The sequence below is a fragment of the Pleurodeles waltl genome, chromosome 2_2 (assembly GCF_031143425.1).
Source record: "Pleurodeles waltl isolate 20211129_DDA chromosome 2_2, aPleWal1.hap1.20221129, whole genome shotgun sequence".
In the NCBI taxonomy this organism is placed as follows: domain Eukaryota; kingdom Metazoa; phylum Chordata; class Amphibia; order Caudata; family Salamandridae; genus Pleurodeles; species Pleurodeles waltl.
In genome coordinates, this window is record NC_090439.1 from 330,857,475 (window position 1) to 331,001,653 (window position 144,179).

General features: G+C 45.5%; 1 protein-coding gene across 7 annotated transcripts; it reads left to right on the top strand.

The window, feature by feature from the left end:
* Nucleotides 1-61,471: 61,471 nt before the first annotated feature.
* Nucleotides 61,472-111,580, top strand: LOC138282365 (uncharacterized). 7 transcript variants are annotated; one of them, XR_011200936.1, is made up of 12 exons: nt 85,041-85,508; nt 97,605-97,770; nt 98,157-98,541; nt 99,552-99,617; nt 103,889-104,040; nt 104,282-104,326; nt 104,423-104,491; nt 104,810-104,875; nt 105,308-105,396; nt 105,580-105,688; nt 106,539-110,469; nt 111,223-111,580. XR_011200936.1 is itself a non-coding variant. In XM_069219798.1 (12 exons), coding segments are annotated over exons 2-12 (1,086 nt in total). In that variant the 5' UTR covers nt 85,043-85,508; nt 97,605-97,722; the 3' UTR covers nt 111,224-111,580. The 7 variants fall into 7 exon arrangements, 6 of the variants coding, with proteins under 6 accessions (XP_069075897.1, XP_069075896.1, XP_069075899.1 ...); XM_069219798.1 differs by having other exon boundaries at nt 85,043-85,508; nt 107,960-108,015; XM_069219796.1 differs by lacking the exon at nt 85,041-85,508 and adding an exon at nt 61,472-61,745 and having other exon boundaries at nt 106,539-111,580.
* Nucleotides 111,581-144,179: the final 32,599 nt, after the last annotated feature.

Below are 144,179 nucleotides of genomic sequence, written 5' to 3' on the forward strand. Positions count from 1 at the left end.
GTGTCCAGTGTACCTTCTCAATTGTGCTTTTGTCATCATTGTCTTGTTGTTGAATACTGTCTGAGTCTGTGTTGTATTTTTTTGTCAAGTCCAGTGTTTCATTTATTGTCTGTGGGAGTCTGTTGTGGGTACTGTAATATAGGGGTTAGTTGGGCTCTTCTTCTTAAGTTTTCTTTGGATTTCACCACTCTACCTTTCCCCATTTCCCCCTTTTCCTTTTTCTACAACTTTTTCCCCTTTGTCAGTGCTGACATGCCTGGTAGGCCACGGCTTGGCAGGATGGGTGAGGAGGAATTGGGTGGATTTATATGGCTTGTTTGCCATTTCCTCCCACTCATGCTGGAGGCTGGGGGTAGGGTGATTCAGAGGTATCACACGGAGGCCCGTAAAGTCCGGTGGGGGAAGGTGCACCATCACTTGGTCCGTGTATATGGTAGCCTAAGGAATGAACATCAACTGAAGCACCACTGGGCTGATCTGATATCCAGGGAGCAAGATCTGCTGGACCACCTGGGAATCAGGATTGGTGGCCATGTTGGTGAGTACACATCAATTACATGTGCACAATTTAAAGCTGTGTGGTGACATGTGATGATTGTTACCCAATCCGCCAGATAAGTAGCTGACTGTGTGTAATGCTAGGGAAACCTACTAGGTAATTGGTGCACAATGTGAAGGAAGACAAATGCTAGCAGTCAGGTAGCTCATGTTTTCTACACATACCGGTTGCCTGTAGCAGTATGTAATGTAGTGCTGCCTTTGTGTCAGACAAGCAACACATTAATGACTCAATTAGAACTCTACAGCTCACAATAGCCAGTGAAAAATGGATGTTGAAACATCATACCTACATATGTATACGCCATAGCTAGACTGACATTTGTAAACCCTACATGATGCTATAAATGAGTGCTGCCTTCACGTCAATTGAAGTTAGCAATGTTGTCCACACATATGTCACATGTGTGTCTGGTTGGTGTGTAGGGAAAATGACCACATAGGCTGTTTGAGTTTGAGAGGTCATGCAGTCCTCAAGTAACCAGCTTTTGGATGTCTCTCTTGGATGCACATGATGAGATGAATGCACCCCTATATTGTTGGGGCATACTAATGGAGGTGCATCTTTGACACCACATGACTGTCCAGGCCACTGCATGTGTGTAGTAGGGTGTATAACTGTAGCAGGACACTCATCCAATGTAAATGTTGCTCATGAATAATTCCATGCAGTATGAGCATGTGTGAAAGGGTTTCATTACTCATGTCATATTCTCACATTGTCTTTGTAATTGCAATTGTTTGTCAGTGCACGGATTCTGAGTGTATTCTTCCTTCCATGCTTTACAGGTGGACCTGCACCGTACACAGTGGGAGAGGTGGCTCATTTTGAGGACCCGACACCTACAGTGAGTGTTGCATGTGTGCTATTTTTAATGTTTGGTGGTGATGCATGATGGACTACTGTGTGTTCAACAGAATTCAAGGTTTGATGCGCTGCCCATTCATTAGTATTGTTCCATTAGTGGGATTTCAATTATCACTTCATTTTGAGTTGACCTATGCTTATCCATTTCTCAGATTTTGGGTGTGTAGGCCATTCCAGTAGGGTCCGCTATGGGGAATGGGGTGAGTCATGTGGAATACACTGGTTAATGTAAGAGCTGCTCTGGGACTTGTCTCGGACTGAGTCTGCATTTCAGACTGACATTCTCCCAGATAGCTTCTGCAAAAGGCTTGACTGAAATCTGCTGCTTCCCTAGTTAACGATGGACTGAGTACACTGTAGGTTGGATCTTCCGGGGATATGTACTTCCACAAGTTGAACTAGAAGTGTGTGGGACTAGAGTGCAATGGCCTAGGTGTACATGCTATTCATGATCATGGGTGTTCTTGCTCCTCTGTGTCTGTAGTAAAATATGCCTCACTGTTAGTATGTGATGTTGGCCTAAGTCAGTACATTTGGACATGTGTGGACCTTGGATAGGACAAGGTTTAGCTGACTCCAATTTGTTTCTAGGCCTTCACTGGTGTTGTGTGTGTGGAGGCAAAAACTTGTTGAGCTTTCTATACACTCCTGGGTGTGCATAGATTATGGGATTGTTGGAGGTTCTTCCCACCCCACCCTCAAAAACTGCCATGTGTTTGGGAATAGGGTACCTAGGACTGTAGCAACCAGTATGTCACACATACTTGTGACCATTTGAAACTTTGTTTTGAACCTAGTGTACACACTCGGTTATGGCACATGAGTTCTATACTAGCAAAAACAATTACAAATCGCAGATATTGAGGGTTGTGATTGTTATCACATACATTGACATATGTAGTCAAGGCAATAGGCGGAGGAGGTGCAGCCATAATGTCAGCTGCATTACTAATTATTTTGATGAGAAGTTTAGGCTGATGTCACCCATCATGTATAGACATGGATATTCTAGGTGTGAGATGCCCTTTTGTATGCAGGCTTCCCATGTACTTCCTCTGAGACTTTCAATGATCTATGTGGTGATATGAGCTGGTACAACTACAGTAAAAGTAATTTCCAATTGACCCATTGTGTTATTCCACCCAATGCATTTCCTATGGTAAATAGTTGCCCTTTCTCTTCACAGCTGCAAACATGAGTGCCGCACAGAGGCATGATTTTGAAAGGCGGGCCATGAGATACCGGCACATCCTGCAGGTGCAGTCGGGGTTCCGACGGATGGCCCGAAAATACCAGGCGGATCGGGCCTCTGGAGCATGGTGGGCCTCACCACAGGGTGGCCAAACGTTGCCCACTACAGCCACCACCACCACATCCACCAGTTCTCCCCAAGTGGCCCCAGCAACGGCGGGGACAGTTGTCCCTGCCTCTGCAGCACGACCTGGACCCAGCAATATCAGAGCAGCAGGACAGTCCAGTGGGCTACACACAACTCCCACACAGAGCACCTCTGCCAGCACACAGACAGCAGCAGCACCTCCAATTGACCCTGTGGCATTACAGGCTTTAGACCGGAAAATGGACAAGTTCATTTGGAAGGTGGACAAGCTGAGCCAGGATGTGGCGTACATAAAGAAGCGGGTCAGGTCCATCAGGCGGACCCTACGGAGGGCCAACCTCTAGGACTTATTTGGTCTATTTTAATTTATCCCTCCCCTCTCCCCTCTTTCCTTTTTATCCTGATAGGTGGGTTTTGGGGATTAGTGTTAGGTTAGTATAAGTTGTTAGCTTAGTTAGTGTTAGGGAGGAGGGTGGGGGGTCCTGTTGGGATTCCTGTCTGTTTAGAAGAAAAAAATATATATATACATAAAAAAAAATACAAAAAATATATGATTGTTTAGGATAGTATAGTATGTGTGTAGGTTAGTATGTGTTGTCCTGCATGTGTCCTGTCTCATAATGGTGGGTGGGGGGTTGATGTTTAGATCGATTCGTTATATGTGTAGAGTAAGTTTAGCTTAGGTTAGTTAGGGACAGTTGTGGGTTAGGAGTAGTCAGGTTAGATTAGTGTAGGTATGACTTTTCCCTTAGTTGCCTCTGGTGTGAATACATATGAATAAATATATAGTTAACCCTTTGCATTATGTGTTAACTGCTACTTGATCATGGCCTTGTCATCAGTGTAGGTGATTGTTGTTCTATGACATTTGTGTCCTATGCTACACACCGAAGAAAATAGAGGTTTAAAATGGCAGCTACCACTGTGCTAACTTGGTAAGTATCCACCATTTGATAGAACCACCATTTGGAGTTTACATGGATCACCAAGGATTTGTGTTGATGAGTATGTTTTCTACATCACAAAGTGTGCTTCCAGACTTGGTATTGTGGGTAATTTATTAGGTCGGACTGCAGTGTGATGTTCAGGGACATCTTTGTAGATGAGGTGTTGTTAACACTCTTGTATTGTTGTCTTCATTACTGACATAGATCATGTGTGCAAAAATTCAGCATGACTTCCCTTCATGGAAGTATACTCAGAAAGGGTGATATGATGCTGTGTTTAGTTGTGTTTGTTTAGATTATACTGCATAATTTAATGTTTTAGTATTGCATGGTGCCCACATTTATCAGCTACCATTAGTTGACTTTGATTGCTATTGATGGCGCATTATTCTGTCCAACACAGCATGATTGTGTGTGGTTTCTCCCTTCATCAGTTATTCTCCTCAGGATGGGCAGGCTATGATGCAATCCTGGCCACTGCACAGATGTATCAGACTACATGATGTCAGGACAGTTGTATTGACAAGCTACATGGTTGTCACACAGGCACTTTAGAGTTATCTACTGCACAGTTGATGTGTCAAATAACACAGAGATATATTAGGTGGGCAAGTGCTATTTATTGATAGGTGCTGTAGTGCAAAATGTACATTGTCCATGTTTGCTGAGTCCGTTCTAGTGCATTCTTACATGGTGATCCTACAGAAGGGGTGTGGATGATGCTCCTGACATGCTGGGGTGATGTTACAGACAGTGCAGAGGGACAGGATTTGCCAATTAGTAGGGAAGAGACATTTACTGGCAATGCTGACAAGTTATACAGTGGTTAGCAGAATAGTCATTGAGTATAGTTGTAGTGAGACTGGCATTTGACAAAACGTAGGACCTTGGTCAAAGTAGGCCATGGTGCAGGGACTAGTGCTTCCGGGTACTCTTCCGTGTGAATGTGATCTGTTCCATGTCTTCTTCTTCTGATGTGTGTGTTGCCTGCTTTGTCCTTGTTGTTTGTTGTTGGTTGTGAAGGGGCAACACACACCTCAGTGTTAGAAGACGTGGAGTCAGACATCCCGGTGGCTGCTCCCTGTGAAGGTCTTAAGGGCAGTACTGCAGCAAGGAGGGTCTGCTGGTTCTTGAGAATAGCAGCTACATCACGATGGTAGGCAGCCAGGTCAGCCCTGAGGGAGTCATGATTGCATTTGTACATGCAGTGGAAAGTTTGGGGTGCGAGGTGTTTTGGCAACTCCCTTACTGCAGTGGTGAATTCCTTAATAGTTTCTTGTAGTCCTTGCAGTATGGATGTTAGGGCTTGCATGGCTGCTGCCTGATCTGCAGATGACATCATGCACGAGCGCACCCCCTCAAGGCTGGCTGCCATATTTTGCATCCCCACCCGCACCTCCTTGGCCAGCTCCCGCTGGACTCCAACTACAGTTCTTTCAAAGCTGGTGCCAGTGTCGTCAGAGTCCTCAGCTGTGTAGGAGCTGGCAGGTCTTGCAATTGGGGTGGTGGGTGGTTCTTCTGTGATGGCTGCTTGTTCTGTGCTCCTCCTTGTGACTGAAGGTGGGGTCTGGAGGGTTTCAAGGACCTTTTGGATGGTCTCCTGGGGAATGTTTATGGGCTTGTCATCCATGTCATCAGGGAAATCTGGGACAGGCATATCGGCAGGAGATCCATGTTCCTCTGCAATGAAACAGGGTACAATTAGTGTGTCTGTGTTGTGACAATTTTGACGTAACATGCCAGCCTTTTGATGGATTTACTTTGTGATCTTGTTTGGTATTGGTATCTGCTGTCCTTCATATGGACATTGTTATAGGCCTATGGCCCACCTGTGTGTCACATGTATGATATAGAGTTATCAGACTTTTCTGCCTAATCGCCTCTAGGTGTTGCTTTGTACCAAATAGGGAATAGCCATCTTTTTGTCCTACTCGACCCTCCGTGTATATCTATTCTTATGGTGAGACCTTTCACTGGCTGTGGTTGTTCTGATTGCCCTGGCAGCACACTTGCCTCTCAGGACCTGCCCCAATCCCTGATTGTTCACATTGACTTAATTGTAATTGACATGTGGCATATCCTATGCATGGCAATGTTTTGATGTGATATGGATGTAGACATTGTTAATGTGTCCAGCTGATGTTGGGTAATGTGTGTTTAATTGGATTACCCTGATTATCGTATCAATGTCCTATTTGGTCCTCTGACTGTGCAGGTGTATTTAAGTGACCAGTTGCATGTGTCCCCTCCTCAATGCTGTTGTCTGAGCAGTATGACATTTGTGATGTTGCCTTGATAGCCAGGCATGTGAAGGACCCTGACATATGCAGCATGTGTGTGTCCTTAGTGCTGTGTCGCTCCTATTGCTATTTACTTTGGGTGATGTATGTGACAACTATGGGCATTGACATATGAGTGTACTGGGGCCTTTGTCTTGTTTCAGGAGATTGTTGCAGATGTCATCCTCACCCCCTAATTTAGGTATGTATGTTCCATGGGGAGGTTACTGCCATTGGCTACCTGAGCTGCACAGAGATCAGAGGTGTTAGTGTCAACTGTTGTTGCAGTTACATTGCAGTTGTTGTTTTGGCTAGTGGATTGCTGATAGGGCCCTAGTTGATGTAGGAGATATTTTGGCTGACGAGTGCCAGGATGTAAGTTTGACGTAGTGGCCTTCCCTCCTGTCAAGGCTTTCCCTTAGCTCCATTGTTGTCATGACAGGATGCCCCCATAGGACTGTTGTTGGTGTTGTGTAATGTTGTGCCCCAGCTTCTGTATGTGCAGGGCATGCCCCCCTGCCGTGCCCCTTTACCCATGCCACTCCATGTATATGCTGACTTACATGCAATGTGTAGTGGTATTTCCCCCCCTGCTTACAGTCAACTTTATTGCATTTTAATTCCCCATGCGACTTACCCTGCATGTGTGTTGTCTCGTGGTAGTCTGCACTGTCCTGTCCTTGAATCCCTGTGACGATCTCCTCACGGATGACGGCTGCGACCATCTCCTCCATGTGGTCCAGGGCCTCCTGGTGTGCTGGACTCCCCCCTCCAGTATGCAGTGCTGCCTTCCTGTTCCTGGCCATTTTTTCCTTTGTCCTACGTTTGCAGTCATGCCAGCGTTTCTTACAATCGGTGACTGTTCTGCGTACTTCAGCCACACTGTTGATCTTGTCAACAATTTGTTGCCATATGGCCTCTCTCCTACTGATTGGCAACTTAGAGGTGATGAACAGTTGGTGTTGGTGTTCCGTCACCTCTTTAACCAGGATTTCCTGCTCCTCTGCACTGAAGCGACACTTTCTTTTTTTTCTATATATGTCCTGGTTCCTGTATGGATCATCCTGGCTGGTTCCTGGTCTGCTGTCATCTTCCTGGGGTCTGGAGTTGCATCTGGGATCCATTTTGGCTCTCCTCTGCTGAAAGGTCAGTGTTCGCGGATATTTTTGACGCTATTGCGTAAAAAAAAACGCCGCTTTCCGGGTTGCGCTGTCGTAAATCGACCCACAGTCATTTACGTCGCGTTAACGTCGTTTTCCTTTACGACTTGACGCCGCGATGTGTGTAAAAAAAAAAGACTCCCACCTGTTAATTGCGCCGCCGTGCGTCAAAATATAAATTTGACGCCCGCACAGTGCATCGAAACGGCGTTAGCCGGCGGTAAAATTTTTGACGCAAAACTGCGGCGGCGCAGCTTTGCGTCAAAAAGTATAAATATGGCCCTTAGTTTTGCTTTCTTTTTCTACTCACAGTCTTTTTGTGTGTCTTGGAGGGAGGTTGTGATTGTTTATTGGAGAGATCTGAAGTGCATTTGAGGGCATATTAATACTCTGTTTGCACCGAATTAGCATAATCTTTTTTTACTCCATATTTATACTTTGGTGCTAGACCCTTCTAGTGCCAAATTTATGCGGTTAAAGTCATTTTTTGGATGTGGAAACCTACCTTGCCTTAATGAGGTGTGAGGTAGGCGTTCCCATGCAAAAAATGACTCTATGGCCTTAATGCCATATTTATGCTCCCATGCAAAAATGGTGCACGGGAGGGAGGAGGGGTCAAAAAATGGTGCAAAGCTTGCTTTGCCCCATTTTTTAACACCTGGGTCAGGGCAGGCGTTAGTTGACCTGTGGGCCTATTTCCATGGGGGAACACCATGGAATAAGCCTACAGGTGCCCTTCCCAGACCCCAGGGACACCCCAATCCACACCAGAGGGACAGCAGAGGATGGGGGTCCCCATCCCAGGTAAGTACAGGTAGTATTTTATTTTATTTTTTAAATTGCCATAGGGGGCCCTGAAATGGGCCCCCATACATGGCACAGTGTACAATGGCCAGGGGACCCTTGTCCTCTGTGCTGACCATTGGGGTGGTAGGCATGACTTCTGCCTTTTCTAAGGTAGGAGTCATGTTGCAAGGTAGATTTAGCAGCATAAAATGACGCTAATCTGGTTAGAGTCTTTTTTTTTTACTCTAACCAGCTTAGCGTAGGTTTTTGGTGCAAAACCCCCTTCCTCCATACAGCCAGCTCCATTCGACTAAGGTCATTTTTTTAATGCTAGCCTACCCTTTCTACCCGCTTGCACCATTCCATAAATATGGTGCCCGGCTGGTGCACAGAAATGGTGCAAGCCAGTGCTAAACCTTTTGGTGCAAAACTGCGTGAGTGCAGTTTTTGCACCAAAAAGTATAAATCAGGATCTTGGAGTGCTGTGTTGTGCTGTGTCCTGTCCCTTTATTGTTCCATGTGTCCATTTGGTGTGTAGTGAGTGTTTTGATTACTGTGTGGTCATTGTATTATGGGGTGTTTGTATTATGGATAGTTTAGTAGTTGGGTCCTTTGGTGCTAGGATAGTGTTAGAATAGTTTTTGGGAGTATATGTTCCTGTGGGAGGGTAGAAAGTCACGGCAGGGTAGGCCCCATCATTTTGGAGCTGGTGAGGTGGGGAGGATTCATATGGTTGGTCCTGCTCTACCTCTCCCACATGGTGACCCGGGGTAGAAGGGTGATCCAGGGCTACCGTACTAAAGCCAGAAAGCTGCACTGGGGCAAGGTTCTGGCCCATATGAGCTGAATCTTTCAGGTGGAGAGGGTGGTCCGGCAGCTGAAACATCGATGGGCAGACCTGATAGCACGTGAGAGCGACCTGCTGGATTTCCTCGGAATTGAGGTTGGTGGTACAGTGGGTGAGTATGAGGACTTTGTGGGTTATTCCAATTGTGTGAATGCTACTGCATATCTGTTTGACATATGCACACTTTTTTAAAAGTGAAGCATCAGGGCTTTCTAGTGGGTGGGGTTGATTTTGAACTTATGCAACCATCAATAGGCCTGTGAAGCAACATGATGTTGGAAAATATCTCATCACTCACCTTATCCCAGTATAATATGTTAGATCTCTTTGACACTGAGTTGATGTTTAGAAATGTTGACACAGCTGTGCCATGAATGTCATGAATGTATAGAACATGTTCACTGGAAGATATGTCATGGATGTACAGAACATCACATGTTCACTGGAAGATATGTCCTTGACCACTAGGGGAATGACAGATGTTGCATGTTGCATAGTCATGTACATGTGATGATGGAAGTGATGCAGGCGTTAAGTAAACATGCCTGAATGTGTGTCCCTTGAGTCACATGTGAGCTGGGTGACATGACGATTGTCCATGTTTACTAAATGATGCACTGATGAGGCCTTTGCAAAACAGTGTAGATTGTGGCTGAGACACGTATGTATCGTCCCTAAACGCATGTGAACATGTGAAGCTGACCTATGCAATTCATATCACAAAGATATCTCATCTAGGGCCAGATGTATCAAGCAATTTTGCATTCGCAAATGGTGCGAATCACAAAATTCGGTCGTTTGCGAATGCAAAAATGGCTTTCCAGAAGTATGAAAGGCATACACTGTGCAATTTTAAGGAATCACAAATATAGTGATTCCTTAAAATTGCGACTCCCATTTAAAGAATCGCAAATTGTGATTCTTAAATAGGAAATCACAAATAGGGAATTCCTATTTGTGATTTCCAAAGCACATGTATCAAGCATTTCCTAAATGCGAATCGGGCATTTAGGAAATGCAATTACCACCAAATAAGCATGTGCAATTTTTAAAAATGCATTATAAATGCATTTTTTTAAATGACATGTAGCACGCATACCCTTAGGGCATGTGTGTGCTTCACATGTCCACAAATATTTTTTGGGGGTGCATCAGAGGGGGCCTTAGGCCCCCAGCACCCTGGGGTTTGCATTATATCATTTGCAAATTCCTAACTGGAATTCGCAAATTGGGAAATGCAAAACAATTTGCATCAATGGGCCATACAGGCCCATACGGATGAATGGAGTCCCATTCTCTAATTGCGATTCTGTAATAGCGATTGCAAAATCTCTATTATCGAATCGCAAATTTCATACATTCCATTTTGCATTTCTTAAATAGCGATTTCTTAAAATCTTAAAATTCGCTATTTAAGAAATGCAAACCGGGAGCTTTATACAGCTGGCCCTTAGGCCCTCATTCGGACCTTGGCGGGCGGCGGAGTCCGCCCGCCAAAGTCCCGCCGTCAAAATACCGTACCGCGGTCGCAAGACCGCGGCGGGTATTTTGACTTTTCCCCTGGGCTGACAGGCGGCCGCCGAAAGGCCGCCCGCCAGCCCAGGGGAAAACGACCTTCCCACCATGAAGCTGGCTCGTAATCGAGCCGGCGGAGTGGGAAGGTGCGACGGGTGCTACTGCACCCATCGCGTATTTCACTGTCTGCATATACTAGCGGGGCCCTCTTACGGGGGCCCCTGCAGTGCGCGACACCCCCTACCGCCATCCTGTTCCTGGCGGGCGAACCGCCAGGAACAGGATGGCGGTAGGGGGTGTCAGAATCCCCCATGGCGGCGCAGCGAGCTGCGCCGCCATGGGGGATTCAAATGGGCAACGGAAAACCGGCGGGAGACCGCCGGTTTTCCATTTCTGACCGCGGCCAAAGCGCCGCGGTCAGAATGCCCAAGGGAGCACCGCCGGCCTGTCGGCGGTGCTCCCGCCCCCGTTGGCCCTGGCGGTGCAACACCGCCAGGGTCATAATGAGGGCCTTAGTCTTTTTTGAGTTATCTTTATCCAAAAGTCCCTATTCACTTCATATAAATCTGTGTGATGTGCAATATTTTATCATTTTGTTAAATGATCAACATCGACAATGCAATGTCTCATGCTTACTCTTGCAGGTGGTCACCCTCACCATACCATCAGAGGCATCTCCACTTTTGCTGACCCTGATTTTGCCAGGAATCGTCAAAACAGTTAACATCTCCTGTGGTAAGAGTATGGGGTGAGATGTGGTATGGTCATCTTTGATGGTCTTGAACAATTGCATGTTTGCCATTACAGCCCTCATATGCAAACCAAGGATATTATTTGTTGCACGTGTTTGATATGTGAATCCCTAGTACACAATGCACTGGTGTCAACATGTACCGGTAGAAACTGGTAAAAAATTGTCATGGTACAAGAGTCCCAAGAACAGTGTTGACTGTTGGTAAATGTGCATGTTTGTGAGGATCAGACATATATTTGGACAATGTTCATAAGTCGTTTGCTAAATATATGACTGCACTGGGTGTCCCATGTGGCACATGTCGACTCTGCACATGGTGAGATATTTTCATTCCTTGATTACTTCCCAGATGATGGTGTATAGTGGGCAATGTCAAACAAATCAGTACTACACACATCTCACCCAGCATGACAGTGTCACACCCCATAATCAGTGTTGTTACTCACTACATTGGCAACAAATGTGATCCTCAGATATCTTGACCTGTGTGTGGGCTGAGGGTTGTCAATACGACCCTGTCAGAACAGATTCCATCTTGTTATACATTCTCTGTTAATGATAGACATGTAAGTGTCCATGATGTGAATCAAACAGCTTTACACCATTTACCACATTAGTAAGTACTGACCCAAATTTCCAGTGCAGAATAGGTCTTTCACATGTGAGCACCCACATATCAGATGGTGGCACTAAGTGCTGTAGTGCTACGTGAAATGAATATGTTTTTGACCAGTATACTAAGCATGCTAACATAGTGCTAAACATGAAGGTACTCTTGGATTTTCCCCTCAGTTATGGCACAAGAAAGCTGGTACAGAACTGTGTAGATATTTGGAACGTGTCACCCTCCTCTGTTTGACATTAGTGACTGGTGTTCCCATTAATCTCCCATAATATATGTGTCACAGACTTTTTTCATGTAGGATGTGGTCAGACACTACCCTTGCCATAGCAGGAACTAACTGTTGTGAGCCTACTTGTCTGTAGCGCTCTTTGCTCAGATGGAATTTGTGCATGCAATAAGAGCATGGGTCTATGCTGGATGAATGAGGGTCAAACAAGAGCATGATGAGTATCACATAACATGGTCACATGGCTGCTGTGTATAATAATTGTCAGTGGTGTTATGGCCCTTAGGAGATGATAAAGGGCAATGATTTTCTATTGATCCACTGTGTTAGTTTAGTTTCTAGGAAGGATGGAGAAACTAAACTATGGCCAAAATATCAATACCTTGCCCATAACATCCTATCATTTCCATGTGGACATCAATGTCAGAGGTTTGCAGTTGCTGTTGAAAAGACATGTCTGTTTGTCTTTTGCCTGACCAACAGTAGCCTAACATATCCAATTTTTCATGCAGTTGCAAACATGAACCCAACAGAAAAAAGAAAAAGGGCTGAACGTTATCACCACATTAGGCAGGTCTGCAGGGAATACAAGAAAATGGAGGCCCTCTATGACCACAAAACGTGTTAAGAGAGGTGGAGGGCATTCTCATTAGAGGAACAGGGAATAACAATGTCAATTCCACCACCCAATTAGCAGGCAGATCATCAACAATAGATATAGGAGGTCCATCAGGAGCAGGACCATCCTGTGCACTTGTGCAACCTACTGTATCACCACCACCTGAAGAATCACAGCTAGGGCAGCACTTTATGAAGCCACCATACATACAGGATCTGCGTACAGAACTGGCTGATGAAAAGTACAGGCTTGCTCGGCTGGAACATAAGGTTGAACAAATGTTGAAGATTGTGAGGGACACACCGGCCAAACAGAGGAGAAAATGATCTTGAAGATGAGTGATTGTGACAGTTTTCCCTTCCCCTTGTTCAAAATGTGTTTGTAGTATTTGGGGTTTCATTAGATAGTACAAGTAAGTTAGTTGAGGCCAGGTATTTTTAGGCCATATATGTACATTATTAGGGGGTGTGGTTGGTGTGTATCAGGGTGATAGTGGGGGTGGGGAGTAAGGGTTTAGGTCAATGTTCCATGTGTAAAGAGAAGAAAACAAAAAAAACTAATTTCCAAAAACTACACAAAATACATATTTGTTTATCAGTCAATGTTTTGCTTTAGGTACTGTTATCTCAGCCAATGGATGTTAATTAAGGGGCTTTAGGGGTTCCTGTTCAATTGTGGCATCTGATGTTTAGAATAGGTTAGGCTAAGCTATGATAGTTAAAGTTATAAGGTAGGATAAGTTAGTGTAGGTTAGCATAGTTTCGTTAGGTATCATTGTCAGTGTGTACATAGACTTTAGTATGTTGTTCAATAAATCTTGTTGTACCATACAGCTTCCGCTCCATCATGTCTATTGTGTAGGTGATAGCATGTTTATACAGGAATTTTTTTAAACAATCCGTTGACCTGAGCAGCAGTACTTTGTGACATATATAATCATGTGTATCACCTGTGCTGAGCTTCTTGTTAGTTTCCCAATAGTGTGATGTCAGTTATTGGAGACACATTTCTGTAAGGTAAGTGGCATTCTTGTTGTGGATGGATAAACATCCTGACACAGGTCATCTGATGTTATTTTACTGTGTGTTGAAGGTACGTGATTTCCACGGTTAATTGAATAATTGTCAAAGGATTCCCCCTACATCAAGGTTTTGGGACAGGGTCACTCATGCCTGGTCCTCACAACCCCACACATGCATTATGTAATTGTAATATAGATAGTGTGATGTAACTAAAAGACTAGTATCTACCACCCACATGTGTTGTATTTTTGGCCAGTTGATATAATACACGCATGCTACAGGACACATGCAGTGCTTGGATGGCTCATGTATTATTTGGTTCTCCTCATAGTTCTCAGTGACTGTAATCGTGTTGCAGTCAGTATATGTGGCATTGTTCCAGACACATTGACACACATGTCCGTTTGGTAGGTACTCAGTGGCATATGTGCAATGCAATTACATCACCAAGCTGTCATTTATTGTGACAATGCAGTGGCAATGATTTATTACTCATATATACAAATGGGCACTGTACCACTGTGGGTGCCACATCGCAAATGTACAGATGTAGATCGTCTGCAGCATGGTGATGCAGTATAGGGGATTTCAATGGGTAATAATTAGGCCATAACCAATCAAAACTCATGAGGTTTAACACAGCATCAGTCATACCATGATATGTGTACATGAAGCAATGGATAATTGACTGACACCAGCCAAGGGGTATGGTTTGCATGGCACATTTGTGAGTAGTCCCATTATTTCTTCACATATTGTTCTTCCACTATGTGTATCCAATTTTCCTGAACACATGAAGAGTGCAAATATACATTAGGGGCTATTGTTATTTGGAAAGGGACACCTTCCTGAACATACTGCAACTATTGCCTGCTAGCCTGCCACACATTGCTGCATAGTGCTAGGATGCCTCATTGGTGCTGGGCTGCAGATTATACACATGAGCTACTGTAGGCACACACTTTGAATTAGCTCTTTTTTATATGTCCCCATCCTGCACTTTGTGAAAGACACACCTCAGTATATTTACTTGACTTGTAGAAATGAACAGCTCCATTTCTATGTGCATAGGCCCCACACTGTTTCAGGATCGCATGATGCATTCAGTTCAAATACTTTCAACCTCAGACACAGATTGACACAGATCATGTGTAACGTAGCTCTTTTTTATATGTCCCCACCCTGCACTTTGTGAAGACACACCTCAGTATATTTACTTGACTTGTAGAAATGCACAGCTCCATTTCTATGTGCATAGCATAGGCCCCACACTGTTTCAGGATCACATGATGCATTCAGTTCAAATACTTTCAACCTCAGTCACAGATTGACACAGATCATGTGTAACTTACATTTATTTACATTTCCTACTGCAAGTTATTGGTTCAGTTCAATGCACAGGAGATAGGCCCTATGAGAGATCCTAATTCATTGGATGTCTAATGAGATAAAAGAGATAGGGGAACATTTAACCAGACATGTGTGGAAAAGGAGTGCTTCAGTCAGGAGGTAGTCACATTGCCATTAGGAATGATGGGGCATTTTACCAATCCATAGGTCTGATTTGTCAACAGTGGGTAATAGAAGTGGGGACATAGATTGTTGTAGCAACACTGGCACAAACTTAAACACAGAGCTAAAGAGAAACTGTCCATTGGCCCCAGACTGTAATTACTGGGATGTCTTATGAGTGAGATTTGTTGCTTTCACATCTTGATCCTCTGTTGTGTGCAGTGTCCCCTGTGCCAGGGATTGTGCTGGAGTTGGAGTTAAGGGAGGCACGCACACATCAAGGGCAGATGAAGTGGAATCGCAGGTCCCAGTAGCTGTCATCTGTGGAAGATGTGAGGCATCAATGCAGCAAGGAGAAACTTCTGGTTTCTCAACATTGCAGCAACATCACGGTGGTAGGCAGCCTAGTACTCCTTAATGGATAACAACACATGCTGCATGGACTGCATGATAGTGAGCATTTTCCCCAGCCTGTTGGCAACCTCGCTGGTGCTGCTTTGGGAGGGTATTTGTTCATGCCTCTGCCTAAGGACACCAGTGATTTTGGCCAAGGACTTCTTCAGTCAATGCAGCGGGAAGTGGGTGCCTCCGATGGCAGCGGACGTGTCCCTATTGGGACTGAGGCACCTCTTTTTATAATGTTATTTTTTTCCTAATTTTAGTGGCATGAAGCAACTCATCAAGATCCTATTCACGGGCCCATGGCTGCGCACAGCATCACCAGGACATAAATTTGAATAACCCACTGTTGACACATTGTGGAAGTCTACATATCCAAGTCATGTCACCTCTCAGTTATACAGCTTTTCATTTGCAGCTTCATGTGACACATTTCTTAAACTACATAGAATGGTATTTGGATGCCATGGGTGTTGTTTGTGGTGTGTCCATTCAAGACACATGAAACTGCTGAGAATCTGCTGTATTGTCAGATCTGCATTTTGGGACTGTGTCAGGTTCCTATAACACTCCACATGTGTTTGTAGAAGTGATGCAAGGGAGGTAACAGTCAAAGTGCATTCTCCAGGTGAACTCTTGTTTAGTGTGCATTATCCTGCACAATCCATAGTTAGATGCACCCACCTTGTGTGTATGTTTTCATACAAGGAGTTGTTCTTTCATGCCCAAAGGGGATCATCCCCTCAACACAGGCCTCCTTGTAGTATAGTACAGATTAGTCTGCATAGGCACATGGCAGCAAAATGTGCAGTAGCCTAAGTGGTGGGGACAGTGGGGGGGGGGCATCTGTTGTGTGCAAGTTAAATGAGTGCCCTTTCCTATGGTACAGGCTGGCCTTTCCCAATCTTTGATGCTCCCCATGCACAACATACCGTGTCCGTGTTGTCCATTCTGAGTCAGATACGGCTAGATAACACAGTTGACACAATGACGGTAGTGGAGTGAAGGTAGTGAAGTGGTCTGTGCATATGGTATGAGGTCAGTGGACATTACATGCAGTAGATGTTTAGCCATTAGTGTGCCCTCGTGCAACCCCTTAGAATGCACCCTGTACCTCTAAAGTGCCTCCCCATATGTCATTTGTGGGTAACAATATTGCCCCTCACTGCACCTTGCCCTGTTGCTGCAGTGTCCTGCCCCCAGAATTCCTCTGGAATCCCTTCACCACCTCATCCAGGATGAATGCTGTCACCATCTCCTCCAACTCATCCAGCTGCTCCTAGGGTGAGGGGCTTGCACCCCAGATCTGCAGTACTACCTTTCTGTTGCTGGACAGTTTCTCCATAGTTCTGTGCTTGCAATCGTGCCATCGTGCCAGCACTTCTTACAATTCACCACAGTTCTTCTGACCTCTGCCACACTGTTGACTTTATCTACTATGGTCATTTGCCCTCCTTTCTACCTATTGGCAAGTTAGAGGTGACAGAGACCTGGTGTTGGTGCTCTGTCACTTCTGTGATCAGTATTTTATTTTCCTCCTGACTGAACATGCACTTTCTCCTCCTTGCTCCCTTATGCTGTGACTCTGCATTGGCATCCTGGCTGGTACCAGGCGCATTGGGGTCTCTTTGGGGTCCCTGCTGTCCAGATTTCTCAATTTTTCAACTTGCATTCTCCTGTTTGGTGCTTTTGTGAGCTTTTCCTGCATGTTTTTTGACGAAAAGTGATGCTATGACAATTAGTGTAACATGTCGCAAATCAGGTTAGCAACACTTTTTCGGGATTGGCGCCATTTACTTTTGTGACACATCACTTATGTTAGCACAATTGTTTTATGCTAAACTTTTGCGACCGGCATGTTACGCCATATTGTAAATATGACGCTTACATGAAATGTTGTAGCAAATGTTATTTTATTATGCAAAAACAGAGCTGGCCACCGCAGGTATACTCATTGACCTCAGAGTGATGACCTCTGGGTAGTAAGTGGTGTGGTCCACCAATACCATGATGAACCTTTTGCCTAAAGCTGACTTTGGGCCCTAGGGGGGGGTCCAATGATGTTAATGCCTTCCTTCTCAAAGTGCCAACCAGACAAACTCCTCAGGGTCAAACAATGCTCAATTGGGTCACCGTCTTGATAACCCCAACTGTTGAAAGCAATTAAAGCACAGTCAATTGACTGGATCAAGCAAGGGAAAGGGAGGAAATGATGGGAAAGATGTGAGGAAGAACTGAAAAACACAAAACCCAGATTAAGTAACCTAAAATGTGCTGCATGAACACCTTACAATATTTAATCTCTGCCCTGCATACCACTTTACCTGAAAAGACTTGAGTTTGACTTCCTACAACCTTCTTGTAATCATACCCCTGGTTAGATTTATCTAGGAAGTGTAAACATAACATCACTACATTCATACTGTTAGAGTGTTGAGTGTTGACAAAACAGTGTTTCCTACCTTAGACTATTGTCACTTGTATCTCACAGGGATCTTTAGCTGACCAATTCTCTGTTAAGCAATAACATAAATGAATTCAGTAATGTTCCAATGGCTAAATTATTGCCTGGGCTCTTCTTGCAATATTGGTAAATAACTAGTCTTCTCACTGAGCCTCTTCTCATACATTTCCGTGTGCCCTTTGACCTTTAAACAGAGGAGCCCACCCACAACAACTAGGTAAATCTTTAATCAGTACAAGCAGAGCCCACCCACATTTGTATGTACTTTGATTATCACCATAACATAAGGCCTGGGCATTGGACTCTGCTCTGCTGACATAGGGATTCGGGCACTTCGTTCTATGCATTCTGGCTGCATTGGCGGCCAAAATAGTGCCATTCATGAGCGAGAGCTCACTTCTGGAGTGGATTTTTTCCTCTGCAGCCACTAAACCTAGTCAATAAGAGATGTTGACTAGATTTTCTTCTCCAATGGAGCTTGGAATTTGTTTTTCAAATTGGGAAGCCTTTTTTTCAAACAGGAAGGAAGTTGTGTCTGAGACTACAACTTCCTGCTCCGATCCAGCAGGCTCCTCTCAGAGGTGTGTCCATCTCCTTCTCACTTCTCACTTGGATTTTGAGGTATAAGGATCACTCTCTTTGGCTTCTGGATATACTTTTGGATTAAAGGACTTTGTTTTTCTGAAATCACACAAGTAAGTTCCAAAATATTTAAAGAAGGGTGTGTTTTTTTTTGCTTGGGCTTGAACCAGTATTTCTTTGTACTTTAATTTGATTTTGAAAATGTATTGTGGTGGGTGACATGGAGTTTATGTCAGGGAGACCAGATCCTCGGGGCCTGCGCACGTTCCCAACATTTCCACCACTAGACAGCTCCAAAACTCTGATAGAAATATCACAGAGCCTGAGAGAGTCCAAGTGGGGGAAAAGGGGATTAGGTAGGGAACAGCTGGGAAGGAGACCTGTAGGAAGCAAAAGGTTAAACAACCCAATATCAAGATATTATCACATTGACTTTCACTAGACTATGGATCTAAGCATTCTCATACTGTAACCATGGATAACCTAAGAAGTGACTATAACTAGACCTCAAGAACTCTGGGTACCTGGAAAAAATCAAGAATGATTAATACAATATTTCATATGAGCTTTTCATGAAATGTCACATACTGTCTAGGAATCCAAGAACCTTCTAGAATAATGTTTCAGAACAAACATCGCATGTTTACATGAGGCCAAAAGGCAATCTGAAACATTCCCTGGAAAACAATAGGAATTGTAATAGGGACTTAATATGCACAACAAATGTCACATTTTGAATTTTAGCATCTTCACAGAAAATTCAAAAGCCTAGGATAAAAGTGTGCACTTTTAATTGCCATGAAATGATCGCGCACACTATTGCCGATCTGAACATCAAGTTTTACATGCAGGAAATGAATCGCGCACACTGCTGATTCGAATAAGAATATGCAAATGCCATGAAATGATCGCGTAAGCTGTTGCCGATCTAAACACCAAGTTTTACATGCGGGAAATGAATCGCGCACACTGCCGATTCAAACAAGAATATGCAAATGCCATGAAATGATCGCGCAAGCGGTTGCTGATCTGAACACCAAGTTTTACACAAGAGCAATGAAACGCGTACTCAGAGAGTTTTCACGAGTAGGCCCAAAACTCAAGAGTCTTTGAGAAAGGGGTCAGGGGCCCAGCTCAATCTCCTCCTTACCACCCTGCTCAAGAATCACCAATATGATGCGGGGCAGGCCTGGAACATCAAGGTGGGCCTCCGGAACAGGAACTCAGGAAGTTGCTGCTGCCCTGCACCGGGACCTCTGAATATGGAGCACGTGGAGCTGGGCTGGGTCCCTCATATAGAGTCTGGGCCAGCCCACAAACCACACCCAGTCATGCTGCAGAGAAAGCTTCTGGAAGGTCCCATAAAGGGACCACACCCTAACACACTCAGTAAGCCTGCAGCAATAACTTGCAAATGAACAATTATTGCAAACATCATTAATAGTGTTTTTCAAGGTTAAAGTCTACAATGCAAAAGGTTAACATACTGCATATAAACACAATGCATGAATTAAGTTCTTGCATAAAGGCTGGGTTTTTGCATTTTTTATGCCTGTAGAGCGCGCACTGTCCTGATTTTGACAGTTTAGGTACGGGACTAGTTATTTATTTTGCATTTATTGATGATTTTTCATCTTTTGTAAAGGAAAATTGTTGCACAGCTCAGTACCTGTCCTTTTCTACATGATTGTAACATTTGCAATATTATTTTACAATGTGGCCTGGATTTCAAAGGGTTATTTAGAATGTAGGCCCAGTACTAGTAGTCATCAGTGCATGAGATAAATGTTTCAGTGGTATATGCTTTTGAAACTTCATTTAGGGCAGAGATGGCATTGGATTACATTTAAAATGTTGGCTCTTGGTTGCATTTAATTTTTAGTGGGCAAAAAGTGTATATATTGTAGGGTAATATTTGATGGCATAGGAAAAAGTTGCTTGACCATAAGCCTGGCAGCCATTTTGTGCACGCTCCCAGTGCCACTTTGCCATAGTCTTGCACATGTTCTTTGTTCTCCATGCCTCCTCCTTGTAGTTGTCATTTGACTATTTGACTGGCTGGCAGGCATTTTGAGCATCCAGCCAGTGTGTCTTTAACATAGGCTTAAATACAAGCATTGTTAATCATTGATCATTTGTTTTTAAAAGTTTCTATTTTTATGTTTTATACTTTTTTATTTTTTTATTTTTTATTTTATTTTTTTATTTTTTATGTCATTTGATTTTATTTTTTGTGCTTTTAATTTTAATTTTCATTTTTATATTTCAATTTTTATAATATTTAAGTTTATATTTTTTATTTTATTTAATATTTTTTGTTTTTTGTTTAATTCTGCATTTTGCCTTGATTCATCCATCCACAATCATCCAATCCTATATCCATCCTCCGAAGACGCACAGCTGCACTGCAGCATTTGGTTAATTTAGGTGTCATTTCATTTCCTCCAGGACACTCTGGCTGCAGAGTACGGCAGACAATTCATCAGCATAATTCATTTTGTTAATGATTATTCCATTTCCCCTGGACCACCTTACCGACATATGTTATATAAAGGATTAGTCCATTTACCCATGCACCTCTCTCTGACTACCCCAGGTGTCACCTTTAAAACAGGTGGAGATAAAGCAAAGAGCTAGATCTGCCTAGACTGTGCTGTCTGATGTGAAATGTAAATGTTTTTATTGTGTGGTGGTGTGGTTTGCTTGACAATGTTTGATTGTATAGGTATATTACATAAGTAACCAATCACACTAAGATTGCATTTCTCTGTACAATTTCAACCTGCAACAATGCCACATTTCACTAACTACATGTTTTGCTTGCTTGATTGTCTTTTTAGGTGCACAAGAGAAGAAATCGCACATCATCCGCAGTACTGCCAAAGAGAAGGCCCTACAGTTACCTCGGTCCACAGGCACCAAATTCTTTCGCTTTTGCATCTCAGTGCCACTGCCTACCTAGAGGTTAAGATGGCCCTAACAATGTTGCTCCCAAGAAAGTGGCCAGTGAGAAGAAGCAGATTCCCGCCAGTGGTGTGCCAACTGTAACCTTTTTCTTGGAAATGTGTGCCTGCTACACTGACCTCCAGGGAGTAACCTGGGAGGAAGAAGACGGTAACATCTTCATGTAAAGCAGCGCTGTCCCCAGAAGTATGCCAGAATCACCCACGTCAGCGACCTGACAATAGCACAGGAAGACTCAGGGTCATATAGAGACACCACAGCATACGATGACAGCACCAGGACACACATTAAGTCTACCACCACCTACATCTCAAAAGTCACCTGCGTCAGTGGCCCCACAAAACAAGAAAATCCAGGCTATAATTACAGGCATAATTGGGCAGGAGGGGCCCTATGACCACAGCCACCAAATGTCACTTTTGTGCAATGAGAATCTGGCAAAAATGTTAGTGCTGGACCTCCTCCCATTTTCATTTGTGGAAGGAGTGGGATTCTTAGAATTTGTGACAGCCCTCTGCCTGAAATATGTACTGCAATTGGTTCCAGAAAAGTGTTTTTCACATGATCCACCTGACAATAGACATGCGGACGAGTTGTCAGGCGACTGATTACATCTGGATCTCTTTTGTGGGGATAAAGCAAAAGTTATCTACAGGTCTTGGCCCTGAAGAAATGTTTAAAAGCTTTCAGCTGGATACAACAGTAGCCATGTTTGCCTTGGAGAAATCACACACAGCTGCAAACATGTTGGAGGAATTTAATAGCATGGTATCTGAATGGCTGTGACCCAGAGGGCTTCTAGTTGAGTTTGTTGCCCCAGACAATGGCAGTAACATAGTCAAGGCCATGTCAGACGGTGGCTATTTCAGGGTCCTGTGTTTGGTGTACTGCATCAAACTGGTTGTGCAAGGCTTTCTTAAAAAAAAAGACATAGTCAGCAACATACTGACCACACGCAGATGCATCTGCACTGATTTCAGCTATTCTTTTAAAGCCCAGAAACAGTTACAGATTATTTAGTGTGGTAACAGAGTACCAGTTAAAGCCCTGATGCAAGAGGTGCCCACAAATAGAAACTCAACTTGTTTTATATTGCAACTTCTGTTTGACCAGTACAAACAGATCAATGACTATCTCATTCAAAGAGGAGCTGATGCAATTGGGAAAGTCATGAACATGGATGTGGACAAATGGGGTCTAGTCAAAAGCCTCACACAGATGCTGCTCCCTTTTGAAGTTTTCACATGCAAAGTTAGCACGGAGGACAGTAAAATGGGCCAAGCTATCCCGTTATTGCATCTGCTACAGGAGCATCTAAAGAAGGTGTCTGAAAGGTTCGCATTCGGTGTTTGAGAACAAAAACCCAGAAGTTCATGCCTTGGTTAATAGTCTAAGCTATTGCTTGACTTGTAATGCAAGGCTGCAAAATGACATTATCTCATCCATAGAGTACATCTGGTCACCCTACTTTATCCATCCTACCCAAAAAATATTTTTACTTCATTTATTTTTCTGAAGGGGAGGATTCACAATACAATAGGTGGACTATTGAGCAAGCAGGAGAACTTGAAGAAGAACATCTGGTACTTAGAGTCCCAATCCACAGTTCTTGGGTGCCAACTTCAACTTCCAGAGAGGGCAGTTTTGTCTCACATCTGCCAACCCCACCAACTAGAAAACCAGTGACAACAGCACAAGAAGAATCAGACCCAACCTCTACATTGGCCTGGTTTCAAGTGGCAGGTCTTAAGTCTAGTGTAGAGGCAAAAGAAAAAGCAGAAGAGCAGGTGGCAGCACCAACAACCATAAATAGGATGTTCCAGGAGTATCTGGATGACCCGAAAGAGGTATATGTGGATCAAAACCCATTAATACATTGGCATTGGAAGATGTGCCAATGGCCAGAGCTCAGCAGGCTGGCAATAAAGTTTCTGGCTTTTCCTGTAGCCAGTGTGACTGCAGAATATGTGTTCAGTGCAGCTGGTGCAGTTGTTACAATTAGAAGACCATGTACATGGAGATGGACTATGAGCAAAATTAACTAGCATTTTATACCACCTGTTTACACTGTTCCCGACACACCACAGGAAGAGGAACAGGATAATTGGTCAGAATCAAGCGTGTTAGATGACCAACTTCTAGAAGAACCACCAGAGTTTGAGAACAGGCTCTACTTCAAAGGCTGAGTAGGCCAGTGCCACCAGAGAACCTTTGAAATATTTCTTGTTCAGCTTCTTTTTCTCCTTATTTTTTCTTAGTAAAAAAATGCTTTTGCAACATTATGTTTGTGTCGGATTTATGTTGCCCCCCCCATTTTATAGTAATAGATAAGCCCGGATTGGAGCCATATGCAGTGACAAAAACCCCCATACCCTTCAGGACATTGGCAGATTATGCCTGTCTAACTCACATGACATTGCCTATCCTATTTTTTTACATCAGCTAGCAGGGCTGCTCTAGAAGATCATTGATTAAAAGACTACCAGTACCAAAGCCTAATTCCAAGGTGTGGATACCATCAAAGAGGATATATTTTGTTCAGCCACCGTACTTGGATTGGAAGAGGCAACTACTGAGTAGCTATGGTACCAATGAGCGGTGATTCATTGAGTGATTGTAAATTTGTGAGTGATGACTGATGTATGTGGTGGCTGTAGGAGGCTGGCCTGGTTTGTAGTGAGTACCAAGGGGTACTTACACTCTGCACCAGGTGTCCAGGTATCCCTTATTAGTGTAGAAGAGGTGTCTAGCAGCTTTGGCTGATAGAAAAGGGTAGCTTAGCAGAGCAGCTTAGGCTGAACTAGGAGACATGCAAAGCTCTCACTATACCACTAGTGTCATATGCACAATATCATAAGAAAACACAATACACAGATATACTAAAAATAAAGGTACTTTATTTTTATGACAATATGCCAAAAGTATCTCAGGGAATACCCTCAGTATGAGGATAGCAAATATACACAAGATATATGTACACAATACCAAAATTATGCAGTAATAGCAATAGAAAGCAATGCAAGCAATGTACAGTCACAATAGATTGCAATGAGAGCACATAGGTATAGAGGCAACACAAACCGTATACTCTAGAAGTGGAATGCGAACCACGAATGGACCCCAAACCTATGTGAGCTTGTAGAGGGTCGCTGGGAATGTAAGAAAACAGTGAGGGTTAATAAAATAGCCCACCCCAAGACCCTGAAATGTAGGTGTAAAGTGCACCTAAGTTCCCCAGAGAGCACAGAAGTTGTGATAGGGGAATTCTGCAAGGAAGACCAACACCAGCAATGCAACAACGATGGATTTCCAGACGAGAGTACCTGTGGAACACGGAGACCAAGTCCAAGAGTCACACTCAAGTCGGGAGTGGGCAGATGCCCAGGAAATGCCAGCTGTGGGTGCAAAGAAGCTGCCACTGGATGGTAGAAGCTGTGGATTCTGCAAGAACGAAGAGGACTAGGAACTTCCCCTTTGGAGGATGGATGTCCCACGTCATGAAGAAGCTTGCAGAGGTGTTTCCATGCAGAAAGACTGCAAACAAGCCTTGCTGGCTGCAAGGGTCGCGGTTAGGGTTTTTGGATGCTGCTGTGGCCCTGGAGAGACCAGGATGTCGCCAATTGCGTGTGGAGACAGAGGGGGCATCCAGCAAGACAAGGAGCCCACTGAGAAGCAAGCAGCACCTGCAGAAGTGCCAGAACAGGCACTATGAAGAAGAGTGAACCGGAGCTCACCCGAAGTCACAAAAGAAGGTCCCACGACGCCGGAGGACAACTCAGGAGCTCGTGCACTGCAGGTTGGAGTGTCGGGGACCCAGGCTTGGCTGTGCACAAAGGAAATCCTGGAAGAGTGCACAGGAGCCGGAGCAGCTGCAAATCACGCGGTACCCAGCAATGCAGTCTAGCGTGGTGAGGCAAGGACTTACCTCCACCAAACTTGGACTGAAGAGTCACTGGACTGTGGGAGTCACTTGGACAGAGTTGCTGAGTTCCAGGGACCACGCTCGTCGTGCTGAGAGGGGAACCAGAGGACCAGTGATGCAGTCTTTTGGTGCCTGCGGTTGCAGGGGGAAGATTCCGTCGACCCACGGGAGATTTCTTCGGAGCTTCTAGTGCAGAGATGAGGCAGACTACCCCCACAGCATGCACCACCAGGAAAACAGTCGAGAAGGCGGCCGGATCAGCGATACAAGGTTGCAGTAGTCGTCTTTGCTACTTTGTTGCAGTTTTGCAGGCATCCAGAGCAGTCAGCGGTCGATTCCTTGGCAGAAGGTGAAGAGAGAGATGCAGAGGAACTCTGATGAGCTCTTGCATTTGTTATCTAAAGAATTCCCCAAAGCAGAGACCCTAAATAGCCAGAAAAGGAGGTTTGGCTACTTAGGAAGGAGGATAGGCTAGCAACACAGGTAAGAGCCTATCATAAGGAGTCTCTGACGTTAGTGTGCCAGCAGGACCTCTGTTTCCCAGATGGCAGAGGTCTGGAGCACACTGGAGGAGCTCTGGGCACCTCCCAGGGGAGGTGCAGGTCAGGGGAGTGGTCACTCCCCTTTCCTTTGTCCAGTTTCGCGCCAGAGCAGGGCTGGGGGATCCCTGAACCGGTGCAGACTGGCTTATGCAGAGATGGGCACCATCTGTGCCCATCAAAGCATTTCCAGAGGCTGGGGGAGGCTACTCCTCCCCAGCCCTGACACCTTTTTCCAAAGGGAGAGGGAGTAACACCCTCTCTCTGAGGAAGTCCTTTGTTCTGCCTTCCTGGGCCAAGCCTGGCTGGACCCCAGGAGGGCAGAAACCTGTCTGAGGGGTTGGCAGCAGCAGCAGCTGCAGTGAAACCCCGGGAAAGGTAGTTTGGCAGTACCCGGGTCTGTGCTAGAGACTCACGGGATCATGGAATTGTCTCCCCAATGCCAGAATGGCATTGGGGTGACAATTCCATGATCTTAGACATGTTACATGGCCATGTTCGGAGTTATCATTGTGACGCTATACATATGTAGTGACATATGTATAGTGCACACGTATAATGGTGTCCCCGCACTCACAAAGTCCGGGGAATTTGCCCTGAAAAATGTGGGGGCACCTTGGCTAGTGCCAGGTTGCCCACACACTAAGTAACTTAGCACCCAACCTTTACCAGGTAAAGGTTAGACATACAGGTGAATTATAAGTTACTTAAGTGCAGTGTAAAATGGCTGTGAAATAATGTGGCCATTATTTCACTCAGGCTGCAGTGGCAGGCCTGTGTAAGAATTGTCAGAGCTCCCTATGGGTGGCAAAAGAAATGGTGCAGCCCATAGGGATCTCCTGGAACCCCAATACCCTGGGTACCTCAGTACCATATACTAGGGAATTATAAGGGTGTTCCAGTATGCCAATGTGAATTGGTGAAATTGGTCACTAGCCTGTTAGTGACAATTTGTACAGAGAGAGCATAACCACTGAGGTTCTGGTTAGCAGAGCCTCAGTGAGACAGTTAGGCATCACACAGGGAACACATACATATAGGTCACAAACTTATGAGCACTGGGGTCCTGGCTAGCAGGGTCCCAGTGACACATAACAAACATACTGAAAACATAGGGTTATCACTATGAGCACTGGGCCCTGGCTGGCAGGATCCCAGTGAGACAGTGAAAACACCCTGACATACACTCACAAACAGGCCAAAAGTGGGGGTAACAAGGCTAGAAAGAGGCTACTTTCTCAAAGTGGCTGACAGAGAAAGTTCAACACATTTGTAAAGTTGTTTCCAATGATTTACAATGTTTGGGGACTGGTGGATGGTTTTTCCTGAAAGCGATTGGCCTTTCAATCTTAGTGAAATTTAATTGCAGGCTCTACTCCTTTTTTCTGGTTTCTCAGAACAGACCAGCCACTTTAGTTACCAAACACAAATATACGCAAAAATAATCCAGTTTGTTTTCTCTATTTGTTCTTCAACAGCAGGTCACTTCACAGGTCTACCTTGCTTGGTTTGGGACTGGGAATCTGGAGGAGGAACATGGAAGGACTCAGTGTGGAAATACATTAACAGCTAGAAAGTAGAAAGTTATTGAATTAAAAAGAACCTATGATGATGGCGAAGACTCTGAGTCCTAGTACGCACTCAGCTCTGTGAACTGAAGAGAGGTGCGTTGATTTAAAAAGCTGCTGGTTGTGTGTTTTCTGCATTGCTAGCTCAAGCGTGAAACTCCTCTTATGTTCTTGTTCTGCCTCTGAGTCTTCTTAGTACACTCCTGACTCCTCATGAAGCTTCCCTTGCTTTCTTTTGTTTTTCTCAATTACTCTATAATACAACAACTGTTTTTTCAATGCACAACCCTTCTCCTATTCCTCTCCTGCACAAACAAAACTTGGGGAAAGCTCAGGACTTCAGATTACCTACCGGACAGGTTCAGACAGGAACCAGAGTGATGGATAGAGATGTATCACCCAATTTCAGCAATACAGTATCATTTTCCGTTTAACTAACATACTTTTTAGAGCTGGGTGGGTTAAATGAAATCTTCCATATTTCAAACCTAGAAGACATAATACTTAGGATATGCTATCTGGCATCTCTCTGGGGCAGAAGGAGTGTTTTTAATGCATTTAACTGAACTGTGTCATACTTACTTATGCCTTTGTTTCTTTCCACAACAGACTGATGATGGTGCTGCTCAGCGCCTCAATGAATATTGCTGTGGTTTCTTTTGTGTGGTCTTTGTCACACCTTTCCCCAACTCCCCTTTCCCATCTATTCATCAAGCCCCTAACCCTCTTACTCCAGGCTGAGTGATTTATTGGGGTGTGACTTAATTTTACGCCATAAATGAATCACACCCTTGGTGGGGCAGATGTGATGAAAGCAACACCAACTCACTGCATAACCTTAACCTTCTACTACCTGAGCAATATTCCACACCGGCCCCATCAACATTATCATTCATGCCCTGGGTGTGTTCCGTAAATGCTTAAACTGGTCCAAACACTTGAGTCTGAGCCTACTTCTCCTGACCAATGTTTTAATTTCCAAAATTTACTTTTGTAGCTCCCCACCATTGCTCAGAAGAAATTGAAACTGTTACATTTTATTATCATATCAGGTCTTCTTTGCTGTGTGTCAAATACTGTCATTGTGGTAGTCTGGTCTCAGTCTTCCTAAAGTTATGATAGTATGATGATGATCCAATACCTCTCTTTTTTCTTTCAATTGAGTTGACAGTGATGGATAACCCTTTGATTAATCCTGTAGTTGGAATTCGCATAGGTGGGAGTGGCACCTTCTGTGAAGTTATGTCTTCCCTGTTAGCATGCTAGCCTGCTACCACTACCGCCTACCTACCACCCGCTTATGATGCTATCTTGGGAAAATCCCTGAAGTAAGAAGACTCCTCTCTTTATCTATTCTGGTAAGAGAAAAACTATGGATTGAAGTTAACTTGTTTAGTTAGTAATTAATTCCTGCTAAAGAAGTTATCTTACTTGTCTATGTGTATCTAGGTTTTTGTAAGTAAAATAGGCAATGGCAATCATCCCCTGGTGGTCAATATAGTTTCAGAGGGCAACAGAGCAAGGGTATAAGTAAATGGGATGCACTTTTTTAGCTGATTTAAAAAACAGACTGCACTAAAAGACAGCAGTACAAACTAAAACACCAAAATAAATATTTGAAGAATAAATCAAGTATTATACGTATCCTCTTTATTTTAAACAAATACGAAAAACCCACCCTTTCCACCCACAACAGGCCCACCCCTCTCCCCAAACAAATAGTCCCGTCCCCAAAAAGTCCAAGAAAAAATCCAAAATGTAATGTTCAATACCCTGTCCAACTCCCTCCCCACCCTCCCTACCAACAAGAAATGACACTCCTACCAAAGCAAAAAGTTAACAAATGATTCAGAAGAGGGTGTTTTCGACATGGGTCTGGAGCTCTATGAAGCTTGACACCATGTGTGCCATCTGGCGGTCCAGGCCCTCAAGGTGTTGGAAGATGATGTGCTGGAAAATGTGGTCCGAGTGCGAAGGGAAGCAGCAGTAGTGGATGGCAAATGGACTAATGCCGGCTGCAGGCTGTGATGGTGGTGCTGCTGGAAGCGCTGGTGGCCGGTTGGAAGCGCTAGGACTGGTGCCCGCAGCCATTAGTGCCTCACCCTCATCCTTTTGCTCCTGAAAGGCCCCCAGCCGCCATATTCATTCTGGATCCCCTCCAGCCTCTGCAAAGGACTGAAGTACTAGGAGGTGACAGAGAGGGCACTGGGGAGGAAACAAAACACACCTTAAGATTGCAATGCATTGACAACTTTGTAAATGCTGCATTAATTTGAAGCAGATGCACACATTTCACAGAAAACATTATTATACACTGCCACACTGCAGTTATGTCATAGTAGCATTGGTGGCTTTTGGGGAGAGATAATGATGGGTGGGAAGATTCATATCTCCCTTCCTTTAACTAATGTGAGTTAAGAGAGAAGACATAAAATGAAACTACCCCCACTTGAAACAAAGCTTTGATAACAGTGCAAACCAAGTGAATTAGGTGAACAGCAGATACATTCCTATTCACAAAATCTCCCTCATTCCTTGATCCAATCAATTATACATTCATCTTTTCATTCATCTATTCTATCCACCCTTCTTTGAAACCCACCACTTGATTGAAGCTTACACTCTCTCATCCAGTCTTTCAATATTCCAATGCAGCCATCCATATTTATCCACCCATCCATCCATAGACTCAGCTATCCAGTATCCATCCTTTCAAACACCCTGCTTTCACCTATCCTTCCATTTACCCACTTATAGTTTGTTACCATCCATCCAAACATTCTCATCTGAGCATTGGCTTTTACCCATCCACCCTTCACTCACTGAGGCATCTTTTCACTCCTTTCATAGCTTTCATCTATCTTCACCCACCCATGCATCTCATCCCTCACCTATGCATTTTTTCCTTTTAACCTACACTTTCTTTCACTCATATAACATTTTACCCATTCTTTCTTTTCAGCTATCCATCCTTTGTTTGCTTTTACATCAAGCCATCAAGCTTGAGCCTGCTGATTTACAGAGAAGAGGCAATTAAGAGCTCAATCCCATTGCAGCTGCTGAACCAGGGGCTTTACAAGCAATGCCCTTTCAGTGAGGATATTAGTAATTGTCAATGAGCAAGAGCAATATGACTTACCAGTGCCTGTCACTGCTGCTGACGGTTCTCCCCCTCTGACCGCTGCTGCATCCAGCGCACTGGTGTTGATGCTGTTTCCTGCACTGTGGTCAGTGGGGCTGGAAAAAACATTACACAATTTAGTTCAAATAAATATAACCACAATAGATCATTACAGTTCTATCTTCCTCTATCATTCACTTCAGAAAAGCAAGGTATAAAAATCAACCATAAACGTTTTGTAATTGGGGGGCAGAGCTTAGACACTGAAGGGAAATAAAGGGGTGGAATACTTTGGTTAATCCAGGAGAACCTATTGTGAGGACTTGTAAACATGTAAAATAGATAAATGCATGGATGACAAGAATTTAACTAAGCTTACATAGAATGAAAATAAGTACCAGGTAACAGGCACAGTAAAACTAAAAGAAAAAAATATATTTGTAATAAGGAGAGGTGGAAAATAAGATTAGGAAAGTAATAATAATATAGTAGGAAGACTTACTGGGGCCAGCAGATCCATCAGCATCTGAACTAGTGGTGGCACTGGCACTCTCGTCTCTTCCTGGATGTTGCCCTCTTCTTCCCCTTGGGTGATGAAGTGAGAAATAAACACAAATTAAAAAAAGATTCGTGGTAAACTTCAGCTCCCCATAAAATGTTTTGACAAGCGGAGGCAATCACATTAATGTTGTACTTTTCTAAATCAGTTTGCCTAGTATGATGGACTCAACTTGAGTTGACCTGTTACTTTTACTTTTGTAATTTCTACACCTAAGCCCTTCTTCAAAATTTCCTAAACTATGGGCCATATTTGCAAACTTTTGATGCAGGGCTGTGCCGCAAGCCTTCTTGCAGAGTTGCCCTGTGCCAAAAGGAGAGTGCTACAACAAATATTGTGCATTCCTGCCCTTTTCCACAGTGTCAGAGCACAATGGGCTGCCATGAGCCAATGCAGTCACTCCTGCACCATGCAGCAAGAGTGCCTGCATTGAGGGGATGACTTTTTTTGTGCAGGAAAGGACACCTTCCTGCAAAAAGACAATCACAAGAGGAGTTTTCCTTTTTCTATGTGTGCTGCAGATTCTAGTACATATAGAAAAAGGAAGTAAAAAAGGAGAAATAAAGGTATTTCTCCTCTGTGAGTCCCTCTTACGCCTCCCCTGGGGAGGTGTAGGCTTTTGACACATTCCCAGGTTTATAAAACCTTGTAAATCTGAGAATGTGCCAAATGTCATGGGTGTTATGTGAGAGCACCCATCATAACAACAATGGCATGCCTGAGTCAACGCAGTGTCTTGTGCTGCATTGATTCAGTCTACATTTACAAGGCCATGAAGAGCCACACAGCTTGGAGTTATGTCGCCTTGTAAATAAGGCCCTCCAGTGTGCACTAAACGTGACTTCCAGGGGCACAAACAGCCTTGTAAATAAATATGGCCATAGATTTACAACTACGTACCACTAACAATGATGTTTGCTTTTCAACCGCCTTTGATGGGATGACTCAGCCTCCATTTTATTCAGTGCAAGGATACAAACATACTATGATGATATCATACTACACATTCACTAGGAGATTGCGATTGGGAGGGACTGCATAAGCTACATAAAGAAACGCACAGAGAAGGAAATGCTAACTCACTGATATTACTACTACTACTACCACTATCTTATTCTTCTTGGTGGTGAGAGGGGAAGTCTCTCACTGCATGGCTTCCTTAATAATCAGCCCAAATGCACACCCACAAGTACAATTAGGAAGCGCAACCACTGACTCACCTTGCTATCTCAAACTGCATCAAAGAATAAATAACCATAGCCTTAACTTACCTCTGAGAGTCAGCACTGCTATAAAAAATGAATTTGCATTGTGGAACAACACACACAAAAATAATTAACTATTACTCTCCAAGTCTTGACACCTCGATGCCGAGTCGGTGGAGCAACTCTGTTCCCAGTCAATTATGTCCGCACACCGGTGCATCACCTGCTGCTGGGTGTGCTGGCCATCACTGTGGTAATGAACTAACAGCAGTCTCCCTCCCCCAACGCAGTCAACACTCCCGAAGGGTGTAACCACTCCAAGGCCTGCTAGTGCTGCCACCACCTCCTCTCTAAAGGTGACCCGAGGGTGGACCCTTTGACAGCGTTGATGCCCACAAGTTAGGCAGCTGCTGCTGCGCCTGCTCTGCCATGGAGCTGGGTGGGGTAAAGAAGATGAGAAGAAAACAAGAAGGAAGGAAGACATTAAGGGAAAATAAACAAAAATACAAAAGTAACGGAAAAAAACCGAAACAAACTGAAAAACGTAAAAATACAGATCCAGAAAAAGAGACGGTAATGAAATAACTAAAAGATAAGAGTAGATTAATTCAGAGGGTGAACAATTACAAAGGTAAATAGGGATTAAAAAATCATGCCCAGCACCATAAGCATAGTTAAAAACAAGATGGCCGTACCCTTATGAACTGTGTGGTGACATTTGTGCTCACTTTTCAATGTGAGTATGTACTTCGCATTGCGCTTTCTGTCAAACGCAATGTGACCGGGCATCACAGAAAACTCCGCCTGCATGCGGAACTCTGCGTAGCGTGGCAGAGTTTTTTTAACCACTTTGTGGTGTTCCATGTAGCATGACTCTGCGTACTGCGCTCAAGCTGACAAAAAATAACCCAAGAAGCAGAGCCCACCCACTCATAAATCATATTCCTTAAACAACGTGTTCCAAGACTTAGTGGAGCCCACCCCCTTCTCCCCAACTTCCAAGCAACTTGCCTGCTTTGTCAGATTCTGGGTCTCAGCAGGGCTGACTTTTGTGCCAACTTCAATGTAGCACTTCAAGAGCACTACCGATGGTGCGTACTGCACCCTTACTGCTCTGTTATCCTACGTCTGTCTGCTCTCCCTCAGAGTGCCACACTCTTTCCTCCGATGCAGCTCCAAACACAAACCACAGAACTCAAGGACACCGCTGCCGACTTCTGATGTCGCAGATTAACAAGTAGCGATCAGCAGGTTGGTGCCGCTTTTATAAGATTGTCCCACCCACATGGCTGCCCGTTGCTCTGCTTCCTGTAAGACAGCAGAGGGACATAGGATCTGTAGTGCAAAATTAATAGTAGGCTTTCTGTTATATACAGTCTACTGAACACTGTAGCCCTCATTATGACATTGGCGGTAAATCCCGATTACTGCCACATTGACGGCCACCAACATACCGCCGCGGGGGCGAACATCCATTCACCATATTATGAAACACACACACATTAAACCGAAAGAATACTGCCACAAACACATATCCGCCAGACCAAAGGTTAGTGTTAAACTGTTGGTACGAAAACCCATACAGTTACTCCAAGAAAACAACACCCTCCACAATATGACCCAAAAATCACCACAGTGAACATTCAACAGCGGTAACCCATTGGTGGTATACTCTGGCGCAGTCAGAATGGGCACCAAAATACCAAACAACACAACATTGGCCAACACCAAAAACACACACCTGACACTGATACACACACCACACCTACACACCAACAGCACTATAAAACACACACCCACATTACCCACAACCCTTTCCTAACACAAAAAATAACCAAGGGATAGCAACTCAAATCACGGACAAAATTACACACACACCACAAACACCCATTGTTGGAAAATTAATTATTGGTAAGGGCAGGTAAGTACCTACACTTAGCAATTGGCCACTAATCTCCACTTATGTCCAATTATGTCTCAATAAATTAAACTCAGCTCAACTCTTGGTAGCTTGGCAATGAGCGACAAGGCTTAACTTAGGAGACATATGTGTAAAGCATTTAAAAATCACAAATCAGTAAATAAGTAAAACACAAAACACAATCAAAATCCAACACCAATTTATAAAAATAGATTATACTTTTATCTTTAAAATGACACCAAAACGAATAAAAACAAATAAGGGGAACCAGAGATCTGATTTTTTGAAAGAATGAATGCTTTCTATCACATAGAAGCAACTAGCGCTCAAAGGATTAAAAAAAGGGTCACACTGGAAAGAAAAAAAGTCCAGAGTTCAGGCCACCCATGAGGTAATACTGTAACACTTACTTTCAGAAGTGTTTCTTGATTCAGGAAATTGGTCCTCTAGCACCAGCCAATGGTTCAGAGGCTCTGGTTTGTCTCTTGGGGCCTGGGTCTACAACTTCCACAATGCACCCCTTCAACTTATGGATTTGCTCCAAACTTCTGGATCTTCTTTCAGAAGTCCTTTTTGGGTTCTTGAAGTGTCCACAACTTGATCCAAGGTTCCAGAAGCTCTAAGTTGCTCCTTTGTGGTTGGGACTACAATTCCGAGAATGCACCTGGCCACTGGACACTGGTCACCTGGGCTCTGCTTGCAGGACTTGATGCAGGGGACTCTGGGCAGCTCCTTTGTACCTGTAGCAAAAAGTGAGCCCCTTTCTGAAGCAGTAGATGACAGGCAAAGTCCTTTTAGTGGTGAAGCCCAAGTGTGCAGCTGGTGCACGCCTTCAGAGTGTAGTGTCCAGGTACAGGTCAGGGGTCCAGCAGGGCAGTCTTTCTTCTTCTGACATTTTTCCTTGTTGGGATCTGGTAGGGAACTGAGGTGTGGGTGCTGCACTGCCATATTTATCCTTGCTCGTGGGTGAAAAACAGGGGGGTCCTGGTTCTCCAATCAGGTGCAGGGTCCTTCCCTCTGTGATGACCACTTCCTGGGAAGTGTGGCAAAAATCCCAGGGAGCAACATTCCTCAAAGGTTTTTGGAGGTTTCATCTGGCTGAGCCCACCCACTGGTGTGGCTAAAAATCTTAAACACACCCTTCTCCTGCCCTCTCCTTATCCAATCAGGGGGGCACCTAATTGTCTGGGTTTCCAGGTGCTGGGCTACTCCAAATGCCCTTCTCTGCCTTTGAAGACCAGTTTGGCAGCCCTCCCCACTTCTTGCTTCCCCATCTGCTGGGGGAAGATCTCCTCCCACAGGCACATTCCTTTGTGTTGCTCAGCCCAGGCTACTTCACACCTCATCAAGGCAGCCTGGCCAGGCTGTCAGAGGCTGGCCAATCGGAACAAAGCACTACAGGGCTGAAGTTGGCAACTTTTTAGGTAAAGTTTAAAACTCTTTACCTGATATTACCTCTGACCTATATTAAATCTAACAACTGTAAGTTATGGGATTTATTATAACAATTAAGTTGATACCAAACTTAAGGTATCTGACACTTAAGGGGACTTTGGGCCAGATGTAGCAAAATAAAAAATTGCGACTCGCATTTTGCGAGTTGATGCGACTCGCAAAATGCGAGTCGCAAGATGTAATGCAAGGAAAAAAAACGTTCTGAAATTGCGACTCGCACCCGGACTCGCAACGCAGTGTGCGAGTCCGCAGATTGCAAGGTCGCTTTTTGCGAGTGTGCAAAAAAAGAACTCGCAATTAGCGAGTAGGTGTCGCAAATTGCGATTACCTTGAAAATTGCTTACAGGTGCAGCAGAACACTCCAGAAACCACAGCAGAACACTCTGGAAACACTTCCTGGCACATGATGATGACATCACAGCCAGGAAGTTTACAAATACACCTGGGAGGAGGGAGGACCACACCCTTTTATAACTGCTGAATTTCACACAGGACAAACAGCAGCTGCCATGGAGGGAACCCCAAGAAAGAGGAAGCTCAAATTTTCTGAGAGGGAGCTGGAGGTGCTGAAAGAGGAATGCTGTCAGCACTATGATGACTTGTTTGGGAGAGCAGCCCAGAATGTCCCTGAGGCCACAAAAAAACAACTCTGGCAGGACATTCAGGACAAGATCAATTCCCTGGGGGTGAGCCATAGGACCATCGAGGACATCAAGAAGAGGTGGTATGACCTCCGCTCCCGGACCAAGGAGAGGGTGGCTGAAAGGCTCCGGGAGATGAGAGGCACAGGAGGGGGACCATCGTCTGTGCCACCACCCACACCCCTGGAAGAAAGGGTGGAAGAAACATTGGAGCAGGAGGCAGTGTCTGGATTTGGGGACCTGGACACCTCAGAGCCCAGCACATCAACCGGTGAGTACCATGTGATATGCCTGTACCCCTATCAATGCCATACCCCCACCCACCATGTACACAGGGGCATGCACAACCAAAATAGCTCCATTTCAGGGTAGCAAATGCCAGAATGATGCATTATGGGAAATGTAGTCAAGTAGGCAGTTCATAGGCAAATGTTTATTAGGAAGTGTGCAATAGATAGTAGACAATGACGGTCTGTTCCCCATGTCCCACAGGTCTCCAGCAAGACACCACCAACACCCCAAGCACCCAGGCCCATGAGGACACCCCAGGACCCGCCAGTACCCCCACCTGCACGGTCAGCAGCATCCCTGCAGTAGCCACACCTGCTGCAACAATTCCGCAAGAGGCTGCCCCAGCAACAGGCAGGGAGGAGACAGGTGGAAGCACAGGGCAGCCACCGCTGCGCAGGCGTCGCAGGTCAATACCATCAGGGCTGCAGTCTGCATCCGGGCTACTTCCTCCAACCACCAGTGAGGCACATCTGCTGCGTGGTCAGCGCCTGCAGAATAGAATTTTGGGCAGAATTAGTGGTGTGCTGCACCGCTTTGTGCGAAACAACCATGCCAGCATGCAGCACCTCAACACACGGATGGACATGATCTGCAGGAACACTGGGGACCTTGCCCTTGCCATGAGGGAACTGGCGGGAGGACTACTGGCCCAGGCAGAGGGTGGGCGGCGCAGAGATCGGCAGATTATGCACAGACTGGACAGGATGGCCACATCCATCGGCAGGCTCGCCATGAATACCACAGGCCTGTCGAGGAGGACAGTTGGGCTGCAAGTGGAGATGGGCCATTTCGCTGGGGATGTGGCTAGGGGCCTGGGACGTCTCACCCACATTATCGAACTGATGGAGACACGGGAAATGTCGAGGGCCACCGGGGAAACACCCCAAGACAGTGAGGAGGGCTCAACAGTGAGCAGTGTCTCTGCCACTGACAGCAGGGTGCTCATGAGTGGTAGGCAGAGCACCACGGAAGCAGCAGGGACCAGCCAGGCTGGCAGGAGGGGCAGAAGATCTTAGAGATCACCCATGACCATTCAATGTGGCACATGGCGTTAATGTGCAACATGATTGGTTGGCATTTTCCTGCCCATGGACAATCTATACTTGTAAATAGTTTCTTTAATACACTGATTAAATAGTTATTTTTGTTCCACTTAACAAATGGAGTATTTGGTTAATAGGTGAGTATGGTGGGAGTTGACACGTACCGTCCAAAATATTGTGTTGCAATGTGGTCCCGTCTCAGTCTGCCTTGATTAGCTATACTCCGATCCCCATGATGGCGATGTGGTTGTTCTTGCTCTTCATCATCAGGATCTGGGTCTGCAGGGGTGAGAGGTAGCCCACGTCGGGTGGCTATGTTGTGGAGGATGGCGCATGCGACCACAATTTTGAATGCGGTAATGGGGGTGTATTGGAAGGCACCTCCACTGCAGTGGAGGCATCTGAATCTTGCCTTCAGGAGTCCGAAGGTGCGCTCTATCAGGTTCCTGGTCCTCTTATGTGCACTGTTGTATTGCCTCTCTGAATCATTGCTGGGTGTTAAAAACGGAGTCATGATCCAAGGCCTGAGAGCATATGCACTGTCACCTGTTGGGCACAAAAGTACACGGTTAGGAAGTCCAGATTGTCGTGCACAGTGACCTGTGTGTATGTCTGCAAGTGTCTGTGGCTCTACCTAGGAGGTAACCGTCTCCGAATTCCCCACGTTCCAGGCGTTGATGTATCCCACTATGCCTAAAAATGTATGAGTCATGGGTACTGCCTGGAAACTTAGCTACAATGTCGGTGATGACATAATGGGCGTCACAAACAACCTGTATATTGAGTGAGTGGGTACACTTTATGTTGCGGAAAATGTGTTCCAGATTTGCAGGGGGGCATATTTGAATGTGTGTCCCATCTACACACCCTATCACATGGGGAAAGTGGGCAATGCGGTAAAAGTCCAGCTTGGTGCTGTTCATTTCTGCCTCATTCCTTGGTAAGTATATGAAGTGAGACATGTGCGTGACTAAGGCATCTAGGAAGGCCCTGAGGAACCTTGACACTTCACTTTGGGATACCCCACCTGCCACAGCAATGACCCCCTGATAGCTCCCTGAGGCCAAGAGGTGCAGTGAGCATAGCACTTGCACATGCGTAGGGATGGCGCAGCCACGCAGAGTCTGGTGTTCTAGCTGTGGTTTGAGTAAATTGATTAATTCTAGTATGGCTGCGCTGCTAAGGTGGTATTTGTCATAGATCTCCTCTTCAGTTTGCTGAAAAAGAGTCTGCCTTGTTCTATATATCTTCTCCTGTCTGTGGCCCCTCCTCCTCCTCTGCTGGGCTGCGTGGACTCTCCTCCTCACTGCTATCAGGTATATCTCCGCCATCTTGAGTAACCCAGATGCCTTCTGGGTCTCCTTTTATACTTTGGTAATGGTTACCACCTGCTCTGAGTTAGTGGTAAATGGGACATACAAACTGGGCTTTTTGCGACTAGTCGCAATTTGCGAGTTGCAATTGCATAAGGTTTGCGGGTCGCAAAATGGGGTCGCAACGGATGCGACTTGCAAACGGGTCCCATCGCTTTTTGCGAGTCGGAAATGGGCTTTTTGCATCCCATTTCCGATTTTGCACTGTCGCAAATTGCGAATCGGCCCGTTTGCGACTCGCAAACGTTTGCTACATCTGGCCCCTGATAAATTAAAATAAAGTCTCCCCATCCTAGCCTATAGAGGCCATTCACTACAATGAACGAAAAACAAATTTGGCTGTTTTCCTTCAACAGGGCTTATAAAACTATTTTTACACGGTCCCTGCTTATAGCTTCATAGCACCCAGACCTAGGGGCACATAGGGCACACCTTAGAGGTGACTTATATGTTAAAAAAAAATGTAGTTTAAGACTTTGGAGCTACTTTTAATCCCAAAGTCGAATTTGCATGTACCTTTAATTTAAAAACACCCAGCAAGGCAGGCCTGCCTTTAAAATGAATCTTTGCACCTCAGCGGTGCACCTATGGGTGCGCCACCACTTCTGGTGTCCCTAAATCTACATGCCCTACCATATACTAGGGACTTACAGATAGGTTGACTTAGCCATTTATAATTAGCCTAATTTGCATACTCATTTTATACAGAGCACAGGCCCAGGGGAAAAAAAGTTAGGGGGTCTCTGCAATCAGCCCTGTTTTCTCACAACCATTCATCCGTCATGCAGCCCACACCCCACCACACTACTCAACACCCTCTGAACAACACACACCACACAGCACCCATGTCCCCACAAAGGCGGATGAGGACTTGCGGGTCATGGTGGAGGAAATAGGGTAGAGCCACAGCTGTTTGGAGCACAGGTACAGCAAATTTCCATTGCAAGGAAAATGGAGCTGTGGCGGAGAATCATGGACTGGGTGAACACCGTAGGACAGCATCCACGAACAAAGGATGACCTAGGGGGAAGGTACATTTCATAGCAGCAAGGCACCAGCTCGCTATCCAGAGGACTGGCAGTGGACCCCCACCTCCTCCCCCACAGCTGACAGCATGGGAGGAGCAAGTCTTGGCAATCCTGCATCCTGAGGGACTCACTGGAGTTGCCAGAGGACTGGACACTGTAAACATTTACTATCTATCACTCCCCATACCTGCATGCCACCACCACGACCCATCACCCTGACACCTATCACTCCACTCCATCCAACGCAGTGCACCTCCACAATTAACTACCCTGAATTCTAAGCCCTGCATGCCATACTCACTGCATGCACATCACTCCCAGCCCTGCATCTACACCCACCACCAATGTATGCACAGCATGGAGAACTAACAATCCCACAATACATCACCATACACAAACAAAAGTGGCAAGGCAACAGCAACAATATAGTGGAAGCTACGGATGCAAAATATGTTACAGATGTAGCATACTACACCACTTACATCCCCACGGGTGCCCCAGCCAATCTCAGCTGCGAGGCGGTGCCACGGCTACCCAGTCCCCCACCAGTAGATGTCCCCAGTGATGACAGCAACTCTGGACTTCTGGATCTGAATGAACTCCTTGGCCCATCAGAGACCACTTGTCAGTCGGATACCCCAGCCCACGCCCAGTACACCACAGATCCTCCCCATCAGTATCCAACACCACTGCAGCCACCCAATGTCCCCACACCTCTGTCCCCAGGACACGTGAATCAGCAGTGTGCCCACCTGTACAGGGACCTCAGTACACACCTCACAGGCAAGACAATCAGGGTTCCGGGGTCAGTGTCAGTAGGCACACCATTCACGGGACACAGGAACAGGGTGCCAGGGACACATGGAGGACAGCTGTGTGCTGGGGGAGGAGAGGCCCAGGGAACTGACTGTCCAGGAGGCACTCACTAATGTACTGGGGGCTTACCAACAATCGCAGGACAAGCTGGGTCACGTGATAGACATCATGCAGGAGAACCAGTAGCAGCAGGAGGAACACCACCGGGAGATCAGGAAAGAAATGCAGGCCCTCAACACCACTATGGTCTCCATAGCAGGGGTGCTGGGTGATATGGCCAACATCATAAAGGACTACACAGCACACCAGCGTGCCCCTTCAACTAGCGATTCAACTGAACAGCCCTCTGCATCCCCTGCAGCTAGTGGGCAGGAGGCCCTGCAACAGGAATCACAGGCCATCCCCACCCCTCCCCCTGCAGAAGGTGAACCACCCTGCAAACGTTCCCTGTGACCCAGATAGACACCAGAGACACTTGCCAAGACCAAGACCACCCCCAGGAAATTTAACTCTCCTGAATGTCCCCCTTGTGTTCTATTCTGTCACCTTGTCCACTTTGAACTGCCATTGCTCCCCTTCCTATGACCCCTTGGACACAGGCCCTGTGCTACAAACAGACTGGATCAATATTCTGGCCTTTCCTCTACCATTACCCCATTCCACTGCACTATTCCGTCATAATTGCCACTTCAATAAACACCTTTGAACACAACTTGAGTAATAATGCTTTATCTGACAGAAATGTGTAATGCTCTGAACTGCATCATCTTGTGCAATTGTCCTGAACTTTGTGATTCAATCCAAAAAATAGCCTGTATCAGTTTGTAGTCATCATATCTGTACACAGTTGTAACCACACCAACATCTGCAAAATGGGAAGGCATAGGTATCAGTCATGATATGGGATGCAAAGGAAGTGACTGCCATCATGCTACAGCCACACAGAAAAATAATTTATCAGAGGAATAGTCAGTTCTACTGTGTTACACATGTGTCATTGGAAGTACTGCTGTATAACTGATGTCCTGTTGTCCACATCTTCATCCTCTTCCTCCTCATCCTCACTGTCCTCAGGGTCCACTGCTGCCAAAGGAGCATTTTCACCCTCCTCCCCCTGCACATAGGGTACATGTCGTCTGATGGCCAGATTGTGGAACATGCAGCATACAACAGCTATCTGGCAGCTCTTCTCAGGGGAGTAGCAGAGGAATCCACCTGTCAGATGGAGGCATCTGAACCTGGCCTTCAGGAGACTGAAGGTCCTTTCAATTATTCAATTATTCTCCTGGTTTTCCCATGAGCATCATTATACCTATTCTCAGCCTCTGTCCTCGGCTTCCTTACAGGGGTCAAGAGCCAAGAAAGGTTTGGGTAGCCAGTGTCACCTGCAAGAAGTGAGGGACAAACATTAGCCTTGTCTAATGGCACGGGGGTGACACCTGAAGGCATACACTGACATATATTGGGTGGGACTATAAACCACACGCTGTACCTCTGTAGTTGTGCCATCCGATGTGGGATGTTGCTATTACTCAAGATGAAGGCGTCATGTACCAACCCAGGATACTTGGCAGTGATGTGGAAATGCACTGGTCAGCCAGGCGCACCATTTGTTCATTGAGTGAGTGAAAACTTGTTTGCTTCCTGAACACCTGTTTATTGGCCTGGGGGGAATAAATGCTGGATGTGTTCCACCAATGGCCCAGTAACATTTGGAATATGTCCCATTGCATGGAAACCATCCTTCACAGTGGTCAAATCTTCCACTTCTGGGAAAGCGATGTAGCTGCACATGTGTTTGAGCAAGGCAGACAAAACCCTTGCCAGCACTATTGAGAACATTGGCTGTGACACTCCTGTAGCCAAGCCCATTGTCACTTGGAAAGAGCCAGTTGCCAGGAAATGGAGCACTGATAGGACCTGCTGAAGAGGGGGGAATCCCAGTGGTTTGACGGATATCAGATATCAGATCAGGCTCCAATTGTGCACATAGCTCAGTGATAGTGGTCCTGTCCAGTCTGTAGGTGAGTATTATATGCTTGTCCTCCAGTGTATCCAAGTCCATAAGGGGTCTGTACATGGGGGCTTGCCTCCTCATTCTCTTCCTCCACGGTGGTAGGTACCTAAGGGACACAGAGTGAGAAGGGAGTGACAAACTGAACAATGGAACCACCACTTCAGTAAACATTGAGCATGGATGTAACTAGACTATGTAAATGGAAATGTATGTACAATTGACAGCAATGACGCAGTTTACAATTTAAGATTGTGTACCAGCACCATAACATGGCAACCGCCTGTCCTGTGTATGGAGACAGGTCGAAGTGATGTTACTCCGTCGGCGTTGGGCATCATGGCAGAAGGCGGTCTTGCACCACTGTGCTATTCCTCATTGGCTAAAATGGGGCTCTACGGAGTACAGTTTCCAATGAGGATTACCAGCACTGGTGACGGTGTACACAGCTGCAGACGTCAGCACCATTTTCTTACTATAACCTCACTTAATTCCTGACTTTCCACAGGACAACACCTACACTGCATATGCTGCTGTGACCTGTCTCTGGAACCTGCCATGGCCCATGTGACATGGGAAAAGGGCCCCAGCCTTCACTTCGGAGGAGTTGGAGCGCCTGGTCGACGGGGTCTTCCCACTGTATGGACAGCTGTATGAACCTCCATACCAACATATAAGTACACCATGGGGACGTTGCATGCGACAAGGGTGCATGGAGATGTGTGTGTGTGTTTGTTGGCATTGTGTCATTTGAGAGGGGGTTTGGCTGGTCTTAGTGTACATTCAGGGCTCCGGGTGATGCGTGAGCCTGATGAAGGGAAATGGTTTTTGTGGGCCATATGTGTGACAGGTGAGATTGTTTGGTTAATGGTGTTCTCCTGACTGCGTTTCCTCTGCAGGTCAGCATCCATCAGAAGGGTTTGTGGCGTGCCATTGACAAGGAGGTGTGGACCTTAGGGGTCTATATCAGGTGAAGCACCCACTGCAGGAAACGGTGGGAGGACCTGAGATGCTGGGCTCGGAAGACCATGAAGGCCCAGCTGGGGATGGCCTCCCAATGAGGGAGGGGTGCCCGTCAGAACCTGACCCCCCCCATGGTCCGCATACTGGCAGTGGCCTGCCCAGAGCTGGATGGGCGCTTGAGGGCATCACAGCAGCCACAAGGTGGTGAGTACAGTGTGTGTTGTTGCCTGGCATAGGATCCTGGTGGTGGGTTTAATTCAGTGGGTGCCCCTTAAAGCCAGCTCTTACATTGCTGCGTGGTCCAGCTCAGGGTCATGGGTGAATAGCCAAATCTTGATAGATAGCTAGGTGGCACTCAATGTCAGACAGGGCTTGGTAGGTCCCAGGAGGGGTGCAGGTGGTGGTGGTTGGCTCATATCCTGTTATGGTACCTAGCCAATGGAATGTCAGTGTGGTGCATACTGCTCAATCTTGGTCCCTGTGTGTGATGGTGAAATGTATGCCATCTGTGGAGTTGGTGCTGTAATTGACTCAGTGCTCCCTTTCTTTCTCCCCCCTATTTACTTCTGTCATCCTGTCCATGTGTGCATAACATCATCTGGCGGAGGAGCAGAGGCACCAGCAAGTGAGAGAGCTGCAGCCCATGGGACCCAGGAGGCAGAATCCACTGACGCTGAGGGGACCAGTGGGATGGAGGGCAAGGGGAGCACCATGGGGACAGGAGGTGACAACACTGACTCTTAATCCTCCTCCGATAGGAGCTCACTGATGGTGGGGGACACCTTTGGAACCACCCCAGCTACAGGTACAGCTGCCACCCCCGTACCAGCACCGCCCTCTCAGTAGCCTCCCACCGAGGGGCCCATGCCTGTTCACCCAGGAGGGTGGGAGTCTCCTTTGCCCCAGGCACCTCAGGTCCTGCCCCAGTCAGCCCTGCTGCCCTCAGTGAGGAGGCTATTGACCTTATGAGATCCATCTCTGTAGGGCAGTCAACCATAGTGAATGCCATCCAGGGGCTGGCATCCCAGATGCAGCAATGCAATGCCTACCTGAAGGGCATTCATGGTGGCTTGGCTGTCCTACAGAGATCGTTTCAGGCTCTGTCCTCCTCTCTGATGGCAGCTAGTGTCCCTGGTCCTACATCCCCCCCTCCAACTACCACTTTCCAGTCCCAGTCTCCTCAACCCCATCCCATCCCATGTACACATAGAGACAAGCATGCACACAAAACATCACACAAGAGTGGCACAGACAAACACAGGGAGTAAACGTCAAGCCACAAGCACTCACACATGCAACAGACAGTTGCACACACAACAACATCCACTGCCTCCACTGTCTCTCCCTCCTCCTCCCTCACAGTCACATCCGCACTCACACCTGCATGCACTGCATCAACAGCCACCACCACCATCACCACCTCATGCAGCACACGCATCTCACTTGCAGACACCTCCACAACATCCAGCCACCTGTCCTGTTTGTCCTCTCCCACTCTGACTGCCCCTCCTAAGAAACACAAACGATCACACTCAGACACACAACAGCCATCCACCTCACACATGCACACTGTCCTGGCACCTGCACCCAAATCCAGCAAACGTCCACCCCCTACAACCACTACCTCCACCTCGACCTCCACTCCCATCCCTCCTCCCACATACCACCCCGACGTCCCCAAGAAGCTTTTTCTTGCCCATCTTGAACTCTTCCCTCCCCTCCTCAGTCCTGCCCGTAAGTGCAGGGTCCCAATGACCCAGCCCACCACCTCAGCCAACCAGTGTGCCACTGCTCCCACCAAGAAATCTGCTGCTGGCACTAAGGGGCCACTGAGTGGTATGGCAGCCACTGCCAGTGAGACCACACCTCTGCCTCAATAACAGAGGACTAGGGTGGCAAAACCTAAGCGACAGAGGACAGGGTCAGATGTGGCACATCCAAGACCCGGCGGTAAGGACACAAGTCACATGACAAAGGCCAAGGGAGCCCATCACAAGAAAGAACCCAGGGACCCCCCTCCACCACCGAAAAGTAAAGAGCCCCTCCACCATCTGAGGGCAAGGATACCCTCTCCCACCTGAAAGCAAGGAGCCCCCTCCACCACGTTAGAACAAGGATCCCCCTCCACCACCTGAAAGCAAGGACCCCCCCCCACCACCTGAGGGCATGTAGCCCATCCTCCAGAGACTGTGGCCTAACACGCCCCTCCAGATACTATTGGGCAAGGAGCCCCCTCCAGAACCAGTGGGCATGATGCCCATTTCAGAGACTGTGGACTAACACTCCCTTCCAGTGACTAGTGGGCAAGGAGTCCCCTCTAGAACCAGTGGGCAGGATACCCACTTAAGAGACTGTGGCCTAACGCTCCCCTCCGGAGACTACTGGGCAAAGATCCCCTCCAGAACCAGTGGGCATGATACCCACTCCAGAGACTGTGGCCTAACTCTCCTCTCCAGTGACTATTGGTCAATGAGACCCCTGCAGAACCAGTGGGCATGATACCCACTCTAGCTGAGCTGTCCTCCCAACCCCCATTCCCCCTGAGGTGCTTGCCCATTTTCAACATGATGCCCCTGAACAGTGGAGTCCGGTTGATGTCAGGAGTCAAGTTGGGGCTTGGACTATACCCTGTGGCCATGTGGCCCTTTGTACTTTGTACTGGCCATTGGCCCAATCTGTACATTGACGTCTGCATTTTCATTTCCTAATTCATTATGGTGGCTGTTGGCAGAAAATTACAGTGTTCGTAGTTCAGATTTTTGTCCTTGCATTATTTGCTTGTGGGTCCTGTAATAATCGATTTGCTCTGCAGCTGGTTCTGTGTGTGGTGTGTGTGTATGGTGTGTGTTGTGCGTGTGTGTGTCACTCTCCTTTTCTTCCCTCCATCCCTTGTGTGCTAGGCGGCTGTACGCACTGTTGTTGTCTTCATCAACGTTGGTGCTCCAGGACTGCGGTAGTGTGGTACAGCTTCGGGAAGACTTGGAGTTCTGGTTCCATGGCGCCGCGGAGTCCTCTGTGTCCCTGATGGTGAGTCTTTAATTTTTTGTGATGTGTTTCTGTCAGGCTTTTGATGGCGTTGCTACCACCCCGAAAATCCTGGTGGTTTACTGTCATAATATGGTGGGTGGTACCTTGACTTCCACCTGGCTGTAGGTGGCTACCGCCGTGGTCGGTGGTGTTAATGCCCTGGCGGTTGGTGTGATACATTGGCTGTCTATGGGAGGTCTCACCGCCATGGTCATAATTTGGCAGTAATTACCACTGTGCTGTTGGTGGTATTACCGCCACTTTAACAGTGGCGGTCAGTACACCGCCAATGTCGTAATGACCACTTATGAGTCTTGGCCATACACATTATGAACAATACTTCATACAGTACAATGTTCAAATATACGCTGTGCAAGTCAGTGTTTGACAGAATCTTATTAATATAACACACTGGTGATGTAGATGGATAAGCCTCTTCAGGGGGGTTGAGTTTATGATGCTGACAGTGTTCTTTGGTGCTGGGGACTGAGGCTTGACATAATGGGGTTGGCTATGACAAGTAATGGGCTCAGGGAAGCCATGAGCTTTCTCCCTAACTTCCCACTGGCCTTGCAGGTAGGACAGGACCTGCAGATTGTATCAAGGACATCTTCATCTGGGGCCAACTGAAGTGAGCAACAAGCCTGGCAAAGATCTTGTCTTGCCCCAGATGTCCTCCTAGGGGTATATCATGAGCCAAAACCAGTAGGAACGTCTTGTCACACTGGGGACCAACAACATAGAGGCTTCCCCAAATCCAGGAGCCTTAGGCTCCTTGCTTAGGCTCCCCATACAGAAGGTCATACTCCCAATAGATTGTGTGATCCCCAGAAATGTCACCTGCTGCTGGGGCTCAGCCCTCTAGAGTGAGGCACTTATGCGATTTGCAGAATTCATCCTGGGTGGGCCCATCCTCAACTTGCCAACTAGTAAGCTCAGGCAGTTGACCCAGGGTGGCAATGTCCTCCCCAGTTGGCTCAGGGGCTTCTTCTTTAAGTTCCCTGTCAACTCGACCTTGGGAACGTCAGGGTCTGGTATCCCATGCCCCTTATCCCTCTCCTTGTTGGCTGTCTGTACCATTGTTCTGGGCTTTAGGCACTCTTGACTCCCTTCCTGGGCAACCGTGGAGCTTTTGGTCATACAGACCCATTCAGGCAATCCCAACATCATCAAGTGTGACCTGAGCTGTACCTCCCTTCGGAGAGTGTGCTCTAGGTCGTTGCCCAACAGATAACCTACAGGCATGGTAAGCTCACAGCTACTTTTAGAGAACCTAAGGCCCGCCAAGTCAAAAGGAACCAGAGCCACAAGTAATGGCTCTTGTGATTGACAGCAACTATGACTGGGTGGAATGTGTTAGGAATTAACTGCTCTGAGGACACCAACTGACACTTCACAGTAGTCATCCTGGCTCCCAGATCTCTCAGAGCCTCTACCCATTGCTCATTGATGGTGATCCACTGCCTGTACTTAAATGTATTTACATGCATATGTGCTTTTGGCATCATCTTCTTATCTCCTGGGGAAACTAGAGTTACCTCTGTCTGACCCCCAACTCTAACTGGGACTACCTGCTTACTGAGTGCTGAGTGCTCCTCGCCAACTGAGGAGTCTGCCTACCAGTGGGGGGATGTACCCTCTTGGGACATTTGGAGTCCCCCATAGAGTACTCTTATTTGCAGCACTCTGTGACTGGGATTCAAACCTCCCTGTTTGCTTGTCATAGAACCCCTTCTTTATAGGCTCAGACTGGGACTGAATAACACTGCTCTTTTTGGAATTATTTTGGGGACCTTCAGAGAACTCCTTGTATTTAATTTTTTTCCCATCTTTTTTCTGTTGGCACTCATGACTACCCTTGTGTGAGTCTCTCACAGAAATAGTTTTAGACTGGCAAAGTAGTGTAGATGCCATTTAGTAAATATTGTCGTCCACAGAAATCTCTGGAGCTAGAGCCTGGCCACTATCCCTTCCTGCCGACATGCAAATAATATCTTCCCAGGCCCAACCTTCGGCATGTTGAACCACTGGTTTTGTAATTAGCATCTAAAACACCAGTCATAAAGTGCCTTATGCAGTGATATAATATAGTGCTTATCAAAACCCGAGCTATACAGTGGAAGCAAACCCCCACCACCGCTGAAGTACAATGTGCTGTGTTGAGTGGTTCCTTAAGAATTAATATAGCAGCAAAACTGACCCCGCTCAGGGCACCTAGCCACTCCTTTTCCTGTACCCCCTAATAGGAAATACGATAGTGCAGACGCGAACTGCAACCTCATCACAAAGCCTAATACCTCTCAGCACTAAACACCAATGCCTTCTATTTCAGCCAAAGATTTCCAGCACATCAAACACACCCAACTTGCCCAGCTTGCCCGACTCCATCCTTTATTAACCTTCATTATCCAAAAATCGCCTTTGTTCTAATGCTGTGCAGAACTCTCCAATTTTTCCAATGCAAAAACCCCCATGAATCCCAACCGACCCCACCCAGCTTCCTGGCATCCCAAAAGACCCTGGGGAGGAGTATATTGACCCAAATCTCTTCCCACACCCCTCTGTGACCTGGGTGCCATGACACTGCACCCGCAAGCACTCTGACCTCTCAAGAGAACCCGAAGGGAACCACTGGGAGTCTCGCCACCCCTAGTACCTTATCCATATACGTCCATATCCACAAGTAGCATTGTCCGTTCAGTCCTTGCAGAGTTCTCATCAATTCAGGGATCTCGGTCCCCGTCACATCCTATTCTCATCCAAGTTACATACCTGAAAGAACCAGAAAGAAAAACCTAACAAGATATATTCTGCAATAGGGCCTGAGCTTCTTCAGTATCAGTGAAAAGATGGAACTGACCCTGGAATAGAACTTTAGGTTTAGACGGTTGACAGAATGAAACCTGTGCGCTCTTACTTTTAAACAAGTCACCCATTTTGAAGAATTCTCTGCACCTGTGGGTGACCATTGCGGATATGTCAGAGAAAATCTTAAAAAGAGGCACCTCTCGGGTTGACAATATTCTCTTTGCTATAGCAAAGGGTAACATATGCTCTTTGACTCAATAATCTTCAAAGTTTACAAGTATTGCATGTGTGAATTTGGGGTTAGGAAGACGCTGAGTGGGGACCCGAAGCGCCCGCTTTATTGCCAAATCAGCTGATAGCTCATGAATGGCTTTTTTCAATTGAATGTCTATCCAATCGGGGAACTTGTGGCCTTCAATGCCTTCTGGTACCCCTATGATCCTAAGATTGAAGCGCCTGTTATGGTTTTCTAAATCCTGTAGTTTCTCCTCTGGAGACGTTCACTTTTCCTCCGGTGTTTGATTTCCGATTGCAAAGCTTAGACCTTATCTTCCAAATTGGAAATTCTATCGTTCACTTCCTTTAGCCTGGTAGGGACCTGGCTCATTACCTCCTCTATTTTAGCCAAGCGAATGTGGAGGGCTCCTATTTCCAATGCCTGCAAGGCCTTCAACCCTTTAATTCCAGCTAAGTTGACCTCAAACATCTTACTAGTGGAGAGCTCAGGTTTATCCTGGACAGAAGCCAGGGTTGTGCCATCTTTTGAAGTTTCCCCCAGCTGTGGTGAAGCCAGCATAGATTCAAAACTGGCTTAATTTGGCCCCCACCTCTCGGGGAAGACTGGTGGTGTCATGCTCATAGAGAGTGTTGTCCCAAGGGGTAAAATCGGTGATCACTCCCCCCTCCGGCATCTGTGTCCGTCATATGTGCCATAACCTGGGCACCACCTGTTGCTGTAGCTGTGGCCTTTGCTGTTATTGTTGGGGGCTCCAAGTCAGCCCCTGTTTTCCAGCACTCAGCGCTCTATCTTGTGGACCACCCCCATCAAAGCGATCCTGCTCAAGGAGCTCTCTGGCCTCTAACTCCATCCCCTGCTGTGAACTGTGGCACATCCAAGTACTAGCTAACTTTGCGGGGCCCCTCTCCCTTTTACCTTCTGCACTGAGGTATTTTGAATTCCATATTTGTCTAAGCAACCCCCTTATGCCGCAGTGTTCTCATGACTATCAGACATGGAAAACTAGAGTTTGTAGCAGTGGGTGCTTCAAGAAGCTCCAACTCCATCTTCTGGCAACTTGAGCCGGGCAAAGTTCATCCTCAAGGAATGGAACAAAGAAGCCCAAGGGGACCCCCCACCTCGATAAAACCTGGCCTTGAAAGAAGCAGTCTATACCAGCACCGGGAGGGAAAAACATCAACACTCCTCAAGATAGACAACCACCTCTCAATATGCAGCTCCCCCTCAATGCACTGTGGGCTGTTCCAGTGAGACCATTCATTAATTGATGAGTGAGTGCAGGATGAACTGGAGCCTAACACAGGCATTTACGGTGGACCACATTCACCACCTTCATGCCACACTAGGGGGGGGGGGGGGGGGGTCAACACCTAGAAATGTCATTGAGAAAGCCTGGCCTACCAGAGGCTGGTTAGACATGTACCTTGACATCCCATAAAGGGGACCTTTGTATTATTACATTTAATGACAGTGGCTTAAACAATAAACATAAAGTCCAGGCCATTGAAGGCCAGATAAAAGGCCACTAGCCTCATTTGCTCTTAATCCAGGAGACCCATTTTCAAGATAAAAAAGTATTAAAACATAGAATATTAGAGGGATAGACTGGCTGTCAATGTATATCATCAGCAAATGCCTCTCATAAGGGGGTGGTAATATATCTGAATAGGTTTTTTCCCATGCTGGTGGCCTCTTCTCGAACAGACAATGAGGGTCGATGGGCTCTAACCAGTGGGTTGGTTAATAACTATAGATTGATTGTGACCACGATCTATGCCCCTATTACGGATGACCCTGCTCCAGTTCCCCAACTCACTCAGGCATGACCTATTCCCGGTAATGTTATTATTGGCGGTGATTTACATTTTTTACTGAATCCCACATTAGACTCTTCATTCCTTATGCGGAGACAAAATAAGCCCATGGTGCCCAAAGCTATCTTTGAGTGTATGAAAAATTGGAATGTAACTGATTTGTGATGCGAGAAATACGCGACTATATGGGAGTATTCCTGTGTCTCAGGTAGATAAAATTTGGTCACCAGATTAGATTATTTTTTGTCTTCTCGTGAGTTAGAATTCAGCAAATATACCCAAATGTAATGTGGCTTCTCGGACCACTCCTTGGTGGGGATGAAGATTCTCGGAATAAAGGTAGAACAGTCCATTCCAAGGTAGCATCTCGATAAAGCCAATCTTGAAAATGAAGAATGGCACTCAGAAATAAATAATGAGATAACCAGCTATTTCACATTAAACGTGGGCTCAGCCAGTGTGGAATGGGTCTGGGAAGCTTTTAAGGTCAGAATACGTGGTCAAATAACTTCACGGGTCATTAAACACAGAAGGCCATTTGGCGCTCAATGTGCCAAATTGGAGTCCACTCTTCAGCAGTCAAATCAGGTATACACACATAATAAGAACCATGTCAATAAAGCTGCACTTAAGCAGGCAAGAATGAAAATACATGAATTTTTTATAAGCAGTGATATTGAGCCAATAATTCCTATTTTCACAAGGTATACGAAAAGAGAGAGTACGCTAGTAAAGTTCTGGCCTGGCAGGCACATGAGTGCCGTATGCAGAATAAGGTATCCTTCCTATTTGACAGTGAAACCAAAACAAGGCTGACGGAGCCAGATGAGATCCATATGAAATTCCTTGAGCATTATAGAGCACTTTATGGTAAGCAACAACAGGTTGATGCGGGATAACTCGCTAGTTTTTTTTTCGCAGCTTCCCTACTACAAGCTAGGTATTATCCAAGTTCAGGCTTTGTTATGTTCTGCCTGAGAAAATAGTGGAGGTGGTGGCGTGTGGTGAGGATTATCTCCCTGCTGAATTTTCAAAGACATTTTGATCAGCCTTAATTCCTGAGTTGATAAATCTTGCCAATCACATATTAGAAGAGGAAAAGTTCCGGCTTCATTTCGCACAGCGCTCAAGGTCAGCTTTTTTGAAAAAAGATAAAAACAAAGAAGACATTAACTCTTATAGACCTACTAGTCTGCTAAATGTGGATTATAAAATTATTGCAAAAGTTCTGGCCAATAGGATTGGTAAAACATTGGGAACTATTATACACCCAGATCAGTGCAGTTTTATTCACGGGAGCCAACTGTTCTCTAACACAAATGTATTAATTGTGGCTCTGGACTACTTTGAACAAAATCAAATCCCTGCCCAGGTCTTCCTATTGGATGCCAAAAAGGCATTTGACCTTGTGTTTAGGTCAGCCTTTTAGCCATCTTATATGTGTCTGGCTTTCCTGAGAGGTTAGTTCAATGCTTATGACACTTATATGCAGGGGCCACAGCCTAGATTGTGATCAACTCTTACAATATAGGGATCTGTGCAATTGTTAGGGGCACGAGGCAAGGTTGTCCCTTGTTGCCTATTCTTTTTGCTTATTTATAGAACCTTTAGCCGCAGCAATACGTGCAGATGAAATTCTCAATCCCTCAATAAATGGTGTGTATCCGATCAAACTTTATGCAGATGAAATTGCATTATTTCTAAAAACTTTTCTCCAGATGGACTGATCTTCCACTGTCAATATTGGGGTGAGTAGCCCTGATTAGTATGTGGGTTTTGCCACTTAGTACTTTTTTATATTTAGCAATTTCTTGTACCCCTCAGTTACATTTTTTTAAGGAATTAGAGTGTTTGTTTTCAACCTTCAAATGGGGAAATAAGACTCCCAGATTGGCCATTGAGGTAGTTTATAGACCCTCAAAGGAAGGTGGTCTGGCCTTGCCCGATCTCAAATTTTACTATTTTGCTACCTTTGCACATTTTTCACATAGATTCTTTAAAAAAGATACAAGGCAGGACGAATATGGATAATTGTTTTATTTTTCAGGTTTTTCAAGAGTATAACGTATAAGATTGTTGACTTTCTCCACCAGACAAGATCTCCCAAAAATGTTTGATACAAGAGTCTAGGATGGCTTGTTTTTACACACATAAGCCAGTTTGTAAGTAATTTAGATATTCGTAAAATAGGATAGCCTAGATCTAGCCAAACAATAGATAGAAAACTCCACTCAGAGGTCAATTAGCTCTTGGGTCAGTATTCTCAAGCATCAGATTACCAATTTTTTTGTATGAAAAGGTGCATAATAGGTAAATGTCCAATGAAGGTCTTATGCTCACAGACGAAATGTGGGAAAAGCTAAACACGCCAAACTTTTCCTTATTAAAAGGTGCTAATCTTTGCAGAATGCAGTTCTAAGCAAAGTTGCTACTTTATAGAACGCCTTCTTTATTCCACAAGATTGATCCCAGATAGGTATTTTAGATGCTCAGTTGAGATTGGAACTAACTGGTCTCATATTATCCGGTACTGCCCGCGTATTAACCATTTTTGGGAAGAGATCGAGGAGCACTATGTACGCGATCTAGGTTTAGATCAAGATATAGACAGATGCACTGCGGTCCTTGGGTATTCCGGAGAAATGGCTATTTCAGTGCGGTTAAAAAAAAGATTGTTTATATATGCATTAGTATGCAGATCATAAATTTTGCAGAATTGGTGATGCAAGAAGCCCCGTATATATTCTCAGCAGTGTCTCAAAATACAAAAAAATCAAAGCATTAGAACAGTGCTACACATGTAGATCTGGATCTCTTAAGAAATTCAGAGCTTTGTGGGAAACTTTGGAGCAAACCTGTGGCACCTTTGAGATGTGGAGGCTTGAGATGACAGAGGTAGATAATAATCTTGGGAAGTCAGGCTGAGATTACGATTTTTTGTAAATCTTCGCTCTGTGGTAGCCGCTCTTGATATTTATTTAATGCATATTAATTTATTTGTTATATAGAATGCCTTGATTATTTTGCTATAAGAATGTTTTTTATGTGCTGTGCATATTCTCCCTAATACAAAAAAAAAATATATATCCTTTTAGACACCCTGGTGCTAGCCTAGAGGTCTACCTCTTCAGCATGCGTCCTTGGGTGAGCCAGCTTCCTGTCAACTAGCAGCTGGTGCAGCTCTGGTAAATAAACACTGATAATGTGCTCTCTCATGATTAGATTGTAAAACACATTGTATTCATTAACTTTTCTGCCTCGCACCGAACCATTCAGTACCTTGCTGGAGTAGTCCACAAAGTCTACGCAGGACTGGTTAGGGAGTTTCAGAATGTCCATGAACCTTTGACGGTCCTTTTCAGCGGTCAGCCCAAAATTAGCTAAGAAGATGACTTTCATGGAGTACACCAATTTTGATTCCCAACTTATAAAGTAATGAGAGTGTCTGCCCCACTATAAGCATGTGTTTCCATAATCCACTCCCCTCTAGTGCTCTGCACAAATATTGTGAGCCTTCAGGGCTGCCTCATAGGTAGAAAACCACGTATCCATATCTTCCCACCACATAACTGGGAACAAGGTCCTTGGGGACATGAACCTTTCTGTCCCCTTCAGTTGTATGCTGCCACCACTGCTGCTGGAACCTGCCTGCTTTGCTTTCAGTTCCAGCTCTTTAACACTTATTTCATGAGCCAAACACCCCAAGGCTAATTTCTCCTCCCTGTTCAGTTTCTTCTCTTCCATCCTGAGCCTGGTTGTTTCCAGTCTGAACGCTAGCTTCTCTCTCCTCTCTGCCGGATCTTTTGGGGACAGGCTGCAGGAACAGATACTACTCCCTGCCCTGGAACTCCAAATTAGGGGTTAAATCATCTCCTTTGCAGGGTCTTGGCCCTCAGGACTGAGTTCCAAACCTTATCCTTGGCTTTCCATTTCCTCATCTCAAACAGTTGCTGTAGTAGGAAACTGGAGGGCTTCTGTCAGGGCCCTCAGCGACTTTTGCAATTCCACCTTCCTGATGTTGTTCTTGGTTGGGAGCCGCTCTCTTTACAGATCTCTTTGAGCTGGGCCAGAGCATAGGACTCAGTGTTTGCCAGCTCAAACTCTAAGCTTCAAGAAATGGATTTAGGCACAACAGAGAGAACATTTTGGAAAATTAAAAATCTCAATCAGGGAGAATATAAACTGATGGAGGGATATGGGATGGTAGTGTATACCAAATCACTGAATGGAACTGCAGAAACACAAGTCCAATTTTCACCACTGAAAACCAGTGTAGGAAATTGGCTTGTTGGTTGACTGGGGTGTGTGCCATGGTCAAGCAGCAAGCTCAATCCTTGTTGGTGTATGGCACAGGCAAAACACCAAATTAACATGTGCTCACCACCTTGTAGTCTGGCACAGAACAGTCAGGCATAACTTAAAGGCAATCTGTATTTGTAAAGCAGTTCAAACAGTAAAACAGTGAAACCACCAGACAAAAAGGATCCCACACAAGATTGGAAAAATTAGAAAAGATAGTAATTTAATAAAGAAAATAGACCAAAATGACAAATATCCAATTAGTAGAACATGATATATCGAATTTTAATTTTTTTAAGAAAATAGAACCTAAAGGGGTAAAGTACCATCTGTTGTTATCTGGTGGCTTTGCACTGGGACTTAGGGCCAGATGTAGCAAGGTCAGAATTTGCGATTCTGAAATTGCGAGTCGGTGCGACTCGCAATTTCAGAATCGCAAATCCTGATGCAGAACGGTGTCTCAGACACCGTCTGCGACTCGCTATGGGGTCGCAAAGACCCACCTCATAAATATTAATGAGGTGGGTCGCATTTTGCGACCCCATAGCGAGTCCCTGCACTCACAGGGATGGTGGCCTGATGAAGTCAGCAGACCTCCATGTCTGTGACTCCTTTTTCAATAAAGCAGTTTTATTTTTTTATTTTGCAGCCCGTTTTCCTTAAAAGGAAAACGAGTTGCAAAATAACAAAAATAACGAAACCATTTGGTTTTGGTTTTTCAGTGTAGGCAGGGGTCCATTGCCTGCTCTGAAAAAAAGTTTTTGGCAAAATTCACAGTGTGACACTGGCGGTAACTGCGAATTGCTTTGCGACCACATTCGCGGTCACAAAGCAATTCTGCATTGTGATGCGAGTCGCAAATAGGAAGGGAACACCCCTTCCTATTTGCGAGTCGCATTCATAATTTGCGAGTCGGTACCGACTCGCAAATTGTGAATGTGCATCGCAGAAGGCTGCGATTTTCACAGTTTGCACCATGCAAACGGCTTCCTACATCTGGCCCTAAGTAACAAGTTCAGGCGGACTTCAATGGAATGCAAACCTGCTACAGGGTCCCAGTTAGGGCCGCTGAACAAAAGTACTTTCAGTTGTGGCTTGTGGAGTATTGCGTAGATCCACATTGAAGATGCATCCTGCAGCTGAGGCAATGCCTTGGTATTGTAACCTAATATGTCCCTGAGGCTTCCAATCAGGCAGCCAACCAACTCGCACTTGGAATCACTGTGGGTTCAAGAAATGAAGGTCCAGTCCTTCTCACGCAGCAGGAGTCCAGCATAGGGAACTCTAGCAGAGTGGCAGTTCTTCAGCAGAACAGAAGTCCCTTTTCCTGGCAGAGCATTCACAGGTCCAAAGTATACTGAAGTGGTGGTGTCTAAAGTCTATCATTTAATCCCTGGTGCCCATTTCTCTGGAAGGTAGTAGAAGCTTCTAGACAGTGGCCTTTAAATGAAGGGAATTCCCTTCCTGCCCTAGCTTCAAGTTGGCTGAAGTGACAATTCAGGGTTGATTGGCCGTTTGTGTGTGGAGAAGACACAGCATGTTCAGGTGTAGTTGAGGCTGTGTCCAGCTCCTCCCCCACCTGCCAGTGATGGCCCATTCAGTCACACCTAAGTTCCCATTTTGTGTGGTTGTCTAGAAAGAATACACAAATCCCAACTTCGCCCGATCATGTGACCAGAGACAGGCTGCAGGCACCAAATCTTTAAGGCAAGAATATACCAACTGGCATTTCTAGAGTTGCAATTTAAAGCCTGACTCCAACATAAGTTAAGATTTTATATTGTGATTTCAGAGGCACCAACCATGACCCAGGTATCTCTTCCCATTTGGAAATTATGCTTATAAAATGTAATAGGGCAACTCCAATGTTATCTTATGGTAGAGATAGACCTTAAAGTAGTGAAAAACAAACTGAAGAGTTGTTAACTTCCAGTATACGTAAAGCTTAAAAGTATATTTCTTACTTCTAAATACATTGCACCCTGCCATCTAGACTGCCCAGGGCCATCCATAGGGGTAACTTATAAAAAGATAGGTTTAGGCCAAATTCATTAAAAGATATTGACCATCCCAATCAACAAATCATTCATTGACCCGAAGATGCAAACTTAGTGGAATAACCGCCAAATAGCCTCTAGACAAATATAATATGTTTATCTAGTCCTGCTGAATCAATTACTGTCCACATTGAACATGAGAGTCCAAATTGACATAAGAAGTGAAATTAAAAGACCTAGAATGCAAGATTTGAAAAAACATAAGTGTCTTAACGCTACATGTGGTATGTGGGCAGTTGGCAGTTGTTTGGACAACAAAAGGAGATGGAAGGAACTCTTGCAAATAGTCTAAACCCCTCCCAATCAAATTTTTTAGGATCTCTACTAGAAGTGGGTGTAACTCGCTTAATTCAATGTAGCATAATCACACAGAATTCTGAGAGAGTAGATTGAATTACATAGGAATAGTAATTCATAGTTTAGGGCTTTAAATGCAAGGGTGCATTTTTCTGCTAATAAATAGCACCTTAATGCAGCAGAACGCAATTAGCGAGCAGGAGTGGCCATTCACATTTGCTGAACGTGCTCTTAGGGTATGAGATTATTCTCCCAATTTACTTGACCAGCAGTATTCGTATAATCTTCAGGAATTGCACATCAAAGAATAATGCAGAGTGGCCTAAATTACTCCAATTACTCTGGCGTAAGTGAAGTTCCACTCAGGCCGAATTGGGAGCGGTCCATCCTGCACAGCCAGACAGGAAGGTAACACAAGCAACTCCAGAATTGTTTCAGCCTGATTAGACCTCATCAATGAAATATAGCTTGGATCCTTTGGCACAGGGAATATGAGAATTGTGTGTGAATATGGATTTTGCTATTTACGGTATTACAACAAACACACATAACGTGCAAACATGACTACTTGAAAATAATCTGACCCGCTGGCAATTGCTCTGGGTAGCTTTTCAACTCTTCATTTTTCACCCAATTTGCTACACTAGATGTAGGCCCAACTTATTAAAATCAGTACTAAACTGCTCCTCATGGGAACAGTATATGCTGTACTGCCAGACTAAGCCCTTTCCAGAAGGGAACACAATAAGCCCCAGACCACTTTCATCCTTAGCAAGCCACTTCAGTGAGGTATAGCTATGGTTCCGTGACACAAAGAACAAGGGTCCACCATCTAGGCATACCCTTTGCCATATAGGAGCATAAAGGCTGACTGTTTGCAAGAATTTCTTCCATCCACTTTTGGGTGTTACCTGTTTGGACAATATAGGAGAGTGGCCATGTGTAATGAAACTGTGAGCAAAATTACAGCTCTTATTTACTTTTCAGATTCCTCATTAATACACTGTGCATAGAAAGACTTGGTGCTGGCATGTATGTTTAAACAATTGCATTTGTTGACACATTGGAAAGGTTGCACTAGAAAGCAAGGGTGTACTCTCCTTGCCGAAGCTACATTGTACACTAAAGAGAGTTCATCATGACACCCTACAGTTAATTATGCTTAGTTTATTCACCTGCAAACAAAACACACTAAACAAGAAGATTTGCGATGTTTACATGTGCGTATATATATATTTTGTGTGTGTGTGTGGTGGGGGTGTTTGGGTTTGTGCGCATGTGTTTATCATTGTTATGTCTGGGGAGAGCTCATGACTCATGAAAGGCGAGGAAGCCTCCAATGAGAGATGATGTCTGGTAGACCTGGCATCTTTAGGATGGTCTGATTTTTTGCCTTTCATCCCCTGTTTTTGCTGTATCCTATTGTTGGCCTTAGGACTCTGACTAATTTACCACTGCTAACAAGTGCTAAAGTGTGTGTGCTTTCCCCCTAAAACATCAATCTAACATATAAATATACAGAGGGGATAAATATGTATTTATATATATATATCCTAAGTGAAAAAATCAATTGATCACTGGGAACAATTACTGTCTTTACCATTCCAATTATTTATTAGTTTTTTTGTCTCTCTTTGTCTTACTCTCATAAATGAAATAAAATGTTGACATTATAACACTATACACATGACTAAATTTCAAATAATATGTACAAACAATGCACAAATAGATATATAACACTTGACATACAGTGGGCTAAAACAATGTTCAAAAAAAGGAATTTTTTGCACTGAAGTCTTTCAATATGTAATGTGCCAAACCTTTTCCGGCAAGCAGTATTATAATATGAGGTAATGATATTTAGTATTGGCTTTCTGAGGTTCTTTGTTCCTGATACTTATAAACCATACAGTCCCATTTTCATTGTCTATAATTTTAAGAACATTCCTCAAAGGTGTAGTCGACGCGTTTAGGCCTTTCAATTTCTGGCCTCCTCAGGATAACAAAAGCACTGCCTACATATACAATTTTACAATACTTTACTACTGATCAAAATCATGTAACAATCATTACTGCCAGGGCTACAAAAAGCCCTGTTCACCATTACATCTACACCGTGTGTTTGCCATCCTTAACCATATATCCAACCACAAATACATAAAATCATATAAACAGAATCACCCAAAGAACCGTGACATGCCCATTATCATGCCCGTTTAATTGACATTTTATTTCAATAATGTACTCTTAGTAGATACCCAACTTTAATTAGTACATGCATATTTGACCCATAGCAAACAATTCCAAGCGTTTATCTGCACACCTCATTTTTACATACCAAACTGTTCTTATACTCTTCCTTATTCTATTGTTATAATTTAACCAATATAAAAGACATTAGCTGACCTTATCCTAGAAGTGTGGAGTTTATTTTCGTAGGACATTTACTGAAGGCAATCGCCGTTCCTTCAAAGTATTTTTCTGTTTCACTAGAAAGATCATTAAAATGTTCAAAATCATTATTTTCACACATCTCAATGCATACTATACTTGTACAATCAGTAACACCTGGTATTCTACTTACAGATTATGCTCAATATTCCCCTGTGTGTAAATATCGTCCTTTTAGCCATTTTTTCACTCAACCATACAGGTCACTTGTATTCGGCTCCGCACGTGTGTTTCAAACACTGCTGTCGGAGCTAGTTCTATCCGGGGTTCTGTCTTTAGCCGCTCCCCGTCCGAATCGGGTCGTCTCGGCTTTCTGCGCATGCGCATAGCCGTGCGCAAGCGCATTCAGTATTTTGACAATTTCACTGTCTGAAAGCGCACCCCGTCTAGAGCACTTAGAAGCGCATGCGCGTTTCTTTTAGTAACTTCTCTCACGCATGTGCTTTTCATTTAGAAGTTGTTCTCAGTTACGGTGTACTGTCTCTTGACGCTCCGTGTCCAAATCACGAGGATTGCGGTGAGTTAATTACTCTCTCGGGACAGACAGTCACGAGGATTGCTGTCTTGCACATGCGCGTTTTTAAATTTAATGGTATTGTTTTAATTATTTATTTTGTAACTTGACCTCAGTCACGAGGATTGCTGTGAGTTAATTACTCTCAAGGGACAGACAGTCACGAGGATTGCTGTCTTGCGCATGCGCTTTTTGTAAAAATAACAGTAATCTGTAGCAGCTCCCCTCAGAGCTCATAAGGACACGTGGATTGCAGTCGCAGATTGTTTATCTACCACAACTTATTCACATCGACTGATTGTGCTCTTCTGGGAGGTAAGGGTTTATGCCCATTATATCTTTAATAATATATATCATTTCGGACTTCCTTTGTTTAATGTGAATTTGTGTTGAGTTTCTGCCTGCCTTTTGTTTACCGGTTCCAAACTGCGTCGTGGCACCTGGTTGGGCTGTTAAAAGCAGCTAGGGACTACGCACGCATTTTGAAACCAGTAATAAACGCAGGCAGTGTTGTTAAATAAACGGCTGCCATTTCAGGTGACCACCAGGCATTGATGCAAATTCTGGACAGGACTGTAAAAATCATCCCTATAAAGGGTAAAAATTAAGGACAAATGGACAAAATTCAGGCCGCAAATTCTATAACAAACGTCAGTTTTACAGACACGCGCAAGGGAGGCTGTGCCTCACTATGTTGTCAGTGATTTTATTTACTTTTTAACATAGCATTATTTATTGACTGTTCTTTTTGTGATTGTCTCATGGTATGCTACATTCAGGTGCACATTACATCCTTGTTCAGTAGTAAATTAATGCCCTTCAGTACTGCGGAAAGGCCATCACCCCTACCCAATCTGTCTTGAAGAGAAAGTAACAGTACATTTTTGATAATATTTCTGACATTTTAAAAGCTCTGGCTAACCGTTTGTGAAACATTCAGGTAATTAACTTTATGTAAGTTTAAACAGATCAAACAAAATCCTCTGGCTTACCCCAACCACCCATGGACTTTCAACTTTAAAAAAAATATAAAGAGGCATGGTAGATGGTGTGTCTGACAGTCTCACACCTAATGTCAGGATGTGAGTTAGCCACAACTTGTCTGCAGTCTCACAGCATTAGAGTGTATGCCTTGGTCTCTACATTTATCTCCTGAGTCTACTCTACACTGTGACACTGCACCACTCTGCATTACTGCACTCTCTGCCACTCTATTGTATGCCACTCCACTCTATGCTACACTACCCCATAGTACTCTATGCCAATGTACTCTAAACAACTGCACGCCGCTGCCCATTACTCTGCACCGCTGTACTCTATGCCACTGCTCTCTGTGCCACTCTACTCCACTCTAAATCCCTGCACTGATTCTACTCTGCAACATTTCACTCTCCGCCACTGTACTCTACACCAATCTACTCTGTACTACTACACTCTGCTACTCTTCTCTGCTTCACTACACTATATGCGACTGCACTCTACAGCACTATACTCCACTCTGCATTACTCCACTCTCTGCCACATGAGTCTACTCTGCACTCTATGCCACTGCACCACTCTACACTACTGCACTCTCTGCCACTCTATTCTATGCCAGTTTACTCCACTGCACTCTATGCAGATCTACTCTGTCCCATGCCACTCTAAAAACTGCACTGTACCCTGCACCACTGGGCTCTACCCCACTGCTCCTATGCTGCTCTACTCCACTCCACAATGCCATAACTTTTAGCCTTGAACAGCAGCCACTCTGATGTATAATATGGCTAAAACACATTGGCAAAGCCAATAAAGCCTGCGCAGATGAGGCCTATTGGCTTTGGCAGTGTTTGTTAGTACTATGAGGTACTGAGGCCCCTGTAACAACTGTGCATGTGTAAGTCCTTATTTTAAACATGCATTCATGGTTAAATATTAAAAAGTGCTTATCAAATACAGATTTGAATAATATACAGTTTATACCTAGCACTAACTTTTTTTATAACACTCCATTAAAAGCACACACTCCACAGCTCACCTTGGAACACCCTTAAGGTACCTCTTTAAAAGAAAAGATCTTTGCCATCAGAAAGCTTTAAGTGACTCCTTTGTTTAAAGTCAGTGCAGGTTTTCAAGCCCCTTTACATTTGCAGATTTACCATTTTGCACATTTGCATTTCTTTAGGGGACATACCCTGTCAAGAACGCCTTTTCTTTTTTGTATGCCCCTCCCTCCGAGCACAGGAGACTCTTTGTCTTTCAGTCCAGCTTGGGAAACTAATCTACCTGTAATTTCACCCTGTCTCCGGTGTCCTTATGGTGAAAGGCTAAAATTATGGACAAATGTCGTCTGTTACGGACTGAGGGTCACCCTACAGGCAGAGCGATCACAATGATAAATGTTCATGGGTGGCCAGGCGCGCAGTTGTACAGTGATGCACAAATGTTACTGCTAACTGTTTTGTTCATTATACAGGGCAGGCCATCGTCTTTATAAGTCTGTACTTTCAGACCTGCCTTGTTTAATTATCACGGTGGCAGCAAGACCTTTGGTTACTCTATGTGACGCTTGTATAATGTAATTATATGGATGACTTTTGAACTGTTACAGTTAATCTGTATTAAAATCCAGCTATCTCAAATCTTGGCATCTATGTACGGTGTACCATAGGGCAACAGCCTGACAGACGCACGTTGTTGGTCATGCCGCAGCCTATTTTCTCATCATTCAGCAACAGTAACTGAGGTTCTTGCTGTCTGGATCCTTAGGCAGGCCAGGCCTGAAAGTACGCACCTGTAAAGAATTCTGTGTATTTATGAGGGAATTTTTGGGGGGAGAAAAAATGGAACAATGAAACAAGTTAAAAACATAGATTTTAAAAATTGTCATGACCGTATGAATGTGAAATTTTACTGTGGCTTTTTGTGAATTCACAACGTTACTGTTCATTTAAATACAGGGGGTGTTTGAGGTGTTACACTCCCCTAAGAAATGTAAATGTTTTGTACAGGTGATTTCACCAGCACTTTTTGCACACCGGCAGCAATGCGCACACACTATTCCTCCTTGTTTTGAGACTAGTCAAAACTATTTATTTTACAAAATATTGTTTTCTCTCCCCTTCCACTGCCACATAGACCAGTCTCATGCACCCTGCTTCTCCTATGATCAAATCTTATGGGCCTCATTCCAGCCTCGCTGTGGCATCCTTCCACACTGGATCTGCCACATTAAGAGTTGTGGGGCTTGGTAGATGCCTTATATGCCAGCCGGATTGTCATAGAAACTGTAGAACCCCCTCTAACCGACCAAGCTACGACCCTGTTTAAATTGTGTTTATTGAAGGAACACAATATTGCTCAGCGCCATTGTTTGAACTGTTCTACGCAGTCCGTAAAGTGTCCTACGGGTGTAGTGGACTGTAGTATTGGAAATTGAATTAGTCAGAGACGCTGGTGTGTCCACTTCTGCCAGCAACACGAGTGATTTACACCAGTCGTTGTCACTAATTTCTTCACAATCTCGACCCATCTGCCTTGTGCTTCCACCAAGGCTGCTGGTTGTTTCTCATTAATGTCCCGTACGTGAGGGAAATTAGTTTCTCCTTTACAGGGCCATCCATCAATCTCATCTCTACAAAGAATTACTCTTGCATCTCTACATTTCTGAGGGTGCTCTGATGAAGATATGCCTTTAGTTGGGCATATTTCATCCATTGCATGGCAGGTGATCCAATATTCCTTTTGTATGTGTGCAAAGGTGACTACTCCATTGTCATTCCAAACGTCTGCCAGAGATAAGATGCCTATAGTTCCAACCACAAAACCCCCTTCAGAGTCACCAACTTTGGGAGCCTAAAGCCCTCCCATAACAGTGTTTCCCAGGATCCATCGGGTACACTTAGCTATATTTTTTGAATTATTTATCTTCCTCCAAGTCCTATCCACCAATTCCTTGCCTAGAGAGAGAGTCAATTCCAGTTTACACCTGTATAGACAAAGTAGGATCGCTTTTTTACCCAGAAATGGTTGGTTAGCCCAAAATGGTTTTCTTTCCACTTGGGCATATGCACTTTGAATAACTACACAAACCTGCCTAGCTTCATAATACTTGTGAAAGTTTTGTAACTCTATCCGCCTTTATATTTATACTCCTTCGAGAAAATATAGAGCCACCCTTGGCTTCCTACCCGTCCATAACGAGGGTGTTCACCAGTGCTTCTATTTGTATAAAGAATGTGTCTGTTATTATATATATATGTGTATGTGTAGGTGTGTGTGTATGTATGTATGTGTATATATATATATATCTTCAAATCTGCACATCCACCAATATCCAATCCATAACACCCTCTACCACAATCCCAAATATTATTGGCATCAAAGGGCAGCCCTGTACTGCTGGAACTCAGAAGGCGTGCCTATTAATTTTTATTCTTGCACAGGTTCTATTGTACACTAACCTACCATCTCTGTTACTTGGGGCCATAACACATTTTCTCTATGATTCCCAAATGAAATGGCCATTTTTAAGAGCATGTATACGATCTTGTATTGTCTTACATCTGTCCCATTAATGTTTGTTTCATGTAAAGGAGTGACCTTCATGTGTATTACGGACATTTGTGGTATGTAGGTGAAACACACAAAATAAGTGTGATGTACTGGTTAGTTGAGGTACATCATCATACCTAGTATAACTCACATATAGTATGGCTCCCCTATCAATATAGTTGATATACAGTTAGCAGCTGAACTTAGTTATGCATATATGTATTGTTTATGTGTAGTATGGGCAGTCACTCTTCTTTCAGTTAATTGTTTATCCAGTATACTGCTATTTCTGAACAACTATCTACCCCATCTGCTTAGTTAAAATATTTTTGCAGCAATACATATTGTTACAGTGGTTCAAAAATAAGAATCAAATACAATATCTATATGTATCTTGCATTTGCTTATTTTCATATGTCCTTCTCTTAAGGTTACCCTCCCAAATTTTTGCCTGCCTTCTCTTTCTCATATTTTTTTCTTGTTGTCAGGACTCTGAGCACTTTACCATTGCTAACCAGTGCTGAAGTGCATGTGCTCTTCCCTTAAAATATGGTAATGTTTGCTTATCCACAGTTGGCATATTTAATTTACTTTCAGTCCCTAATAAATTGCACTTACCTATGCCCTGGATTTGTAAATTAAAGCCTACTACTGTGCCAACAGAAATTATTGTGCATCCCAATTAAGAAGTACGGCCAACATGACTTGCATTTCATTTCATAGCCTGTGTGCAGTTCTAAACTACGATTTTGATCTGTCAAGTTAAGTCTTTCCAGGTTTAAACCTTTATTTTTAAACATATGTAACCCCGTTAGTGGGCCTGGGACAGATCAAAGGGCAGGGTCAAGTTGGACTTGTATTTTCAATTTCAACCTGTTGTGGTAATATGAAAACTATTACACTTGTTTTTGACCACCGCAAGGCCTCACTTTCATTTAAGCTAACATCAGGGTCACCTTGAAGCAGCCTGTCTAATTTCCAATTGTTGAAAAAACTAAAAATGTAGTTGTGTGTCTCCGAACTCACAATTCTAAATCACAAGTTTATGGTCCAGTCAAACTTTTAATTTGTGTGTCCGAAAATGTCACAATGTGAAATGTGACCCCTGACTGGTTTTGGCCAGGTGAACACTCCCTGCGCGCACAGCACCACCGAGCCGTGCCCGTGTCTCCCCCAACCTGCCCTCGCTGCTCCAAGGTATCGAGGCCCTCCTGGACCCAATCCTCCCTGGTGTCTAGTGGTAAGCGGCAGTGTGTCTTTCTATTTTCTTTTCTTTTTTTCTCTCTTCCTTGTATTCTGTGTTTTTCTAATTCTGTGCCTTGATAATCTCTTTTCCTTTGCACCTTTTGCTTGTTTTTCTGCACTCCTTCTTTTTTTTTTTTTTTTTTCATTTGTTGCGCCTTTCTACTTTCCGTTTTCCCACTCTGCTCTCCCCTCCCGCCGCTGCATCACTGCGGCCCCTCCCCCTCGTGCCCCCATTCACCGGCGCCTCCCAGCTGCTCCCCCCCCCTTCTTAATGGTGGTCGTGCCGGAGGCACTGGGCCGTGCCCAGCGCCAGGACCACACAACAACCATACCACCAGACTTTGCTACGATGCCAGCACCCTCCTCGCACTCAACACCGGTCGAGGCACCACCTGCTTCCAGGCTGCCCCAAAACGCACTCACGCACCCTTCTCCTGTAGCTTCACCTGCGACAGAGCTGCTAAACATCCCAGGACCGGATCCAACAACCTCCACTGCATACTCCTCAACACCCGCTCTCCACGCAAACACGCCATCGAGCTCTGGGACCTGCTCGACACCACCACCCCTGATGCAGCCTTCCTGACCGAAACCTGGTGGAGCGACTCCTCTGTGCCTGACATCGCCATAGCCATCCCGGACGGCTACAAGATCTCCCACAAGGATCGCGTCAATGGATTCGGAGGAGGCATAGCCATCTTCCACAAGGCCACCCTCAAAGTCCCACACCTATTTGGATGACACTCTCAGGTCCGCCGAACACCTACATTTCCGAATCCACACTGACCCCAACACCACCCTCAGAGGAACTCTTGTCTTTAGACCACCCGGAACCAGGGCACCGTTCAGCAACGCCATCGCCGACCTCGCCAGCACCCACGCACTCACCTCCACAGATTACATCCTCCTTGGGGACCTAAAATTCCACCTCAAGAACAACAACGCCAACTCCACCTCCCTGATCGACAACCTCGGGCTCAGACAACTTGTCACTGCATCTGGCCACGCCGCCGGCCACACCCTAGACCCCATCTTCTTCACTAGTGACCACATCGCCTTCAACCACACCACCGAACTCCACTGGACTGACCACCACTGCATCCACTTCACCTTCAAGAAACAAACCAAACACCACCACACTGAGCAACCACCCTGTCGACGCTGGATCAAAATCACTGAAGATCAGCTGACCAACGCCCAAGCCCAGAGACCACCCACCAACCCTGACAACACAGCCCACAACCTCAAGCAATGGATCAACGACTGCGCCAACCACCTCGCACCACTCAAAAAATCCTCCAACAAACAAACCATCAAAAAAGCCACCTAGTTCACCAACGACCTCCAAGCGCAACTGCCGGAAACTCAAGAAGAAATGTCTCCCCAAACGCACATCCGACAGCCACACAGCACTCAAGGATGCTACATGCATACATCACCAACTCCTCAAGCTGGCCAAGAGATCCTCCTTCAAAACTCGGCTGGAAAACAACGCACACGACAGCAAAGAGCTCTTCAACATCGTGAAGGAACTCTCCAATCCCAGCGCCATCACCAACGACATCCCACCCTCCCATTTATTGTGCGACGCACTGGCCACTGCTTTCCACCAAAATATCACTGACATCCACAAAAGCTTCAACACCCCGACCACCCCTACCACGCCAATGTCCTCCATGAACCCCACCCGCACCGACTGCTTGACCTCATGGACCACCGCCAACTACGACGAGACATGCAAGACCATGAACTCCATCCACTCAGGATCACCATCATGCCCACACCACATATACAACAAATCAGACAGAGCCATCGCACCCCAACTACGGAAGGTCATCAACATCTCCTTCGAAACAGTGAGATTCCCAGAAAGCTTGAAGAACGCCGAAATAAACGCCCTTCTCAAAAAAAACAAAGGCGGACCTCAAGAATTTCCGGCCCATCTCCCTTCTCCCTTTCCCGGCGAATGTCATCGAGAATCGTCCACACACAACTGACCCGCCACCTCGAAGACAACAACATCCTTGACCCCTCCCAGTCCGGATTAAGATGGAACCACAGCACCGAGACCACCCTTCTCGCCGCCACAGACAACATCAGAAGCCAACTCTACAATGGTGAAACATCGGCCCTCATCCTTCTAGACCTGTCAGCCGCCTTCGACACGGTCTGCCACCACACTCTGAAAATCCGCCTCCACGAAGCTGGTATCCAATGGAAAGCCCTCGACTGGACCACATCGTTCCTCTCCGGCAGAACCCATAAAGTCCGCCTCCCTCCCTTCCAATCCGAAGCCACCATCATCTGCAGCGTACCCCAGGGTTCATCCCTCAGCCCGACGCAGTTCAATATCTACATGGCCCCCTCGCCCAAGTGGCCCGTCAACACAACCTCAACATCATCTCCTACACTGACAACACCCAACTCATCCTCTCCCTCAGGCAGCCGTCTGAAACTGAACTAGGACAAGACAGATGTTCTCATCCTAGGGCCCACCCCCTCTGCCTGGGATGACGCTGGGTGCCCCACCGACACCAACTGACCACGCACGTAAACTTGGCTTCATCCTCGACTCTTCCCTCTCCATGTCAAAACAGGTGAACGCCATCTCCTCCTCCTTCTCCTGCTACAACACCCTCCGCATCCTCCGCAGGATCTACAAGTGGATCCTGACCCAAACAAGAAAAACAGTGACACAGGCCCTCGTCAGCAGCAGGCTTGACTACAGCAACATACTCTACGCAGGCATCCCGTCCAAGCACCTGCAACGCCTCCAACACATCCAAAATGCCTACGCTTGACTAATCCTGAGCGTTCCCTGCTGCAACCACATCACCCCCAACCTGAGAAACCTCCATTGGCTCCCCGTCAACAAGAGGATCACATTCAAGCTCCTCACCCACGCACTCAAAGCACTCCACAGCACCGTGCCAGCCTACCTGAACAGCAGACTCAGCTTCTACACCCCCACCCGACAACTCCGCTCCTCCAACCTCCCCCTCGCCGCTGCCTCCGCATCCAATTAATATCCTCTTGCAACAGATCCTTCTACCTCGCTGAAAAGACATGGAACACCCTCCCGACCAACCTCAGAAAGACACAAGACCTGCTCACCTTCAGAAGACACCTCAAGACCTGATTGATTGACAAATGAAATTTGCTGTTTTATTTCCTTAATTATTTACTGTCTACTGTCTGCCCCTGACTACATGTTGGGGTGGGTGACACATCACTTCTGCATTCCCTCCAGACAGGCACACACCAAGGGAGCTCAGGTGTGAATCATGGAGCATAAACATCCTGATGGCCCACCCTTGGCAGGATCAAATGGTGTGGCTGACATATCTAAATGGGCTGGCTATTCTTCCCACACACAGGGCTGCATAATCCCCCGTAGCATAGGAAGTGCAGTGACTTTGTGCACTTTCTTTCAAGTCCTCTTTTTCTAGTCTTCCCCCATTTGAGAGGCCCTATTAGGCATAATGGGGGTGATTCTGAGACTGGCGGGCGGCGGAGGCGCCAGTCTTCCCCCGACAAAATACTGCTCCGCGGTCGCAAGACCGCTGAGGGTATTTTGAGATTTGCCCTGGGCTGGCGGGCGGCCGCCAAAAGGCCACCCACCAGCCCAGGGCAAATCTACCTTCCCACGAGGACGCCGGCTCAGAATTGAACCGGCGTAGTGGGAAGGTGCGACGGGTGCAGTTGCACCCGTCGCGTATTTCAGTGTCTGCTTTGCAGACACTGAAATACTTTGTGGGGCCCTCTTACGGGGGCCCCTGCAGTGCCCATGCCATTGGCATGGGCACTGCAGGGGCCCCCAGGGGCCCCGCGGCACCCCCTACCGCCATCCTGTTCCTGGCGGGAGACCCGCCAGGAACAGGATGGCGGTAGGGGGTGTCAGAATCCCCATGGCGGCGGAGCGCGCTCCGCCGCCATGGAGGATTCTCCCGAGCAGCGGAAAGTCGGCGGGAGACCGCCGACTTTCCGTTTCTGACCGCGGCTGAACCGCCGCGGTCAGAATGCTCAAGGGAGCACCGCCAGCCTGTTGGCGGTGCTCCCGCGGTCAGAATGACCCCCAATATTTGGACTTCAGTAATCACTAACTCTGTACACTTTTGGACATGTGGATACTTTAGTAGGAAGAACTGCTATGCTGGTTAAAGGATTGTCACTCTTCTGGACTCCTGTTCTACTGTGCTGACCTGCTGTCCACTGCCCTCCTTGCCTGGTATTTGTAAGGCCTGTTCCTGAATCTCTCCAACCCAGAACTAAAGTGATTTAAGTGCTTGCTGGCGTTCCTGTTTTTAGCAGTCCCAGTTACACAAAATACTTCTTACACATCACCTACTACATCTGGAATTTGCTTGCTGCAGCTCTTGCCCTGCCAAATGGTGCCGATTACAGTCCTGGACCCTTCGAAGTGTATATAAAGTGCTGCTACCTCTAGAACCTGCGTATTGATATTGTTGTGCTGGTTAGAACTGGGTTATCTTGATTAAAAAAGGCTCCTTTTTGCTTATCCCCCCCACCTCCACCCCACTTTTTGTCTGCTATTGCTGCTGACTTTACTGATAAGTGTTCTGGGATCCTGCTAACCAGACCCCAGCACCATTGTTCTTTCAGTTAAAAATTGACCATTGTTTCCACAATTGGGACACCCCTCGCACACAGGTAAGTCCAGTGAAAAAGGTACCAGTTCTATCAAGGGCCGTGTGACCAGGGAAGGTCCCCAAGTGCTGCAGCGTGTGTTGTGCCACCCTAATGTACCCCTCACCTAAGACTGGCACACTGACATTGCAGAAAGTGTGTTTTGGTGGGGATAAAAAGGCAGTCGACATACCATCCCTCTCAGGATGCCATGCATACCAAATACTGCCTGTGGCATAGGTAAGTCACCCCTGTAGCAGACCTTGACGCCTTAAGGCAGGGTGCACTATATCACAGGTGAGTGCATATCTGTATGAGCAATGTGCCCCTACAGTGTCCCAGTCCATTCTTAGACATTGTAATTGCAGTGTCCATATTTCAATATATGGTCTGGGATTTTGTCGAAAGAAACTCCACAGCTCCCTAATGGCTACACTGGGAAGTTTGGTATCACACTTCTCAGATTAATATACCCCCTACTGATGCCAGTGCTGGATTTATTACAAATTGCACTCAGAGGGCATCTTAGAGATGCCCCCTGTATATTATCCAGTCCTTCAGTGCCTCACTGACTGGTCTGTGCCAGCCTGCCACAGGTGTACAGGTTTCTGCCCTCCTGGCTTGAGAGCCGTATGTTCTCTCTGTGGCCATAAACAAAGCCTGCACTGGGTGGATCTGCTTCACACCTTCCCCCTGCAGGAACTGTGACACCTAGCAGTCAGGCTTCATGTTACACGGCCCCAGGGCACTCCAGTTAGTGTAGATGCCAGCACCCTGGACACAGCCCCCACTTTTTGCAGCAAGTCCGGAGCAGATAATGAGAAAAAGGAGTCACCCCCTTCAGCCAGGCGTAACCCGAAGTTGGCCAGAGCTTGAATGACCACCTCCTTGCAAAATCCTCCATCTTGTTTTTGATGATTTGCCGAATAAGAATAGGTATGTGCCACCCTCCCCAAAGGGAGGATGCATAAGGAGGGTGTAGCCATCCTCAAGGACAGTAGCCATTGGCTACTGCCCTCCAGCATTAACACCCCCCTAAAGTCAGTATTCAGGGGGGACCCTGAAGCCAGGATTTCACATTTCCTGAGTACCTAAAAAAAGTACTGCTGACCTGAAAGCCCTGCGGAGAAGACGAAGACAACAACTGACATTGATCCTGTTCTAATTGCTTGTCTCCTGACTCGGCCTGCAACAGCGATGCAACCTCTGCTGACTTAGGGGATTGTCCTGCAACCCAAAGGGCCAAGAAACTCCAGTGGGCAGGGGATCTGTCTAAACAACAAGGAAGAAACCATCTTTAAACGGACTCCCATCGCACTCCTGAAGTGTGAGTCCCCAAATCCCTGCCCCTGGCTCTAGTACAGAGAAACCAACACTGCAGTGAGGAGATCCCCAGGTGACTCCTACGACGTGGCCACCCTGAGACCACCTTCCTTCATCCCCACGGGTAAGCCTGCAGAGAGAATATAGAGGCTCCCCCCTGACCGTGACTGCCCGGTAACAAAGAACCTGATTCCTGGCAGAAGCACTGCACCCGCAGCTCCCAGGCCTGAGAGGAACCAACTACCAGTGCAGGAGTGACCAGCAGGCGGACCTCATCTTTGCTCAGTTGGTGACTGGCCAGAGAAGCACCCCGTGCCCTGCCTGACTTACCAGAGTGATACCAGGGTCCCTCCATTGATTTCTAGTCAAAACACGACACCTACTTTGCGCACTGCACCCGGCTGGTCCTGTTCTGCTGATGCTGTATTTTGTGTGCCTGTTCGGGGACACCCCAGTGCTCTACAAAACCCTCCTGGTCGGCTCCCCGAGGGCGCAGGTATGAAACTGCTAGCGGACTGGAACCGGAGCACCCATGTTCTCCATAGGCACCTATGCTATTTAGGCCCTACTTTGACCACAGCACCTGACCGGCCCTGTGTTCCTGGTGCTGGGTGTTTGTCGTTGACTCGAACCCCCCAACGTTGGCCTGCCTGTGCCCTGGAGACTGAACTTGTAAGTGCTTTACTTACCTGCTAGACTAACTTGTACTTACCTCCCCCAGGATCTGTTGAATTTTTCACTGTCCTCTTTTCAAATTGCTTATTGGCATTTTTGACAACACCGTCTATCTTTCTTTTTTCATTGTAAGTTCTATATTTACTTATGTCAAGTACTTTAAACTTTATGTACTTATGTGAATTTTAAATATTGTGGTTCTAACATAAATTAAGGAAATAATATTTTTCAATATTAAAAAAAAAAAACTATTGTCCTGGAGTTAAAGCATTAAGTGTGTGTTCCCCATTTACTGGCTGTGTGTGTACAACAAATGCCTAACACTACCCTCTGATGAGTCTACTGCTCGACCACACAACCACAAATAGAGCATTAGTATTATCAAATTTTTCCACTGTCAACCGCTAAGCAGAACCCTTGTACTCTGTGCACACTATGGCGGTCATTACAACATTGGTGGTAAAAGGCGCTTACCGCCGTGCAGAAGACCGCCAACACACGGCCGCAGAAATCCGCCACAGCTACTATGACGCACATTTCGGAATCCACCAAAATTCTGACACCCACACAAGTCCGCCACACCAAAGATCAGTGATAAACTGGGGAAAACAGAAACGACACCGTCACGCCAACAGAAATACGTCCACACTATCACGACCCACAAATCCACGCGGCGGTCTTTCAACAGCGGTATTCCATTGGCTGTACACACCGCCGCGCTCAAAATACACACACATTTACAAAACACTACCACATTGGACAATTCTAAATACACACACCTGATACACATACACACACACCCATTGCAATATAAAACACACACCCACTTCACCCACAAACCCCTACCGCCAAAAAATTCAGAAAGAAGGCCAGAGAGAGACACCACCAGCAAGAACAGCATCCACAGGCACACAATACCATCACCCACACAACTTACACGCACCTCACACAACACACCACTACATATCAGCACACTGATCACCACACAATCCACCCCACACATCACCTACACCACCCCATGGCACGGCAAAGACACGCCAGGTTCTCGGAGGAGGAGCTCAGGGTCATGGTTTAGGAAATCGTCTGGGTAGAGCCACAGCTATTCGGAGCACATGTGTAGCACACCTCCATTGCAAGGAAGGTGGAGCTATGGTGAAGAATAGTGGACAGTGTCAACGCAGTGGGACAGCACCCAAGAAATTGGGAGGACATCAGGAAGAGGTGGACCGACCTATGGGTGAAGGTGCGTTATGTGGTCTTGAGACACCACCTGGCATTTCAGCGCACTGGCGGCGGACCCCCACCTCCTCATCCACAACTAACAACATGGGAGGAGCAGGTCTTGGCGATTCTGCATCCTGAGGGCCTCACAGGAGTAGGCGGAGGAATGGAATCTGGTAAGTCAAATCTTAACTATTACATCCCCCACTCTACCTGCATGCTATCACACACCCCCACACTCACCCCCAGCACCCCAACTCCTCACATATGTCCCAACATCACAAAACACCCATACCAACACCAAGACCTGCATGCAACAACAGAGCATGGACACCCATCACTAAAGCATGCCCACTGAACATACCCATACAACCCCCTAAACCACCATCACACAAGCTCCCACACAGGAATGCAAGCACTGGGGTACACACTCACCCACCCATTGCACACCATGACACACACAGATGTAATACCCATCCTTTTATACCCCTGCAGGACCCCTAGCCAACGTCACCGGACAGGAGGGTCCACACATGTCCACACCACCAACAGAAGAGGCCCACAGTGATGACCGCACCTCTGTCCAATTGGATCTAGATGACCAGCCCGGCCAATCGGGGACCTCTGGACAGTCGGTTCCCCTCACTCAGTCACAGGCCACCTCAGACCTTCCCCCCCCTCTGGAAACACCAGCACAGCACCCACCCAGCGGGCCCATACCTCCGTCCCCAGGACACGTCAGTAAGCTGTGTGTCCACCACTACAGGAAACCCAGGATAACCTACCACCCCAACAACAACACGGACCTGGGGGCAGTGGCAGTGGGCACACGGTCCAGGGGACGGAGGCCCAGGAACACAGGGGAACTGGGAGGGCTGCTATGCGACAGGGGTCGGACAGGCCAAGGGAACCCACTCTCCACTAGGCTGTCTCCTCCATCATGGGAGTCTACCACCACTCCCAGGAGACAATGGCAATGGTACTGGCCAAGTTTCAGGACACCCAGCGCCTGCAGGAGGAACAGTATATGTGCTTCAGGGAGGAACTCAGAACCATCAGCTCCACCCTGGGCTCCATTGTAGGGGTGCTGAATGAAGTACTCAACACCAGGAGGGACACTGTGGCACTACAAGGGTCCCCTGATACTAGAATGGACGATGAACTGACCACCGCTGGCGCTAGTGGACAGGATGTCCCGCCACAGGACCACCACAACAGCACCCCACCCCCTGCAGAGGGAGAACGACCCCACAAACGGTCCGTGAGGCCCAGGACAAAGATAGAGCACGATGCCAAGACCCCCGCCAAGAAATGAGACCACCCTGATTGTCATCCTACTGTCTCACTTTGTCATCCTGTCCATACTGAAGCTGCCCCAGCTCCACTTCCTATGACCATTTGGGCAATGCACCTGTGATACTAATAGACTGTACTCTGCCATGGACATTCCACCGCCATCACTCCTCACCATTTCACCACCCCCTCCAATATTGAGCACTTTAATACACTTAAAACACAAAACAATCTGTAGTCTCTGTGATTTCGAAATAGTGTATTAGCAATTACAGTCACAAAATGCTCTTTCAATTGTAATGTCAACATACCTATGTCACACAGCTCAAGTCCATGAGGAATCAAAGCAGTTGTCACACAGTGGGATCCACATCTGTGAAATCGTAAGGGAAAGTGACAACTCAGTGACCATACACTGGGTGAAACGGACAGACAGTAGAGAGCTCGCAGTGTTTAAGTACATGTAGTAGGCAGGTCTGTACTATTACCTGTGTCTCACTGGAAATATTGCTGGATCACTGAGTCCCTGTTGTTCATGTCTTCTTCCTCTGCTTCCTCGTCTTCACTATCCACAGGCTCCACAGCTGCAACAACACCGCCATCTGGACCATCCTCCTGCAGCAATGGCACCTGTTGTCGCAATGCCAAGTTATGAAGCATACAGCAGGCCACGATGATCTGGCACACCTTCTTTGAGTAGAATAGGGATCCACCTGTCATATGGAGGCACCGGAACCTGGCTTTCAGGAGGTCGAAGGTCCGCTCGATCACCCTCCTAGTTCGCCCATGTGCCTCCTTGGAGCGTTCCTCTGCCCTTGTCCTGGGATTCCTCACTGGGGCCAGTAGCCATGACAGGTTGGGTTAACTCGAGTCACCTGCAAATTAGAGGGACAACTGTTATACACACACTAACCCTTAGGGACAATCCCATACACAGACAACTATGTCAACTGTGTTGGGACCTTGGCCTCACCTATTAGCCACACACGGTGCCTCTGGAGTTGACCCATCACATAAGGGATGCTGCTATTCCGCAGGATGTAGGCATCATGCACTGAGCCAGGGAACTTCGCATTCACATGGGAGATTTACTGGTCTGCCAAACATACCATCTGTACATTCATTGAATAACTCTTCCGTTTTCTGTACACCTGTTCACTCCTGCGGGAGGGGGGGGGGAATCCACATGGGTCCCATCAATGGCACCTATGATGTTGGGGATATGACCTAGGGCATAGAAATCCCCTTTCACTGTAGTCAAATCCTCCACCTGAGGGAAAACGATAAAGCTCTGCATTTGTTTCAGAAAGGCAGACAACACGATGGACAATACGTTGGAAAACATAGGCTGGGACGTCCCTGATGCTATGGCCACTGTTGTTTGAAATGACCCACTTGCAAGGAAATGGAGCACTGACAGCACCTGCACTTGAAGGGGGATTCCTGTAGGATGGCGGATTGCTGACATCAGGTCTGGCTCCAACTGGGTACACAGTTCCTGGATTGTGGCACGGTCAAGCCTGTATGTGATAATCACATGTTGCTCCTCCATTGTCGACAGGTCCCCCAACGGTTGGTACACGGAGGATGCCGCCATCTCCTCACATGTCCCAGCGGACGGTGCCTATGAAGGACAACAGCGAGCACAGAGTAAAACAACTCAGAGGTACGTCCCCACAGTTTACATAGAACACCAATCATACACAAAACGTGGCCTGTATGTGTGTTGAGTGTAGGCCTAGGTATGTGTGACGCAGTTGGGAATGAAGCCATGTGGGCCCCTGAAATGCCGGCTGCCTGACCTCTAAAGTGGGACAATGGGATGTGAGGTAACTTCACTGGCGTAGTACACCGTCGCGGTCGAAGACCGCAGCGCAATGCCGTATTGGTTAACATTGGACCCTATGGGTCCCAGGAGCCAATCACTGTGGGCGCCGGTGGTGACGGTGCACACCGCCGCGGATGCAACTGCCATTTTCTATCTGTTGAATCACTCGATACCTGATCTTCGTCAGGAGAGGACCTACACTGCAAGTGCTGCTGTGACCTCAGTCTGGAAGAGACAATGCTCGAGTGTCTGTGGAAAGGGCCCCTGCCTTCACATCGGAGGAGTTGGAGAAGGTTGTGGATGGGGTCCTCCCCCAGTACACGCTACTCTACAGTCCTCCATACAAACAGGTATGTACACAGGGAGCATGTTGTATGGGCTATGCCTGTGTGGAGAGGGCTGGATTTAAGAAGAAAGGGGGGAGAGTGCCTTATGCATGAAAGACGGTGAATGCATGTGCCACATGGCAAGGGTAGGAATGGGTGCCAATCACTTTGACGGTGCAGTTGGTAATAACTTCTCTTTTTTTCCCCTGTACATTTCATGTAGGTCAGCGCCCACCTGAAAAAAGATATTTGGCGTGCCACTGCCAAGGACGTCCGGACCCTGGGGGTCTACCACAGACGTAGCAACCACTGCCGGAAAAGATGGGAGGACATTCGCTGGAGCAAGAAGATAGCAGAGGCACAACTGGGGATGGCCTCCCAACGTGGGAGGGGTGCCCGTTGCACCATGACCCCCCTGATGTTCCGGATCCTGGCAGTGGCCTACCCGGAGTTGGATGTGCGTTTGAGGGCATCACAGCAGACACAAGGGGGTGAGTACACTCTCATTCTGCTGACTTTGCGCGCAGTGGGTGGCGGAGGTGGGCTGTGGGTTTCCCTAGGCCGGGGCGAGTTCCATAGGCAAGGCATGGCCCTGTGGCTCCCCACCCCACCTCTGTAGAGTGCCAAGAACAGCTATTCATGCACCTGTGTCATCTATGTGTGCATATGTCGTCCATAGCCTTGTAGGCCATTTCACAGGAATTGAACAGTGGAGCCCAAGAGCGCAGCGTAGTGCAGGGGGCTTCTGTGTCTGTCGTGTCCGCCAACGGTAGCGGTAATGCATGCACTCAACATGTCTCTCTTCTGTCGTCCCCCCTCCTTTTTGTGGTCTCTCTGTTCTTGTGTGCATTAGCATCATCAGGCGGAGGAGCAGTGGCACTGGAGCACGAGTGAGCTGCATCCCACATGGCCCTACCATTAGAAAAGCGGATTCTTTGGTAGTGAAATAGAGGCGCTTAGGTCCACAATGAAGGGTAAGAGGGTGGGAGGTGTTGGGAGTTGTAGTGGGTTTCCCAGGACAGTTATCAAGGTCAAGGATCAGGAGGGGCGAAACTCAAGAACACAACATGCTACAACAATCCACAGCAGAGGTCAAGATTATCACCTGAAATGTCAATGGCATTTGCAATAAAATTAAGCGCACTTTAGTTCTAGGAAGCCAGCTCTGTATATACTATCTAAGTGAGAGCGAGTGTGCACAGAGTCCACGGGTTCCCCTTAGAGGTTGAAAGTGGCTAAATTAGCTAATACTAATGCTCTATTTTGTGGTAGTGTGGTCGAGAACTATGCTTATCAGAGTCTAGTGTTGATCGCTTATTGTACACACACAGGCAATAAATGAGAACACAATCAAATACTTCACTCCATGGTTTTTATATAGAAAAATAATATTTTCTTTATTTTCGAACCGCAAAATTCAGAATTCACGTAAGTACATAAATTGTAAGGTACTTGGCATAAGTAAATATAGAACTTGGAAACAAAACTGTAAGGTACACAGTTTTGGCAAATATGGAAATAAGCTTCTTTAAAATAAGACAGTGCAAAATTCAACGGTTCCTGGTGGAGGTCAGTGCAAGGCAGCCCACCGTTGTGGGTTCAAATCAACCACAAACACACAGCAACAAAGGCCCGGTGAGGTGCATAGGTCAAATTAGGGCCAAATAGTATAGGCGCTTATGCAAATCAGGGGTGCTCTGGTTCCCGTCTGGTAGCAGGTAAATATCTTCATCCTTAGGGAGCATACCAGGGTTTTTTTGTAGAGCACTGTGGTGGGGTTGTGGGGTCCCGAACAGGCATACAAAATACAGCCTCAGCAGCACAGGACCGTCTGTGTGCAAAGTATGTTTCGCATTGTAGATGGGAATCAGTAGAGAGACCTGTGGGTCACTCTAGCGATTATTGTATGTCTTGCAGAACCTTTCTCACAATGTCACAATTTAGGAGAACAGTAGCTTGTACTTCTAATGTGGAATGAGGGAGGCTGGCTTGCAGCTTTCATTACATAGCACCTCATAGCATATGAGGGTTGCATTGTTGCTATGTATCTTAACGGATATTATTGTCTAACCTAATTAGTGCTGGTTAGTGCGTGGGTGTTTCCGTGTCCAGCAGGACACAGCATTTTGGCCATACAGGGATGCCTTTGGGTGCGTGGCATACAAGAGGGTGCTCTATGAACAGTCTTTAGATTGTGGCTGGCCTGCAAAAACCAACACTGTACAACAGATGTGGAAGGGTGCGTCCTGTTATGTGGAACAGGAAGACACCATCTTGGACACACAACACCCCTGTGCATAGTGAGGTGGGATGTTTGAAAGTTTTTAAAAATGTGGGAACTGCTGGGCATTGAACTTCTGGTTGGTGTCTGGAGTGAACGGTCATATATTTCACTTGAGCATAGTTTAGAATACAGGGTGTTTTGATTTGAGGGCTATCATCAGCTCCCGCTGGGGAATACACTGCGCTTTCACATCCGTGGGCCGAACAGCTGCCTGAGTCAGACACATTAGAATATAACGTCCTCACAGAGCTATTTGAAAATAAAACAACCTTTTCAATTGATATGGGTCTTAGTAATAATTGCGCTGGACCATTTTTTTTCTTGTGTGAGGCTTAGGAAGGGAATGTGGGAGGACTGGAGGACGATGAGTGGTCAGTTGTGCTACAGATCTCCAAGGAACTTGCTGATTCATGCCCGTTTGAGAATGGTACTGCTGAGAATTCTTCAAGGGCCCACTACTCTATGATATTAGTGCACAGGATCCACTAGGGTTAGTACGCTTTTATATATATATATATATATATATATATATATATATATATATATATATATTATTTTAGGTAATGGGAACAGAAGGTGGCCTTTTAACACGTCCTTTGGTCCAGATTGGCAATCCTAGTGAGATTGGTAGTGTGTGAAGGTGGTTATGACCTGGTTGACTAGCCGAACTTACTGTTTTGGAATATTCGTAGTGAAGACAATTAGCCGAAATACAAAAGTAGGTGGCTGACTCTTGCGGCCATGGTAGCTATATGAAAAATAGAGAGGGCCTGTGGGGTGTGGCAGCCCCCAAGTTTTGGGGCTTGGAAGGATGACCTGGACAGCTTTCAGGGAGGCTGAAAGGGTGGTCTGAGTACAGGCTGACATAAAAAAAATGGGACAAGATATGGGTTAGCATGAGTGTGTATGTAGAGGAAGAATGTGAGAATGGCTGATGAGACAGCAGTATGCATATTGCATGTGATAGTGATGGCCATGGCCTCTATTTGCCATTGTGTAATAGTTCAAAATGCGTGTTTCGATTTAACGTATGGAATAGCATCCTCGAATGAAAACCAAGAGTTGATATCCAAATTTTGACATACAGTTAACAATATGCAACAAGTGCTTCAGGTTCTTCATAAAATTAATTATTTGAGGAAATTAAATAGTATGAATACACGGTCTTTTTGAACAGCAAGCACAACTACAATTTTTTTGTCACATTTATTGGAAATAGCAAAACACTGACAGTTTTGTCAGTCTTCTAGTTAGGGGATGTACAGGGTCTGTATGTTTGCCAATAGCCTAATGTACCCAGATTCTGAAAATGAGCTAAAACACACACTTCCTTGCACCGGGAATTTTCACCATGTCTCACACCAAAAGTGTTTCTTGGTGTGGGTAGATCTAGTGGCTCGGACATAAAACGTGACAAACTGCAACTTTTATGCAGGACATTTGTTCAAGTGAAAACTCGACCTGATTTATAGTGTGTGTGTGCCTCCTACATTTTTCAACCATAGAGCAACCAGTACCCAGAGAAACTAGGAAAATGTTACCTATTTTTTTTATATTTTATTTATTTAATATAAAACTACTCACATAGAAGTGAAGGATGGCATTACTTGCATGAATCACATTTAGTTTGTTTTTTGTTTATAATGCTCCAATAAACCGCAAATTCAGAATGAAATCACATATTTTTCTCAAGTTTCTATTACTGAAACTTCAAGAACTTGTCATGAGCCACAAAACTACTACTGCCCTGCATTCACCCACCTGAATCAAAAAACGAACATCACCACTTGTGTGTCTGGGCCTACAGCAGCAACAGGCACGATTCCAACCAAGGACTACGGTATTTTAACAGTTAATTTTAATTTTAGCGGTCAACTTTGGTGATTGTGTGTCCATTCCGTAAACCTATAAAGCCAGTGGCTGAGACTGTTGAGTAGTGAAAGTACAGGGAGCGAGCATACAAAACCAGAATTTCCATAGTTGCAAAAAGGACAGTCTCTTTTGCATTAAAGCAATAGGTATTCCTGCTACATGCTGTGGCCTCACACTCATTTTAGTTCATTTTTGTTGTTAGCACACCATGAACTCAAGCTTTATAGCTTTCAGTCAAATCTGATAAATCTTCAACTTTGGTCAGACATTAATTTTTTTTTGTTGGGTGCTACGACAACATAATTTATTAAACATTTCAAGCCAGGAGTGGTCATTTGTTTTCTGGTTTCACATCTTGAAATTTACGCACTATATTGTTGCTATTTTGCTAATTTCTTTCTGCAAGGTTTTATGCTTCAAGAGGCAACATAATGTGGACCTAGTGGAAGCTCAGGAGCCAGGCCTCACTACACCTTGTTGCCACTGTGCAAAGCTATAAATCCTACTCACCCTCCATATGCACAGTGTGTGGTAGGAAATCAAGGTCTCAATTTTCTTTATTTGTTATTATCTATATCTGCCAGGAAATTCACTTAAAACTTAATTCGTTTGTACAACTTTCCCTTCTTTAACTGAGATATTTGTTTTCAATTACAGGTTTGCAAGACAACAAATTTTCAATCGCTAAATCTTCAAACATAAAACATAATTTAATTTTTTCTTCCTCGCAGCGCACCACTTGACAATTTTTATTTATTATATGTTTATTCTAATTCATGGAGACTTTTTATACTTTTAAAAAAAGTGCCATGCTCATTAGGAGACTTTATTTGCCTATAATCACACCCCCTTTTTTTTTTTAGGCGACAAAGAAAATATTAGTCCATGTTTTTCTCGTTAACATTGTGCAATTCATCCTTTTGATTGATACTTTTTTGTTCTCTGTATAGTACCCAAGGTTTTAAGATTCCTTCAAGTAAATCATTATCGGCACGTGAAGTCAGAGTGAAAGCAATGCTGTATCTACAATAAAATGTACTTTGTTTAATGTAAAGGTTCAAAATGAGCAGGAGGTGATTTGCAGCAAGGCCCCTTTTGTGACACGAGAGTAGCTTCATCACCTCTGTGAAACTCAAGTTATAGTACTTTTTAGGTTCTTGTTTTTTTCCACCTTCAAACAGTAGCTAGGTTTTGGCTCCATAACAACAAATCGAGTTACATTTTATCTCTTTAATGAGCACCTTCAACTTGCCACAAAGACTGATAAGCAGAGACTGTTCCACCTTCAGAACTGGATTTGCTGTTTTTTCCCAATGACCAGTGGTGAGTATAAATTGTACATCTCTTCAAATCTGTAAGTATAACAACTATCCTGTAGTCCATATAAACTTGTGTCATACATAACAGTCCACCATGAGTAAACCATTATTCTTCTATTAACTTATGAAAGTTAAGGCGTATGCGTGGGAACCTACCTTTTTCTTTTTCAAAAACTAATAATTTTTTTAATTGCTAAATCAATGCCCCAAAGTATATTGATTTTGATTTTTAGATGTGGAGCTTACATTTAAACTATTATGGAGGCTCTTTGATTGAGCTCCTGCAACAAGAGACAACTCCACTAATTTGCGCAAACAAGTGGCGCATGTATCCTACAAAGAAGCAATGGCAAAACACCTGTGGAACAACCAACTAACGACAATGTTGTATAATACTTTGTTATGCTTCGCCCTACCAACCAGACCAGTGATCTTACTGGTCTGGTTGTACTGACCATACTTGTTTTTAAATTAAACATGGTAATTATCATCACTCATCAGATAGAACATAGTGTGTGCAAAATAAGTCTTTCTCAGATCTGTAGTCTACAACTCTTTGTGTCGGCTCCCTTTGGGGGTCATTCTGACCCTGGCGGTAAAAACCGCCAGGGCCGACGACCGCGGGAGCACCGCCAACAGGCTGGCGGTGCTCCCATGGGCATTCTGACTGCGGCGGTACAGCCGCGGGCAGAAACGGAAAACCGGCGGTGCACCGCCGGTTTCCCGCTGCCCTGGGGAATCCCAAGCTGCGCTGCCATGGGGATTCCGAGCCCCATACCGCCATCCTGTTCCTGGTGGTTTTGGCCGCCAGGAAGAGAATGGCGGTATGGGGTGTCGTGGGGCCCCTGCAGTGCCCATGCCAATGGCATGGGCACTGCAGGGGCCCCCGTAACAGGGCCCCACCAAGATTTTCAGTGTCTGCCATGCAGACACTGAAAATCGCGACGGGTGCAACTGCACCCGTCGCACCCCTTCCACTCCGCCGGCTCCATTCGGAGCCGGCATCCTCATGGAAGGGTGTTTCCCGCTGGGCTGGCGGGCGGCCTTCTGGCGGTCGCCCGCCAGCCCAGCGGGAAACCCAGAATAACCGTGGCGGTCTTTTTACCGCGCAGCGGTATTCTGGCGGGCCCCGCCAGGCCGGCGGCTACCGCCGCCGGCCAGGGTCGGAATGAGGCCCTTTGTTTCTTAACAACTACTATACCCAGGTTATTCTTCAGTCTAGTGTGGTGACATACATCCTTCTAGTCAATATGAGTATTTAAAGTCACAACATAACCTGGCTTAGGTCTATGCATTTTTGTGCCCTCTGTTATAAAGTTTCAGTTTTAGACACCCACAGGCTCTGCACCAGAAAGTTCAAGCTTGTACACACCATGGGAGATCTACAGGCAGCTATCAAAATGTTCTGCACTTGTGTGACTAACTCGGCAACGTTTGGTGCTTTCAAGGAAGAGGATGCTATTTGGGATCAGCTCTGGATGTGGATCTTCGCACAGCTTCGCAGATTTGACGGTAAAGTGCCTTTGGCTTGGTAATGTTTCTTTTTTTTTTATTTTTTATTTTATTTATTTTGGATATTTTTGTTGCTAGACTTTTTAAAACAAGATGATCAAGCTCTGGTACAAACATGAGGAAAATAACAAGCGCCCTCAATCTCTCCACCCACCAAATTCAACACTCACTCCCTATATGACACTTCTCCCACTCATGGTGCACAAACTTGATAAATTTACAATCTACATGGGTTGTTAGAGGGAGGTAGTACCTCTCTTGGTGGAGCTTGTTGTACACTTAAAAGTAGTTAATCTACCTTTGTCCTGGCATGAAAATCATCTATCACCAGTTGCCCCTTGTAGAACTTCGCATTCAACAGTGGACACACCCCGTGCAACGGCTTCAAATGGCTGTCAAAACTATGGGTGAAGGTTGCAAATAGTGCTGAAACTCTGGTAGGTTAGGGCTTGTCTACCTATGCCTGCGAAGACTGGATCCAGCAGACTGCATAGGGACAATAAAAAGATAATGTAAATTGGCAGTAAGGCAGACTCAGCAAACTGCTGTGGACCGCAAATAGGGAACAGTCAGACACATTCTTAAAATGCAGCACATCCACTGCATCCCTACGTTTCACCAGTCATCTGTACTATGTTGTGGGACTGGATCAAGATAGGCGGGGCAAGAGAGTGAAGCTGATGACATACACAACTCTCCCTCACTTTAATACAGTTCACGCTCATCCTCCCTCGCCCATTCCTCAAGTCCTGTGTCAGTGGGCGAATGACGAAGCAGCAGGTGTGGATACACCGGAAGCTGTAGATACAACACCACACACAGGTGACCCAGAGTAATGGGTCGCTTGATACTCTACCGAAGCATCAGTGTAGTTCGACAGGGGCCTGGGTGTCTGAGTAGCCCTATTTAGGATTGGTCTGCTCACCTCCAGGTTCTGAGGAAGGCACTAGCAAACGTTCCCCTAAACATGGCCTGCTGCCCACGGCATGTGTGGATCCAAAAAATGTGCTAGCATCACTAAGAAGAAAATAGCAGTGACTCCGCTCAACATTCGCATATTTAATGTTCGCACGTTGACGGATACCTCTAAAACAGACAGACCTGGGAGACTGACAGCAGTTGTCTCAAAATAATTCAGCAGGTACAACATCCAGCTCGCACCCCTAAGTGAGACCAGCGTCCCATACGAAGGCCAGCTGACACAATTTTATGGGTGGATGCAGCAGGAAAAGAATGTCTTGGAACAGGAGTGGGTTGCAATCAGATCTAATCTGATCAGCAAATTAGACAGCCGCACGAAAGGATTTGACAGTCGAGTCGTCTCTGCGCCTACCCTTGAAGTAAAGTGCTGCTCAACCTTTATCAATGCATATGATCCCACCATGGGGGTAGAGGATATCGAAGACATGTTTAAGGAAGACTTTTAGTCCCTCACAGCATCAGTACCCAAGGAGGACAAGCTTGTTATCTTATGCGAATTCAGTGCCAATGTTTGTGATGACTAACAGACATGGGAGGGAGTCATTGGGAGGAATGTAGTGGACAAAAGCATCAGCAGTGTTCATCTACGTTTGGAAACCTGCACAGCTCATGACCTGTTGACTGCAAACAGCTTTCCGCCTATGCAACAGTGACAAGACGTCCTGTATGCACCCATGCAGCAAGCATTGTCATCTCATTCATTACGTTATAGTAAGGGGAAGGACAGGCAGGATTTCAAAGTGATTAAGGTCATGTACAGCAAAGACTGCTAGACAGACCAGACTCATTCGATCAAAACTCAACATGCACATCCAGCCCATGTGGCGCACGCAAGGCCAAATGCACACTAATCAACGAATGTCAGCAAGTTATAACACCACTCTGTGCGCCACAAGCTCAAGACGGAGCTCAACTGTAAGCTTGAATAATTCAGCTTTGTCACAAACTGTGCTGAATTTGGACTAAGCATCTTTTTATAGAAGTGGTGTACAACACTTATATTGTTCAATTGGGTCAGAAAAACACAGGAGGTTTCTATGCCAATGATAACAACATTCCAAAGCAGCTGTATCAGAAGCCTGAAGACCTCAGATCCCTCCAGCAACACATTAGAACTGCCTTCAAGAAGACGGCCTACTGCTCTATCAAAAGTAAGTTACACGCAAAGTTCAGAGAGATGTAATAATCCTGGCTCAAAAGAGGCAGATGAGGTCCAGGGTTACGCTGACAGCTACAAATCTAATAGTTTCTACGACCCTCTGAGGATCATCTACTGGTCACAGGCCTATGGACCAACATCACTGTTTAGTGCCGACTGGTCCACCATTCTCACTAACCTGAATTACATGTTGATAACAAGGGCTGAACACTCCAACAATATCCTGGACGGGTCTTTATCCATGCCGAAGCTTTTGACCACACTCTGCAAGTTACCATCACCATCTCCCTGTCAAAACCTCCAAAGCAATAAGAGGATAAGTATGCAATTAAGCTTTTCTCTAATGATTACCATCATCTGTAGTCAGAGCCATGTGGTTAAACAGCTAATCTTGTGGCAAGGGTAAAGGATTCTCTCTCCTGGTCATTGGCGTTAAAATCATTGTAACTTTCCTGCTCAAACACCACCATCAACACTTTGGAGGGGTAAGTGCGTCTTCAGAGACTAACAGTGGGCATGATACTTGCTGCACGTCAACTACAGGAAATGTTAAAGAAAGAAAAAAATGACATTTATACAAGGTTTGTGGACATGACCAAAGCCTTTGACAGTGTCAATCATCAGGGTCTATGGCGGGTCATGTAAAAATTGGGGGTCCAAAATCAAATCATCAGTATGGTGTGCAAGTTCCACAATGTGTTGCTTGATGAAGTAGTGGACGATGGAGACTCCTCTGCTGCCTTCCAAGTCAACAACTGAGTCAACCAAGGCTGTGTACTGACACCCACGCTGTTGAATCTGCATGAAGTGTAGACAGTCCTTCTCTTTGGTCTTTGGCCAGGAGTTTAACTTGGCTCTACCAGCCTGCCCCCGTGCCCTGACACTGTTGACTGCAGACATCAGTTCGAGTCCCTCCTCCGCCCCCAGGCACCCGCCTGTGCCTCACACCTGGTGCCTAGTGGTAGGCTTTCCTGCTGCCCTCGCGCAAGTAATTCCTTTTGTGTCTGCCTTAATCTGCTCTGTGTTTTTATTATTGACGCTAGTCTTTTTTTTCCCTGTTCATTGCTTTTACATTGTGTTTCGTTGTTTCTGTATTGCCGTTAATTTTTATTGCCTTAGTTCTTTCCTTTAGCTTTGTTTTTGCCTTGTTTGCTCATCGCTTCTCTGCCCCCCTACACCCCTTTTTGGAGCTCTCGTGTCGCTCTCTCGCTCTCTGCTGCCCGTTTTCTCAGCTCCGGCAAGGTCTGTTCCTCTGCTGCTGCCTCCCCTGCGGCCCCACCACCCGCGCATAGCCATTGGCTCTCTTTCCAGCTGCTCAATCCTCTTAATGGCGGACGCTGCGCGGAGCCCAGTGTAAACTACTTGACCGTCTTTGGCCAGGAGTTTCACATGGCTCCACCAGCATGCCCCTGTGCCCCTGACACTGTCGCCTGCCACCCGGGCAGCAGTTTGAGGCCCTACTCCACCCGCAGGCACCCGCTTGCGCCTCATCCTTGGTGCCTAGCGGTCGGCTTTCTAAATGCCATTGCGTAAGTAATTCCTTTGGTGTCTGCCTTAATCTGCTCTGTGTTTTTAATATTGCCGCTAGTCTTTTTTTGCCCTGTACAGTGCTTTTACATTGTGCTTCTGATGGATACAAACTACCTGTGGATTCCTCACCTTATGAATTCATCCTTGCGCCAGCATCCTACAGAATGGTCTCTGCCAAGCTCTCCACGAGGACGTCACAATTGGACGGCTCCACAGGACTCCGTCTGACATCACCGTGCCAATAAGAGTTCCTCTTCGGTGTGCTGCCATCAGTTTCCTTTTTTCCGTGCCTTCGACGTCAACATTTTTTTCCTGTCGACGTATAGTGTGTATCTTTGGTTATTACAATGTCTTCCCTCGAGTAAATCTAGTTTTAAACCTTATAGTGAATGTGGCAGTAGGATGTCGGGCACGGATCCGCATGAGAACTGCCTTTGGTGTCATAGCTCTGATCACGATGTTGAGGGGGTGTGGTTCGTGCCAGAGTATGAATCCTAAGGCACTTAAGGAAAGAGAGGCCAAGCTTTTCTTAGAGAAGGCTAAGAAGGGCCACAAGAGGGCTTCATCTCACTCTTCTTCCAGGAGGCAGAAGAAGAGGCGTTGGCATGAATCATAGTGCCGATCCACACTGAGGCGGTTGAGGTCTCCATCAGCTCGACGTCAAAGTAATTGTGAGCTGAGCCCTACTGTGACTCCGCAGCCCCAGAGCCCAGAAGTAGCTCCGACGTTGTCAGTCTGAGATCGCTCCTCATAGCTCTGCTTTCTCCTGCGCCGCAAGAGCCTGATGTGCAACAGCAGGATCAAGACCAGCGTTATCCTGCCTTCCCGGGTACGGGAGCGGATCTGGCGGCATTTTTAAATGTCATGTATGCTCTTTTCCAATCTATGGCCCCTGCTTGTGTACGGGCGGGTCCCACGGGGACATTAGCTTTTTCATTGGGCTCCCCGGCTCCATATCAGGCAAAGCCGTTTATGCCGTTCTGCCCGGTTGAGGGTGCGGGGTCGACGTCGATGAGGTCTCCTCAAGGTATGGCGTCCCCATTTCGATCCGTGGCACCGTTGCCATCTCCGCGTCAACCGACGACATCTATGCTGTCCCCTGGCCAGCCGGCTCCATTACCTGCGTTATAGCTGACTCCGAAGGAGGTTCCGTTGGAGTCAGTTTCGTCGCCGGGTCCGAATGATGCTCTGATCCATGCATATTCTAATGTGTCTGGTTGGGATTCAGCGTCGGTGGAGTCTGTCGACCCCGAGGTTAGAATCCCGCTTGGAATCTCGGAGAAAGGCCTTGCGTCTTCTTGAAGAAGAATACTGACAATTGGAAGAGGATGAGCTTATGGAGCCTTTGAAGGAATTCCAAGGATTGGGGTCGGCCAGTGGACTGGGTACTTCCCCAGATTGGGACATGTCATCTCCAAGGTAGTTTACGAAGGAGGCAGCGTCATTCCACTCTGTCATTAGGAAGGGTGGCGGACAATTTAGACCTGACTTTATCTGCAGCAGAGGTAAAGACGAATCTTCTGACTGAAGTGCTGCATCACTCTACATCCTCAGCTGATCCTTTGCTTCCCTTCAACGAGGCATTGTTGGAGCCTGTAGGAAGTTGGCTCTGTATATACTATTTGAAATTAAGAAATAGTATGCACAGAGTCCAAGGGTTCCCCTTACGGGTAAGATAGAGCATTGGAATTATCTCTTTTTGCCACTATTTTGTGGTAGTGTGGTAGAGCAGTAGGCTTATCACAGGGTAGTGTTAAGCATTTGTTGTACACATACAGGCAATAAATGAGGAAATCTTCATTCAAAGACTTACTCCAGGACAATAGCTTTTTATATAGAAATATATATTTTCTTAGTTTATTTTACGAACGACAGGTTCAAGATTTACAAACAATACTTTAAATTAAAGGTATTTCACTCGGGTATCTTTGGAACTTTGAATAATCACAATAGCATGTACAGTTTTGGAAAAAATGGCAATAAGTTATTTTTAAAGTGGACACTGCAAAAATCAACGGTTCCTGGGGGAGGTAAGTAATTGTTAAGTTCACAGGTAAGTAACACACTTACCGGGTTCAATGTTGGGTCCAAGGTAGACCACCGTTGGGGGTTCAAGGCAACCTCATACTTACCACACAAGCAGCTCAGGGCCGGTCAGGTGCAGAGGTCAAAGTGTTGCCCAAAACACACAGGCTTCAATGGAAATAGGGGTACCACCGAAGGTACCTGTGGCGCCTGTAGACAAGGCGTCGGACGGATCCGGAGATCGGCGTCGTTCTTCGACATCTGCTGACGCCATGTCGACGCTGAGGATTGAGGAGAGGCTGCACTCGAGGAGGCTTGCTCTCCGCCTCCTTGAAGAACAGGAGTACCAGAGACAGAACCTGGAGGAAGGAGAGATTGAGGACTCTCATGAGGGTCTCCATGGGCTGGACACTGCTAGTGGCCTAGATACTTCCCCAGAGTGGACTTGTCATCTCCTGGGGAGTATACAGAAGAGGCGGCCACTTTTCATGCTGTTATCAGGAAGGCAGCTAACTTCTTGGATCTTCCTTTGCCGGTGACTGAAGCCAAGCAGAATTTGTTGACAGAGGTGTTGCACCCGGCCTCTACATCGGCAGAACCACTTTTGCCGTTCAATGAGGCGCTGCTGGAACCTGTTTTGGAAGTCTGGAAGAAGCCGGTGTCTTCTTCATCTGTCAATAGATCTGTGGCTAGGAGGTATCGGGCTGCACCGGCTGACCCTGGTGTTCTTACCAGACATCTAACACCGGAAAGCTTGGTGGTCCAGGCTTCCTGCTCGGCAAGGTCTGCTCCTGGTTCTTTTCCAACTGTGCCCTCGGATAGAGACTCCAAGAAGATGGACATGGCATCCAAAAAGGTGTTCTCGTCATGTAGCATGGGATTAAAGTCCACCAATGCTACATGTATTTTAGGGAGGTACATTTATGCTCTGATGGACGAAATTGCATCTACGCATACGAAGGTCCCTCAGGGGCTATTGAATCTGGTATTGGACGCTCAAGCAGCTGCAACTCAGGTTATCCAATCTGGGTTGGATACAACTGACTCTATGGCTAGAGCAATGGGCACTGCTGTAGTTACGAGGAGGCAGGCTCGCTTCGTAACTCAGGATTTTCCTCGGATGTACAGTCGACCCTACTGGACCTTCCTTTTGATGGGGACAAGCTCTTTGGTGCCAAGGCGGATTCGGCCTTGGAGAGGTTCAAGGAGAGCAAGGCCACGGCCAAGTCGCTGGGCTTGCAAGCCACTTCTTCTGCCTCCTCCAGATTGTTTAGGAGGTTTTGAGGATTTGGGCGTGGCTCCTCCTCCTCCTCCTTTCGAGGGAAATTCCAGCAGCCTACATCTGCTCTCTCCTATAGATCTTTTAGAGGGAGGGTTAGGGTCCGTACCAGGGGAGCCTCTCAGCAGCACTCTGCCTCTTCCTCTTCCTTTGGAGGGGTGCAGCAGGGGAAGCAGCCTTAGGCTTCCACCAATTCCCACTCACTCCTCTCCTGTAGGGGGGAGGTTACTGTATTTTCTCCACAAGTGGGAGGTCATCACATCAGACTCCTGGATTACCAGCATTGTGAGAAAAGGCTACACCCTTCCTTTTCGGGAGTTTCCGCCCCCCCATCCCGCCCTGCCCATCTTATTGTTCAGAAGAACACCTCCTGTTGTTAGAACAGGAGGTTCAAGTCCTCCTTTCAAAGGGCGCGGTGGAGTTGGTTCCAGAGCAGGAAAGGGGTCAAGGTTGTTACTCAAGGTACTTCCTGATTCCCAAGAAGCATGGTCGGTTGAGACCAATCCTGGACCTGAGGATCTTGAATTGGTTCCTCAAACAGGAAAAGTTCAAGATGCTGACCCTAGCTTAGGTGCTTTTGGCATTGAACAATGGAGATTGGATGGTGTCTGTCGACTTGCAGGATGCTTACTTTCATATACCGATACTCAAGTCGCACAGGAAGTATCTCCGGTTTGTGGTGGGGTCACAACACTATCAGTTTGCGGTCCTCCAATTTGGTCTTACTTCAGCACCTCGAGTCTTCACGAAGGTGATGTCGGTGGTTGCGGCAGAGCTTAGAAGGAAGGGGATAGCAGTATTCCCTTACCTGGACGACTGGTTGATCAAAGCAAAGTCCCCGTAGCTCGTGTTGCATCATCTGCAGTCGACAACCCAGTTGTTATTCGACCTGGGCTTTTTGGTGAACGTGCCCAAATCTCACCTAGAGCCCTCTCAGCGCCTCCTGTTCATAGGGGCAGTACTGGATACAACATTGAATCGAGCCTTTCCTCCACCTCAGCGGATTCAAGACATTCAGGCGTTGGTTCCAATGTTTCAAAGTGGAGTCCTCAAGGTCGTACGTCAGCTCGGTCTGTTTGCCTCCTGCATACTGTTGGTCAAGCATGCTCGCTGGCACATGAGGGCTCTTCAGTGGTGTCTCCGGAGGCAGTGGTCTCAACACAAAGGGGATCTCGAAGGTTCGGTAAAGATCTCCAGAGATGCTGCGACGGATTTGAAGTGGTGGATTGCGGGCGACAATCTTTCCCGAGGAAGGCCGTTCATGCAACCTCCACCAGTGACCACGGTAATAACGGATGCTTCCACTCTAGGGTGGGGAGCTCATCTGGGGGACCTGGAGATCAAAGGGCTTTGGTCTCCAGTGGAACAGATGTTTCATATCAATCTGTTGGAGTTACGGGCTGTACGTCTGGCTCTCAAGGCCTTCATCCTATCCCTTCGCGGTCAGTCGGTTCAGGTCCTGACGGACAATACTATGGCGATGTGGTATATAAACAAACAGGGAGGGGTAGGGTCGTACCTTTTCTGCAGGGAAGCTCTTCGGCTATGGTCCTGGGCAAAGGACCATCAGATTTGCTTGGTAGCAAATCATCTGGCCGGAGTCTTGAACGTACGTGCGGACAGTCTCAGTCGCCATTTCTCGGCCGACCACGAGTGGCGTCTCCATCCAGATCAAGTCCTTCTAATCTTCCAGATGTGGGGGTTTCCTCGGATAGATCTGTTTGCCACCCGGGAGAACTTGCACTGCCCGTTATTCTGCAGCCTCCAGTATCCGGTACAAGGAATGTTGGGGTACGCGTTTCAGATGACCTGGTGCAACTAGTTGCTTTACTCGTTTCCCCCCATACCCTTGATTCCTCGATTATTGAGGAAAATACGCCAAGACCGGGCCCAAGTAATCTTAATTGCTCCGGATTGGCCAAGGAGGGTGTGGTATTCTGACCATCTCCAACTCTCACTGTGTCCTCCGCTCCGTCTCACTCTCAGGGCAGACCTCCTCTCGCAGTCACAGGGGCAGGTTTTACACCCCAACCTCCAGAGCCTGCACCTTCATGCCTGGAGATTGAACGGGGCAACCAGAGTTCCTTTTCTCTCCCGCCTGAGGTATTGGATGTTATCTTATCGGCCAGGCGACACTCCACTAAATCTATCTACGATAATAGGTGGTCTAAATTTGTGGTATGGTGCGGAGAGAGGCAGATTGATCCCTTACGTGCTCATTTGTCGGATGTTTTATCTTTTGCTTTTGTCTTTAGCACAGAGGGGTTGTGCAGTGGCTACTGTTAAGGGTTACGTGTCTGCCTTGTCAGCCTTTCTTTGTCTTCCAGACCAGCCTTCTTTATTTAAATCTACAATAGTACTTAGATTCTTGAAGGGCCTTATGAATAAATTTCCTCCAAATCCTTTCGTTATGCCTGAATGGGATTTGTCCTTGGTTCTAACTTTCCTTATGGGGTCCCCTTTTGAGCCTATGCCTTCTTGCCCCATAAGATTGTTAGTTCTTAAAACAGTTTTCCTGGTTGCTATTACATCTGCAAGGAGAGTGAGTGAGTTGCAGGCTCTATCGGTAAAACCCCCTTATACATCTTTTTATGGGGATAAGGTGGTGTTGAGGACCAAGGCTGCTTTCCTTCCGAAGGTTGTTTCACCCTTTCATTTGGCCCAGACAATTACTCTATCCACGTTTTATCCTCCGCCTCATCCGTCAAAGGAAGAAGAGAGACTACACCGCTTGGACCAAAAGAGGGCGTTAAGCTTTTATATAGACAGGACAAAGGATTTCAGGCTGTAGGATCAGCTTTTCATCGGATACGTGGAAAGAGGAGAGGAAAGGCAGTCCACAAGAGAACACTCTCCAGGTGGGTTGTTGTTTGCATTAAAATGTGTTATTCTTTGGCAAAGAGTCGGCGTCCTCGGCCTTGGCTAGGGGTGTTCCTGTGGTCGACATCTGCAAGGCCGCAACTTGGTCGTCCCTTCACACTTTTGCGAAGCATTACTGCTTGGACTCTGAGGTCAGAAGGGACGGCCATTTTGCACGGTCAGTGCTGCAGGATTTCTTGGTTTGACCATTCAGGCACCCACCACCGAGTGCGGTACTGCTTTGGGACTCTATTCATTAGGTGAGGAATCCACAGGCAGTTGTCTCCATCAGAAGAACGAGTTACTTTCCTTCGTTAACGACTTTTCTGGTGGATATATTAGCTACCTGTGGATTTCTCACCGTCCCACCCGCCTCCCCGTTGCCTGTTTGGTCTAACCAAGTAATTCTTGAGTGTGCTCCTCTTGGTTTTGAGGATTGGTATATATTTTGTATGTATGTTTATATGTATATATATATATGGTAGGTTGAATTCTCATAATGATGTGTTTGTTTAGAATGTCATTAAATATTACTATTGTTCTTTCATCTCAATGGCCTATTATTCTCAGGCACGTAAAAAATGTTGGTACTGACGTCGGCACGTCGGCGAGGACGTCTTATTGCCTGTATGACATCAGACGGCGTTGCGTGGGCAACTGTGACGTCCTCTTCGACGTGCAGAAGCTAGGAAGAACATTTCCGTCGAGTGCTGGTGCAATGGGAGTATTCATTAGGTGAGGAATCCACAGGTAGCTAATGTATCCACCAGAAAAGTCGTTACCGAAGGTAAGTAACTCGTTCTTTTGCACTGTGTCCACTTTTAAAATAGCTTCTTGCCATTTTGGTCAAAACTGTACATGCTATTGTGATTATTCAAAGTTCCTAGAATACCTGAGTGAAATACATTTCATTTGAAGTATTACTTGTAAATCTTGAACCTGTGGCTCTTAAAATAAAGTAAGAAAATATATATTTCTATATAAAAACCTATTGTCCTGGAGTAAGTCTTTGAGTGTGTGTTCCTCATTTATTGCCTGTGTGTGTACAACAATTGCTTAACACTACCCTCTGATAGGCCTACTGCTTGACCACACTACCACAAAATAGAGCATTAGAATTATCTCTTTTTACCACTATCTTAATTCTAAGTGGAACCCTTGGACTCTGTGCACGCTATTTTTTACTTTGAAATAGTATATACAGAGCCAACTTCCTACAGTAAGTATTTGTTAACTATATAGATAAACATCTTCATTTATATTGTCGCGAGAGCTGAGTTAATACTTACCGAACGTTTGCCATTGCGAAGATAGTTATGTTTAGAAATGTATTTTATTATTACCTACATAAACTAAGTGAGACCTCGATATCAAAAGAATTGTCTGCATGTCTTTAAAATCTTAATCCTATTTCACAAGGTGTTAGGAGATTAACAGCAGGTCAAATAAAAATACTGTCCATGCCCTTGCTATCTTGTACATCCGGTGGACAAACTAGCAGGAGCATTCACGGGCAGTGCAGTTTAAAAAAAAAAAAACTGTCCGTAACACAGTGAATAATAGCACCCTCTTGGTCTGCAGAGTTATAATCAATAAGAGAGAAGATCCCTTATAGGAATAACTTACGATGTGATGTGAGTTAAGTTGCTCCTATAGCTCCCTTCCTTTAGTAGTTATTTCAAACATCAGATAGCAAGTACAAACAGATTAGCAACTTGTTGAAGTAAGAGTCAAAGCCATCTGATTATGATAGTATTTTTGCTCATTTGTATCTAAAACACAAATATTTCAAAAATTGCCCGTAGTTGAAAGTGATTATGACTCTCATACTAATTGGATAATGTCTTTAAATGAGGCTTTAAAATCTGTTATCTATATAACCACTTCATGCGCCATTTTTTAGTTTGCTTTTGATTTGACAGTGTTTAATGTAAATTTATAACTCATTATGTTACGAAAAAAATTTATAGGTAAATTCTGAATTATCAAGACTACTGGAAATAGAAAGATCTTTTAGTGTAGCATATCACCCGCAGACTAATGGATTAGACGAGCTCACAAATGCCAACATAAAGAGGTAAAGCTAATAAAAAATGTTTTTTGGGTATTATGGCATCTTTCCAAAACTTTTTTTTAATTCTAAGTAAAACCAGAAAAAATCTGAAACTTTCTTTATTAATTTTAAAATTTAAATCGTAAACACTTGATTATAAATGGTCAAGCAAAATAGTTTATTGTACACACATATATTTATCTTTTACAGCACATTATCCAAATATGTCAACAAGCATCAAAACGACTGGGACTTGTATTTGGATCATGCTTTGTTTGCTTTGCGGTCGAAGCCACATACAACAACAAAAGTATCTCCATTTAAGCTCATGTATGGCCCGGAAGCAAGATTTCCAGTTGAGGTTGCAGAGGATCTGGTATGAAAAAATAAATGTGTATTATTTTAAAACCAGTTATTTCTTTCAATTCATTACCTCCCTGTGCATCTTTCGACTGTACATTAGTTTATTTATTTAGTAGTTGGTTTATCCGAAGAATCACTAGTAGCCAGTGTTGGTGTTCTGATAACTATATGGTTTACTTTTGCTCCGTCACCTTTGTTGTACCTAACATCTACTTTTTTAAATACCAGATTTAATGTTACAAATCTGTTTGAGAGAAATGTAAGGTGAAATAGTGATTTGCTTTTCATGATTTTCCTTGTGCCACCTGCACTTCAAATATTTCATTTGAACTTCAAAATCCTTGACTCTTAGTGATTTTTGACACGATTAATAATTAGCCTTTTATGTTTTCTTCATAGCTTGATTTTACCCTACCGACTGAGTCAGACTATGTCGAAATAATGGATGAAATGGAGAGTAAAAGAGCAGAGTTGCAGATTCAGACCAAGATCAATATTGATATTGCTCAGGAGAAGCAAAAAGAGAAATATGAAAAGAGGGTGTCAAAGCGATACAAGCCATGCACCTTTGCAAAAGGACAGTTGGTGCTCCTAAAAAACAGCAGGAGGACTACAAGGAAAGGTGGCGTTTTGGAGCCAAAATTTACTGGGCCATACATAATCACAGAAATTAATGAAAAGAGAGTTAAATTGGCCAATGCCAGTAACGTTCCCTTAGCTAGAACGTTCAATATTGACATGTTGAGGACTTACAAGTCGAGCACCGTCATCAATACTCCTGAGGGTATGTTTATTTTTTTATTTTTATTTTTTTAATATGTAAGACAAATGTATGTTAGGGTATTTTTAAAGATCACAACCTAGTGAATATGGCCCGTATTAGGTTTAAAAACAAAAGTTTTAGTGTGAGAAAAAGGATCAGAAGTTTAGCTGGAGAAAGGGTATGTTTTAGAAGGACAATATATATATTTTTTATGAATCGTCCGAATTTAGGGGTTCATTACGAGGATGACATGCTGAAATTCCGCCCACCTCCCAGGAAGTGATGAGACTGCAGGTGACCAGGCGGTCTTCAGACTAGGCATATTTAGAGTTTCACACTGGGAGGACAAAGAGAAAGCAAGTCTTATGCCCATCATACCAATGGTAAGGTGGCTTCACAACTGATGCTGCAATGGTCAAGCACGCAGGGTGCATAAGCATCCTTAAAATCATCATTTTCTGGACAGGAGACCGGCCACATTCTGACGGTAGACAGGGGGACCACTGCAATGCTCAAGCCATGCACATGTTCAGTGGAGCGGCCACCCCGCCCAACATACTTCACTGCCATCTTCTTCATGACGGTAGAAACCGCCATGTAAAGGCTGTAGGTGACAGTGGAATGATCCGCATTTCGTTGACTAAGTCAGCACTGCCACGGCTGTTCATGGCACAGACTGAAGTGAGTTTTTTAAACCAGCTTGACGGCGTTGCCCGGGCAGGTCCGCCCACAAAAGTTCCAATGTGGCCATTTGTACTGCCTCATTAAAGGCAATTTGGTGGACAACATGAGCGTTGTGGTCCGCGGACCCCCATGGCTCGTAATGAGGCCCAAAGTTTGATTCGATAAGGGTGAAAGTGGTTCGGATTAATTCTGGCCATACGATCCACATTTCAGAAATGTAAAAAAACAAGCTTGGTAATGTAACTTATAATGTGGGTTGATGTGTTATTAATCTATTTTGGATGTATAATGCCGTCAATACTTTGTTGAAAACATTTTGTACTGGTGTAACATTTAATCTTTTACAGAAAGCGTTAGCATTAGAGAATCTACAGCTTCTGTCACAGATGAATCCCCTTCAGTGGATATGCCAGGTACTGCATGAAATTTAAATTGTGTAGAGTGCATAGTGAGTTTTCAAATGCTCGTTAGCATACAGATGGCAATAAGAAAATTCTCTTATACATATTGACAACAGTGTGTGAAGGGTTTTGTCACAAGCAGCTTTGTTTGAATTTTTATTTTCATTTGTTTTAATGACATCTTTTAAATTCCAACTGTCAACAAAAGATGGCGTATTTATTGTATTCAATGATGTAAATGTCAATCATAGGTTTACTTCATTAATAAGTACTTATAGGATTAACACATATTTAATTGAATGGTGTGGACAGCAAGATGGCCAGCTAGATGCTACAGTAGAAGCTACTACCATTTAAAACATAAACACAGATTGATCCACACTCATGTTATGTTCTCTTCCCCCCCTACATACAGACATATGCTGCACGTACCAAGATACTACCCTGCAGAGTCATTGATGACGAATAGAGGTCAGTACTGTGGATGGCATGGATGTCAGACACAGCCGCATGAGTGCTTGATAGACTGCCTGCAGCTGCCCATGCTAATACTTTGCCTCCCTGCCAGACGAACCTGTTGTCCATACAGGATTGTCTAAGTGGATGTGGAAACAAGGGTGCATCTTGCTTTTTTTTTTTTTTTAATTACATCCCTCCAGGCGTGTAGCAGGCAGACTATTAGGGGAGGGGCAGTGGGGTTCACAGTGGCGTACCCAGGTTAGGCTCGGGAAGAAGCACTGTAGACATGCTGTGATGAAGGGTCGGCAACCTTTGCCTACGTAGGGGACTCTACAGAGAACGGGATATGTGTACCCTCTAGCACACTTCATAAAACTGTTATAAACAGTTATATTACCTAAAAAGACACCGATCCCACAACGCTATGAACCGTAGGGCAAAATGGGTTAGACGAGCGGACGGTGGCGTCTGCGATGTGGCGTGCTCACCCCAGGTGTCTGGGTATTTAAACAAGGTATTTAATTATGCTCAACAGCTGACAGACAGCTCATCCCAGAGAAGGAGGACTGATTGAAGGATGGCGTAAAGTCCATCTCTTGCACCCTGGCCTGCCCTAAGTGATTGTGTACCTTGGCCCTGCAGTGAGCAAAAATGGTACTGTCAACTGCTCATAGGCTGCTGGCAATACTGATCTTGGTGACTTGACACAGTAATATGCTGCGCAGAGACTGAATGAGTAAACAGTGTTTTGCTACCATTACTTCTTCCTCTTTTAAGAAACTTACTGAGCCAGCAGAGAATATGTTGGTATGAAAGACTCCTATATACTGTTAAAATATGTGAAAAGGGGGAATTGGAAGTATTGAATGATGTCCGTGGATGACCACTAACAGCAGGCAGTACTACTGTTTACCTCAGCACAGTTTATTGAGGGACTGTGACTGAACCCCACATTTAAGGTTATGAATGCATGGACCGCCCTCACAGGGCAGTCCCTGGATTGCGTTTTATTAAAATGCTCACAAGCGCCTAGTAGACACGCAGTGTGACATAAGCTTGATGGTGTGGGAGCACTCTGTTTTACTGTGCACCTTTCAGAAAATTGCCTACAGCTTTATCCGTTTGAGTGTGCTTATGGTGTTTGCCATGCCCAATTGGAACTAATATCATTGGGGAGACCCCTCAGAAGTCTATAGTAAAAATGCTGAACCATAAGACAATGCAACTGCTAAAGGCCACCAAAATTAACAACTGTACTCATACAACAGTGACAGAAACCATGGACATTCAGACAAGCATCAACCATGAATCTACCTCGACACAAGTGACCCAGTGCCCTGCAATGTCATGGACGCAAACAAAGGTAACTTTTCTGAGCTGGCAACAAAGATTTGGCTGATAAACCTTCAGTAGACCCACCGTTGTAAATTGCCAGACAGGGTGACCATAGTGGAGAATATTGGCAACCTACAAGTTTAAGATTCCTATGTAAGAATGAAGATGATTATTTATCTTTTTGTGTGGTTTCCAGAGAAGGCAGAGGGACAGTCTGTAGAAACCATCATGGAGGAATGGTTTATGCCTGTCATGCCTATACAAGTAATCTCCAACTTTTTCACAATTGACATAGAACGTCGACCCATGTCCACCGTATGCGGTCCACCGCCCAGCCACACACAATTTTTGCTCATTTTTTCAATTATAGGGACTGTGGCAAGATCCTGCACCTTATCTATGCAAACGTAGAGGCAAAGCTAATTGTAGTTTTTCTCAATCATACTCCTAGTGCACTTAATTTGTGAAAAAGTCTTTATTGAAACGAAATATGCAGGCTTTGAAGTTCAGATGCTTCCTTAGGTTCCCTGAGGAATGCCGATTTGTGCATGAGGAGAAAGTTAATTTTATCTTTTGTGCTGGCGATGGAGTTGGTTAAATGTTGGTGTTGGCTACTGTTGAGGGACCTTTACCGACTATTAGACTGTTTAGTTCTACATACTGGCAGGGGCAGAAGGGACTATGGGGGTTATTACAACTTTGGAGGAGGTGTTAATCCGTCCCAAATGTGACGGATATACCACCAGACGTATTACAAGTTCCATAGGATATAATGGACTCGTAATACGGCTGGTGGTATATCCATCACTTTACCGTCACTTTTGGGACGGATTAACACCTCCTCCAAAGTTGTAATAACCCCCTATGTGCCTTAGGCCTTGTAGGATGAAATTAAATGCTTGGGCCTTGTGGCAACTGCAACATAATGTCATCTAGCAAATGTTTGACAATCCTGTCAGTGTAAAGTGTTGTTTTAACGGATTTTAATATCTACAGTATCGAAGTGTGGAGAGTTAAGCTTGTGACCATAGTTTTTATAGATTGGGCAACACAGCTTTACTGCCCAAAGGCAGGTGGGGTTGTTGGATGTTGTTATGGTTGGTTTTGTTATCAATGTACAGAGAACGCTTGCTGCTTGTGTGTATGTATGATATGGTGTCCGCAACAGTGGGACCTCACATGCTCTATGTTCTGGTGCGCTAGAGAGGGCACTTGACACTACTTCTTTTAACATGGACGGCATGTAGTGGATATGTAATATAAATTCATGACATGAAAATTGAGAGGCCTGACACAACTTGAGAAGCACCGCGGAGTTGAAGCTTGCATGACATGAGTTTAGTTGTCGTTTCACTTCCTTCAGTGGACACATTGTATGAGGGGCTGTAGAGGTAGTCCCTGGCCATGTTTGTTGGGTCAAATATTTAAACATTGTACTTCAGGATTCCATGCGGTGTACTAATTTTTGATGTCCCTGGCATAACACTCCAACATCAATGCTAGATTCCATACTCTGAGGGAAGATAGGTGATACTTTTTGTTAATTTTCAGACATGAAATGTCTCGAAATGTCTATGCCCCTAATCTTGTTTCCTGAGAATTCAATATTAAGGGCTTTTGACATCTGCTGCTTTTTTGTACAGCAGATATTGTTTTAGCGGTTGATTGTAATTGTGTTCTTGATTGTGTAAGCGACTGAGAATTTTCACACAAGCACAACCTGATGCTGCAGTTGTTGAATCTTTTTTCAAGAAAACAAACTGAGGTAACCATGAAGACAGACTCCAAGGTATAACCCTGTTGTACGACTATTACATGAAAATGTAACTTGGTTGATTTAGTGTTTTGTGTCAACTACTTGGCCCAACAATTAAAGGATATTTTTTTATCTTTCCGTATATTTCTCGGACTATAGCAGCGATTGATAAGTCAGTGTACCATGCAGTTCCGAGCAGGCGTCTGTAGGTAGGAATGTAGTTAGCAGATGGATCAGTCTACCAACACATGCATACACACAGCTTGTAAATGATACAATGTTATGAGTATTATTGAAAACAGACGGAAGGTGTGTGATTTCTTCAAATGTTGTGCAATCTTCCATCTTTTTTTTTTTCTATGGAATCAATACGTTTTTCTTGTACAGTTGTATGTCTGTCACGTAAAAGTCATTAGGAATTATGGAAATTAACATTTGCATAAAGATTTTCAGTCTTGATGTGAATTAAACTTTTCACCAAACTCAAAGTTTGATTGTCTTTCAAAAACAATTCATTGTTGAAATATTTTAAGTCTACAAGATCCTATTTTGCCTTATCATATCCAATCAAGAATAAACAACTTATTCGAAAAGTGCCTTTCCAATTGTCAAATTTGTTTTTATTATACTTTTTAAATTAGGTTTTGGTATTGAAAGTTTAGATTTATTATTTGCACAGAAAAAGTGTACATGTGTAAAACCTTAAAAGTAATTGTCACTGATTTCTCCACAGGTGGGAATGATCGTGGCTCATACACTCTACAGAAACTTCATGCAGTATGGGACAAACCGGCTATGGGTCGTTTGGAAGCCATAGTATCAAACATTAAATTATATGACACTTCTTTACAGTCACTGAAACCAACAGAATTGATTGTTGATGAGGTGTGTCTGATACCACAGCTGCTGTGCTCAAATCTAAAATTACTTGTTATCTTATGTACAATAATTTTTTTTTTATTTTTTATTTTTTTTATTTTTAGCCAACACTCATAAGTTCCACCTAAACATTGTACAGAAAATATCATACAAATCCTTTGTGCAAAAACAGTACATACTTATTTATTAAAAAAAATCATTAATGTTAATGTTTTTTAAAATGAAATTTTGTTTTGTCTTTTTCTAGATAATAGATGCTTATTTCGGGAAGCTATGTTTTGATAGAACAAATGTACGTATATTTACATATAAAATATGTCTTTCAATTTTCTTAAAGACCACATTTCTGTTACAATCTTTTCAATGCAATCTTTTACTTTCCCCTCAGTGTATTGCATTTTCAGCAACTGTGTCATCTGCTATTTTCATGGGCAACTATCGATCATCAGTTTTTCGGGTAACAAATTAAATATGATATCTGATTATTATTATTTTTTTACACTGTTAGGTTGTGTTGTCAGTAGTCAAATTGTTTTGTGTGTGAATGGCAAAGGGCACATTGTTAGAAGCTCAAGATTGTATACTACCACATCCGATACATTTCAATGTTAATCTAAAAAAACAATCTGTGTGTATGAGTTTTTTTTGTTTTTTTAAAAATGTTTTTCATAGTTGTATCAAAGCCATTTTCTACTTTTATATTCCTGCATCTGTTTGCCTCTGTAGTTTAGATATCAGGAAGAGTTATTTTTGACCTGATTCTATCCATGTGCAGGTACCATTTGAAGATAAGGAAACTGTTCTTTGTCCAACAAATACTGGCATCCATTGGCTCCTTTTGGTGAGCTGCTACAAATATTTTTTAAGTAAAAATAAGTTTTAAAGTTATTAAATTATGATATGTAAGTGCTTATAATGTTGCAAGAGGATGTAATATGTCCAATTAAATTGTTCATTTATATGTCCTATTGTCTTTTGAAATTTAGCACCATGAAGACATTTTCAACTTCCTAATTAAGAAATATGGTCAGAATAATTTGGAAATACTGAAAACATGATGTAAAAAGACCTAGACTAGTAGTGGCGGTGTACAAGCGTGTTATGCCAAATTCATTTTGATGTTTGTATTAGTTTGATCATTTGCCACACAAGAAATCATTTTGTTGTTTTTAAATACTTTTTGGAGTTATTCAAACATACTTTTCATAACATCCAATTAATAATATAAATGTATTGCTCTTGTTTTCCACACACTTGTATTTTGTTTCCACAGGTACTAAAACCCACCTCAAAGAAAATTCTGCTATACGATTCCATGGTGGGAAGTCTTCCGACCTACACCAACTTGTTGTTAAACTGGAGGTACTATTTAGAATAATAACAGTTACCTATTTAATGTGTTCAAATTTCAAAACGAACAATGGAGACAACAGTGAAGTCATCTTTTTATTGAAATATCATTTGTGACTATATTTTATAATACTTAGTATTTAATTGCTTCGGATGGTTAATATTTAATAATTATCTATTTGTATGCTTTTCAAGGGCTTTTCTTCAGGCTGTGAAGTATCCGGATTACAATCTATGGGAATTAACGGTTCAGTCAAGCCCAAAACAAATTGACAGCTACAATTGTGGTATTTTTTGCATGCTGGTAATGAGACTTTTATTCTAAATTGTGACATACATTTGTTTTACAATTGTTTGCAAAAAAAATTATACAGGGAGTTCTTTTGACAATTAAATATTTGCTATTACATCATAATAGCAACATATAGACTTTGCTTAAAAATATTACTGTGACATGTGTGTACAAGTAACTTAGAGCCTCATTACGAATTAAAAACGGTAGGGTCGCAGTAGCGTTAGGACTGCCGCAAATGTGGCAGGAACAATACTATTGTGGTGGTTTTGCTGCAGTCGTACAGCTAGTACCTACAGATCACAAGTTCTCTTAAGTGTGATGGTGGTCCTAATCCACTAGTGAAACAATGCCCTGGGGGTTAGTAGACCCTTTTCTCCTGGGGGATACATGTAACTGCTGGCAGAGACGCTGTTTAGGGGGCATGGGCAGTGCAGCGTCCCCATGGCCAGCCCTATCGAGATGTTCACTGTCTGCTTTACAGTGATCAGCGTGACAGGTGCTGGTGCACCCTAGGCACAGCAGCACTACCGCTGGCTCAATTATGAGCCTGCTTCAATGTTGTACACTGTTTCTTACTGGGCCAGCGTCAGAAAACAGTTTACGCACGCTAACCCAGCAGAAAAATGTTAATGGGTTACTCGGTAAGGAAGTCGCATTGGCAGCAACCTGATTGTCTGCAATTTGGCAGATGGAATAAGCCATCTTCAAAAGTCGTAATGAAACCCTTAGAATTATGTTATACAAAAAAATATAAATAAACATTTTTTGAAGCCTTTACAATTACAGTTTGTCATTTTAAAAAATGTAAATGATACTATTCTGTTATTTTTGAGAATAATTAATTCAACTATATTCCCAGTTTGCAGATTCATACCTGAGCCAACAGAGTGTAACAGTGATTTCCAACAATTGTAAAGATATGGATATTTATAGAAAGAACATTGCACTCGATTTGATAGAGTCATCAGGTTGGACTTTCACTATTTGTTTAATTTTGGATAAGTCTCCTGATGTGACAAGGGAAACCTTCAATCCTTTTGTTTGCAAATGGTATTTCTTACAACTGTGTTTTAAAATGTCATCACCATAAATAGTGTAATGTATTAACTGCGGACATGCTGACCATTATTTTTTTTTTTCCTTCGAAAAAAATAAATAGAATTTTTATTTATTTCTTAAAATATTTGCAACATTTTTAATATGGCACATGGGGGATGTAGTAACATACAAAATACCACAAAATAAAGGTTATTGCCTTAGCAACTAAGGGCCTCATTCTGATTTTGGCATTCCTAATATCAAAAGACTCTTGGTGGCATGGCGTGGCGTAGACCGCACTCCCGGAAGCATGACTGCCTGATTACGTCCCTGGTGGTACAACAACCCGTGGACTCCCACCACTGCCAGAATCATGGCTCATGATGGGTCGGAAAGGACGGAAATTTTTTCACCCAAAGTGGTTCCCATGGCAGCACTGACGTGCTGATCAAGAGTTCACTTCCCACAGCCTTTATATGGCAGTTTCACTGCCATGTAATGGATGGAGCAAATACAATGATTGTGGGCCACAGGGCAGCCCCTGCACTCCCAGTAACCATCGGCATAGGCAATGTGGGTGTCCCCATGCCAGCAAGTTGTGCGATGGCATTGTCCTTCGCTCCATTAAGAGAGCCCTTGACCAATGCCGCCGCTCTGTTTACACCTGGCTGAACATTAGAAACCTGCAAAAAAGAGTTTTCTAAAAGTCCACCCAGTGGAACTTATGTATGTTGCCCATTGATAGATTGGTGTATTTATTTCAAAGACCTTTGGCTCATTAAACTTTAACAAGACACTAGATATATACACAGAAACGTATAGTGCTGGAGTTTGCTTGAACAATATTTCCAGTGTAGCATGATCCTGTGATGCTATTAGTCAGGATGAAAGATTAGAATTGTTTGACTCAATTTCCCTTATGGAATATTGTTATGAATGTCCTTTCCTAGGTAGAGAAGACGTGTAGCATGTAATGTCTATCAAAATTAATAGACATGTAATCTGTAAACGTGTTTTTTTTTTTTTATGACGAAATATGTTAGTGAATACGTCAATTAATGGAACTTTGAACCTCAGCAGTATATTGATCCTTTCGTAGCTGTTTCTAAAGTGATGACAATTATTGAATTTCTTCTATTGTGAAAATTGTTAAAATTAATTTTATTTAAATCTGTTCCCTTTGTTGTGATTCCAATTGAAATGTTATTAATAATCTTTCTAATTGTTGTTATTTTTAAAAAGATTCAGTCGATGAATTCTGTGGCACCTGCAGCGAGAAACGTAGCGAAAACGCGATGGTAAAACTCATTTTTTTTAGAAACAAACATGATAGTAATGACCCACAATTTATCAATGAAGACATCCTCCAAGTTTATTTGGAACCTAAAGAAACTAAGTGCATCCAATATAACATAGTATTGTAAAATGGGCATTCCCATATGTACAATGGTTCATACAATTAACTGAGTTTAATTAAATATATAGGAGCCCTATCAAATTCTTCAGGTTTAAGCATGCCAATAGAATAACTAGAGTACCAATAGTTAAAGAAATGTGATTAGTATATAGATATGAAAATGGCCCTTGTTGCTGTTACCCCCCAGGTTTTTACCTGATCTAGTTGGTGAATTTACTGAGAAGTGTGCTGGGACATTGCTATCCAGGCCAGAGCACCAGTGTTATTTCCATAAAAATGTACTATTGTTTCCAGTTGGCACACCCCTGGTACACAGATAAGTCTCTTGTAAAAGGTACCAATGGTACCAAGGGCTCTGTGACCAGGGAAGGCCCCTAAGTGCTGAAGCATGTGTTGTGACACCCTAATGGACCCCTCACCTAACACATGCACACTACCGTTGCAGATAGTGTGTGTTGGTGGGGATAAAAAGGCAAAGTCGACATGGCATCCCCCTCAGGATGCCATGCACCCAAAACACTGCCTGTGGCATAGATAAGTCACCCCTCTAGCAGGCCTTAAATCCCTAAGGCAGGGTGCACTGTACAACAGGTGACAGCATAGCTGCATGAACAATATGACCCTACAGTGTTTAAGTCCATTCTTAGACATTGTAATAAGTACAGTGCAGCCTTATTAATTATAGGGTCTGTGAGTTAGTGAAAACAAATTCCACAGTTCATAATGGCTACACTGAATACTGTTAAGTTTGGTATCAAACTTCTCCTAATAATAAACCCACACTGATGCCAGTTTTGGATTTATAAAACAAATGCACACAGAGGGCATCTTAGAGCTGCCCCCTGTATTTTACATAGTCCTTCAGTACAGGACTGACTGGTCTGTGCCAGCCTGCCCCTGAAAGACTAGTTTCTGACCCGCGGGAGTGAGACCCTTTGTGCTCTCTGTGGCCAGAAACCAAGACTTCACTGGGTAGAGGTTCTTCACACCTCCACCCTACAGGAATTGCAACACATAGCTGTGAGCCTCAAAAGCTCAGGCTTCGTGTTACAATGCCCCAGGGCATTCGAGCTAGAAGAGATGCCCAGCACACAGACAAAGCCCAACTTTGGGCGGCAAGTCCAGCGGGATACTAAAACTGAGGAGTCACCACCTTATCCAGGACCACCCTTAAGGTGTCCAGAGCTGAAGTGACCACCTCCTTGGAGATTCCTCTACCTTGGTTTTGAGGATCAGGGTGAATAGGGATAGGAATGTGCACCACTTCCCAAATGTAGTGGTCACCGGCAGGGTGTAGCCACCCTCGGGGACAGTAGCCATTGTCTACTGCCCTATAACCATAAAAACACACAAAATATTGTATTAAAGGGCTCCATGAACCCAGACAGTCTAATTACTCACGAACTCACAAGAAGGACTGCTTAGCGGAAACCCCTGCAGAGAAGGAAAGGAGACAACAACTGACTTTCCCCTAGCCCTACAGGCCTGTCTCCTGCTTCAAAGAACTTTCAGAAAAAAAGTGATGCATCATGCAGGTCCAGCGAACTCAGGAAAAACATCGAGGACTGCCTGCATCACAGAGGATCAATAACTCCAGTTAATAGCGGCCCTGTTTAAAGAACAGAAGAAGAAACCTCTTCTGAAGGACTCCCACCTCACTGCAGAAGCATCAATCATAACCACTCTGCACCCGACGCCTACGGACCACAGAGGACACCCAGGTGACGGGGAACAAGTCCCCACCCTGGGTTGACCTCTCTACCCCTCCACGACAACTCCTGCAGAGGGAATCCTGGGCCACCCCCAAGCGTAACTGCCATGGACAAAGATAACAGACAGCAAAGGCCCACTGCAACCTTAGCCACCAGGACTTGGAGAAATCAATACGTGGTGCAGCGTCAATCAACAGGTGGCCCCCATCCCTGTCTGACCAGTGGTGTGTCCTAGACACCCCATATCATCTCCTCCCCCCAGGACATGACCTGCAGCGCCTCACTGATCCCCGGGCTCCCCCCATAGACTTTCATTGGAAACATGATGTGCTGTTTGCAACATGCACCCGGGTGACCCAGAGCTGCTGAGGATGTGTGATTTGTGCCTACTTGAGGCCCCTCAAGTGGTCCTCTAATTCCCCCCACCCCCGGTCTGCCATCCAAGCCGCGGGTACTAATCTGCTTGCCGACTGAATCCTGAGTACCCCACATCCATAGGACCCAATGTTAAAATTGGTCAAATTTGACCTCTGCACCCGGCCGTCCCGTGTTGCTGTTGGTGGGTGTTTGTGGTTGACTTGAACCCCCAACGGTGGACTACCTATGAACCAGAGGCTGCAACTGTAAGTCAAGTACTTATCTCTAAAATTATACTTTATTTTATTACCCCAAGAACTGTTCTGAAAATGCAGTGTCCACTCTTAAAGTAGATATTCTCTGTTTTCTTAAAAACTGTTTGCTTGACTAAAGTGAAACAAAGTAACATTGATGTCTATGCTAAGTACTTAGTTGAAACAGTACTTAGTTCTTAACTCAGAGTTGTGGTTCTGGTAATAAGGCACCCTAAAGAATATTTGTGTATATAAAATCGTATTTGTTTTGAATTAAATCATTAAGGGGGTCATTCCTACTTTGGCGGGCGGCGGAGGCCGCCCGCCAAAGTACCCCCGCCAGAAGACCGCACTGCGGTCAAAAGACCACGGCGGTCATTCTGGCTTTCCCGCTGGGCTGGCGGGCGACCGCCAAAAGGCCGCCCGCCCGCCCAGCGGGAAAGCACCAGCAACGAGGATGCCGGCTCCGAATGGAGCCGGCGGAGTTGCTGGTGTGCGACGGGTGCAGTTGCACCCGTCGCGATTTTCAGTGTCTGCCAAGCAGACACTGAAAATCAATCTGGGGCTCTGTTAGGGGGCCCCTGCAGTGCCCTTGCCAGTGGTCGGAATCCCCATGGCGGCGCTGCTTGCAGCGCCGCCGTGGAGGATTCCCTGGGGCAGCGGGAAGCCGGCGGGAAACCGCCTGCTTCCCTTTTCTGACCGCGGCTTTTTTAATGCATATTGACTATAATGCCAAAATATTTATTTTTTCTCTTTTGCCAACAGATAATATGTGGTGAATGCTGGTGAGGGATCCATATAACATGCATTAACACAGATGGGGAAACGTTACTACAGCCAAACGGATTTCATTGTAGTAAATGTATTAGTTAATTCCTTTTTTGATGTTTTCCCAAATTGGGAATTAGTAGACAACTTCAAATGCAGCCCATTCCAATGACAGTTCATTCGTCAAGAAAACAGTGTGCTGCCACCATCACTGCCATAAATGGACACATCCCAAAGACTGTTGTGACATTTTCTTGATGAATATGCTAATGTTTATAAAATGTGTTGTGTTTCATAATGTTTTTGAAAAAAAAAATCATGTACATAGTCGGCATTAAACAGAATATTTACTCTGGTGATTAGCTAGTGTGTCTTCATTGCGATTGCATTTCCAGTTGCCTTTCTGTAGCCATACTGATTGCACCTTGGAAGATATTATGCTTTGGATGCTAAATACTAATCGTTTGCAAGATATTATGTTTCCCAAGTGTGAAGACATTGCACACAGTTAATTGAGATCTCACACGGAGCCAGGAAGGGTACCATCAACTCTTTGATTATGTTTATGCCTCTCCTCAATTTTTGAAGCAGGGAGTATGCATGTTAACAATTTATTGGTGGTCACGATATGCAAGTAAGACAACAGATGGGATGGGCGGCTTATGCCTCAGTTGGTAAGACATGCAGAGCATGAAATGGAGAAGTCAAGTTTGATGTCTAAATTAATGGTTGGCGTAGAAAACAAAACCAAACAGCAAAGACAGAGCAACTGTGCCCAACAAAGACTTCAGCGTCCCGCAGAGATCGGCATGGACAAGAACAAATTCCACAAGCGGCATCACCCGCCTAGGGTGAGTCATGGGTGACAGAATATTAGGAGGAGTGAGACTTTAAACTTGTGGGGAATAAACATTTTGAGCTCTGGTACCCTGTGAATCAATGTGTCCACGATCTTAAGTTCACAGCTGAGGAATGAGGCACATATTGTTAATGATTGTCTGCATTACAGTGGGATGGAGGTGGATGGAACCGAGGAGTGGTGCTTTTTCAATTTTTTTAAACGTGACAGATAATGGATGACATCTGGTCCCCTGGGACACTGTCTCCTTTTGGTGCTAGTCCGGTCTATGAAACCACACCATTGTACAAAAGGGGGAACAGTTATTTACTAAATGGCGTGAGGGATGGGTAAGAGTCTTTAACATGCTGGTATCTTGCAAGCCCTAACAAAAAGTTTTGCCATTGGCAAGGAACACATGGACCATTGCTTACCTTTACATATCAAAAAGGGGTGTCCCCACTGATCTCAAATGCCAAGTCCCCTCACTTGATCAGTGACCAGGTTGAAGTCAGTCCACCTGCATAGCACAAGTGGAGAAAGATCATGGAAGAGTTGTATGGTATGTGCAGAAATTACATGGTCTTGGTTGATTTTGGTGGCCCGCATGATAGCTTCTTTAGTAGTAGGAGAAGGAACTCTAGTCTGGATGTCAGGAAGTGAGTTGGGGAACCCATATATAGGTGACATATGGTGTGCTATATCGATGGCTGGGAGGGTGGACTCCTTATAGAAGCAGATTGTCTACAGGAGATCAGCTGTAAGGGGCACACGGTTGCTTCCTTATGCTCCGTTAAGCACACTTCTGATGCATAAAGTGTTCCGGCAGCTCTCTTTTTCATTATGCTTGGTTTGGAAATGTATCTTTTGATCCTCAAACGCTGCTACTCTGCACCACACCATCTGCTGGTCCTTGGAGTGAAAATCAACTGTTTGTTCAACATCATCCACCCACTCGCTATGCCTGAGATATCACACCAATTGTCCTGTTACAAGCCTTAAAGTATGCTTTAAGTGAACCTATTTCATAGCGGATGAACTGTCCAATCCAGAGTGGCACGCTTCTTCTCAGACAAAGCGACATTTAACTGTATCAGCACTAATGGTTACAGCCAGGGACAAGTGTTATCAAAAGTCTATTGAAGGCTGAACATGCTCCAGGGGTAAGACAGACTATCTCTGCTGCAGGGACCAAGCATGGATTCAAGTAGGGCCTGTGACACACCACCCCAGAAAAGAGGTGCAGTTGCCCACGAAAGGTCCAGTAGTGCATGTTATGCCGGGGCAGGTAGTAGGTTCTCTGCGGATCAACAGCTGTCCACGGTCCCACAGGTTTCAAGTTTTATAGACCCAGGGGCTGCTGTTCACAATGACGATCCTCAAATGTGGCAGAAAGCACAGGCAAGTGACTTGTGGTTACCCCTCTGCTAATGGATTGCGAGTACTCAAGTAATGGAAGGTAAGAGAAGACATGTCCATGGCTATTGACGATTTGTCAGTCCAATGAGATCAACCTGTACATGGGTCCAGGTGAGCGGAATAAGTGGGGCAGTCCTCCGCATACCACACCACCAGTGCAGCGTAAGCCACAGCCAACAAGCCATGCCATGTGCACCAGACAGTCTGCATACAGGTGCACAGCCTCAATGAGAGCAGGTGAGTGTCCCAGGATGCCTCCACAGGGAGAGCATAACGTCTGGAGGGATGCAGCAGGGTGGAGAGATATAGCAGCTGTCCATCCTGCAGTGATCCAGAAGGCAGTACCAGTGAAGCTTTTGCTCACCATGCAGTCACCATGGAGGTGGAGCAAGAATATATATGTTCACTCATGTGCAACCAGTCCTTCATGCCACCCACTAAGGCCAGTGGGGTAGATCGGGGGGGGGTGTCTCGACCAGTACACCTTAGTCTCAGCCCACACAGGCTGCAATCCACCAACTGTGTAGAAGTGAATTTGTTCCCCTGAAATGAAATTCACCCCCCCCCAACACACTACCAGTTCTCAAGAAGCAGGCGTAAAAGTACATGGGCACTACCGCAAAGGCAGTCAACAGACCTGTGCATCAAAGCCACTGTGACTCCACCTCAATCTCCGTGGCTTGAAACTCATTCCTATGGAAGTTGGCGGTCACACAACATCAGGCCACAATGCAGCAGTGATCTTGCAGCAAATATGGTCACGCGGGCAACCAGGACACTCGCACATGCGCACAACCAACTGTCTACACTGCACTTTTTCTCCAGGAGGGTTCACAAAAAAACACAGCCATGAGCCACTGCCTCAGACTTCGCGGGAATCTGCATCGACCTCTGCAAAATGGAGGTCATGCCTAGCCATGACGCACAAAATAGTGCATGATGGTACCAGAGGGAACGCTACAGTGGATCCATAAGCTCCCCTGTGCAGAGAAAGGCCCTAGGTATTCTATTGTGGCTAACTCTGCTCGTTCATGGTCCCAGGACTGAGGATGGCGTTGTAATAATGACTGAGTCCTGGAGGAAAATTGTAAGACACCCTAATATGTTGACTGATAGGATGCGCTTACTAAGGTATACTTTTTACATGCCAGCCAGATTACATTTAAAGCCTAATGGTAAATCTATCTTGGACAATTCAGTGTTTGCTCAACCACTACTGATAGCCCATAATAAACATTTAACTTTAAATCCAGCATTAATCTCTATCCCATTTAATAGTGAAAGAATGCAAAATTTAATAATCCAGTCTTGGATTTGCGAATTCGCACCGCAGAGGAACGATGGAAAGTCTACTATGTAATGGTGAGAATTGTATCAAAACGGCGTATAACCAGGCAAGGGAACATGGCACACTTCAATACAATACCAATATTCGTTTGTTTTAAAACCTCCAAGCAGGCAAGTGCATTAACCCCATATGAACAATGTTAAGTGTATATCCTTATGTGACCCTTATGTTTCCCACAGCTCAGAACAGAATGAAATAAATATGTGCTGGCTCATCAATATACGTAGTACATCTCGTGCCATATTGCATATCAGAGTTTAAAAAGCACCATGCACATAGTTTTACTGGAAAGCAATAATAATGTCGAAGATGTGATATATTTCATCTGAAGTGTGATTGCGTGAAAAATGGATCATGTGTATTATGATATATTTTACACCCTCCAGGTGTGTATTTGTGGCACAGCATTTGTTTACCAAAATGTACTGTGAACTATAAGTAGGATTCCAAGAAATCATGTTAGGAAAGTAAATTATATATACAAAATCTATACCTTTAAAGAATTTTATCTTTCAAATACAGTCTGATTAATGCTTTTGTGAGTATGCATGGGTGTACACAAAATGAATCAATGAGGCAAACTCGGAGTCGTTGGTACTGAAACCTTTTCCCATATATAAGAAAAATTGTAGACGTGTCAAGGATTTAAAACATCTACCGTTTGGTACAAGTTAATGTACCATCAATCCCAGCCTTCCTTCAAGACTCCCACTTAAACATTACATTACATATTGCAATGCCAGCGTTATTGCATATAGGTGCCTGAGCATGAATACAAAGCCAACCCCCTCAGCGCAAAGCTCCATGTTATCATGATTTTTTCAGTGATGGGTTCTCAACTCTTCACATTTAGTTACGTGAATTATGTAAGGTATAGACTTGCTTAGCAACATAAAACCCTCAAGTTGTCGCCACACAGAAATGTCCAGTTCCCATTACAATCAGTATGTCATATGAGAGAGAGATGAATAGCTCTATAAAAAGATTACATTTGTAGTAGACGCAGGCCTCATGCCTTTAGTTGGGGATACAGTTTAGTCATCAGGTTAAAGGGCTTACTCAACCTTACTAGTTATGCAACCATTCTATTGAGACCCTTTGACAAATATTTTTGAACTGTAAGCGGTGGCATAGCCATGACATTATGAAACCTTAGTGAAAGGTAATTTTAATAATCTGTGCACAACCTGTTCTTTTCGAGGTGGGTATCGCATTGTCTTTACCATGTTCTACCAACAGGCCATCAATAATAATGTTTATGCATTGTTAGATGATATGACTCTTGCTGTATCGAATAACTAGAATGTCAGCGCCTTCACAGAATTAGGATCTGTAATGTACCCTGACAGTAGCCTGTAAGATACAACATCAAACCGTCAAAGATTTTACATATTGGCCAAGAAAGCAAAGACTGATAATATAGTATGGACATACTATGGTTATCTACACAGACTTCCATATATGTTAGCAAAAACTTTAATCGGGGTCAACCTTTACCACAATCAGGATATTGACCAGAGTTCTGATCTCCGTAATATAGCCTTTTAATAATATTGTTTACATGTTAACAATTAGAAGGTAAATCTAATATGAAGGATTTCTTAACGGGTGGCATGTCTAGTATAGTAGTGTGAAAAGGTAAGATCCTTATAGTTATGGAAGCAATTGACATAATAATATTTAAAGTGTCTGTTTACGCTGGTGGCAAATGTAGACAACATTCATACATGTTTCCCGCCCCTGTTTGGACATATTTTAAGCTAACGGACATCAGTCAGATCTAACATACATATCTGCTCCACAGAAAGTGGAACTCTGACCTAATAGATGCACACTTCAAACTTAAAAACAAGAAGTGAAAATAAAGAAATTCATAGATCAATCAATCAGAAATTGTAGAGTGTGGTGCTGTATCCATGGGGGGATATGGGCGCTGGGGGCAAGGTCTCTGTAGAACTGCCAGATCTTGAATATGTTACTGAATTCCGAAAGAGAGGGTGCTGTCCAAAGGAAGATAGCCAGGTTGTTACAGACTTTAGCGCACATGTAGGAGAAGGAGTCCGACTGCATGGTGCTGTATCTTATGCAGTCTATTGAGAAGCTGGGAGGAGATGCTAGCATAGAGTGCCTTGCCGTAGTAGAGGCAGCTGGTGACGAAGGGATGGGTAATGACTTCCATGGTGTTGAGTTGTACCCACCGGATGAATTTTGGATCATGAAGATGATGTGGAAGCAGAAGGTGTGGTGACTGTGTTGATATGGAGCCTCATGGTCAGTATGCTGTTGAGTATATTGCCACGGTTGCATGGGTGGTCTGTTTGCATGTGAGTGGGTCTGAGTTTAGATGTCCACCACATATGGTCCCATATGAATGTTCATGTCCTGAAGATTAGCACTTCGGTTTTGTTGGTGTTGATTTTGAGGAAGTTTGAGTTCATGCAGTAAGCAATCTTGGGTATGGCATTGTGAAAGTTAGTTCTGGTAATAGAGGGATCTTCAGTGAACGAGAAGATGAGCTGAGAATTATCTGCGTAACAGTTGATGTTACATATGTGAACTCTGACAAATTCGGCCGAGGGGGCAATGTAGGTGTTAAACAGTGTGGGACTGAGTTATGATCCTAATGGTACACAGCATATGATGTTCTTGGGTTCAGAGGTGAAGGGAGCCAAACAGACAGTCTGAGTGCATCCTTTCAGGAAGGAAGGGGATGCATTTGTGGACGTCCTCATTTATGCCATTGCCGTAGAGTCTGTTGATGGTGTAGGCAGAGACGCTGTCAAATGCAACTAATAGGTCAAAAAGGATAGGGCAGCCCTTTCACTGCGATTGGGGAGTGCTCAAACTTCATCCGTGGCAGCGGTAAGGGCCGTCTTAATGCTATGGTTGATACAGAATCCTGATTGGGAGATGTGCAGTAAGATGTCTTCCAGGTAGTTGGTGAGCTGTTAAGGGCCTTCTAAAGTACTTTGACAGTGGAGGGGAGTAGGGAAATAGGTCATTCGTTTTTTAGTTTTCTATGGTCAGAGGAATGATTCTTTAGTATGGATCGAATATCTGCATGCTGCTATTTGTCCTGAAAGACTACTGAGTTGGTGGCAGTGTTGATGATGCTGGTGAGTCCTTGCCTGATGTGGTTGGTTACGAGGTTGAACAGATGGTGAGGCATGAGTCAGTGAGTTCCCTGGAGTGGACGAATGACATGATGGCTGAGTTGGATTATGTGTCGAGCAGTGTCCGCGTCGTGATTGTTCTATTGGTGAATGTGTGGGGGATTCAAGATAGATGAGGTTGCAGATCATATTTTGGGGGTGAAAGTTGTTGTAGATGGTGGTGATCTTGTTATGGAAATAGTCTGAGATGGTGGCATCTAGTTTTCCACAGAAGGGTGGAGGGTGTTTTCTGTGGCTGTTGTGTTTGAATATTCTTTGACTATTGGGAAGAGTTTTAGTGCGGTAGGCTGGTATGTCAAAGTAGGCAGTAATGATGGCTCACTTGGCTTCTTTGATTTGGCGTTGGTAATCGCCGAGGGCTGCTTTGTGGGTGGCTATGTCCTAGGAGTTCCTGGTGAATCACAATTGATTCTCAAATGGGTAGCAGCTGTGCTTCTGGTTATGAGTTTTGTGGTATAGCAGCTGAATACTCCTGTAGTTTTCTTGGTAGTAGCTGGTTTCAACAGAATGACCCAGACAGCGCATTGGATGATACAGGTGGAGGAATTGTGGATAGCGTAGTCAAGGTCATATGAGTGTTTGGTTTGGGAAGTGCAGAGGGCCTGTGTCAATCCCATCTGTGTTACTTTGCCCCATCTGCAGTAGTTGAGTCTGTGGCCCTTTGTGTTGATGTGCTGGGCGCTGGAGATGGAGATGGTAAAGTGGATGATGCTGTGGTCAGATCAGATGAGTTCGGTGATGTCTGTAATTATGGGTCTGTTGCTGGAGGTGAAGATAGTGTAAAGTCAGTATCCCGCTTTATGTGTGTCTGCAGTTGGGCAAGAAATTTGTTGTTCAAGTTCTTAAGGAGAGTGGTGCGGCTGGGGTCATCATGGGCATATATGTAAAAGTTGAAGTCTCCAAACAGGATGTAGTGGTTGGAGTAGATGGCTAGTGGTGTGATGATGCCATTACAGAAGATCTGTAAAGGTCATGGAGGTCTGTATATGAGGGTGCTTCTCAGATTTTTCTTGGCATCAGTTTACAGATGGAAATGTAGATGCTCCATGAGGGCTGTGGGATTGGCCGTTGGTGATGCATTGGATGGTGTTCTTGAAGATAATAGCGATGCCCCGAAGGTGTTTGTTGGTGCGGTGCGTGTGTATCATTTTGTAGCAGTCATGTGTTGCAGTAGTGATGTCGATGTTCAAGGAGGAGTTTCGCAACGTTTTGGAGGTGAAGGCCATAGCTGTTGCGAGGAAGGCGATGGGATCACGGATTTCAGTAGCAAGCTTGGACAGGGATCGGGCCTTCAACAGGATGTAGTCGAGCTGTTCAAGATGTTTGTCATCTTACGGATAGGTATAGATCAGGGTGCTGTGTGGGTTGGCATCTCTGTGTTTAAGGCAAAGTAGCAGCGTCTGCTGCTGAAGGGTACCTTGGTTGCTCGAAGGGGAGGATGTGTAGCAGCTGCCTTTGTGGCATCCCGGTTCTAGGAATCTGAGTTACCTGGCAGTGTAGGAGCTGCCTTTGTGGCAGCCCGGTTCTAGGGCTCTGAGTTCCTTGGCAGTGTACCAGCTGCCTTTGTGGCATCCCGGTTCTAAGGCTCTGAATTCCCTGTCAGTGTAGCGGTGGTTGGCGGTGGGGACAACGTTCATAGCTCTAAAGGACGTTGGACTTGCATTTAGCACATCAGTAGTGTGTTCATGCTGCTGCTTCCTTATAAATGTCCTGGAGAAGGTGGGGTGCAACTGAGTGGGTGAGGAAGGAGGCAGCGAGAGAGGGTGGGAAAGGAGCAATGCATAGAAGGTGTGAAAAACAATACAGCACAAAGGAGCTAAATCAGAAAAAAAAAAAACATAAAAAAGAACCATAAATGACGAAAAGAGATCTTTAACACAGTACACAACCAGAAATGCATAAACCAATGCACTAACAGAGCAAAAGGAGACAAAGAAACAGGAATTTAAAGTAGAAAAACAGACAGACAATGAGGACGCAAGTGGTGTAGACTAACAGAGAGGTAGAGGGGAGATGAAGAAGACCGAAAATGGCCAAAGGAGCAAACAGGTCATGATGGCTGCAAATGGGTGAAAGAGCCTGCGAAGTGCTGGCAGCTGGTACAAAACGCACACAAAATATTAGCAGGAAAGGGACAAATTCAAATAATTATGCAGAACCAATAGTGACTCTTGGTTCAAAAAGGGTAAAACTATTTCCCTTATTTATTTCATTTAATCATACGCAGCAGCAACAGAGTCACAGGACAAATGCCTATCTATAAACTAATGACACTAAGGTGAACCTATATACAGTAATATATACACATATACATAAATATAAAGCTTATGAAACAAACAATACATACACTATCTAAAACCAAGTGCCCTACTCCAACATTTAGTAAGATAGTCCCAACAAAACAGTGAACGTAGTGATCACAAATCACATGGTGACCAAGGGTCTTGCACCCAGCTGTATGCTACCTCAAACATTTTTTTGAGAAAGGTAGTAAGTAGTGCTATGCAACTTATTGGAAATCAATTAACTTTTTCAGACTTTTTCATGAAAAGAGTGATGCCAGCGTTCTCCGACAGTCCTGATGAGGCCTTGAGTTGTTAGGCCGAAACACGTCGACATATTTTGAATGGGTCCAAGGAGTCTGAAAAAGTTAATTGATTTCCAATAAGTTGCATAGCACTACTTACTACCTTTCTCAAAAAAAAAATTGAGGTAGCCAGAATAAACACAAATTAGAATCTTAGAAAAGGAAAGAACTGTATAGAGGCTGTACTGGGAAACCAAACCATATACTATAATAATAGTGGTATTAGATAAGTGTTGGCCACCAGTGAGGGGGGATCAACAGACAAATGCAGAGGGAGTATTGAAACACCAAAGGTAGGTTCGGAAACAGTACCCATCAGTCATGAGTAGATAGGTGAGTAGGAGCAAGATCCCATAGACATGTATAGGAACCTCCTGGTTGTCGAAGGAAGAAAGAAGAACACCTGAAAACCCCATAAGCCAGACGCAACTAACCATAGAAGACCCAACAGGACACAGTACCCTACACATGAGTCCTGTAGCAGAAGTAGCAAGTGTAGTCAGAAACACTCTTGCACACTCAAAAGGGCTTCAGGAAAGCTAGTTGCTGTGGAGGCTGAACTGTTCAACCAGATGAGTCAAAAGGCAGCATTCTGGAGAAGGAGTCAAAGAAGAAGAGCAGACAGTGTCCAAGCCACACAGTGGTTGGCAAGGAAGCACAGGACACCCGTGTGGAAGTTATGGAGAGAGAAGTCCTGCAGGAGAGGTCCATACTTCAAGGCACCAGCACAGAACTTAGGAAGCTAGAAATTCTAAAGAATCCAACAGAGAGCCCTAAATTAAATCTGTTTAACCAGCAAGATGACGCACCCCCCCTGCCAAACTGCAATAATCGCTTCTTACCCCTTGTTTTACCATCACCAGCTGAATTAGAGAGAACTATCTCAAGGGAAATTGAGGAGCCAGTTCCAGCCATACCCACTCAGGAAGACCATTTAGCTGACTTTCAGTTAGCGCAGCTAAGAGATGAAATTTTACGTCTTAGAGAACATCTTACATCTTTTACCCATATGATATATGAGAAGCTGGATAGCATATCTGCAGTAATTGGGGATATAAGGAAGACACCACAAAAATTAGATCCTAATATTCTGCCAAAGTTAGTTGAAACATCGGAAACATCTATCCCACAAAGGTGTAGGGGCCAAAGGGTCGAAATGGTAACACAGACTACCCAGGGGGGCAATAACGCACCTCCTGTAGCGCGTGTTCGTAATAACTATAACCCACCCTTGGATACAGGGAACAATTGGAAGATGTACAGAGAAGGACATCTAGATAAAAGCCCCAAACACCCCTTGGGAAATAACTTCCAAAGTCAGCCTAGACATAATATTTATGATATTTATATAACAAACGTCCCCAAGTTAAGTAAAGATCAAATTGAGCAAGGGGATTCTCTTAAAAACAAAGTTATACAATGGATAAGAAAGACAAAGAAATGTAGATCCATTATAAGGGACGATATAGTCATCGCACAGAGACTCACAAAAATAGGCTCAACATCAGATCTCATAGGGATAAAATTGATGAGTCAGAATCTAGCTAAGGGTCTTTTGGCACTTGAGGAAAGAATGAGACCGGGTACCTTCTCCCAAATGACATTTGTCCACAAACTTCCCCAACTAAACCGGTTCCCACAAGAGAGAAACAACACTATAATGGCCCAGTATCCTTGCCCGCAGAGTAGGGATCGAAAGCAAAGCCATATCTCTGACATAGATTGACGTGAAGCCTTTCCTTTGCCGCTGAAGCTTCAGCCGCTGAAGTTGGGAGTGATGGCATAACCCAGCCTGACTCCTATAACACAAAAAATGACCTATCTAATATTCTGGGAGCAGAGCCCAAAATATATTCCAGTGGCTCTCCAAAGGAGAAGCCCCAGCAAGAAATAATTTGTATATATGAGAATAGGGAAAATCTATCAGAAAATGGGCAAGACCATGACTTACCGATCAAGATCCTATCCTGGAATGTGGCAGGCCTGACTCAGAAAATAGATAATCCTGACTGGTGCAGATTTATAGATCAACATCACATTATTTTACTGCAGGAGACATGGGCGTCATCTGTAGTAAATAGAGAAGGCTACTGGACCTTTCAGAAAGCGGCATTACCATCGCCATCAGGTAGGGCTTCAGGCGGCCTGATAATTTGGTTAAAACACGACCTGTTCCCAAAAGTCAAAGAGATAGTATCCCCTACGAGGGATCTACTAGCTGTTGCGATTGAAATCAGTACCGTTAAAGGTCCAGTTAATATAATAATTGTAAATTTATATATCAGACCTGGCACTCAAAGGACCCAGACCATTCAGATGAGTTCAATAGTAGATTTCTTTAACTGCCTACCTAATGGGCGGGGTATAATGGCCGCGGGTGACTTCAATATGCAATTGAATTGCAGCGATGGTAATCAGCAAGAGGGAACCCAGCTCACAGATTCATGGGATAGATCAGGGCCGGTGCAAATTACATCTAAGAAAGAAGGAGGAGTATCAGAACTATTGGAAGACCTAATAAAAATAAAGGGATTAAGAATAGTCAATGGGAATACCAGATCAGATAATCCGGCGTCACCTACATATAGGAGAGGCGTATACACTAGCCATCTGGACTATGTTTTAGTAAATGACGCCCTCTGGAAATCCCTAACTGACATGATAGTTCTCCCACGTATGGACAGTGACCATCTAGCCTTAAGCACCTCCTTTTCCACTATTTTATTTAGTTCCAAGACACTGTCAACGTGGACTTCAAATAGTGTCCTCACTAGGACCAACGATCGTAAAAATGTGAAATGGGATCGGGTTGAAAGTGATGCGAATTTTCAGCTAGCGATCTATAGATCGCTCGCAACAACACTCTCTCCCTTGAAACATACAAACATCAAATTGGTAGACTTGGTCTATCTTCATAACACCTTGATCACCCGACTAAAACCACACTTCCAGACGGTAAGGAGGCGAACAGAGACTGTGATTAAAACCTCTAGGTGGTTCTCCAATCCCTGCCGCCAAGCTAAGACGCAGTTATTGGTAGCACTTAAGGAAGGGAACCCAAGAGAGATAAGGAAGAATAGGTCTGTATACAAAGACACACTTAAAAATGCAAAAAAAGAATGGACGAATAGGAATTGGAATAAGATGGTTGTGGCGCTCCAGGAGAAGGATCTTAACCTATTCTGGAAGCTAGTGTCAGATAAGAGTAGCCCCCAAGAAATGGGAAGCTACCCTGTTATCCAGCCAGAAATTTGGATGACGCACTTTTCAAATATATATAGGAAACCACATATCAACAGTACAATTACACCCCTACTAAAACCTAATGATTCTGTTGGCAATATCTTAACGTGGGGGAGTATAACACCACCCAAATTTGATCTGGACCTATTTTCCTTAAAAGAAACAACAGAGGCTCTCAAATCTACACGCAAGGGAAAGGCCCCTGGTCTTGATGGCATCCCAGGAGATCTATATCTTTCTCGTCTGACAACGTGGTCATTGTATCTAAATGCACTTAGTAATGAGATATTGAGGGGGGGAGGACTCCCTATCACATGGCAAGGAGCAGTCATAGTCCCTATCTATAAGAAAGGGCCAAGGGATCAACCTGACAATTATAGGCCTAACAGCCTTATTGATGTTAGTCAAAAAATCTTCGCTAAGCAAGTGCTTAACAGACTACAGACATGGATAGAGGATTCCCAAATTCTCTCCGAATTCCAGGGAGGCTTCAGAAGAGGAGTGAGTACAATAGACCAGGCATTTAGGTTCAACCTCCTTTCCTGGAAATACCTGTCACTCAATAAAAGCCAATTGTATGTAGCTTTTATCGATTTAAAAGCTGCTTTTGACACGGTCCCTCGGGATACACTATGGGAAGTTATGGAGAGTTATCACCCCAATAGCGAACTACTAAGACTGATTAGATACCTCCATGAAGGGACTTATGCCCATGTTCGTTGGTCAGATAGTGGTGACCTAACGGAAGCCATACCCGTCAATGGAGGGGTTAGGCAGGGTTGCATCTTGGCACCAACACTATTTAATCTTTATATAAATGGTGCTGTGGACCAATTGCTACACTGTAATCATGATGCCCCTAGACTAGCTGGAACTCCGGTCCCTATTTTAATGTTTGCCGATGACACCTTATTAATTTCAAGAACACCTATGGGTTTGCAAAACGAACTGGATACCTTTTATAATTTTTGCTCCAACAGAGGACTTGAAATTAATCTAACAAAATCTAAGTTTATGGCCTTTAACCCACACAAATTATTTAGGGGAAAAATGACGATAGCAGGCCAATTAGTGGAGAGAGTCAGACAATTTGACTACTTGGGGATCAGGCTAAGCGACGACCAACGTTGGTCGGCACAGATCAAGAAGAGTCTGACAATACTTAGGCAAAGGGCTATAGTGATAGCCAAAAAAATAGCTAATACCTATGAGGGGGAGATAACACCTGCCATCACCGTTTATAAAGCAGTGGCAGTAGCGGCCTCAACTTATGGTGCCGAGCTTTGGGGCCATACTAATTCTAGATGTCTGACCACTGTAGAAAACCGGTTTATTCGAAACTTCCTAAAGTTGCCGATGAGCACCCCTCTCACTCCGCTCAGATTTGATTTAGCCCTAAATGAAATACACAATGAAATTGCACTAAGACCCCTAATGTATTGGATTAATCTTTGGACCTCAGAGGACCGGCATACTCTCCATGCAGCACTAGATGAATTTCTCGCAAATAACAGTGTACTAAAGATCCCTTGGTTTAGATACATCAGAGACACGTGTAAATTTCTCAAAATGGAGGAGGTGTGGAGTGCTCCCCACAAGTTGGTAAAGGAAATAAAGGAACGTGTAAAAAAGTGCTACTGGGAGAACATTTTGACCCAAACTTGGTTAAAAAACCATGGCAGTCTGACTTTGCACTTCTTAGACCACAAATGCAGTCCCAAGTTTGAAGCTTACATGGATAATGTAAATCCTCCATATACCAAAACACTATTTATTAAGTTTAGACTAGGGACTCTTCCGCTTAAGTCATTTACAGCGCAATGGAGATCAGAGGACTGCAATTCAATATACTGCCATCACTGTCAAAAGACAAAAGAGTCACTTGCGCACTTTATGTTTTTCTGCCCTAGATATCTGGTACCCAGGAAAAAGTGGATTGCTCCCTTATGTAGGGAAATTGGAATAAGGGAATGGAATACGGCATTACGACTCCTAACAACTGATACAAGTGATAAAATAGTTTTCTCTGTGGTGGGATACCTACGAAGTGCATGGTCAATAAGAACAAAAGAACTATTATAAATGTGTAATCCCAACACATTGGTTTTAGACCATATTCATTTAATATATCAGTTTTCAATTGGATGAAGCTATAGCCTTAATGGTCTGGACTTTTAGTTAAAGAATAATGATGATTTGCATGTTTTATAAATTTGTGACCATAACTTTATTTAGGGGTTTAAAAAAAAAAAAAAAAAGAGATAAATGAAAAATTGGTCCTCCAGCGGCGAGGGTTTTTGAACTAAAACTTTGATAATTACGTGCTTTTAATAATTTGGTTTTAGATTATAATTAATTAGTCTGATAAATTTTAATTGATTGAACCCAAATTCTAACGATCTAATATTTTTATATGTCTTGAGATTTTGTAAAAACAAAAATGTTTAAAAACAATATTATCTACACATTTTTAAAAATCTTAAAGTGCTATGTTTCTTAATCATGTTATGTTTTGTTTTGTCTACTTTTATGGCTTACAGCCGAAATAAAGAAAGATTGATGATGATTGATGACACGCTGAGGAGGATCCACTAGTTAGTAGCCATCAAGGCCATCAACAAGCCTTGGAAGTTGTAAGAGGAGGTAAAGAAAAATTGCAAAGAGTGATGGTATCACCACGGTTCCAGGGTATTTATCCTTAAGGGGGAGTCGCAGGCAACCCACAAGAAGACGAGGAGCCAGCATCAGAGAACAGAGCCCACACGAGTGACCCACTGGAGACAAGAAGAGGAGACACCGTGAGACGCAATAGCGCACAACAAGAACAAGTCCCACAGCGCAGAGAATGCAGCTACGAGCCTGTGCATGTAATAGAAGAGTGCTGAGGATCAAGCATCATGGAGCATGAAGCACGCCTGGAGCAGAAGCCAACAAGTCTTGGTACAGACAAAAGATGTGGTGCACAGAGGTTCTGTCCCAGTGGCAGAACAAGGGCCTACCTTCTTCATCTTGGTGCAGACATCAGTTAGGAGCCACTGAATACCACTGAAACACCTCCTGTGTTGCTGAGTATTCAATGATCTCTATGGCAGAAGACTCCAACAGCCAGCCATCGTTACCTGAGGTGCACACAAGTGAAGGGGAGTGTCTGCTCCACTCCAAAGGAGATCGCACTTCAGCTGCACCAAAGAAGCATGAAGCAAACGACCCCAGGGGATGCACAGCCATCGAGATGTTGCAGATTACAGACTGGAGCAAGGATACACTGTTTCAAAGAGACATCTTCTACTATTATGCAGACTTGTCTGGTTCCTGCGTTGCCGAGCAGCAGTTACAGAGGGCTCGGATCTGAAGAGTTTTGAAGAGGGTTCCTTCCTGGTACTTTCAAGATGAATCTGAGGAACCACCTGCACAGGAGTGCATGACATAGCCCAACAAGGGGGTTTAGAAACTGTCTGCAGTAACCACCAATCAGGAGGGGTCACTTACATCAGTTACATGCCATGAACTCTAGAATACTACAGGGGCCTCTGCAATTCTTGATTCCAAGATAGCAGAATGAAGTGGCCACCTGAAGGAGCTCTGGGTGTTACCACAGGGATGGAGTTGGAGAGGGGAGTTGACACTCACCTATCCTTTGTACAGTTTTGTGCAAGAGCAGGTCTGGGGGATCCCGGAACCGGTGTAGACTGGCTTATGCAGAGATGGGCAGCATCTGTGCCCATCAAAGCATTTCCAGAGGCTGGGGGAGGATACTCCTCCCCAGCCTTCACACCTATTTCCAAAGGGAGAGGGTGTCACACCCTCTCTCAGAGGAAATCCTTTGTTCTGCCTTCCTGGGCCAGGGCTGCCTAGACCCCAGGGGGGCAGAAACCTGCCTGAGGGGTTGGCAGCAGCAGCAGCTGCAGTGCAAACCCTGAAAAGGCAGTTTGGCAGTACCCGGGTTCTGTGCTAGAGACCCGGGGGATCATGGAATTGTCTCCACAATTCCATGATCTTAGACATGTTACATGGCCATGTTTGGAGTTACCATTGTGACGCTATACATAGGTAGTGACCTATGTATAGTGCACGTGTGTAATGGTGTCCCCGCACTCACAAAGTCTGGGTAATTTGCCCTGAACGATGTGGGGGCACCTTGGCTAGTGCCAGGGTGCCCACACGCTAAGTAACTTTGCACCCAACCTTCACCAGGTGAAGGTTAGACATATAGGTGACTTATAAGTTTCTTAAAAGCAGTGGTAAATGGCTGTGAAATAACGTGGACGTTATTTCAATCAGGCTGCACTGGCAGGTCGTTGTAAGAATTGTCAGATCTACCTATGGGTGGCAAAAACAATGCTGCAGCCCCTAGGGATCTCCGGGAACCCCAATACCCTGGGTACCTCAGTACTATATACTAGGGAATTATAAGGGTGTTCCGGTACGCAGATGTGAATTGGTCAAATTTGTCACTAGCCTGTTAGTGACAATTTGTAAAGCAGAGAGAGCATAACCACTGAGGTTCGGGTTAGCAGAGCCTCAGTGAGACAGTTAGGCATCACACAGGGAACACATACATATAGGCCACAAACCTATGAGCACTGGGTTCCTGGCTAGCAGGGTCCCAGTGACAAATAACAAACATACTGAAAACATAGGGTTTTCACTATGAGCACTGGGCCCTGGCTAGCAGGATCCCAGTGAGACAGTGAAAACACCCTGACATATACTCACAAACAGGGCAAAAGTGGGGGTAACAAGGCTAGAAAGAGGCTACTTTCTCACCCCTCCTCCCCCCACCACAAAAACAGGTAGTTTTGTATTTGATCATTTTGATGTGTCCAGATAGTGTTTTGGGGCATTACCTGTTGCAAGCACTAGGCCGAACTACAAAAGTGAGGAGCCATTTTTATTGGGAAAATTGGGGGAACCGGATTCCGGAACTTTCCGTCACAGAAATGTGAGGAAAAAATGTTTTGGTCCCACATTTTGAAGTTTGTAAAGGATACAAGGTAATAGAACCTGGTGAGAGCCACATAAGTAACTCTATCTTGGATTACACTAGGTGTCTGTTTTTCAAAAATGCCTAGGTGCCAGCTGAGCTAGAGGCCAAAATCCACAGCGAGGCACTTTGCACAAAAAAGCTCTGTTTCCTTTAGGAAAATGTGAAGTGTCCACATTGTGTGTTGGGGCATTTCTTGTCACGGGCGCTAGGCCTACCCACACAAGCGAGGTAACATTCTTATTGGGAGACTTGGTGGAACAATGGGTTGAAAGAAATGTGTGTCTCCTCGAATATCCCAGATCTTTCTATCACCAAGATGAGAGGAAAAAGTTTTGTTTTTTTCAAACTTTGAGGATTGCAAAGGATTATGGATAACAGAAGTTGGTGAGAGGCCCACAAGACAACCTATTCTGGATTCCCATAGGTGTCTAGTTTTCAGAAATGTCAAGGTTTTCTAAATTTTCTTAGGGGCTGAATGAGCTGGAGGCCAAAATTAACAGCTAGGCAGTTTTCAAAAAACACGTCAGATTTCAATTTAAAAATGTGTTGAATTTGCATTTCTTATCGCATGCACTGGGCCTACACACACAAGTGAGGTACCATTTTTATCAGGGGAATTGGGGCAAAACAGAATAGAAGAACAAGTGTTATTCCCCCTTGTCTTATTCTACATTTTTTCCTTCCAAATGTAATACAGTGTGTAAAAAAAGAGAAATGCCCTGTAATTCATATGCAAGTATGGGGACACCAGAATTCAGAGATGTGCAAATAACCAGTGCTTCTGTACAGCTTACCTTGTGCCCATTTTGGAAATACAAAGGTTTTCTTGATACCTATTTTTTAATGTTTATATTTCAGCAAATGAATTGACGTATACCCATTATAGAATGAAAACACATTGAAAGATGCAGGTCATTTATTGGCTATGGGTACCTAGTATTATTGATGAACCAACAAGCACAATATATCCATGCAACCATAAGAGTCCAGCAGACGTAACAGTATATCATTTTCAAAAATATAACATTGCAGAATTTTTTTTAAATAAAATGTTGAGAAAAATGGCTGTGTTTTTTTCCACTCAATTTCAATTAATTTTTTTTATTTCATCTGCTATTTCTGCATGAAAACATTGTAGGATCTACAGAAATGACACCTTGTTGAATTATAAATGTAGTCTATATTTCAGAAATGTTTTGCATCACACCCATTTCTGTCTGTCACCACACACATTTCTGTCAGTAACTGAAGGGAGGAGAAAGCACCAAAAAATCTTTAAAATGGGGTATGTGCCAGTAAAATGCACTGAAGGGAGGAGAAAGCACAAAAAGATCTTCAAAATGGGGTATGTGCCAGTAAAATGCAAAATAATTGTATAAAAATTGTGTTTTCTGATTAAAGTCTGCCTGTAAAATGCAAAATAATTGTATAAAAATTGCGTTTTCTGATTAAAGTCTGCCTGTCCCTGAAAGCTGGGAAGGTAGTGATTTTAGCAACGCCAAACCTTTGTTGTTGCCATTGTGAACGATAAAAACACAAGCCTTCTTCTGAAGCCCTTTTTTCTCTTTTTTAAAATAAAATACTTTTTCTTGTTAAAATTTCTTGGTCTCCTTAAGTGGGACACACAAAAATACGTAAAATTGCATTGTGTAGCTTATGTGGACAAAGCGCAAACTGCCACAAATAGACCAAACAGTGCCTGGCAGCTGAGAAGGAAAAATCCTGGCTGCGAAGGGGTTAAACATTGGCAGCGAAGGGGTTAAACACCTCGTTTGAATCTGTGCTGCTGTGACTGGTCGTGCATTGCGCAACATCGCGTTGGGGGAGCGGAGACGACAGACGAGCTGAAACATGCAGGAAGCAGCTGAATCAATTAGCACCCTCTGACGTAGGGGGTGCAGATTCGGACGGGGGAGCGTCAAGAGGCAGTACAATGAAAGCAAGGAAGGACAAAGCACTTCTTTTCATATGCCAGCCACATTTGTATTACCGTGGCTGCCATCTTAGCATGTCATTTCGCAAGACTGTACGCTTCAGTGCTCAGATCTTGTCACTTTACCTCTGTCTCCAATATGAAAACTACTAAAAGCAAGTTAAAATACTAGTGATAATAATTATAAATAGACCTTTATAAACCAGAAGAAACCCAAATGAATTGAAATGAGGGCGACCCATAGCACTTCTCCATGATTAACCCTTAATCAGTGCCCTCCTCTTGTTAAATTTAGTCACTTTACCTCTCTCTCAGGTATAAATAGTAACAATGACTAAAATAAGGGGACCTGTGTAAACCAGCAGGATCTAATTAAGGAAAACTGGAATAAAGGCATCCCCTAACATTTCTTAGTTGTTAATTCTTAATTAATGCCCACATTTCATTAAGGTCATTCAAGCCTCTTCTAGCCGTGCCATGTTTTTCAGTTAATCTTTCCTCCATTCTAGCTAGAGTGGAGGTACAATCATTTACTGTTTGCATTTTATCTGCCACATATAGAACTGACCATCTTATATCTTCATCTTTGTGGCCTTTTTCTGTATAGTGGTCAACTAGTGGTGCACTCCGTACTTCACATCTCATCCTAGACATGTGTTGCAAAACCCACACTTTTACTGGTTGTGTAGTCTGTCGTATATATGTCAGCATGCACGGACATTTAATGCAATAAATTACATTTCTTGTATTGCAATTTGAGAAACCAAGCTGTTGATATATTTTACCAATCAATTCAATGTTCTTAGTATTCTCTGTGTACTTGCATGCCATGCAATTATTGCATTTAAAATGACCAATTAGAGGGGTGAGTCTAACATTCCCCTCAGATATTTCTTTTTCTTTGTATGAACAGAAAAAGAGGCATGTATCAATGCATCACATATATTTCACCCCCTTTTAAAAGAAAATAGTGTTTTTTTAAATCCCTAATGGGTGCAATATTTAATTTTTTTTTCAATAATGGACCTAATCCGATTGGCTTTTGGATTGTAGGTTAAGACACATGTCAAAGGGACTTCATTTTTCTTTTCTCTTGGGGTTAGTAAATACTCCCTCGGGGTATACCAAGCTTGCTTGCATGCCCCTTCACTATTTTCCTAGGGTACCCTCTATCTACCAATCTGGATACCAAATTGTCTGCATTTTCAAAATAATCTTCTTATTTGCGCAGTTTCTGCAGATCTGCAGAAATTGACCATAAGGCAGGTTTTCCTTCAAATTATGTGGATGGTTGCTAGAAAAATGTAGTAAAGTGTTTCTATCTGTAGGTTTTTTATAAACATTTACTGCAATTTGGCCATTTTATGACTCAATCCACAGGTCTCAAAAACTAATGCATCTAAAATCTGAAGACATCCTAAATTTTAAATCAGGGGTCAGATGGTTAATCCATTTGTGGAAGGCTGATAACAACTCTGAATTACCTTACCATGTCATAAAGATATTGTCTATATATCTTAACCATTGTTTTACTTGTCTTTGAAAGGGATCATATATCCACTTATTTTCAAAATAATCCATCACCAAATTCGCAATTTCAGGAGCGAAGCTACAGCCCATGGCTATGCCTTTAATTTGTAAGTACATGTTTTTATCGAAGGTGAAAACATTATTTTAAGACATAGGGTGTCATTACAACCCTGGCGGACAGTGGAAAAGGTGCGGTAATACCGCAAACAGGCCGGCGGACAAATAAATTGAATTATGACCCTGGCGGAAACCGCCAACAAAGACAGCCACTTTAACACACCGCCCGCCACGGCGGTACAGACAAGCAGCGTGGCGGTTACCGCCAACAGACAGGCGGGAGACAATGTACCGCCCACACTATTACAACAGGCCAATCCGCCACCTTTTCCGGGGTGGATTTACCGTGGATAAAAACACGGCGGATACAGCTTTTGCAATGGGAAAACGCTCACGTCAACACATCCCACGAGGAATGACGACTCCATGGACCCGGAACTCCAAATACTACCTGCTCTTGTCTATCTGCTCGTTTACGACCAACAGCAACGTAGGCGCAGAAGATACCAGTGACTACTGCATCTACGACAGGGGGGAGGGGGGAGGCAAAAGTCAGGGGGACACACAACAAACACCCCCACCCTCGCATATTACAACATACACACCAATGCAGTCAAAACTATCACATTAACAAGCCACAATCCCCCCGGAAGAATGCAAAGACAATGCGAATTTCGGTCAAACATTGTAATGTGCCAATATACATGTCATACAAAAATATACAGATATATATCTCTAAATCACTCATAATTATATATACAATACAAGAAGTAGTGCAGATATGTACACAACAATGTCCGTGCACCAACAGTCCAAAAATGCATGGGCGAGGCCCACAATAGACACCTGACCAAAATCCGAGAGAACACTGCTGGGGCATCAGATAGAAATACTACAGGCACCTCAGGGGGAAGGGAAGGGGGGGCACCTCAGCCGGGTGACTGCAAAGCCACATCCACGACGGGGCTCCATGCCCACTGTGCCTTCCTGGGGAGTGCAAAGCCACAGTCTCACAAGTCTCTACAGTGGGTGGTTTGCCCACTGTGCCATCCTGGGGAGTGCAAAGCCACAGTCTCTCAAGTAGATGCAGGTCTCCACTGGTTCTGGAGGGGGACTGGTGCCCAGACTGGATGAGTCTCCCTGTGAAAGTTCCTCTCCTGTCACTGTCCCAGCTGCACATGGGATAAGGATGCCTGATGTGGCGGTACATTCATTCCTACACGGTGCATGCCCTGTTCAGCGGTGCTTTGACATGGCGGTATCTGCCCTGTTCAGCGGTGCTTTGACATGGCGGTTCAGGACTGTTCAGCGGTGCTTTGCCATGGCGGTTCAGGACTGTTCAGCGGTGCTTTCACATGGCGGTCTTTGCCCTGTTCAGCGGTGCTTTGCCATGGCGATTCAGGACTGTTCAACGGTGCTTTGACATGGCGGTCTCTGACCTGTTCAGCGGTGCTTTGACATGGCGGTTCAGGACTGTTCAGCAGTGCTTTGCCATGGCGGTTCAGGACTGTTCAGCGGTGCTTTGACATGGCGGTCTTTGCCCTGTTCAGCGGTGCTTTGCCATGGCGGTCTCTGCCCTGTTCAGCGGTGCTTTGACGTGGCGGTCTTTGCCCTGTTCAGCGGTGCTTTGCCATGGCGGTTCAGGACTGTTCAGCGGTGCTTTGACATGGCGGTCTCTGCCCTGTTCAGCGGTGCTTTGACATGGCGCTCTCTGCCCTGTTCAGCGGTGCTTTGACATGGCGGTTCAGGACTGTTCAGCGGTGCTTTGCCATGGCGGTTCAGGACTGTTCAGCGGTGCTTTGACATGGTGGTCTTTGCCCTGTTCAGCGGTGCTTTGCCATGGCGGTCTCTGCCCTGTTCAGCGGTGCTTTGACATGGCGGTCTTTGCCCTGTTCAGCGGTGCTTTGCCATGGCGGTCTCTACCCTGTTCAGCTGTGCTTTGACATGGCGGTCTTTGCCCTGTTCAGCGGTGCTTTGCCATGGCGATTCAGGACTGTTCAGCGGTGCTTTAACATGGCGGTCTCTGCCCTGTTCAGCGGTGCTTTGACATGGCGGTCTTTGCCCTGTTCAGTGGTGCTTTGCCATGGCGATTCAGGACTGTTCAGCAGTGCTTTGACATGGTGGTCTTTGCCCTTTTCAGCGGTGCTTTGCCATGGCGGTTCTGATACTGGACATTAGTGTGTGGCATGACGATCTCCATACTGGACATTGGTGTGTGGCATGACGATCTCCACACTGGACATTGGTGTGTGGCATGACGATCTCCACACTGGACATTGGTGTGTGGCATGACGGTCTCCTTACTGGACATTGGTGTGTGGCATGACGAACTCCACACTGGACATAGGTGTGTGGCATGACGATCTGCACACTGGACATTGGTGTGTGGCATGACGATCTCCTTACTGGACATTGGTGTGTGGCATGATGAACTCCACACTGGACATTGGTGTGTGGCATGACGATCTCCATACTGGACATTGGTGTGTGGCATGACGATCTCCACACTGGACATTGGTGTGTGGCATGACGATCTCCATACTGGACATTGCTGTGTGTCATGACGTTCCATCATTGGCCAGCGGGGCTGTGGCATCCTGTCCCCTCCTGGGCTGTGACTCCGGTGGTGGTCTCTGGACCAGTAACGATACTCGGGCCCTCCTGGGCTGTGACTCCGGCGGTGGTCTCCTGACCAGTGACGATACTCGGGCCCTCCTGGGCTGTGACTCCGGTGGTGGTCTCCTGACCAGTGACGATACTCGGGCCCTCCTGGGCTGTGACTCTGGCGGTGGCCTCCTGACCAGTAACAATACTTGGGCCCTCCTGGGCTGTGACTCTGGCGGTGGCGGTGGTCTCCTGACCAGTGACGATACTTGGGCCCTCCTGGGCTGTGACTCTGGCGGTGGTCTCCTGACCAGTGACGATACTCGGGCCCTCCTGGGCACTGACTCTGGCGGTGGCGATGGTCTCCTGACCAGTGACGATACTTGGGCCCTCCTGGGCACTGACTCCGGCGGTGGTCTCTGGACCAGTGACGACTGTGCTGGCGGTTGTGTCTGGACCGCTTGGGCCCTCCTTGGCACTGACTCCGGCGGTGGTCTCTGGACCAGTGACGACAGTGCTGGCAGTTGTGTCTGGACTGCCGGAAATGATGGCGCACTTCTCCGCCGTGACACTCACAACAGGCTGGGGAGACTTCCTCTGGACCTTCCCCACCTTCTTTGGAGCTACAGCTGACTCACCAATCGCCTTGGATCCCATTTCACTTGTTGTCCCACCAGGAGTCTTGACATGGTCCCGTCGTCCACTCCCCAATTTCAGAGCCTTTACAGGGGGTGGGCTGCCAGTGCCTTGGCTCCGGGTCCTACTGCCTGCCCTGGTGGATGGTGCACTCCAAAAACCTGGAACACGCACCACTGGTACTGGAGGCTTTTTGGCTGAGGCGCTACGACGGGACTGATGAATTGGAGGGGGGGTGGGGGCAAAAAGGTCAATTTGACATAGGGACAGTTTCTGACGGACACTTGGATGGGTAGCTGGAGGGGCTCTGGGAGTGGAGGAAGAGGAGGTGGTTGTAGGAGGTGTCACTTTAGGTGTTTTGGGTGCAGGTACTGGAGGCTGTCGTGAGGTGGATGGATGTTGGGTGAGTGATTGCCGGCGTTTGTGTACTTTGGGAGGGGGCGTCACAGACACACTGGGAGAGGACACAGGGGACGTGTAAATGGCAGTGGAGGCGGTGAGTGCAGGTGAGCGGCTTGTGGTGCTGGGTGTCCTGGTGCGAGTCCTAGTGCCTGTAGATGTGGTGCATGCAGGTGTGTGTGTAGACGACACTGGGAGGGAGGAGGGAGAAGAGCAGGAGGGGGACACAGTGGAGACAGTGGATGTTGCTGTGTCTGTATGTGGGTAAGGCTTGCGTGAGTGCCTGTGGTGTGTGTGGTGCCTATGCAAAGCAAAACACAAACGCTGTGGGATAGCGTAACTGGATGGACGGAATGCGGAATCAATCAAACATTCACCCCCAGTCACAGATCTGGGTTTAATCCATCCATTATTTTGCTCACCATGCCACCCCAGTTTGAACCCAGCCATATGCAAATCAGTCTTGACCCTGTTCCTCATGGGAACAGTCCAGCCCGAACTGCCAGGCCAGGTTCTCCCTGGACCGGAAACAAGCATCCTGGGACCGGTTTGAGGGTTTCACCCCTCTTCAGCCAGGCTAGCTTGAATCCAGTGGCACAGTGAGCCCGGGACCCACGTCTGGGCATACCCGGCGCACTTAGGGCGGCAAAAGCAAAGCAAACCACAAACGCTGTGGGATAGCGTAACTGGATGGACGGAATGCGGAATCAATCAAACATTCACCCCCAGTCACAGATCTGGGTTTAATCCATCCATTATTTTGCTCACCATGCCACCCGAGTTTGAACCCAGCCATATGCAAATCAGTCTTGACCCTGTTCCTCATGGGAACAGTCCAGCCCGAACTGCCAGGCCAGGTTCTCCCTGGACCGGAAACAAGCATCCTGGGACCGGTTTCGGGGTTTCAACCCTCTTCAGCCAGGCTAGCTTGAATCCAGTGGCACAGTGAGCCCGGGACCCACGTCTGGGCATACCCGGCGCACTTAGGGCGGCAAAAGCAAAGCAAAATACAAACGCTGTGGGATAGCGTAACTTGATGGACGAAATGCGGAATCAATCAAACATTCACCCCCAGTCACAGATCTGGGTTTAATCCATCCATTATTTTGCTCACCATGCCACCCCAGTTTGAACCCAGCCATATGCAAATCAGTCTTGACCCTGTTCCTCATGGGAACAGTCCAGCCTGAACTGCCAGGCCAGGTTCTCCCTGGACCGGAAACAAGCATCCTGGGACCGGTTTCGGGGTTTCACCCCTCTTCAGCCAGGCTAGCTTGAATCCAGTGGCACAGTGAGCCCGGGACCCACGTCTGGGCATACCCGGCGCACTTAGGGCGGCAAAAGCAAAGCAAAACACAAACGCTGTGGGATAGCGTAACTGGATGGATGGAATGCGGAATCAATCAAACATTCACCACCAGTCACAGATCTGGGTTTAATCCATCCATTATTTTGCTCACCATGCCACCCCAGTTTGAACCCAGCCATATGCAAATCAGTCTTGACCCTGTTCCTCATGGGAATAGTCCAGCCCGTACTCCCAGGCCAGGTTCTCCCTGGACCAGAAACAAGCATCCTGGGACCGGTTTCGGGGTTTCACCCCTCTTCAGCCAGGCTAGCTTGAATCCAGTGGCACAGTGAGCCCGGGACCCACGTCTGGGCATACCCGGCGCACTTGTGTGTGTTGACTTGTGTACATGCTGGTCTGTAGGTGTGCTTGGGATTGGCTGGGGTACAGGGGATTGGGTCTGGGTTGAGGAAGTTGGAGGGGGGAGGCTGGACACAGGGACAATGGCTGCCATCAGTGCTGAGGCCAGAGATTTCAGGGTTTGCTACAGGGCAGCCTGACCAGAATGAATGCCCTCCAGGAATGCATTACCATGTTGCAACTCCCTTTCTACACCCTGGATGGCATTCACAATGGTAGACTGCCCAACAGTGAGTGACCTGAGGAGGTCAATGGCCTCCTCACTGAGGGCAGCAGGGGTGACAGGGGCAGGGCCTGAGGTGCCTGAGGCGAAGGTGATGCCCACCCTCCTGGGTGAGCGGGCACGGGGCGAACGCTGAGGGGCTGCTGGGAGGGCGGTGCTGGTAGGGGAGGTGGCGGCTGTACTTGTAGAAGTGGGGCGCACAGATGGTGCCGCCACCACTGGGGAGCTCCCATCGGCGGACGAGTCCGTGTCGCTGGTTGGTGATCCGGTGGCCGACGTGAAGCTCCCCTCGCCCTCCGTCCCACTGGTGCATTCAGAGTCTTTGGTGTGGCCCTCCATGGCCATGTGGGATGCAGCTCCCTTGTGCTCCGGTGCCACTGTACCTCCGCCTGATGATGCTGATGTACAAAAGGACAGGGAGAGCAGGAAAAGGCGGACAAGACAGACGCAGCAGCCCCATACCTTACGCCGTGCTCCTGGCCTCTGCACATGCAATTTCAGGGATATGGCCTACATGGCAATGGTGGAAATCTGCGCACAGGGATGCCACAGGGGCAACTATACCTCAACTTGGCACTCTTCTGAGGTGGGGTAGAGTGCCACATGGCACACATTACGGAGAGGCCTTGCCTACCTAACTCGCCCTGGCCTAGGGACACACACAGCCCACCTCCCCCACCCATACCCCTCCACTGCACGCAAAGTCCATAGAATGAGGGTGTACTCACTCCCTTGTGTCTGCTGTGATGTCTTTAAGCGCCCATCCAACTCCGGGAGGCCACTGCCAGGATCCGGAACATCAGGGGGGTCATGGTGCGACGGGCACCCCTCCTACGTTCGGAGGCCATCCCCAGCTGAGCCTCCGCCATCCTCTTGCTGCAACGGCGAATGTCCTCCCATCTCTTACGGCAGTGGGTGCCCCGTTTTTGGTGGGCCCCCAGGGTCCGGACCTCCTTGGCGATGGCACGGCAAATGTCCCTCTTCTGGTGGGTGCTGACCTACATGACATGCACAAGGAAAGAGGAACAGTCATTACCAACTGCACTGTCGTTGTGAGTGGCCCCCTCCCTACTCTGGCCATGTGGGACTTTTATTCCCATGCTTTACTGTAGTATCAACTCTGCCCCCGTCTCTCTTCCACCCAGCCCTGTCCACCCCGGCCTAGCCCATACAACGTTCTCCCTGTGTACTAACCTGTTGGTCTGGAGGACCGTAGAGTAGCATGTACTGGGGGAGGACCCCATCCACAAGTTTCTCCAACTCCTGTGCAGTGAAGGCAGGGGCCCTTTCCCCAGATGCAGCAGCCATCGTCGCTTCCAGACCGAGGTCACAGCAGCACTAGCAGTGTAGGTCATCTCCTGTCGAAGGTCAGGTATCTAGTGATTGAACAGATAGAAAATGGCGGTGACGTCCGCGGCGGTGATGTGCGCGGCGGTGCGCATCATCACCGCCGGCGCACCTGTTCATTGGCTACTGGGACCCATAGGGTCCAATGTTAACCAATGCAGCATTGTGCCGCGGTATACGACTGCCTACCACGACGGTGTGCAACGCCAGCGCTGTTACCCCACAATCCCATTGTCCCAGTTTAGAGGTCAGGCAGCCGCCATTTCAGGGGCCCACATGGCTTCATTTATTACTGCGTCACACATACCGAGGCCTACACTCAACACACATCCAGGAAGGGTTTATTGTCTGGTGTAGTCTTGTGTGTGACTGTGGGTTCATACCTGGAGGAATAGTGACTGTTTATTCGCTGTAGTCCTTCTTAGGCACCGTCAGCTGGGACATATGAGAAGATGGTGGAATCCTCCGGTGTACCGACCGCTGGTGGACCTGTTGACAATGGAAGAGAGACATTTAATCGTCACCTACAGGTTTGACCGTGCCACAATCCAGGAACTATGTACCCAGTTGGAGCCAGACCTGATGTCACCAATCCGCCATCCGACTGGAATCCCCCCTGACGTGCAGATGCTGTCAGTGCTCCATTTCCTTGCAAGTGGGTCTTTTCAGACAACTGTGGCCATGGCATCAGGGATGTCCCAGCCTATGTTTTCCAACGTGTTGTCCAGAGTGTTGTCTGCCCTGCTGAAACACGTAAGGAGATACATCATTTTCCCTGAGGTGGAGGATTTGCCTACAGTGAAAGGTGACTTCTATGCCTTTGGACATATCCCCAACGTCATAGGTGCCATTGATGGGACCCATGTAGCTCTGGTCCCCCCCCACAGGAGTGAACAGGTGTACAGGAACAGGAAGAGTTATCATTCGATGAATATCCAGATGGTCTGTTTGGCAGACCAGTACATCTCGCAGGTAAATGCTATGTTCCCTGGCTCTGTGCATGACGCCTACATCCTGCACAATAGCAGCATCCATGATATGATGGGTCAACTCCAGAGGCACCGTGTATGGCTATTGGGGGACTCTGGTTACCCCAACCTGTCCTGGCTATTGACCCCAGTGAGGAATCCCAGGACCAGGGCAGAGGAACGCTACAATGAGGCCCATGGGCGGACTAGGAGGGTGATCGAACGCACCTTCGGCCTCCTGAAGGCCAGGTTCAGGTGCCTCCATATGACAGGTGGGTCCCTATTCTACTCACCGAAGAAGGTGTGCGACATCATCATCGCCTGCTCCATGCTCCATAATTTGGCATTGCGACGCCAGGTGCCTTTTGTACAGGAGGATGATCCAGATGACGGGGTTGTAGCAGCTGTGGAGCCTGTGGAGCCTGTGGATAGTGATGAGAATGAATCTGAGGAAGAAGAAAACGACAACAGGGAGTCAGTCATACAGGAATATTTCCAGTGAAACACAGGTTAGTACATTTTCAGGTTTAACATTATATTAACTTTCACACGTCTACCTCTATCCTGTACCGACAATTCACTCACTATTTGTTAATTGAGTTGTCCCCTTCCATTTCAGTTTCACAAAAGTGGTAACCTATGTGTCAACTGCTTGCATCCTTGAAGGGCTTGTGATGTGTGACATTGGTATGTTAGCCTTCCAATGGGTAACCCATTATGACACTGTCATTGATAATACAAAATTACAAAGCATAGACTGACTTCATTTTATTTAGTGTTTCAAGGGTGTTTATTTAAGTGCTACAAAATGAAGGGGGGTTGTGAAATGGGGATGGGTGATGGTGGAGGAATGTCCATGGCAGAGTCCAGTCTATTAGTCTCACAGGTACATTGTACATCTGGCCATTGGAAGAGGAGCTGGGGCAGTTCCAATTCGGACAGGGTAACAAAGTGGGACAGTGGGGGGACAATCAGGGTGGTCTTATTTCCTGGCGGGGGTCTTGCCATCTTGCTCTGTCCTGTTCCTGGATCTCAGGGACCGCTTGCGTGGTGGTTGTCCATCTGCAGGGGTTGGGGTGCTGGTGTGGTGGTCCTGTGGCGGGGCGTCCTGTCCACTAGCGCCGGCGGAGGTGGTGGGCAGTTCGTCGTCCTGATTATGTCAGGGGCCCCTTGGAGTGCCACGGTGTGCCTCAAGGTCTTTTGAATGTCCATCAGCACCCCTACGATGGTGCCCAGGGCGGAGCCGATGGTCCTGAGCTCCTCCCTGAACCCCAAATACTGCTCCTCCTGCAGACGCAGGGTCTCCTGCAACTTGTCCAGGACCGTGGCCATCGTCTCCTGGGAGTGGTGGTATGCTCCCATGATGGAGGAGAGGGCCTTGTGGAGAGTTGGTTCCTTTGGCCTGTCCTCCCTCTGTCGCACAGCAGCCCTCCCAGTTCCCCTGTGTTCCTGTGCCTCCGTCCCCTTGACCGTGTGCCCACTACCACTGCCCCCAGGTCCCTGTTGTTGTTGGGGTGTTGGGTTAGCCTGGGTGCCCTGTAATGGTGGACACACCGCTGATTGACCTGTCCTGGGTAGGGAGGTTTGGGCCCGCTGGGTGGGTGCTGTGCTGGTGTTACCAGAGGGTGGAAGCTCGGTGTTGGGCTGTGGCTGGGCAAGGGGAACCGACTGTCCTGAGGCCCACGATGGTCCGGGCTGGTCATCAAGATCCAGTAGGGTAGAGCTGCTGTCGTCACTGTGGGCCTCTTCTGGGGGTGGAGCGGTGTTGTCTGGACCCTCTGGTGCGGTGACGTTCCTTCGGGTTCCTGCAGGGGTATAAGTACATGATTATTGCATCTGTGTGTGTCATGGTGTGCAATGGGTGGGTGAGCGTGTACCCCAGTGCTAGCATTCCTGTGTGGGGGCTTGTGTGATGATGGTTAGGGGTTGTAATGGGTATGTGCAGTGGGCATGCTTTAGTGATGGGTGTCCATGCTTAGTTGTGTCATGCAGGTCTTGGGGTTGGGATGTGTAGTTGGTGTTATGGGTACATTAGTGAGGAGTTTGGGTGATAGGGGAGGTGTGAGGGTGGGGGGCTGTGATAGCATGCAGGTAGGGTGGGGGATATGATAGTGAAGATTTGACTTACCAGTGTCCGTTCCTCCAACGACTCCTCCAAGGCCCTCAGGATGCAAGATGGACAAGACTTGCTCCTCCCATGTTGTTAGTTGAGGGGGAGGAGGTGGGGGTCCGCCGCCAGTCCGCTGTACCCCGATGTGGTGCCTGGAGACCGTTGAACGCACCTTCCCCCGTAGGTCGTTCCACCTCTTCCTGATGTCCTCCCTATTTCTTGGGTGCTGTCCCACTGCGTTGACCCTGTCCACTATTCTTTGCCATAGCTCCATCTTCCTGGCTATGGATGTGTGCTGTACCTGTGAGCCAAATAGCTGTGGCTCTACCCGTAGGATTTCCTCCACCATGACCCTGAGCTCCTCCTCGGAGAAGCGGGGGTGTCTTTGGCGTGACATGGGGTGTTGTGTGTGATGTGTGGGGTGGTGTATGTGTTGATGAGTGTGGTGAGTGTAGTTGTAGGTGGTGTTTTGTGCGTGGATGTTGTGTGGGTGATGGTGTTGTGTGCCTCTGTGTGATGGGGTTGTCTATTCTGTGCTCTCTCTCTCGCCTTCTCTCTGAATTTTTTGTTGTAGAGGTTTGTGGGTGATGTGGGTGTGTGTGTTATTTTGTATTGGATGTGTGGGAGTGGTGTGTGTATGTGTATCAGGTGTGTGTATTTGTAATTGTCCAATGTGGCGGTGTTTTGGAGATGTGTGTGTATTTTGAGCGCGGCGGTGTGTACTGCCAATGGAATACCACGGTTGAAAGACCGCCGCATGGATTCGTGGGTCGTAATGGCATGGGCGTGTTTCTGTTGGCATGGAGGTGGAGGATTTGTTTTCGCATGTTTATCGCTGACCTTTGGTGTGGCGGTATTGTGTGGGTGTCTGAATTTCGGCAGATTCCGAGATGTGTGTCATAATAGTTGTGGCGGTCTAACGCCGCCGCCGCGGTGTATTGGCCGTCTTCTGCACGGTGGTAAGCGCCTTTTACCGCCAATGTTGTAATGACCCCCATAGTGTGGCCAGAGTCATTATAAAATATGTAGGGACCTTGTGTGGCAAGTCTCTATTATCCAAGTATATACTCATTACTTCCAAAGCTTCATTTTGTGGAACGTTTGTATACAGTGCTTCAGTATCTAATGTGACAAACATCTATGTCTCTTCATCAAAAGCACTACCCTCTAGCATATTTATCATATGCATAGAATCTCATACCTATGACTGAGTAGCCCATACTAATGGTTTGAAAAAAGTATCATACTATTGTGCTAGAGGCTCTAAAATGGATCCGCATGCTGAAATGATTGGTCTACCTGGTGGGTTATTTACATCTTTAAGGATCTTCGGAAGGATGGATAGAAGGGGAGTGCGTGTTTTGCCTTGATTTAAAAACTCACACTCCTTCTAACAAATCCAACCTTCTCTCAATGCTTCATCAATTGTTGCTTTAATCATACTTTGTAATCGTATCACTGGATCTTCTGTGATGACTCAATAATGCTCTTTATTGCCAAGTTGTCGCATTACTTCAGACTCATATTTGCCTTTATCCCGTAGTACAATGCCTCCTCCTTATCTGCCAGTTTAATGATGTTCTCATTTTGCGATAGTGGTTTAAAGAAGATTATTTTATTATTCAGAAGGTCAAATTCTCTTAATACCACATCCTCAAAGATTTGAATTTCTGGTGGCATACTCTTCGTGTCAGGACAAAAAGTGGACTTAAGGTACAGTCCACTGTAATTTTCTCCACTTATAGGTTTTTCAGCCTCTGCTCTTTCACGAAAGAATGCTCGTGGTCTGACTTTACGTAAGAACTGTAACATTTCTGTCTTTGTATCAACTGGATCTTGTATTT

What these genes read in the sequence shown, in the direction of transcription:
- LOC138282365 (XM_069219796.1), top strand. Translation starts at nt 97,723, where the DNA reads ATGTATGGCCCGGAAGCAAGATTTCCAGTTGAGGTTGCAGAGGATCTG. An exon ending in TATGTTTTGATAGAACAAAT is followed by an intron (nt 104,327 to 104,422) that starts GTACGTATATTT and finishes CTTTCCCCTCAG; the next exon opens with TGTATTGCATTTTCAGCAAC. An exon ending in AACTTGTTGTTAAACTGGAG is followed by an intron (nt 105,397 to 105,579) that starts GTACTATTTAGA and finishes ATGCTTTTCAAG; the next exon opens with GGCTTTTCTTCAGGCTGTGA.